This window comes from Micromys minutus (genome assembly GCF_963924665.1).
Source record: "Micromys minutus genome assembly, chromosome: X".
In the NCBI taxonomy this organism is placed as follows: Eukaryota; Metazoa; Chordata; class Mammalia; order Rodentia; family Muridae; genus Micromys; species Micromys minutus.
In genome coordinates, this window is record NC_137970.1 from 79,233,831 (window position 1) to 79,356,012 (window position 122,182).

Sequence of the window (122,182 nt, forward strand, 5' to 3'; positions counted from 1 at the left end):
ATTTCAAGTGCTACAACAGTGCAGTGCTATCAAAGTCATTGATAAAATTGTCACTGGCTGTAATCTGAAAAAAAATATGGACAACTCTAGAAGGGTTTCAAGGTTTACTAGAGTCAATCTGTAAGGTCCAAGTAGGACCTAAACCCCATATAAATGTGGCAATGGTACTGAAACTATATTTTTAAAGTTACATGTTGGTACTTAATGGTGGCATTAACAGAAATATAGTTCTTTACTTTGTACGAGGCAGGGTTTTTCTTTTCCTTAATCATCAGGAGGACCTAGCATTTTCTATCAGTCAGCATTCAGGAAATTTTACTTGGCACTCAGACTTTTATCAGTCACTCCTACTGGTAGACAGCCAAAGCCATTGAGACCAATACAACTTGTCAACCAGCTGGATATCGTTTATACATGGAAAATGATGAATATCAGGGACTTTCCCCTAATACTTCGTGAACATTCACAATTTAATCACGTAACACACATTGACTCCAATTACACACTTATATACTGGGAAATGAAATGAATCAATTTGCGGGTTTCTAACAAAATCAATTCTCTTTTTTTCCCCTCTCTCATGAAAAATTTGGCCAAGCCTCAAGGTCATTTTTGTTTGCTTGTTTTATAGGAGTGTATCAAGGAATCTGAACAGAGGCAGTTCATGAGTTACATAGTAGCTGTCTGAAGCAGTCATACTTGAGCAGAGGGTTCATAAACTGGTATGGGGCCCACGAGAGGTCTGATGGAATATACAGGAAATGGAGACCAGCAGGCATGGGCTGACAGGCAGAGCTTTGCACTTACTTTCTGGTTCTCCATGACCTTTCGTCAACAAATAAAATGATAACAACTTGACCAGCCTCACCTCAATGGATGATACAAGGCACTACCAAAGCGGGCAGTTTCAACCCTACCCCTTGCTGTTCAGCTCCACAAGAACTGGTCAACATGTGGCCTAGCTTATCACATCCCAGAGAATCTATTGTCTGCCCGAGCACAGACCATTTAGGCTACGAACAGATACAATGAGAGACCACTTACTCTTCTTCTTTACCTAGTAGCTGGGTGAGAGCCGCCCTATCTTCATCTGTCTAGTCTGGCTTCACAATCCCACAGACTAGCAGAGTCTTAGCTCTCCTGTCCTGGTCTGTGCCACTCCCTTAGTGAGAGGGCTCTATCTCCACCTTGCCTTTGACTGCCAAGTTACTTTAGCAAGAATACGAGAATCCTTAGTATCCTAAGCTGTTGCACAGGCACCCAGTCCACAGGATTCCTTGTCTTCTAAAAAGAATTTTTAAAAGTTCTGTAACAGAAGACTCCTACCTCATGAGAACCTGGCGGGGAGTGGGGGTGGGGAGATGTTTAGCAAGTTGTTCAGTGACAAGAGAGATAAAGAATGGGAGACTGCTTTGAAATGGTATTTCACAAGCTGCCTCCTATCTGTTCCTGTTCCAGTTCGTGGATATTTGCACGGTTGCCAGGGACAGGCTATTGCACTACAAGACAACTTGCAAATATGTAGATGTATATAGTAAGGTCATCAGCTTTGGTCACAAGGCTACAAACACACAGAGAGAGGGGGAGAGAGAGGGGGAGAGAGGGGAAAGGGAGGGAGGGAGGGGAGAGAGGGAGAGAGGGAGGCAGGGAGGGAGGGAGGGAGGGAGGGGAGAGAGGAAGAGATAGAGATAGAGACAGAGACAGAGACAGAGACAGAGACAGAGAAAGAGTTTCTCCATTCAAATGGCAAGCATGAATCTCAAACACCATTTCAGGGACTGGAGTTTGAGCTCAGTGGAATACTTGCCTGGTATGTGTGAAGCTGTGAGTTTGATTCCTATTTAAAAAGTTGTTTTATGGGGCTGAAGAGATAGCCCAGTGGTTAAAATCAATTGCAGCTCTTACTGAGAATCTGGGCTCAGTTCCCAGTACCCACATGGTGGCATAAAGCTATGTATAATTCCAGTTCAAGGGGACCTGACACCTACTTCTAGCATCTACTCATGCATGTGGTAGATTTAAATACATGGCAAACCCCTCATATTCATAAAAAAAAGATCTTTTTTAAAACTCATTTTTAACCCATCTCTCTTTTTGTTCTATATGCCCTGGGGCTCTGTTACATCTTGCTCTTTCTACTCTGATAGTTATTTTCTTAATGCACAAGGTCTCATCTGTATTACTGCAATTGCTTCAGAACCAGTCATTAAAATCCACGTCTCCAGCTAGACTCCTGTAAGACCAACCATCCTGAAGCAGAGATCTAATCAGGATTTCTCCTTGTCAGGCTAACAGGTCAAATGCCAAGCCTCCCAGTCACATCCTGGTTCCAGCTCACCTTTCTAACCTCATTTCCTACTTGGAATTTGAAGTAAAATGACCTGTGTTTGTGGCCCAAACGTGCCACTGACTAGACATGTAACCTTAGAAAAGTACACTAATTTCCCAGACCTTTGTTTACTCAACTTGGAAAAAAAATGCCACCCACTTCCAAGGATAAAGCTACAAAGATATTTTCGAAAGCTCTTTGTAAACTCTTTAAAGGTGTACAGTTTCTTATTTCTGAACTTGGTGCTCTAATTAAATCCAAAGACCTAAAAGATATTCTTCATGCTTTTGCTCATCCACTTGTTCCTTGTGACCAGAATGTTCCTACACTCACCATATCCACATGTCCCAACCCTTTGAATGTCTTCTCAAGTGCCCCCTCCTCCATGAAGCCTGCTTGACCCTTCTGGTCCTGATAAACTTAAGCCATTCCTCATCCATCTGCACTCCAAGCACATGTGTGCATCTCTTTGCACGAGTCCTTTTCTACTTGGTTGCTACAGAAACAGTAAAACTTTTTACATGCTTCATCATATCTGTTAATAAAGTAGATCTTGATTATATCCATTTTCTACCCATCTCAGTGACCGTGTGCATAGTAGATGTTTAATAAATGTTTATCAAATGAGTGATTTCCTAATAATGAATGAGGAAGTAGAGAAAACAGTTTGAAGAAAGAGCCAAAATGAAAATTTGGGATTACCAGTCAACAGTCTAATGTTCCATTTCCCTGTTAATACTTGTGACTTGGCTTATAAAAATAAATCTACACATATGTGTATACACATACACACATATATATATATATTATACACACATTCCCATCCATGGTAGTCATCTTTTCATTTAATGCTTTAAAAATATCATACAGTGAGCTGAATTCAGTGATGTGTACCTGTAATCCTAGCATTGGGAGGCAGACCCAGGCAGATCAGGCAGCAAATTTCAGGCCAGCTGGTCTACGTAATGAGATGCTATCACAAAAAGAAAGAAAGGAAGGAAGGAAGACAAAAAAGAAAAAAAGGATAGGGAAAAACCTAAAAGATGGAGTCTCCTCAGTCTGGAAATTCAGGCTGTGTCATCAATGGCACTTCCCTCCTGAACTTTCTAGAAAGCAATCAGCAGCCTACTCTATACCATTTTGGGTTATAGCCAAACTAATCATCAGAATTCTCCATCCCTTTCCAAATAATTCTTCTGACTCTTCCTGTGGCTCACCAACATTGTTAGGAAAATAAGTGTCCTGGCGTGGCCAGAGTGATGGCTCATGTGCCCACTGGGGTTCATTCGTGTGGCTCTGAAACCATTTTCAAGAGTCTTGTTCTGTGCTAACTAACTAGGTCCCATAAATCTGTCTCCCTTCTTTCCGTTTTTGAAATATTTATAATGTGCTTGCTCTGCTGCATTTTGCGCAGAACTGCTTTTCGTCTTTGGCTTTTGAACAGTACATTAGTGCAGAAGAGATACACACCCAGTCGCAAGAAATCAAGTGAAAATGGTTTTGAGCAAGCACCGGTGCACCCAGAGGTTAAGTCCTTAAGGCCTCCGAATTCATTCCAGCGGTGTGAGGGCGCTCGTGGACTACGGACCCAGCCCTCTGCAGTCTCCCGGAGCCAAATGCACTCGTGTCATCATCTCTTAAGAGATGGCCCATCATTCCTAGACTTTCGTCTCTAAAGTTAAAGAAGTCGTTTCCAGATCTTTCCAACTACTCTTCATGGCCCTCCGCACTGTTCCTTTGCCAGCCTAGGGCCCTCTGTCGGTCGCCAGCCTCGGTCGAATCCAGGCGCCTCGGGGCCTGATATTTTTATGCATTGCTCTTTGATTATTAACTAAGAATCCTAAAGTGACTGGAACATCACGAACCAGACAGAACAACGGCGCGGGAAGCCTACCAAACTCTTAGTACACACCTCGCTTCCTTGGCACGATCTAGTCCCGTCGCCCCCCCCCCCACTCCACCCTACCCCACCCTCCTTGCCCCCCCCCCCAAGAAAACACCGTGGCCGAGGCCCCCCAGCCCGCCCCGGGAGGACCCGCCCCACGCGCCTCGTGCATTCCTCTCGCGTCCACCGCACCACGCTGGCACCTCTGCCCTGGGCTTGCGACCCGCCACCCGGCCCGCCCTCATCACTCACCTAGCAGCTCCGCGATGGCACTGAAGGGTCGCGTGTGGCTGCTGGAGTTGCTCTGGAGGTAGCGGGGGCTCATCTGGGGGCGAAAGAAGGTCCCGTTCCCCGTGAGGCCTCGGCTCGCCCGGCCCTCCCCGCGCGCCCCCCGCAGCCCTGGGACCCGTGCGCGCTCGCGCGAGTCCGTCCCCTCGGGGGCCCCTCAACCTACCGTGCTCAGGCGGATCCTGAAGGCCTGCGGGACGCTGCCCGCCCGGGCCAGTCCGCCCCCCGGCTTTCCAGGGCCCGTAGGGGCCCCGCGGTACAGGAGCATTTTTTTGGCCGCCAGGATACCCGTTTGCTGCTGCCGGACCCCTGGGCCGGCTGTCCCCGCACTAGAACGCGCTGTCCCCCGATTCGCAGCTGGCGGTGGCCGTCCCGGACTGGCCCTCTCTCGTTCCCACTCGCAGCTGGCAGAGGCGGGGCGCACTGCAGCCACCTGTCCCCAGCGGGAGGGGTGAAGCCTGAGGAACCGAGCGTCTACCCGCCCCGCCTTGTCAGCACCTCTCCTGACCCACCGACTGCCAGGACTGCCCCTGGGCCGTACAGAAATATGGCGATCTCCTGACAGACGCTCCTCCATCCCCGCCCCTAATTAATTCTTGGCGTTTGCCATAGGCCAGGCGGCCGAGCGGGAAAGAGCGAGGGGAGGGGGGATGGCGGTGCGTGGGGAGGGGCGGGAATGTGGCAAGAGGAGGGAGAGCGTGCATGGGATTTCTGGAGTCCCACTTAGGCTGCATGACTAACAGGCAGGATAAGACAAGTCTTTTAATTTCGAAGGACTGCCGTTTTGCTATCTGGGAAGATAGTAGACTGGAGCTAAGGGAAATTATTCCCAGTAGCTGCTTCGAAAGTGTATGGAAGCACCAGGAACTTTCTAGAATGCAATTGGCAAACTGCCTACCGATCCTTCAAACAGCCAGGGAGACTTTATAATAGGAGAAAGGGAATTTACTTGCAGCAAATAGGGGACTGATTAAGTTATAGAATGTGCATAAAGATGCAGCTTTGTGCATTTGTGTTCTTGGGGGCAGATCGTTTGCACACCATTTACATTTGAAGGCCAGACACTGAAGCCTGGTGTCTCTGGGGCTGGGGTTACAAACTCACACTACCTGAATTTTTAAACTTTAAACAGTTTTTGTTGTTATTACCGCACTTACTTATTTTGTGTGTTTGTGTGTTTGTGTGTCCGTGTGCACATATGGAGATCAGCACGCAGTTTTAGGAAGTAAATTCTCACCTTCCACCCCATCCCCCCATCGAAAAGTTTGGGGCTGGAACTCAAGTTCTCAGGCCTGGCAGCAAGCATCTATTTTTTTTCATGTGGTGTTGGCATCAAACCCTTTAGGAGCACACTACGCAAGGAAGCACCCTACCACCATTATCTTTTGCATCTGCAGCCAGGGATCTACTGGTCACTACTCCCAACCCTCTCAGCACTGGGGTTGCAGTCACTTTTGTGGGTGCTGGGGATCTGAACTCGGGGTTCTCAGACTTGTATGGCAAATGTTTTACCGACTAAGCTACATCTCTAGCCTCTGTGTGTGTGCGTGTGTGTGTGTGTGTGTGTGTGCCCATATGGGTGGGGAGGTTTTCATGTGTATGTGGAAGCCAAAGGTCACCACCTTGTTTGTTGAGACAGGGTCTTTCGACAGCCTAGAAAGCACCACGTAAGCATGGGGTGATTAGGCAGCCAGCAATCTGCTCATTTCCGTCTCCTGGAGGTAAGGATTACCAAAGGACACTAACCCCTGCTTTTTTTAAATTCTGGGGATTGAACTTAGGTCTTTTACCTTGCACAGCAAGCACTTTGCTAACTGAGGGATTTCGACAGACCCCTTTGTTTTCGAGACACTTATTATCTAGCCCGGGCCCTGCCTAGTCCTTCCCCGGTGTGTACTCAGACATAGACGAGGGTCCCCGTGCCCAGCATTACATTTGTCTTTTGTCTTTAACGAAAAGTTTTTTTTAAAACATCTAGCTATTTAGAAGTTTTCAAGGCTTTATTGTTCACTGTAGATGCCAATGGTAAGCAGAGCGTCAGACTTTATTATTCCTTCTAGTAACTTACCTGCTGGCCAACTTCTACTGATGATTGCCTCTCTTAACCACCTCTCTTAGTTTACCTGTTATCAGACATTTAAGTTAAATGTAAGCTGTAGCTATTGTGACTAACATGAGTGTAGATGTCTCCTCTTCTATAGTGATGTCATTTCCTTTGGCTATGCACCCAGTTTGGGGATTTCTAGATAATTCTGTGTTTGAGTCTAGGTAATTCCATGTTTAAATGTTTTGAGGGCGCTCCACACATTTTTTTTTTGTAATGGAGGTACTAATTTGCATCCGTAGCAACAGTGTATAAAGGCTTCCTTTTCTCTACATCCATACCAGCAATTGCTTTCTTTGTCATGTTGTCATTGTAACTAGAGTGAGGTGTCATTTCTGTCATACTGAGAGTTTCGAATACATGTATACTAGGATTGGGCCTTGTCACTCCATCACCAAACTATGTCTCTCCAGCTCACTTTGTACCTTTTATTTTGAGATAGGTTCTCGTAGGGGTTCCTTGGGCTGGCCTTGAACTAACTTTGGAGCCCAAGTAGGCTGAACATGCATTCATCCTTCTCAATATTCCAAGTAGCTGGAGTTAGATACAGGCCTGCACCATTGAGCTCAGATGAGCAATACTGTACTGGCTTTTTGTATGTCTTTCTTTTCTTATTTTGAGAAATTAACTTTCCTCACGAGGCTCATGAAAGTGGGTAACAGGTTATACAGACAGGAAACAATTGATAGGGAAGAGGAAAGTCTTTCATGGTATAGAAATGTGCACGTTTCCCAGGGTCCTCTGGTAATGCAGATTTTTTGGGAGTACTAACCCATGCTGGAGTGAGGCTTTCTGGAAAAGCTGTTGCCTGAATTGCCCATGTTCCTGTCAATAGACCCTTACCCGTTGCCCTTAATAAGTATCTCTCCCCACCCCAAAACAAAAACACCATTGTTTCATCAAATAATTTCTGAATGGAATAATTTCTTTGATTTGCCCATGCTTTCTCTACCTGGCACAAATAGAAAGAGACTCCACAAGAAAAGACATGTAGCACTGTGTAACGTGGTACCTTTTATTGGGAAATCAAGTATTATGTATGCATTTAAACATGGATACATATACAGAATATACATCCAATCAGCTCAGTGTTCACAGGGGTTTCAGAACCCCTAAAGACGACAATTTTGTATTTGCTCTAGTACCTTGCATAAAATGGTGCAGCAATTGCATATAACCTACCTTATCCTCTCATATACTTTAAATCACCTCTAGATTACCTTTAATGTGTAATAAATGTAAATGCTATGTAAATCAATGTTGTGCTGTATTTTTCTTTAAAAAGTGTACCTGTTCAGTTTAAAATGTTTTTAATCTGGGCTTGGTTAAATATATTTATTATATAAACTTAGCTAAATAATATAATTATATGTGCATATGCATAAGTAATGTTATGTGTATAATAAATACCTGTATATAATAAAATATATGAGTATATGTATAGGTGTAGAACCCATTGATAAAAAAAACTAACTGGAAAGACATAATAAAAACTATATATATATATATATATATATATATATATATATATATATATATATATATCTCAAGATGATATCTTTGAACCAGATTTCTCCTTTGAATTCCTTCTGCTTGTCTTTATTTTTAAACTCACCTTTTTCTTTAAGCTTCCAAAATACACAAAAATACAAACAACAAAATAATCTCTGTACATGTATTATTTTGGTGCAAAAATAATTAAACCCACACAGCTACACATACGTACTCACAGATAAAATAAACAATTCTTTTAAAAGGTTTGTTTTTAAAGATGTTTTAACAGGAATGTTTATGTCTCCTGGCAAATCCAGTCCTCATTCCAGAAGGAGCCACTGCCATCTCTCCCTCTGTAAACATAGCACATCATTTGGAAAGCCTTGTTCTTCCTGTGATTTTTACATTCAAGCCTTGGCCATCTCTCACCAGGCTCACGGTCATCTTCTAATGTGTGCATGTATGGTCCTCCTGTCCTGCTTGCTTCTGAGCATTGTGAATGTATTTTTTACCATTGTGGGATTTGGGGGGGGTGTTGTGTCCTCATAAGCATTTAGCATGATTGGTAGCTGGGGTTCCAAGCATTCCTCAGACCCTCTCCAGCTTTCTGTTTCAGAAGTAATTCCCCAGAGGCAAGTGAGCTGCTAAGAGGCTGGAGCCTGGCTTTGGTGCCATTAGGCAGCACTAAACAAGACAGTAAATTGAATCTATGCAAATTTTATTATTGCTTATCCACAGGGCAATCAAAGGGCCATGCCATAAAGTTTCACTATGTCACCCCCAAACAAGGCTTTTGCAGCAGCTGCCCTGTTGGTGAAGGAAGATGAAGTCCAGAGTACTGGGCTGCTGTGAAATGCTGGGGTTTGTGACACAGAACAGGAAATGCTTCTCCAGGACAGAGCAGAAGCCTGTATCATTTCCGTGAGTTTCTGTCCTGAGGCAGAGGTGTAAAAATAAAGACCAGATCCCCTTTTCTCTAAGTCTAGGGCCTTTGGGTAATGAGCTCTGAACCATCATATGGGATAGTGTCCTCTGTTCACTTGGACAGGTTTGAATGCCTTGCCCTGGAGGAATCACACTGAATTACTGGGCATTATTCAGACTGTGGGATCCAGGGTGTGTGTGAGTTTCTCCTATATTCTGACGTATTCCCTAAAATGACATCCCCCAAGTGCTGAAGCCCCCAAAGGTATCAGGGTAGATTAGCCAGGTGCCTTTCTAAAGCTGAGCATAGGAAGGCACTGGTTCCTGCCCTGACTCCTGCACTGAACTGGCCTGTGACCTTAGAAAAGGATAATCTTCCCAAGGAAGCTTCCTGTAGCAGAGCATCTGGGGAGAAGGATAAGGATAAACACCTGCAGGGGAAAAGATAACAGTGCTGACCAGAGAAGGAAGTGAAAATTAAAACAGCTTCAGGGACACTTCAGGAGATCCCCATGGAATCTCCAAGAGGTCATTATTTGCATCAGGGAGCCAGATATTTATGAGCCACCTTTGAGCAATCACAGGACCCAGGGATGATGTACAGACTTCGGCATCTTAGGCTTTCTTCAAACAAAGCCATTCCCGGAAAAGGAAGAATCTTTGTACTGTGACCGCCAGCCTTGCCTTGCAGTTGCTGAAGGTTGGGTGTCTCAAAAATAGAGGCAACTGTAAACATGGAGGAAGGGCTTTGGAGCTAGACTGCAGCTGGAATCCAAGTGTCATAAGCTATAGAATATTAGGAAAGTCATGTATAAGAGATGAAATTCTTGGCCTGCTGTGTATGGTTGTTGGGAGAAGCAAATAGGAAACACTGGGCATAAAGCTGCACAGAACTTTGTACTCAGTTCTCTCCTCTGAACCCAAACTACCGGATCCAAAGAGTGGTTTGAAGACTAGTTTGCAACTGTATGTAAACCGGCAGACTTCCTGAAAACTCAAAACTCTAGAAAAATGAATTCACTTCAAAATCTGACTCATGAAAACGAAATCCCCAGTATGCGTTCAAGCTGCCCCCGGTCTGGCTCTGGCTGTTCCTCGCTGTCACAGGCCCCTCAGCCCTAAGGACACAGATTACTTCATATCCCCTATGTCAGCTTCCCTTGGGCCTTTCAAGGATGAGCATTCTCAGCCACCACATGAGAGTTACTGTAGGTAGTTAGTTCCCAATGGCTACTGCTCAGAAACTCAGGGCTCATCATGGGCCACTGGCTCTAGAGAAGATGAGCGCCTCAGTCCCCTCCACATCCTCTCCTCATGTGGGAAGAACTCAGCATGACAGCGAGAGTTAGCAAAACTCCATTAAGGGCAGGGCTTGTGCCATGAGGCCTTGGGTTTAATTTGTTCTCCAGAACTACTGAGACCCAGGAGTAGGCAGCTGAGTCCTGCTTGCGGCCGGCTAGAACCTCTTACAGATCATGTGATGCAATCCTTGCCTCTGCACGAGTTCTGCCGGGTCCAGAGTCCCTTGACCTTCCTGTCTCTTCAGCATAGCCCCTAAAGCAGAGGTTCTCAATATGTTTACACTAGTCCAACAGCACCCGCACCACCTGTACGTCACGAAGGTACATTCTCAGACCCTTACCACACCACCTCATGTGATTCTGATAGGGGTCTAAGTTCAGACTGGACACGGGCTCTAGTTGCGCAAATCACGTTACAAGCACGGGATGGATGTAATTTGCTTGTTTTGGGGGAGGGAGGGGAAAGGCATTTGAGGCAGGGTCTCACGTAGCTCCAGACAGGCTTGTTATACAATCAAGGATGACCCAGAACTCCTGATTCCCTGTCTCTGCCTCCCAGGAGCTAAAAAGTTAGTTATGTACCACCATGCCAGGCTATGATTCGCGTTTTCATCTTCACATTTTCTCGAAACTTCTTCCTTACTACACAGAAGAAATCACAGAAGATGAAAACACACTGAGGGCGAGCGTTTCTAATGCCACAGTTCCTTATTAGAAGCCAATGCCTTTCCACTTTACTGATCTAGCCTGATTTTCACCTAATGCTTATTTCTCAAGTGGCTTGTTGCTACTGGAAAAAGCTTTGGCATCCCAAACAGAACATTTGGAATCTAATGCAAACAGCCATTTCAAACAGAGATTTAAAACAATTTCATTATAGCCACTAGCACGGCATGTTTTACAGATTTGATTTTTTAACTCAATTTGTAAAGGCCGGGGGAAGCAAACAGATCACCAGAATACAAAGGAAATCAAGGGCAGGGCTGGGCAAGACACACTCCAAATGACAGCTCAATTAGAGATCTAAATGGATCCAGGGAGCTAAATTAGTGAGGCTACTTTACAGGAAGAGAAGCCTATAAAGGGCCAGCACACTTGAGCACAATTAAGCTTGGAACACTCCCTGGGGAAGGAGGTCACTGGGGCACAGTAGGGCTGGCTAAGACCTGGGAAGGAAGCACAAGAGACATGAGGAAATTATGTGAGAAGCTCAGGAGAGCGCATCAGGGCTTGGAGCTCAGACCTAGGGGCTGGTGGTGGAAAAGTTAGAGGGATGGCTGCAGAGCAGGTTGGCTTAGGTCTACTCTGAAAAAGAGAGAAAAGGCTGAGCAAGAGGCTGCAGCCTACAGTTTCTCTGTACCTGCCAGTGTGACAGCAATAAGAAAATGCTCAATTGTAATGGAATTAGAATTCTCTACCAGAAATGCCACGCCGAGAGAGCTAAATGTGATTCGGTTCATAAGTCTGGCCCCTTAAGCCAGGGGAAAGGCTTGTCTCCCATGGTGGAGAAGTAGGGCTCACAGCTAAATTTCCACACACAAATTTTCTGACTTTTGCTTCATCTTTTGTACAAATTGTAGCACTAATATGGGTAAGAAGTATACAGATTGAGATTTGATTATTTTTTCTTTTTAATTTTGGCCCAAACTTTACATGTATTGTCTTATTGAAAACATGTTTATTTATTGGAGATCTGAGTATCCTTTTCATGTGCTAAGCAAGCACTCTCACTGAAATGGTTCATGATAGCTCTCTTTCCTTCTGGGTTGTTTGTAGCTCTAGATGCTCTTGCATGCATACTGATCTAGTTTCATCTTCTAGTGAGCAGGAATACAGGCATGGATCACCATGACTGGTGTGTTTTCTCTTAATATGGGTGAGTATTTAGGTGCAGAGCCAGACCCATGTCCGAAGGCACTTCTAACAGAGCCTCTTCCACTTCCTGTCTATGTTCTTACATCCTAACTAAACCTAAGTGAAGCTCATTTCTTCATTGTCATAGTAGGCATGAAACTGCAACACGGCCACGTTAAAAAGAAATCTCCTGCTTGTGCTTGGTTGCTGGCTTTGAATAGAATCGTGTGTGCTTAGAGGTTTTGTTTTCTCATCATGACAAACTATGACCAGGATGCCTGAGCACTTTAGGGAAAAGCAGAGGAATGTTCTATTTTGAGGGACAGAAAAGGGGGTTCCTGTTGCTTCACATCAGGCAGGGGTGTCTTATTGGTTCAGCAAAACCTGTCTTTGTGAAACTTGGTGAGTCTCAGTGCCAGCTGGCCATGGGCACACTCTCCAGTGGGTAACTGAGATTTTCTCCGGGCCACATGGCATTCAGAAGGAAGAAACACTTGCCTAACGTGTGTACACGGGGATATTTAAAGTATGTGTTGTGTGTTGTATCACCTGGAAGGCGTGCTCCATGTGAATGGGCATGTTTGGGGAGACACACTTAAATGGTGGAATAAGCTGGCTATATGCATTATCAAATCATCGAAGTTTTTTTTTTAATGTTATTATGTGGAAAATTGACCTGAAGGCAACCATGCACAAAGAAACTGTCCACAGAACAAAAGAACCTGGGAATGAGCATTGATCTTGAAAGATATGCATGCAGCAGTGTTTTGAGGGAAATGGCCTCTTTGAAATGCAGACAAAAATTAGAGGGGTTGGTAGAAAATAGAAGAACACAGAAACAAATTATAAATCCAATGGAACAAAATAAACATTTAAAGTACATATTTTGCTTAGCCACTGCGTGGTTCTGTCAATTTAAAAAAAAAAAGTTTGAAAATGGATAATTGCGCAGGTGATATTGTTTTCATCGGGAAGATGTTGAAGTTACTATCATTCTTAAAGATCCAATGTGTAAGAATCAGACATGTGCTGAATTCCTCCATTCTGATTTCCAGAGTGAGAAAGGCTTTGGGAGATGACAGATGTTGTAATATTATCAAATTATTGTCCTACTTTCTATTTCTGTGCCAAAAGTGGCATATTTCTTAGAGAAGATGAACCCATCTTTAGATGTATATAATATGTGGCCTTTGGGTATTTGATATGTTAAGGTCCTCCCTTCTGTAGTGTTTAGAAAACACAGTGAGGAGGTTCAGATCCACAAAAATTAGACATGAATACATGTTTGTGGGATATTTCTTTTCTTCCTTTCTTCCTTTGTTTCTTCTTTTTTTTGTGCTGGAGATTGACTCCAGTGTTCTTATTTACGTCATATAAGCACTCTGCTTCTGAGCCACACCCTCACATAACAATAGACCTCTGTCATTGTGCCATATAGCACTGTTAGCTCTCTGAGATACTGCTGTGAAATAGTTTAAGAAAGCTGGCTATCCCACAGAATGTCCCATTGATCTACTTAATCAAAACAAGAAACTGCGTTCACACTAGAAGCTTGAGCAATATACAATTGCTCAGAGCATGGGAGATTACCTCTGTGAAGATTAAAGGCACCCCCTGCCACATCAGTAACATTTTAGGTGCCCATGGGTGGGGGATAAAGCAATTACAACTCAGGTAAAAGACAGGAAGTGAAAGATCTGGTAGGGTTTTCCATCTGGAGCTCTGTCCTGATCCATATACTAGGTGATACAAATTCCTTATACTTTGAGCAGAGGCCAAATAAGGAAAGCACTCTGCAGCATCTATACACTATTAAGCTGTTTGGAGCACACGACCATTATATCCCATAGTGGCAGGAAAATGGCTAGATGGAATTTATAGCAAGCCTATGGGGATAATCACAATGTAGACCTCAAGGACTTAAGAAAGGATAACTATAGGCCTTTAGCAAATACCATGTATGCTTTGGGTCCTGGTATAAATGGAACTAGTGGATGATAGGAAAACAAGTAAGCTTGTGGCTACAACTGTTCATCATGACCTAGGGTTGGTCATTCCCACCAAATTCTATGTCAGATGGGCCTAGTAATAAACTTTCATAAAGAAGTGGCCCAGCACCAGAAAGACAAGGGGACACACATATCTCTTTGGCATGTGGGCCAGAACAGGTCATCCACTCTGATTTTACCTGCATCTCTTTCTAATCACACACTTGCAGTACATAGGTATGAGTTCCTTCTAGCCAGCAGACAAAGGAGGGAAATAGCTTGAGCTTGGTTGGACTCTCATGATATGCTGGTGTAAGCTGAAAATGAATGACGGTCATAATGCTCAGGGTGACTTTGAAAGACAGTGGTGAGGGATTCTGACTGGCCATTCAAGTAACACCATCTTTGGGTCTATGTAAGACATTAGTTTCTCTGTCAATCCACATTTTCCTCTTTCTTTCATAGGTGGTGATTCAAAGAGTATTTCTTAACTTGCATCCCAGTAGCTAACAGTATCTCAGAATACTTCTTAATGCAATGAATAGTACCCATTTTTCTTTCACTTTTCAATTTGCAAGATCCTTTTGCCATTAGAGCTATTACTGTGTGTGTTTCAGATATCTTCTAATCTAGCCTTTATGTTTTATCACTGCTTAAAATATTTTTGGTAAGCTGGAGGGTGGGGAGGCAAGCTATAAAATACTGTCTTCTAGTCATGACGTGACTATTTGCACTCATGAACTCAGAGCATTTGTGCTTACCTACAGACAACCTGCACAAGATCAAGCTAGCATAGAGGAAGTGCATAGTATAGTTTACAAAATTCCAGTATAGATGGGGTGGATGATCTCCAAACCCCACTCCTTACTGGAAAGCTGTTGTCAATGGATATTTGCTAGGGGAGGGAGAGTCATTCTTTCTCTGCATTATATCCACTGATAGATCCCCCATGATCTAGGTAATACCAGAAACACACAGGAAGCGCTAACTAGACTTGGTGGGCTATTTAAAGAAATCCATCAAGTATAGAGGGGGACATTCAGGCAGGGTGATATTAGGGGCGTTAGAGGGAGAAATAGTGGTCAATATGATTACATTTCATTGTATACATGTATGAAAATTCTAATAAAAAATCAAGTGTCCTTTGCAAACCAAATAATTCACTTTTAACTTCATCTTCTCATTTCCCCTGATACCTACCAAAAAGTAATGACTTTTGCTCTTAGAGAGTAACCTCAAAGGAATCGTGATATATTAAGAGATAAAAGCAACCTGCAAAATAATGGATAGAAAACATTTGCCATCCCCACTCCCTTTTTATTATATGGTTCGCTAAGGTTCTTTGTAAAGTTCATTTTTAAAATTCCTAGGATGGAGCCCAGGATTTTTTTTCAAATGAATGACATAGAGGAGGTGCTTTATCCACTGTGTGTGTATAAACTTGTTCTATATCATAGAGAGAGGTATAAAGATACACATCAGATTAACATCGCTTACTCCAGATGGAAGAAACCAGAGGACAAGAGAAGGCAATGCCATTATTTACATAGTTCTGTTATTCTTATGAGAATGGGTGTGAATTTCTTATGACTTTCCTTTAATCTGCTGATTTTTAAAGCCATGTCAAAAAGACTTCAAAAACCAGGAGTAACACAAAGCCATTAGAGGGACAGTCACGAAGGTTGTCCTGATTCTTAGTCAAGCCTTTATTCTTAGCCTTACCACAACATCAAGCATTTCCCCTAAATAAGGGCAGCTAATTCTGGCTAGCAGTAGATGAGGCTTGCACCTATGGGACCATGAAATAGTTAACAGAGTTTCTATGTTGTTTAAATTTTGGTTCACACCAAAAATAGTTCATACAGGTTGTGTAACAGCTGCTGTTGAAATTATGTCTAATGGAAGGTTTTGATTCACACCAAAAACACTTACATGTGTTTTGAGTGGCTAAAACTTCTGGTTTCCTAGGAACTAGCTATACAAGTCTCCCCTGGGGACTCTGAAATCATCCTTCTTACTTTTTTGCCTGGTTCACTGCCTTGGAAACATTCAAAACAGATTGGCTGATCTGCTTCTAGGCATTGGGATTATGAGACTTGCTTGTCTTTTTATTTAGGAAAAAAATGTTTTTCTGATTATGCAAGTAATTTCATGCTTACTGTAAAAAATAAAAAAGAAAGAAAAGTATAAAAAGAAATAAAATAAGAATCAGTCATAACCCTAATTTTCAGAAGCATCCAGTGCTAACCTCTTGGCACATTACCTTCCAATATCATTTCCAGGCACTTTTTCTTTTATAGAGTTGAGCTCATTGTTGGATATGGAATTTTGTATACAGTTTTTATTATGCAATGTCATATGAATAAGCAATGTCTAATAAGATATGCATTTATAATGTCTCATCTTGTTTCGATGAACTCTGATTTACTTTACAATGTCCTTTTTATTTACATTATGAAAATACCACCACAGCTCATACATCCGGGAATAAAACTACATCTGAGGTGATGAAGTGATTGTTTGTCTGTTATGAGTCCTTTCTGCTCTTCTAGACGGCTAGAATTTGCTTCCTAGCACCCATATCATATCAGGCAGCTCACAACTGCCTCTGTCTCTAGCTCCAGGGAATTGCACGCCTGCTTCTGGCCTCTGCAGACACCTGCACACATGTGGTGTGCATACACAGACAGACACATTTATAAAATAAGCTATAAAGCGTTTTAATCGAGGCGGCTGCCCATGTCTAAATGCTAGTGATCGTGTTCACTCACGGTTGTACTGTAACTACAGATTTACAGTTTTTCACTTTGTAGTTGGTACAGTACATTCCCAGATATCTTAAACCCCCCCCCCCAGCTAAGGAGATTGTCTTCCAGAAAAAAGAGGAGAAGGAAACAAATTACGTCATAGCTGCAGTGACAAAAATGGATGAATATGCTATCCTAAAGTCAGAATGAGCATCCAGAAGAGCAACAACAATGGTATCTTTATATAAAGTGAAAATGTGTATGTAGCTGTTCTTGCATTGTGCTTTGTTCTTATCTGAGGTGTTCAGTCAAAAATGTGTACATGTTGTTTATTCTGGCCGAATGCTGCCAGAAATACCTCGGCCAGGTGAGCTGCGTGCTGCTAGATAAACTAATGCCACACCAGACATCTCATTAACATTTTTTTCATTTAAAGAATGTGCTTCTTTCCCACTCCAGAGTGTCGATGGTTGAAAAGATGTATACATTCCAATGCTGCTTTGACACTCTTCCAGAACTTTGTAAATAACAGGGCTGTAGTTTTGTTTATTTTAAAATTACAATTTAGTTCTATCACTTCCGCCTTCCCCTTCCCTCCTCTAATCCTTTCCCTATCCCTCCCTTCAATACCTCCCATATCCCCTCCCCGCTCTCACCCCCTCACAGATTGAAGGCTGTAGTGGGTTGAAAACAACACTCTGTGAAGACAAGCAGAAAAGAAGGCTTAGTAAAATGTTGCTGGTTTTAAGAGTGAGGGTCGGTTCTGCATGACTATTCTGCAACCGTTGAGTGAGTATGCTCAGAATTTTCCACAAGATGACGAGAGAAATGGAGGGAGGCCGGAATGTGAAGTCAAGATTGGAATTCAATGAGGAAGAGAGAGAGAGACTATGGCGACTATATGTAAAGATGAAAAGAACAAATCCAAGCAATCCACATGATCGTCATAGAAAACATAACATTCAACGTGGTTTTCAGTTAGAGTTTTTTCACCTGTAACCCATTTTCTAAAACAGTTAGGTAGCTGCATGGCCACTTTTAAAGGATACACTCAAATATGTGGTTTCGTGACCATAATGATTTAGCTGCGGGAAGCAGAAATCCTACTGACTCCTAAAGACTCGAAGAACTCAGATTGCACTGACTTAGAAACTCCTGCAGTGGATCCCCACCACCTTCCAGCCCTGGCAGAGCACAAAGGGAGGTGAACGTGACTAACTTTACAGTTTCACAGAAGCCGACCAGCCTTCCCACAGATGAAAGCACTACAGTGAAAAACAGTTTTTCTAACAGTGCCCTTCTCCACTCCAGCTCCGCTGACTTCCTCAGCAGAACCAGTTCTTCTAGCCAGTTTTTCCAAGTCTCTGTCCCAGACTCTGGCATGTGATACTGGGATATTACTAATCTTTCTCCCCTCTAAAATGACAACTATTTTGAAGTCAAGCCTCTGCCTCACCCAGCTTTTGGCTTGCTTGCTTGCTTGCTTGCGTCTTTAATACCTAGGACAGTCCCAGAAAGCTATAAGGAACACAGTAACTTCATGAAAACTGAACAAAGGACTAAATACACAAAACGACTGAAACTGGGACATGAAAATAGACGGCCAAGATCTGGCTTCTAGGTTTTTAAAAGCTGTTACAGGCTTGAAACGGTTCCTTAACCTCTGTGAGTTTCAGCTGCAAACCGAGGATGCCAGTGCCAAACTTTCCTACTTCACAATGTGATTGCAACACTCAAAATCAACTGGAAGTAATGCATGTGAAAGTATTCTCAAAACCAAAAGGAACGAAGGCCATCTGTGTTGTGTTGAGAGAGACAGCTAGTGTTGATGACTGCTTTCTCTGGGTCACTGTGAGATTAAAACAATGTGATGTATGTCAAACACTTGGCAAGGCACCTGGGACGAGGTCTAAATATGCTCTTGAATGTGAAGGGGTCCTAGGGGATGAGATTATCTGTGATCAGGTATTGTGGGCTTGATTGCCTTTAAAATCACCATCCGACCTCTGATGTCATGGTAGTCAATGTCTTCATAAGCCATGTATATGTGCTCATAATCCCCATGTTGCCTCCACGAGGTGTGGGCATGATCTTTCTTTATGTGTGTGTACATTTGAATTGCATATGAGGACATGTGTGCATGTGTCTGCATATAAGTAGATATGATTTTATGAATGCAGAGTACTTTTATTGTACTGAGTATGATGATAGTCCCAAGCAAAGTATACCAACTCTATGTTCATCTATGGAAATGTGTGTGTGGCTTGTTATGTTTATATGGACATGAATGCTTGTGTGTCTAAACACACACTGTGTCCATACAGAAACATATAAAAATAGTAATATGCATATTTGTGTTCGTACATGTATCTTGGTAAGAATTTGTTAGCCTGGCTTACTTGAAGACAAGGACGAACAGAAACTGTTAGCCCTATTGGGTCCAGGGTTAGAGAGAAGGCCACAGGCCAAAGCTCTGTTAACATGAGTCTCCAGGTACATACTGTAACATCAGAATGAAGGGGAGGATAGATCTTCATGGCACAGATAGACATGGTAGCTGAGGTAATGAGGACAAGAGGGAGAGGCCAAAAATGTGTATTGGAATGTCAGGAGTCTTGATAAATGGAGAAATTACAGGCCGAGTGGATCCTGTGCACAGAAAAAAAAAAAAAATGCTTTGCCCGGGGGCCTTCTACTGAAGAATGTGGATAAAGGGGACAAGCAGCAATGTGAAGGAAGCAAATGGTCAGGAGACCGACGTGCAGCATTTGTTCATCCTACAGTCTCATCAAGGATCATTCGGAGTCAAGAAAATCAGTGCTAAAGAAAATCAACTGGACATTAAAGACACAAGAAACCCCAAAATGCAGAGCCAGAAGAAAACTTCAGGAGCCAGAGATTCAAAGAGACCAGTTTTCCCTTCCCCAGAGTTTGTCCATGACTTTCTTCACTGTGTATGTTTTATGTCAGAGAACCGTAACACTAGCTAGAAGCTGAAACCTTTACTGAACTGTCAACCCAAGATTTTTTTAGATTTTTCCATGACACTCAAGTGGAAGAGAGCTCAGAGGACAATCCAGCAATCTATGAAGTCTTACATTTGCTTTTTTTTTTTTTTTACTGTGTCACTTTGGAGGACGAAGGAGCTGGTGGCAAGACACTCTGCGAAGAAAAGGCTAATTTCTTCATCTCTTTCATACACCTTTTTCCCAATCAAACCTGATATTTGGCGTCTTCCTCATTGAGACTAACAGTGGAGACATAGGCAAGTCCCTTTCTGACAGAGACAAATGGGTTCTGATTCCAGTGGCTCACAATCTATGTATGCTAGATTACTCCTAAAAGAAGACAACACATGAAATCCTGCAGGTTCATTTTCAGTATGACTGGGGTTTTCCCATCCTCCCATAAAAAAAAGATATTGTCTTTCTTTCTGTTCCTTCCTTCCTTTTTTAAAAAATTTGAACTTTTTTGGAGACAGAATTTCTCTGTGTGTAGGCCTGTCTTTCTTCAACTCACTTTGTAGACCAGGCTGGCCTCAAACTCATGGAGACCCACCCACGTCTTTCTCCCTCCCTTTCTCTTCCTCTCCCCTCTCCCCCTCCTCTCCCCTTCCCCTTTCCTTCCTCCTCTCCCTCTCTCCCCTCCCTTTTCCCTCTCCTCCCTCCTCTTCCTTTCCCCTCTTCTTCCCCCTCTCCTTCTCCCCATCCCTCTCCCCCTCCCCTCCTCCCCTCTTCCCTTCCCCTCTCCCCTTCTCCCCTCCCCTTTCCTCCCCCTCCCCCCCTCTCATGCTGGAATGAAAGGTATGAGTGACCACACCCAGCAGAAGAGGTTGTTTTTGATACAGGCCAGTCCTGGGATTGGTTGGACAAATAGGATACAACAGGAATGAGCTGAGACTAGAGTTGAAAAGACTCTGATAGCTTTTGGGTTTGACCACTGTGCAAGTTTCCTTACAGAAAGAACAGCTACATGGGAGGAAACTGAAACATGTTACCCAACAAGTAGGACTAAGAGGCAAGACATGCGTGGCTCTACTTTGGCCCCTCTAATCTCAGATGACATATGTGAGGCCTTTTTATAAATTGTCTCACTTTTGGTGAATAACAAACAAGCTGGTGATGACACTCTCCGAGAAAGGGTGCATATGGTCTGAGTTTCTGGACCATGAGACAAGCAAATGGACTTTATTTTGCCACTCTCTGCAGAACCCTGAGAACAACTAAAGAGAGAGTGACTTTTGTACTAGTCTCTGCTTTTATTTTTTTAACCTTTAAAAAAAATGTTAAAAATTGTATGTGCTCAAGGGTTTTACTCATCAGTATGTTTTTCAGTACGCACATACCTGCTCCCCTCTAGGGTCAGGAGAGGTCATTTGATTGTCTGGAAGCAGAGTTATGAATGATGGTGAGTCACCACACAGGTGTTAGGAACTGAACCCTTGTCTTCCGGGGAGAGAGACAAGGGCTCTTTCTTAACCGCTGAGTCATCTCTCCAGCCCACACTATGCTTTTCCCAAGTAATCGAAAACAAGTACTTTAAAATCAAAGATCTCAAAATACTCTTTGAAAAGTTCAGTTCAGCGAATTATGTTTTACTCCACGATAGGACTACTAACAACAGTATGTTACTCTGTTACATATGTGAAAGATTACAACTCAGCTAACCCTTCAACAACTGTCTTTAAATAAATAATGTTATTTTCATTTTACGGTGGAGACCACTGTGATGTAATCCATCAGTCCGGCTATGAGTTATAGGCATGAAGTAGACCACTCAGGCCATGTATTTGAAGAACATACCTTGTCTCTGGCTCCTTCCTGTCACGCCATGCTTCCTACCTATCATAAGGCTTCTGTCTTCTTTGACTTTCTGTGATAATGCTTTTGCCTACCACGCCGGCTTAAAAGCAGTGGAGGCTGTTAAGCAGAAATTGAAATCTCTGAAACCAGGAGCTCAGATCTGTGCTCTGTTACTTTATTACCTCAGTTACTTTGTTACAGAGACAAAAAATCTAACACACACATGTGAATGCACACACAAACATGCACACACACACACACACACACATACACACACACTACCCTATGCATTATCTCACATATTAGAGGTGGCTGATCCTGGTTCTCATGGTATAAATATTATGATAGAGTGAGGATGTGGGTAGAGTAGAGGGAAGGAAAGGGCCTTGTCACCTCCCATCTTATGACCTCCAGTCTCCTCCCACCAGGTGTCCAATGGAAAATTCCCTTTTCTACCATCTGATTGTAAACCAAACCCATAGTTATACTGGCGCAGGAAACTATCGATGTACATTTTCTTAAATGAGTCAGACAGAATTCAAGCTATGTGCACTAGGAGATAAGTCTAAGCTTACCTATGGCAGTATTTGCTTGACAAGTGTCAACACTCAGGGTGTCCATCACATGAGACAGACACATTGTACTATATTATATAATCAAACAATAACGGTGAACCAATCACAAACTTCTACAATAGCACAGAGAAAAGTGCCTGAAAACTATGGTGGGAAAGAAGGTAATCACAATGAAAATCAGACAACAAATTAAAAGTGTGGAAGTTTGAACCTACTTAAATCAGAATTAGATTGTTTAGGGATGCATATATGGATGGTAAACTCCAGGGAAACAAGGAAAAGTAATGTCATGAGCAGGCCAGCATGGTGGGGAGATGAGAACGCTAACATTGGTTTTTTTCTTGTCCAGGTCAGTCATCATAGAGGACTTACAGACTTCTGTTGTTTCTGTCAACAATGTCTTGAGCAACACAGGCTGGCCGCTAGTGTCACGGCCTTCCTGCCTCTTGCTCCTTACAGGCTAGTAATTCTACATCTGAACACCCCCCCCCCAACTCTTATGCCAAATATCTTTTGGGTTAAATATTAAATGTTATTGTTATTTAAACAATTATTACACTTATTACATTTGTTTTATTACAAGTCCTAAAAGTCATTTTTAAATATCACAGTGTCAGGATTTTAATTAATCATGCTGATACCGCAGCATGAGCTATCACTATGTAAAACTACCAGAGAACAATTGTGATCTTGAATTGCACTCAGAAGATTTAAATTGCAAAAGTTGTTATCTCTACTATGTAGATTTCTACCATACTGTCTATACTACTTTATGAACCGATTTCTAAATACAGTCATTTCAGTGGTGGCCCATTTTAATTGGAGACCAAAGTTTTATAGACAGAATTTCATGGATCAATCCATATCACATAAATGAAAGTTCTTCTGCAGACAGATATCACATATCTAGACAGTATAATTGCTAGAAGTCCAGGCTCAGTTTATGCTGTGTGAAAGGGTCAGCAGGTGCTGTCTCCAGTACCATTTGTAGTCATGCCACTGAGTTGAAAACTGGCAGGTACTCTCAGGGGAAATAGCAGGGGCTTCTGGAATTTCTTTCTACTATAAATGCATTTTTTAAAAAAACTTAGGATGTAACTGAAGATTAGTAATGATCCAAAGAGCCTGTAGAAGCAAAAATGTTGAGTTTTATTGGGAACAATGAGTGTAGCTGCACTTTGAGCTTGACATTTTTCTTTTCCTCAGCCCCACAGTAGGCTTAAAAACAGACCATCTTTTTTTTGCATAAAATTATACAATACATTTTTTAAACAACTTTATTTTACAAAACAAAGATAAATGTACAGATTTTAAACCTTTTTTGCTTAAAATTATACATTTTTTGTCAGTACTTTTTTCAGATTTTAACATAATTTTTATATAAAACTATATGAATATATTTTTTAGTCAGTACTTGATTTTTTTCAAGGTTTGATTGTATGCCTTGAAAACTTAATAGTTACAATGAGCTAAAGTACATGTAAAACAGAATGTAACATGGAAATAGTTAAAGTTTTCTTGTTGTATAAAGATTTTTTTGTTTTGTTTTGTTTTCTTTATTTCTTGGACTTCATACAGTCTGTGAGTTGTTTCTGGAGCAGTCCGAGCCTCTGGGGTTAGCATCCCACTATCAGTGACTGCATATTATGTCTGTTCTTTTGTGACTGGGTTATCTCACTCAGGATGATATTCTCTAGATGCAGCCATTTTCTTAAGAATTTGGTTAAGTCATTGTTTCTGGTGGCTGAGTAGTATTCCATTGTGTATGTGTACCACAATTTTTGTATCCATTCATCTTCTGAAGGACATCTGGGTTCCTTCCAGCTTCTGGCTATTATAAATAGAGCCACTATGAACATTGTGGTGCATATATCTTTGTTGTGTATTAAAGTGTCTCTGGGGTATATGCCCAGAAGTGGAATAGCTGGGTCTTCAGGTAGTACTATATCCAATTTTCTGAGGTATCGCCAGACAGATTTCCAGAGTGGTTGTATTAGCTTGCAACCCCACCAACAGTGGAGAAGTGTTCCTCTTTCTCCACAGCCTCGCCAGCATCTGCTGTCATCTGAGTTTTGGATCTTGGCCAATCTGACTGGTGTGAGGTGGACTCTCAGGGTTGTTTTGATTTGCATTTCCCTGATGGCTAAGGATGTGGAGCACTTCCTCAGATGTTTCTCGGCCATTCGGTGTTCCTCAACTGAGAACGTTTTGTTTAGCTCTGTACCCCATTTTTTAATAGGGTTATTTGATTCTCTGGTGTCTAGCTTTTTGAGTTCCTTGTACACCTTGGATATTAGGCCTCTATCTGATGTGGTGTTGGTAAAGATCTTTTCCCATTCAAACAGACCATCTTAACATGTCTGTAAAATGTAGGACCCCAGCAGCCCCCCAAAAATTCACAGTGGGATGGGGGAACCGAATTTTCACTTTCTGAAAAGTTCCAAATTCAGTTAACTGCTATGATTACCGTGTCTGGAAGTTCCCTAGAAAATTACTTCCCCAAGGCCTATCTTTATGTGACTTGACTCCGAGTTTATTCAGTGTGAAAAGACTTTTCCCTAGAAGCATTGTCAAAAACAATCAGTGGCAATTGCTTGACGCAGCAGCCCAGGGTTGTTCAAAAACACTTGGGACGAAAACAAGCTGTCAAAAATCTTAAAATGAAAAGCCAGAAAATGACATGTTCAAAGTTTTAGTTTGGTCTGGTTTTGTTTTGGTTTTTGTTTGTTTGTTTGTTTTGTTGCTTTTTTTTTAAGTATCAACACAGTCAGTCCTTGGAAGGTCATCTTTATATGTAGGCCTGTGTGCCTACTCAGAACTGCATTTTTGATATAGAAGAAAGTAATAGTATTGATGTTAAAAAAAATAGTAATAGACTTGCTTAGGAGACACCACTTTAAGCCACACCAGCAAAACTTAAGGAGCTCTGCCCCTGAAGATAAGTAGCTTGCTAACCAGGCCTGTTTGAGATAAGGGGGACTTTAGGATGTGAGGATGTAAATGATTGTTCAACCAAACTGATAACCTTTAGGAACCATTCCTAAGAGATAGGAGACAGCCCTGACTTAAAACCAGTCATTAGGTCCATCTCCATATCAAAGAACATGTTTCTATTAAGTGCCCTAAAGAACCAGATCACTTCTTGAGAAAATGATACATTTGGCCAGGTGGGCGAGATAAGACTGGGTAACAACTGTTTGTTTGTAACGCTGGTATACTTAAAATAATTCTGGCAATAGTCAGTGTCTTTGCTGTGTAAGTTTCCAATCTGCCTTAGTGGCCAGACTTGTTGGCGCCTGTCCCTGTTTAAATTGTTCAATCTGTAACTAACCTGTGGCCAGGACCTGAGAGAGAATTAAGGGTCATAGTTTTTGTGGAATGCATATGTCTAAGGTGTATAAAAGTTAGTAAAATATATTCTAGGCTGGCTCTGCTTTGAGCATAGCCAAAGCTGGGCATACAATATTATTAAAGAGCTTTTCCTTTAATTAATCTCCAAGTGTGCTGAGTGATTTCTTCCTGGGAAGGCATATCATTTATATATCACGTCTACCCAGGAAAATCCAGAGAGGGGTCTAGACCTTGAGGCTCTTTATAAGTAGGGAGCGATGTCTAAATAGAATTAGCAGTTGTCTTTCTGAGTGACAAGGCAGGTCCCAAACTCCACACACTCCCTTTGGCAAAGGCTGGGAGAGTTGTTGATTTGGGACATTTAAGGAAATAGTTCTCCAAAAACTACCTGGCTAATAAGTTGAAAGAGCAAACATTTCATTGGCTTCACATTGTAAAGAAGAAAGCCTTAAAGATTTAGGTCACAAAAACTTAATAAACAATAGATAACAAAACGCAGTAAGCCTTTTAGAGGTTGTCACAATGCATTACTTCCAAAGTTGTAAATTACACTGTTTAAAACATTTCTTTTTCAACAAAAAAAAAAAAAACATGATACATACAAAATAGCCCACATAGAAACTAATAATTCATAGGCTAAAAAGCAAAAAGGCAGTGAAGTGAAGCCCTCTTTAAAGAAGCCCAGGCCGCTGAAGTTAGACAAGAACGCTTTAAATCTGTCATTTGAAATACATTAAGGGACCTAATGAGGGACATCTGAAAGGGCTACTGAAAAAGAAGCAGTAGGTGATTGGGTTGCTGGATTACTATGAATTTAGACATGTATGTGAGGTACCTCACGTACAGAAAAATGAACTCTATAGCAGAATTAATTAATCGTAGCTCTGGACATGGTTATATGCTATGGGTGTGGTAGCACAAGTAGCTTAAGTCCTGTCAATATTTGTGTGGTCTGTTTGGGAAGCAAGCAGACAGCAGCTCAGGCATTCTGAACCAGCTCTTAATTCCTTTCTGCAAACAATGTCAAAGATATTTTCAGTCACCAGGAACTTGGGTACAGTGTTTTAGAATTCATTGCTTTGTGTTTGAAAAAAAGAAAAAATCAAAGTTCTCCTGAGTAAAGTATAGCTTGTGGGTGCAGGATTTGTTTGGGTTGAGTCCATGTTAAAAGATTTGAAGTTAAATTGGCTATTCAGAAAGAGGTGATGAATGGTGTTATCCTTCAGTAGGTATTTGCGCTGGACTCTGTCATTTTGTTCCAAATGTGCTAAAGGCTGCCATAGAACAAAAGCTAAGGATTACTAGAAGGCTATGATTGAGGTCAGGTAAAAGATGGAACAAAATAAAGATCTTGTACTACCTGGAACAGCCTATTCTGAATGTGGAATGCATCAAACCACACTTCATATCAAAGAAATCCAGGATGGGACACATTGTGATTCTTCAAAGCAATGTGTTCTAAAGATAGAATTTCTCCAGTGTATAGTTCCCTCTAGATACAAAGCATAGTGAAGATTGATCTCTCATGATATCCATAGTAATACATACAATTCCAAAAACACTTTTCCCCTGTAGAACTTGTTCTAATAAGATAATATCTCTCAACCTGCATTCAAAACACTGAATTAAACACTGTTCAAATTACTGAAAACATTTGGCAAGCCTGAAATTATAAATAACAAAAGATTAGAAAATGTACTAATGATATTTAGACCACTTTATGTATTCCGTTTTTTAAAATTTTGATTATCAATATATAAAGTACTATAGAATTTAGAAACACAAAATGGCGCTAGTAAATGCTTAAAAGTTGCAAATCCTAGGATATTGACTGAATTCAATCATAAAACAAGCTTTTACATTTATTGTCCATTGATTGTTTTATGAACATATAAAAGGTATGCATAAAGAATGATTTTTAATATAAACTTGCTATGCATATTGATCTACTTTGCATTAACTGGAAATCTTAATATAAAATCAAGAACTTAGGTCATCATACCTTACAAACACAAATTTCCATGCATAATAAACAGATCTAAACATAAGAACAAAGAGTATGTATTCTACAAGAACACATGGAGGACTATTTTTTTACTTTGATTCCAGGAAAGATCTCTTAGTTAAGATACCAAAAAGCTTAAATAATAATAGAATACATTCTAAGTCGGACTTCATTAAAAATATGTATGCCTTAAGACATCATTAATAACATAAGAAAAGATGGACCATAGATCAGAAAAAGCATCATGCTTATAAAGGACCTACTTTCACAAAGAAATCTCAGTATATAATATTTACACTACTGATACTCCACCAAATTAAAAATGGACAAAAGACTCAAATAAACATTCCACTAAAGAAAGACCTGGAAGATAAAAAAAAACCCCTTGAGGCTCAAAGGGGGGATCCCCTAGATGTATGCCCCACAGTGGCAAGAGGGAACTTTTAGAGCCCACCTCCAACAGAAAGACAGAGCATCAAGTGAGGGATAGGGTTGCTATCTCACAGTCAAAACCCTGACCCATAATTGTTCCTGTCTGAAAGAACTGCAGGGATGGAAATGGGGAAAAGCCTGAGGAAAAGAAGGTCCAGGGAAAGGCCTAAAAGTAGATCCACCTCAAGGGGAGACCCCAAGGCTTGACATCATTGCTGAGGCTGTGGAACACCCACAAAAGGGACCTATCATGACTGCCCTCTGAAAGACCCAACAAGCAGCTGAAAGAGTCAGATGAAGATATTTACACCCAACCAATGGACAGAAGCTGCTGACCCCTGTGGTTGGATTAGGAAAAAGCTGGAGGAAGCTGAGGAGGAGGGCCACCATCTATAAGAAGACCAGCAGTCTCAACTAACCTGGATCCCTGAGATCTCTCAGACACTAGACTACCAACCAGGCAGCATACACCAGCTGATATGAGGCCCCTGACACATATGCAGCAGAGGACTCTTGGGTTTGGGTTCAGTCAGAGAAGATGCACCTAACCCTCAAGAGACTGGAGGCCCCAGGGAATTTAGAGGTCTGGTGGAGTGGGGGTGAGGGGTGGGGACATCCTTGTGGAGAAGGGGAGGGGGAGGAGGAGGTATGGGGTGTGGAACAGTCAGAGGGTGGACTGGGAGGGGAATAAAATATGGTGAGTAAAAATACACTTTAAAAAGGAACCCACAAAATAGGAGAAAAAATGAAATTTTTATTTTTTGGTAAATAAGATTCTAGTATCTGTAATATATTATTATGCCCTTTTAATTAAAATTATATCTTTTAGAATTTCATAGTATGCACTGTATTATATCATTTCTAACCAGTCCTCGCTCTCCTGCAACTCATTTTGTTTCCCCTCTGCTCCTTCCCTCTCAAATGTATCACTCCTTTTCTCCATGGCCTACATTACTACTGAAGGCAGTGCACATGTCTGTGGTCCATGCTGCCATCTAAAGCCGTGTTGATGTCTGTGGTTCAGGCTGATGCTGAGGACCCCGTTCACGTCCATGGCCAGTATTGCCAGTAGAGACCATGCTGATTTGTGTGGCACACGTTGATGCCAGAGGCCAGGTAGGTGTCTATGATTCCTACTGTGGCCAGATACCACACAGAAGTCCATGGTCCACGGTCCTGCTGACTGTAAAGAGCAAGGGAGCTTCTTTTGCAGTGTTAGAGATGACTGCAGACTGACTCACAGTTGATTGACAGACACAGAAGGCTTCTGTGATAACCTCCTTCCCCCACAAAATGTAGCAACATAGACAGAAAGCCATTGAAGAGAACTCTTAAAAATTGTAACAAGGAAGCTGAAATATAGCTTTCCACAGCACAAGGCTACAGGCAGGAGTAGGGTTAAAGAAAGACCCACGTTTCTGTAAGGAACTGGATATCCAGAGTTTGACCATGCTCCAGTGAGTATATGGACGACAGAAATTGGCCTTGTTTTTTTTTTTTTTTCCCTTTATCATTTTTTTGGAAAAGTCCATAAGGGTGAGGGGTAGACTTGGGGAAAAGTGGGGAGTAAGGGTTATTAGGGGGTGCATTATATGAAATTCCAAAATAATCAATAAAATATTATGCTAAAAATTTAATGTATGGTCACTTTTCTTTATTTTGTTGTGTGTCTATCTATCTAATATATCATATAATATATGCAGTATACATATTGTATGTATTTAGTGCTGCTTGTTTGTATGTATCTTAAAACGGCAATGAAAAGACAAATAACCCATTTTTAAATTGAGCAAAATATTAAAAACACATTCTTCAATAGAAAATGCACAAATGAACCATAAATACATGAAAGATTTTCACTATTTCATTACTAACTAATCATTATGGAATGGAAACATAAAACTAAAGTGAGCTGGTCGGTGGTGGTACATGCCTTTAATCCCAGCACTTGGGAGATGGAGGTAGGAGGATTTCTATGAATTTAAGGTAAACAGAGAAAGTTTCACATCAGCCAAGGCTACACAGAGAAACCCTGTAATGAAAAGCCAAAACCAAAACCAACCAACCAACCAAACACACAAAACAAAACCTCCCCCAACCAACCAACCAACCAACCACAATAACAACAACAAAAAACAAACCATAGTAAAATGCCACCCCACACTAAAATTAAAAGGGTAATAACAAGTACTAGTTAGGACATGGAAAAACTAGAACCTCTTTTAGTTTCTCAAAAGGTTGGTTACAGAGCAGCCTGATGGCCCAGTAGTCAGGTCTTAAATATGTGTACCAAGAGAAATTAAAGATTTGTTGACATTAAAATTTATAATGAATGTCCATAGCAGATTTATAATAGACAAAGTCATGTGTCCACATACTAATCAAATACATATACAAAAACAACCTGTAATACTCATCTGATGGAATAATAGCCACAGAAGGAAGTGCTGACACACACAACGAGGATAAAGCCTGAAACCACTGTGCTAAGAGAAAGAAGCCAATGATGTCAAAACCACATATTTTATAATTCCACTTGGGAGATAGCCACAATAAGTAACTCCCTAAAGGCAGAGTGAATTAGTGTTTGCTTAGAGTCGGATGAGAGAATAAGAACACTAACGGTACAGGCTTTCTTTTAGGGTAGAGGAAAATGTTTTAAAATTGTGGTGATAACTATATAAACCTGAATGTAGAAAACCCACCAGATTGTCCACTTTTATTAAAGAGCGAAGTTAGTAGTATGTTGATTTTATTTCAATAAACAAATATAATTACAAAAATATTGTCCACTTTTATTAAAAGGTGAAGTTTGTAATATGCTGATTTTACTTCAATAAACAAATATAATTACACATGCAGAATATTAGTGAGTGTAGGTTTTTTCTGGAATGTTCAAAGTAAAGTAAGGGTCTCAGAGAAATGGGGCTTTGGAGACTGTAGAACTGAGTCTGATCATTTGTGCTGAGTCTATTCTAGCACCCCAAGAACAGGCTAATTGCCAGCTATAGGGAACGAGTGGGGCACAAAGTTCCAACAATAGGGGACGAGTACATCTTGTCATAGAACTGTAAATCTCAATTCCCCACTGAACCTGGCATTATTGGGTCTTTTGGCTTGACATGGCCAGACAAGCTATTTGCCTAGTGAAGTACAGACAGCCCTGTTTTGCCAGTGGAGCTAAGGCTCAAAGATTGGTGCTGTGCCAGGATTAACTGTATTTTATGGCATGAAGGATGCCAGGGTTCAGCCAAGCCCGGGATGAGTTAGGATTTAGATTTCAGTTGTCTCTACAGTGTGCATTGAGGAAGATACGATGTTTTTTTTCTTATTTCGACTTTTCATTCAAATTCCTCCTAAGACTGCCTAGCAGTCAAGAGTCTGAGAATAGACACGCCGAGTACCAAGGGGAAACCCACTTACTATTGTTCTGCTAAAAGAATATAATAAGAAAATGGATCCTAATGACATTCTGCTATATACTCCATCAGTGCCTTGCTCAGCCATCATCAGAGAAACTGCCTCCTGCAGTAGATGGGAACAAACACAGAGACCCACAGCTGGACAATGTGCAGAAAGTGAGAGATTTTGGAACACTCAGCCCTAAATGGAATGTCTTCACCAAGTCCCTCCCCTCCGGGCTCAGGAAACCCTGTGGAAGAGGAGGTGGAAAGATGGTAAGGAGCCAGATGGGACAGAAGATGCATAGGACACAAGAGCCTTCAGAAACAATAGGACTGACACAATTTGAGCTCACAGAGACTGTGGCAACAGCACAGGACCTGCACAGCTTCAAACTAGATGGGGTCCCAACACTGAGAGGAGGGAAGAGGACAAGATCTCCCATCCCTAACCCACAAGCTATCTCCAATTGACATCCACTTGCAAAGGACCAATCTGCTTTCTCCAATGGAGTCTCACTGGGTACACCAACCACACTTAAGGTCAGGATCCATGCCCAGCAGTAAGAAGTCAGTTCAAAGTGAACTCAATAGTATTTTTGGAGGGTTTTTTCTAACTTTTCTGGTCTTTTGATTATTATGGTTTCCAATAATAATAACAATAAACCTCCTATGTAAGAAGGTCTCTGGGAAACAAGAGGAAGTTTTTAAGCCAGAATCTATGAGACCAGAAAGATAGAAACATTTCCATTTGTTTCAAGGAAGGCCTTCGAAGTTGGGAGATTAGTGTGCTTGTGCAGCCAAGCACACTCTTGAAAGCCCTGGTAACTTTCTCAACCTGGTTGTCTATAAATAAATGATGCATTCTGAAGGGATTAAAACAATTTTCCCCATCATGTTTCAGGAACACTCTGGGATTTTGCTATGAACTAGCTTTTGTCTTTGTTGAACCCATTTAAAGCCCACAGCCATAAGTGGCTACTGAGTTTGGAAATAGGACCCATAATTGTGATGAAGCTAAAGGTTAGACGTAGTCTGGGTCTGGTGACTTAGTCACACAGGATTTGTGTGCTTATTTAAAAAGGATGTGACATGCTGTGTCTCCTTCAGAGGAAAAGCCATGTGAGCACACAGTAAGAAGGTAGCCATGTATGAGCTTGGAAGAGAGTTCTCAACAGAAACAAATCATTAGAACCCTTGATCTTGTATTTCTAGCTTCTATAATTGTGAGAAATTAATTTCGGTTCATAGCCAATCTGTGATATTTTGTATGGCAGCTCTTGCCGGCTAATAAAAGTGTAGTAAAAATATATCAGTCTGTAAACTTTTATTCACTTAATTTTTAAGTTTAAAAGCTCCAATAAAAATCATGGATACATTTATATGTGTCATATGAAAGAAGTGTTAAAGACCAGTGATGTGTGAAGTTCTTCTGCCAGATAAGTTCATTTTTAGAAATATCACAGAATAAAGAAGTTTCTTTTCCTATCAGCTTAAATGAAGAACAAAAGGCTATTTCGGGGTACGTTGCTCTAAATGAATGAATAACTAAGCTGATATTCAATGAAAGACATATAAAACCAGATCCTATCTAGCAATAGAGGCACAAAAATTTGTATACCTTTTCTTTAATGTTTCTTGTTCTAACACATATCTAACATAATTTAGCATTTCTAGCATTTTATGTATATAGTTCAGTGGTTCTAAATATATACATAATTTTTGTGCAGCCATTATCACCCATCTATCTGATAACTAATTTGATAGGTAAGGCACAGATTCCATATCCATTAAACAATAAATTCCCATTTCTCTGCCCCCAATGCGCCTAGACCCTAGCCTCTACCTTCTGTTGATGTGATTTTTGACTACTCTGAGTACTCTATTTAAGAATAATATAGTACTTAGCTTTTTTATAACTAAGTTATTTCACTTAATATAATGCCTTCAATGTTGATTTTGTTTTCTTTTGTTGTTTTTTCAAGACAAGATTTAACTGTGGGGTTTCCTTGTTTTTGATGAATTATGTATTACACTATATACATTTTTTAAAGGCCTACTCCTTCATCTATGAAAACTTGAACTGTTTTCCCAAATTTAGCTATTGAGAAGCATACACTAATGAATATGAGCATGATGATACCACTAAAATTTTTGATTTCAGTGTTTTGGGTATATAACCAGACATGGAATGATTGGATCATATGCTAAGTCTATGTTTAGTTTTTTGAGGACCCATCACATGCTTTTCCATTCCTACCAACAACTTGCCAAGCTTCCCCTTTGTTCCACATTCTCATAAACCACATGCTTGCTATCTTTTGTCTTTTTGATAATTGGTGTTCTTACTGGGGTGAGGGAAAATTGGTGTCTTTAATTTGCATTTCCTGATGATGAGTGACTTTATTGGTTTTTTTTTTTTGTTTTTGCTTGTTTATTTTGTCTTGTTTTCATATTTCTTTCAGCACTTGCATGTCTTCCTTTGAGAGAACTCTTCTTGGGTCTAGTGCCTGTTCTAAGATTAGGTTACTATTATTATTTTGCTATTTCTCTTTTATTTATGTATGTCTATTCTTATCTCATACAATAGATCACAACCATGGCTTCTCCTCCCTCCATTCTCTCAATTTCTCCTCCCCTCTCCCCCAGTCCAACTGCTCCTCATCTTCTACTCCTCCTCTGTTTCCCTTCAGAAAAGGGCAGACCTCCCAGGGATATCAACCAAACATGGCATAAAGGGTTAAAATAAGGCTAAGTACCTCCCCTCATATCAAGGCTGATGAGGCAACCCAGTAGGCAGAAAGGGACACAAGAGCAAGCCAAAGTCAGAGACAGCCTCACTCCTCCTGTGAAGAGTCTTACCAGAACACCAAGCTACACCATCACATAGCATTCATGCAGCAGACCTATATCAGACCCATGCAGACTCTGTGATGGCCACTTCAGTCTCTATGAGCCCTGCTTAGTTAATTCTGTGGGCTATGTTGCTGGAGCCTCTCTAGCATAATAGGTAGCAAGTAGGTTGATCATGTATTATTTTGCTAAGGATTGTTTTGTGTTTTGAGTTCTCTATGTGTTCTGGATATTAGTCTCTTGCCAGAAATGCAGGTTGAAACTATTTTACCTCTTGGTATCTGTCTTTTCACTTTTTCTTCTCATCTTGCAGAAGCTTTTCAGTTTGATGTAACCCTGTGTCATTTTTTGCTTTTGTTTCCTGTATTTTTGGAGCCACTCCCATACAATACTTCTCACTCAATTCAATGTCATGAAGCATGTCCCTTATATTTTGTTCTACTTGTTTCATAATTTCAGGGTGTAATGTTAAGTCTGTAGTTAAGTTTTAATTGATTTTTATGTAAGATGCAAGTCTACTTTTCTTCTGCACATGAATTTCCAGTTCTCCCAACAGCATATGCTGCATATTCTTGGATTCCTTCTCATAAATAAGATGATCATATAATTGTAGGTTTATTTCGAAGGTCCCTATTCTGTCTCATTTCGTGCTTACTTTGTCCCCCAGAACTCAATGATGAGAAGATAAGGATGTTCCTTGACTATAGATTTATGGTAGCAGCATGTGCTTAGCATGTGTGAGGTCCTGCGTGTAATGCTCAGAAACACACACACGCACACACCTTTTACTAGTATCCTGAACCTTTCATTTCTTATAACTCACATTCAAACTCCTTTCTCATTTATTGCTTTTAAATGCTTTGTGGATCAATACTCAATGAAACTGATTACTGATTGGTAAATAATTCACATAAATGATTCAAAATATACTATAAAAATTAAAGGCAACATATACAGACAGACTAAAGACGTATAAAATCGTGACTAGATTTATACATGGGCTATATAAAGAATGACAACAAATCAGTATGGCAGGCAGCCACTGAGATTAAAAAAAAAAAAATAAGTCAAGGATGTTAATGGTACTTCCTGGAGGAAGGCACCCAGCTGGACAAGAATCAGTGGAAAATACTCACCCTCACTAGTAATCAGGTAAATGTGTATCAGAATGATTGCTCATTTTACAATCACCTATGTATTTCTTTTAAAGAAACCAATGCCTGATTACATTCAAGTGTTGAACCAATGTTGAGAAGGAGAACATCACATACTACAGTGGAGGAGCAAATTGGTTCAATCACTTTGGAAACTTCTGATAAGCACTTCCTAAGACTCACAATTCCACTTGTATGGGTAAGCACTCCCCATGGCTTAGTATTTACACTTCTAAGTATATGCCCCAGAGAAAAATCCCTAGTATATATAATCTCCACAAAGACTCCTCTTAAGGATGTTCACTGAAGCACATTTTAATAGTAAAAAATGGGGAAAAAACACAACTACAAATAAGAACCCAGGGAACATATTCTTCCTCGTTCAATAGCTGTCAATTACCAATAATTTGTTTTATATCCAGTCACACCAGATTAAAGTGAGTAGACTAGCTCTAAATCTATCATACTGAATGAATAAATCCCCCAAACATTATATTGGGTACAAAGGGAAAACCAATAGCAGTCACGAGGTCATGGCTTTTACAATAGTACACCAAAATGCCCAGCCTTTAAAAATGCTGTTCTGGGGATATAACTCGGGACTTCACGCTTGTCTGACAAACACTTTATCCATTCCCCACAGTGTTTATCCTGTTGTCATCTTTGTATTTTTATGTGTTATACAATTAGGATATTTTAATTTAAATACCATGTTTTTTAAAATATATTATACTGAATGAGCTAAGATTCAACTTACCATTGTACTGTTCTCATTTGGCCTTTTATTACTTTCATGTACTATATTTTCTGCCTTTAATATGTTCTATATTTCCTTCCCTCTATCCTTCCATCTTCTTACCTCTGTTGAATGTATAAGGTAAATTTTCCCTTCATTCCTATACTTCAGAATTCTACATGTTACTCATTATATAGATTTGCATCGCTTTTACCTAATATACTTCTTTTTCATATCTTCATATTATTCATGCTTTCCCCCACAACTCCTCTATGTTCTTTTTTAGTAGATTTAAATTTTTTACTAAAAAAAATAAGTATGTGCATTTGTGTGAGGGTTTGTGCATGTGAGTGCAGGTGCCCTTGGAAGCCAGAAGAGGGCACAGATCCTTTGGAGCTAAAGTTACAGGAGCTTGTGGACCACCCAGTGTAATTGCTGGAACCTGAACCTGGGTTTTCTGAGAGAGCAGGGTGTGTTCCTAATCGTCAAAACATCTATCTCTCCAGCACCCCAAATTTCTCTTTCCTGATCGAGGGGTGTTTTACAGGTCACTGAATGAAAGCTAGATATTTATGTATGTAATATTTACAACATGCCAAGCACTCTGCCTACCACTAAGGGTGGCACTGTGAAAAAGCCACAGGTGTGTACCCATAAGTGAGGAACATGAATAACTCAACAGAAAGTGAGATCAATGTCAAGACGAAGGTAGCACAAGATACACTGGCTATTTCTGAAAGAGAAAGCTAAATCCATTTTACCGATGGAAAAACTGACATTTAAGATCAAGGCCACAGTAGTTGGGACAAAGTGATTTTGCTTAAGTTTTGTTTCCAAAGCTGTTCCATGTACTTAAGCAGCAGGCATATTGTCACCCATTAACCAGAACCCTTAACTCTTAAAACAAGCCTATTTATAATCTTATTTTCTAGATTAATTGCTCAAGTATAAGTGTGCTGGTGTTTCATAACTAAACTTTTTAGTCTAAGAGGTATTGTGTTCTTATTAAATAACTATTTCATTACAGACGTATCATCTTTATGGCAGGTATTACAGGAAATATAGTTGACTTCACTTCTGGGAGCTGACATGGAGTTCCTCAGGGAGCAATGGAACTTCCTATATCGAGAGATTATATTTTCTAACAAAGCATACAGTATAGGGAGATACATTGTAGACAAATACCAGTCCTCCTGAGTAGCCACTGAAGGTAATTTAACCTCATGGATCAATTAGAAGGCACTGACAATTACCAAATCACCTCAAAATTTATTGTTCAGGTACCATTTATGGCACATTTCTGTAACTGTCTGATTCTCTTTACATTGATTTAAACAGCTTGGGTTATTTTGTAAGTTCTTCCTCCCAATTTCTTCTTTGATTTCTCTTTTATGAAGGAAAGACAGAAGGTGGATGAACAAGAACAAAGTAAGGACCAAAAACTGACATTACGAAAGACATTCCTTTGAATGTCATTTTAAAAATATGAATAAAAGGCACACGAATGATGAGTTCATTAATTGTAGTTATCTCTTCGTTGTTGTGTGCCATTTTTTTTCTACAAATGTAACACATGGAGTTCAGTTCTCAAACTTTAATTGACTTACAGTCATGCAGGACTCCATCTTTTCTGCCACGGGGAGTATTTCCCTTATATTTAAGTGCTCTGTGGTACAAATGTAGGGGAGGCCACCAAGGATAATTGATCCATTGACACAGTGGCATCTATGGATTCAAATAAACAGGAACTAAAATTTGATTGTTTCCTTTCTGGAACTGATAATTCATATGGGTGCCATTTTCAGTTCTGTTTACTGGCGTTACTTTTGTTATGAGTGCCTTTAGAGGTAGAGACTATGAGAGTTATGGACTCCTTAAGGTGTGTATAATTAGCAGACTTGGTGCTTGAACTGGGAAGTTACATTGTCTATGCAAATATTGTTTGTTTGAAACCTGAAAAGCAAGGCTGAAACTAGCGGTGGAAAAAAGTGGCCAGCTTTTGGCATGTATGGGACCATGGGATTCAAAGCAAGTATTCAGAGTAGGGGGTAAGCCTGAAGCATAGAATCTAGACATTTTGTTCTAGAGATTTTATGTAACTGTCTCACATCCAAACCTGCTATTTGTTTATGGCATCCACTCTGCCTGGATCTCCATCACCCCATAGCAGCTTTTTATCTATTGTTTGCCCCCACCTCCTTTGTAGGCCTCTGCTGTAGCTTGCTTTCTGCTCACCAAAGGAACTGACCTTTACATAGAAGTTGGCTGTGTTCTCAGTGCAGCTGTGCAGTACTACTGAAAGGAACAGAGCCAGGTTCCCAAAGGGAATGTCTTCCTTCGGTGTCCAAATTCCAACAAACACTAGCAGTCCAATGCAATGCTCATGAGAGGCTGATTGAATAAGCCAGCAGGCAGGAACCCATGGCAATGGTTGGGGGAAAAGCTTAGGGACATTTCTCTTGTCCAATTCTGGTTCTTCTTGATGTCTTTTAGACTGACTCTGAGCATATTATAAAAACAATCATGATATTTTCTCATCTATACCAAAAGTCAGAGCACACTCCCTGGGGTTAGACATGTAAAAAATTCCCAGAATTGGTGGTGTGTCCTAATTTGCTTTCTATTGCTGTGATAAACACCATGACCAAAAGCAACTTGGGAAGGAAAGGGTTTGTTTGGCTTACACATCCCATTTACAGTCCGTGATTGAGGGAAGTCAGGGCAGAAACTCAAGTGGGAGCAGAGGCAGGAACCATGGAGGAATGCTCATTACTGGCTTGTTCCCCATGGCTTGCTCAGTTTGCTTTCTTACATACCTCAGGACCACCCACTCAGGGGTGGCATCGCCCACGGTGGTCTGGGCTCTTCCACATCATTAATCAAGAAAATGTCCCCACAGACATGCCCACAGGCCAATCCAGTGAAGGCAATTTTTCAACAGGGGTTTCATCTTCCAAGGTAACTCTAATCTGTGTCAAGTTGACAAAAAACTAACCAGTTCATGGTGTACCATTTTATGCTCCTGCACAACGATGGCCACAAACCAAGAGGACTTTATGTGGGTCTTGTGGTTTTAAGAAAGTCAAGATGGATTTTCTTCTTTAACAAAACACAAAACTGGTTGGCCTTTTACTTATTTTTTGACACACACATCCAAAGAATGCCCAACTCATCAATTTGGCCTTAGGACCCATGACCAAGAGATAAGTATTTCAGCTTATCCATAGTCAATTCAAATCAGTTATAGGCCACGTGGACTCCTCTCTTCTACATGCCAGTATCCTAGTTAACATTCTGACCCAATATCCCTTATACTACAACTTTAGTGGGTATTTGAAAGCTCATCATATCTCTAAAGCCAAATGTGGTTATAAGAGCCTAGAGAGACTGGCATCTCCTTAAACTTTGTATGTACACATACAAAAATTCAACAGAGTCAAGTAATAGACCTTCTAGTTTCTCGTGCATTTGTCATGCTGTGTGATCATTTACTTACTTTCTATCCCTATAGCCATGTTGTATACATGATTTATGTAGCTTTTCCCCATATTGTTATGTTTATATTTTAATATTAATTTTAATTAATTAATATGTTTGTTATTTGGTCTTTTGAGACAGGGTCTTACTATGTAGCCTTAGCTGTCCTGGAACTCACTATGTAGACCAAGTTGCCCTTCAACTCACAGAGATCCTCTGCCTACCTCTGCCTCCTGAGTCCTGGGATTAAAGGCCTGAGCTGCCACACCTGGCCATCATGTACAGTACAAGCTTTTGTACAAACACATGCTTTCAGTGTTCTTCATTTGCTGGATCACAGAGGAAATCTACATTTAATTTTAAGAGAACTACCAAACTGTTTCACATTTTATTCCTTACCAGGAGTGGATGAGGTTCTCAATTTTTCTTTGTCCTTACCCAAACCTGTTACTACTCTTGGACTTTGATTTTGTTTTACAGCCATCCTACTGGGTATAAAGCAGCCTGGCATTTCCTGTTTCATTTGCAGTTCTCCAATGATAGATGGTGTTAGCCATATTTTCACAAGGTATGGACACTTTCTTTTCTCCTTGAGAACCATTTTATTAAAGTTTGTGAAAAACAATAACAACAACCTGGAACAACAGGGCAGGTAAGCTGTTGTACATCATTTTAGAAAAATGTCAATTTCATCTCCTTGACATATCTGCAGTTTTTATCTCCCTGGACCTGGTGTGGGCTGCATGCATTTTTACTGATCCATTATTCTCTTGTAGACTCTCAGCTCTGCTTGTGTGTGGAGTTTTTCTTGACTCTGTTCTGTGGGCTGTGGGTAGTTTAAACAAATTCCACCCAGCTGGGTTGCTGGGTTGCTGTGTTCCTGCAGGGTCAGAAGTGGCTGGTGGCTGGGAAGTGCCTGGAGCTCTGTTTCCAGCTTGGGCAGCTTCAGTTTTCCCCATGGAGACACTGAGGAGTTACTGACAGCTGATGGTTTCTGAGAGAGAAAGGCAGTTTTCTTTAAGGATGCAGCTCCTGGTAAATCCACCGTGCTGCACCGGATGACCCCACACTGTAAATGTATGGGCAACACAAACTAGACTCAGTGGGTTATTTCAAAAACAAAAGACACAAAGTTAGGGAGGGGGTCAAGAAGTGGGATGTGCATCTGGGAGGAGCTAGATGGAGGGGGTAGGAGGGAACAAGGTCAGAATCCATTGTAAGACATTCTTAAAGACTTACATCACAGAAGAGCTATACCATATCAGGGAAGAGTTATATCATAAAAGGAAAGTAACTATTCAAATCTTCCGACTTGTTTTGATTGAGTTTTGTCGCATTCATTTTTAGTTTTTAAAAGTTAGTTACACTTTGGATACCATACCTTGCCAGATATAAAATATGTAGGTAGTTTCTCCTGTTATGTGAGTTTCAGTTCTATTTTCTTTCTGTTTGTTTGAGACAGGGTCACATGTCACACTATGTAGGTTGGCTGGCTTAGAGCTCTTTCTATAGAACAGGCTGGCTTCAAACTCATACATACTCATGTACCAGGTCTCCTAAATGCTGGGATTGAAGGCATAGTCCACCACAGGTACCCCCACTACCAGCCTCCTTTCAGTTTTTTTAAGTCTTTCAGCCTGCCTGCCTTCTCTCCTTCCTTTCTCCCTCCCTCCCTCCCTTTCTTCCTTCCTTCTTTCTTTGTGGATTTTTCAAGACAGGGTTTCTCTGTGTCCTGGAACTCACTCTGCAGACCAGGCTGGCCTCGAACTCAGAGATCTGCCTGCCTCTGTGCCACCACCACTCTGCAATTCTCCTCCTCCTCCCCTCTTTTCTTCTTCTTCTTCTTCTTCTTCTTCTTCTTCTTCTTCTTCTTCTTCTTCTTCTTCTTCTTCTTCTTCTTCTTCTTCTTCTTCTTCTTCTTCTTCTTCTTCTTCTTCTTTAATTTTCAGTTTCTTAATAGTATGCTTTGAAGCACAAAAATAAATACATAAATAAATGGATAAATAAATAAAATTAGAATAAAGCTAATTGACCTGTCTTTTTCCTTATGTCAGTTTCCGTTCTGCAAGAAACCATTTGCTGAAGTGATTACCTCCAGTGACTACAAGACTTTCAGTAAAGGGAAAGGAACACCAATCCACTCACAAAACCTTTGACCCAAAATTTGTGTAGCCTACACAATGTGCAGGGATAAAGATGGAGCAGGATTAAGGGAATGGCCAACAAATGACTGCTCCAACTTGAGATCCATCCCACGTGGGAGAACAAACTCCTGACACTATTAATGATACTCTGCCATGTTTGCAGTTAGAGGCCTAGCATATTTGTCTCCTGAGAGGCTCTACTCAGCAGCACATGGAAACAGATGCAGAGCTTAGGAAGTCTTGTGGAAGAGTGGGTGACAGGACTGAGGGAGCAGGAGGGGATAGGGACTCCGCAAGAAGACTAACAGAGTCATCTAACCTGGACCCATGGAGATTCACGGAGACTGAATTACCAACCAAAGGGAATGCAGGGGCTGGACCTAGGCCCCTAACATTTCTAGCAGATGTGAGATGAGCAATTTGGTCTTCATGTGGGTTCCCTAACAAGTGGAAGGGGGACTGTCTCTGACTCTGTTCCCTGCCATTAGAATCCCTACCCTTAACTGGACTGCCTGATTGGGCTTCAGTGGGAGAGAATGGGCTTAGGCCTGCTGCAACTTAAGATCCCAGTATAGGGTGGTACCCAATGGGGCTTCCACTTCTTGGAGGAGAATAGAAGGGGGTAATGGGAGAGGAGGAATTTGTAAGAATGAGACTGGGAGAAGAGGAAGGAGGGTGGATGCGATTGGAATGTAAAGGGAATAAATAAATAAATAAATAAATAAATAAATAAATAAATAAATGAAAAAAGAAATAAACCCTTTGCTAATACAAGGTTACAAATACTTATATCAATCCACTGCATAATATAATATCATAAAGGCTTAGAGATTATTTTATTCCAGCAGACTATAGTTTCAGATCTTATAAATCTGATGCATTTTAACTTAATTTTAAAAATCTTGTGAAGTGGAAATCTGAATTCATTTTTTTAGCCTAGATCACCATAGTTTTATTTATTTATTTATTTTTAGACTAGTTTTCACCTTGTAACTCTGGCTGCCCTAGAACTTGCTATATAGACCAGACTGAACTCAAACTCAAAGCTGTGTGCCACCACAATCTGCTCCATTATATTTAATTTTCATGTATATGTTTTTAGTCATTTTCCCAATAGATGATATGTGTATTACAATTAAAATCTTAACTTATAAAAGAAGTAGATTGAAATATTACCTTATTTTCAATATCATATGAAACTTTGCTTTTATATTGCTGTTTCTCCTTTCATTGCCTTTATTATTTATTTATTATTATTATACTTACGTGGTTTGTGTCTATTGCTCTTGATTTATAATTATTGTTTTGTAATACTTTAAAAATAAATATGAACTAAATTCATAGTTTTTTAATATTCACCTACATGATTATCTTTCCTTGTGTACCCTATCTGTTGTGTGGATTTTAGTCACCTTCTGGTGTCCTTTCCTCCCACCCCAAGATGTTTTCACTGGCAATTTGTCTTTCTTACCCTTAAATATTTAAATTAATTAATCTAATTTTTGTTTTATGTTTATAAAATACAATGTGGGGTTTGCATTAACGTAGTAATGAGTAATAATTTTGGGGATGTAGAATGCTTGTGAGATAATTTTGGCTTTTTCACTGTTGGCTCTCTTAGCTTATTGCTTCCTTGTTTCTTTAGTTTCAGATGAAAATCAACTGCTGATTATAATGAAGATCCTTTCTATTTGAAAAGTCATATTTCTCTTGTCAAGTTCAAAATTCTCTTTTTGATTCACACTTGAGACAGCTTGATTGTAATTTCGGTATATTTAATGGTGTTCTATATTTTTTGAGTCTTATTTATTTTTCCCTAAAATAGGATGCTAGTTATTTTATTTTCAAATGTAGATTTAAAAAAAAAACTAAAAATGAAAAATCACAGTTTCTGTGATTCTTTTAAGTAATTTATACCTGCTGATAGTGTCTTTAGTGAGATATTATTTTTCCTATATCCATAGCTTTGTATTTTCTTTAGAAGTTGTTTCTTCTTTCTATCTGAAAATATTTTAGATAATTGTTATAAACTCATTCTCCAGAAAGTCTAACCTCTTCCTCTGGGAAAATTTCTATTGATTTGGTTGTTGTTGTTGTTGTTGTTGTTGGTTATGTGTATAGGTTTTTTGTTGTTCTTCTTTTCACGACTCGTACATTTTTGGCAATGACTAGACCTATTAAATATTTATGTGTGGATTTGTTGTTTCTGTTCCTTGTTTATTTTTACTATTATTTTTCTCACTGTAGTAGTATCTATATTTGTTGTCATGTATGGCCACTAAAATTTTTATTACATTAACTTAGTGCTCATTTAATAAACAGACAGAAATTTCATTCAATAATTGGAACCAAAAACAAACAAAAGATCCCCAAAAAACTTCTAATATTTTCATAAGGCTTCGCAAAGTCTGCTATGGTATGCTTTTAATGCAGCGCGGTAGTAGTTTCAACTGATTTTTGCACAGCCTCAATACCAACTTCAGGTTAAGTGCCTAGGACTTGGGTACTGAGAATATGCCCAGCCCTGAGTGTATCTGCCTGCCCCTCAAGATTTATTAAGTTTTCTTGGAAACAAACAAACCCTTATGTGCATCTTCTTTCTAAGGCTTTCCTCCCAAGATTCTTGATTAGTCTATTGTCTTCTGAACTGTTGCCTGTTGCCTCAAGCTGCAGAACTGAAAGCACAAAGGCTTTGGACTAATTTCTCTCAGGAATTTTAGCACTGGGTTAAATCCAAGCAGCAAAATAAAGACAAGCTTTTGCAGCGGGTCTTCCAGACAGCCACCAGACAGATCAAATAAGGACAATTCTTTGTATATGCAATCCATTCAGCTCCCTCTGGTACCAAAAATATGGGCTGTTTTCAAGGCTAGCCTGAGCCGGAGGGTGTAAGAGGGAACTGGAGTAAAATACCACAGCGTTTGCTGTTCTTACTCAGATTCAGCTGCTTTTCTTGAATAAATCTTTCTCACATTGCTGAACATCTTTGATTGGTCTCCAGCCTTCTGAGAACATTACTTCTAACAATATTTTGCCAGTTCTTGAAACAGAGGCACAAACTTTCTAACTATAAGTTCTGCTGACACCTCTCATAGATTGTTAAAATGAATAGTCTTCAACTGCCTAGGAAAGATTTGGTTCGGGGACAAGTCAAAGCCATCAAGTTCACATTTTGTTCTAAGGACACAGATGTTCCCAGTATCATACTCATTTTTAATGTGGATATGTTAAAATGGATACAGAAATTTTGATCCTGAGTCTTCAAGTGGCTGGGATTACAGGCAATCACTCAGCTTTTGGGTCTTGTTTTCTGAATGTAGGAATCAACTTAGACAAAGAATAAAATATTGGTCAGGGATGGTGGTGCACATTTTTAATTGCGGCACTTGGAAGGCAGAGACAGGCAAATCCCTGAGTTCAAGGCCAGCCTGGTCTACATAGTGAGCTCCATGCAGGCCAGGGCTACATAGTAAGACTCTGTCTCAAAAAGAAATTGAAAATTTTACTTAGTCATGAAATAGAAGCTAATGTTATTGTTACATCAATGTGACACAGACTAAAGTCATCAGAGAGGAAGGCAGTCAAGAAAATGATTCTACAAGATCAGGCTGTAGGCAAGCCTCTAAGGAATTTTCATAATTAGTGAGTGATGGGGGAGGGCCAGCCCACTGTAGGTGGGGGCAGTAGTCCTGGGTTCTATAAGAAATAAAACTGAGAAAGCCATAAAAAGAAAGACTATAAATAGTACCCTTCCATGACCTCTGCACCAGCTCCTGCCCTGTTTGAGTTCCCATCATAATTTCCTTCGACAATTAACATTGCTGTGGAAGTGTAAGCCAAATGAACTCTTTCCTTCCCAAGTTGCTTTTTGGTCACAGTGTTCCATCACAGTAACAGTAACCCTATGGCATTTACTAATTTTCAGTACAGTAGGTAGGGAATTGGATCAAGGAAAAACCTACATGAAAATATTTTCATTTCACAGAATGGAAAATAAGAGATAATGTTAAAAAAAAACAATGAGATAGTTTTCTTACCTCTGTGTGTATTCCAAGCGAAACAAATATACCTACAGATTCAAAACAAATACCCACAAATAAAAGAATATCTCAGAATGAATGTTTCCAGCTACACATATTTACCTGTAAATTTCATGCTTCTTTTTCTTTTTAAAATAAGTTATTTATTTGCTTTATATCCCTACTACAGTTTCCCTTCCCTCCTCTAATCTACGTCCCTTCTTCTCCCCTTCCCTCCCCTCTCCATACTCTCCTTCCCTCCCTTTCTCCTCCAGTGGATATCAGCTCACCTTGGCTTATCAAGTTGCAGTAGGACTAGGTGTATCTTCTACTATAGAGGCTAAACAAGGCAGCCCAGTTAGGGGAAAGGAATCCAAAGGCAGGCAACAGAGTCAAAGACAGCCCCTCCTTCTGCTTTTAGGGGTTCCAAATGAAGACTAGCTGCATAACACACATGTGTAGACAGCCTAGGCCTAGGTCCAGCACTTGCATGCTCTCTGGATGGTAGTTCAATCTTCATGAACCCCTATGAGTCCAGGTTAGTTGATTCTGTAGGTTTTCTAGTGGCGTCTTTGAACTCTCTGGCTCCTTCAATCCTTTCTTCCCCACCCCCCTCCACAGGATTCTCCAAGCTATGTCCAATATTTGGCTGTGTGGGTCTCTGTATCTGTTTCCATCAGTTGCTGGTTGAAGCCTCTCTGATGACAGTTATGGTAGGTTCCTGTCTGCAAATATAACAGAATAACATTAATAGCTGGGCCAGTCATTGGTTGGGCCCCCATCTTTTACCCTTCACATCTTGTGAGCAGGACAAATAGTAAGTCTAAGGTTTTGGAGCTGGCTTGGTGTCCCTGTCCCTTCATTGGAAGTCTTGCTGGTTACAGAAATGGCTGATGGTTCAGGCTCCAAGACTCCTAGCAAACTGCATGTCTCTTAACAGCTGAATAATTTTCCATTGTGTAAATACAACACATTTTCATGATCTATTTATCAGCTGGTTACTTTATTATGTATCTAGGCAGTTTCTATGTCTTGTCTTTTATAGAGAGGAGGAGAAGAAAGTTTCTTTACAGTAGAATATAGAGTCCTTTGGATATATATCCAAAATTCTATAGCTAGAGACTGAGGTAGATCTACTTCTGCACACAGGGGCTACACTGGTTTATATTTTCACCATTAGAAAGTGAGTGTTTCCCTTTCCCCACAGCTATACCAGCATTTATGATTTTTTTTTAAATCAGCCATTCTAACTTGGATACTATGGAATCTGAAAGTACTTTAATTTACATTTCCCTAGTGGCTAAGGATGTTGAACATTTATAATAAAATGTTTCTCAGCCATTTTTATTTCATCTTTAGAGAACACTGTTTTGTTCTCTGCTTCATTTTTATTTTTCTCCATTAATTAATTAACTTTAATTTATTATTAATTCAATATAATCAATTTAATTAAAAGTAGTTTATTCACTTTACATCCTGATGACAGTCCCTCTCTTCTCCCAGTCCCTTCTCAAATGGCCCCTTCCACTCACTCTCTCCCTTTCATCTCTGAAAAGGAGGATGTTCCCCGGGTACCAAACCACCTTGGCACCTCAAGCCACTGCAGGACTAGGCATATCCTCTCCCATTGAGGCCAGACAAGACAGCCCAGTTAGGGGGACAGGATCCACAGTCAGGCAACAGAATCAGGGTAAGAAGACCCCACGCCAGCTATTGGGGGACCTGCATGGAGAGCAAGCTGCATATCTGCAACATATGTGCTCTTTGGTTGGTGGTTCAGTCTTTGGGAGGGTCCAGGATAGTTGACTCTGCAGGTCTTCTTCTGGAGCGTCTATCCTCTCTGGATTCCTCTGTCCTTCCCCCAACTCTTCCCCAAGACTCCTGGAGCTCCTTCTAATGTCTGGCTGTGTGTCTCTGCATCTGTTTCAGTCAGCTGTTGGGTGGAGCCTCTCAGAGGACAGCTATGCTGTGATCCTTCTGTAAGCATAACAGAGCGTCATTAATAGTGTCAGGGATTGGTGCTTGCCCATGGGCTGAATCTCAAGTTGAGCCAGTTATTTGTTGGCCCTTCCCCCAGTCTCTGCTCTTTGTCCCTGTGCTTCTTGTAGGTGAGAGGAATACTGAGTCAAAGGTTTTGGGCAGGTTGGTGTCATCCCTCTACTGGAAGTCTTGCCTGACTACAGGAGGTGGCCCCTCCAGGCTCCATATCTCCCACTGCTAGGAATCTCAGCTAGTCACCTTCATCGATGCCCTGGAGACTTCCCTTAGCAAGTCTTTACCATGTACTTAGTCATCAAGGAAATGCAAATCAGAATGACTAAGATAAAACTCACAGAAGAGCAATGTGGAGTGAAGGCAACATTCCTCCTTTGCTGCTGGGAATGCAAACTTGTACAACCACTCTGGAAATCAGTTTGGTGGTTTCTCAGAAAATTGAGACTAGCTCTATCTACTTCAAGACCCAGCTATACCACTTCTGGGTATATACCCAAAAGATACTCCATCATACCACTGTATTCATAGCAGCTTTATTTATAATAGCCAGAAACTGAAAACAGCCCAGATGTCTCACAATTAAAGAATGGATAAAGACAATGTTGTTCATTTACACCATGGAATACTACTCAGCTATTAAAAATAAGGGCATTATGAAATTTGCAGGCAAGTGGATGGAACTAGAAAAAATCATCCGAGTGAGGTAACCCAGACCCATAAGGACATACATGGTATGTACTCACACATAAGTGGATATTAGACTTAAAATACAGGATACCCATGCCCCAGTGCACAGACCCAAAGAAGCTAAATAACAAGGATGGATCCTCAAAGGAGGATGCTTGAATCTCACGGAGAAGGAGAATAGTCATAGGAAGCAGATGGAGGGAGGGAACTGGAAGGGAGAGGGGATGGGGAGGGGAGATCAGGTATAGGAAGAGCGTTGCACTGAGAGAGGGCTAGTGTAGCCTTGTTTCATTTTTAAGTTTGGTTGATTGGCTTTTTCATTTGTTTTTTTTTTTTTTAATTTTAAAGTTATTTATATAAATTTTTGAGAATTTCATGCATTGTGGTTTTGAACATTTTCACCCCACTCTTCTATCCTCCCAGATCCCCCCTTCTTTCCAAACCCACCCAACCTAGTGTCCTAGTGAACCCATGGAGTCCTATGATTACTGCCTATATACTTTTAGGTGTATGGCCATTCACTGGCGTGTGTAGACCTACTAGGGGCTATACTCTTAAACCAACAAAAAGCAAGCAAGCAAGCAAGCAAGCAAGCAAGCAGAGTCTTCTCCCAGCAGCCCCAATTGCCAATAGACCCTAAGCTAGGGATGAGACTTTATGTAGACTTCCCATCTCCATGCTGGAGTTTTGTTTGCCTTGAGCTTGTAGGTATTGAGCATGCTGGTGTACCTGCTAGAAGTTCATATGTGTAACTACTCTAAAGTGTCTGGAAAATACTGTTTTCTTTTAGGTACCTCTGGCTCTTATAGTCTTTCCAGGTCCTCTTCCATTATGGAAACTATCCATGAGCCTTTAGACAGAGAGGAATGGGATACAAATGTCCCATTTAGAACAATCATTTATTCTCTGCATATTTACCAGTTGTGGGTTTCTGTGTGAATTTCCACTTAATGCAAAAGAACCTTTTCTCATAAGGTATGAGGGATTCACTAAAAACAAAACAAAACAAAACAAAACAAAACAACACTATTAAGAAGTGGTTCAATATTATGTTTATTTAGCAGAGCAATAGTAGTTAGTCCTGATCCAAGGCCTGTGACTTCTCTAGTCACATGTTCTTGGCCCAAAAAATGGTATCAGGGATGGGTTCCACCATATTGGAGTGAGCCTTTAATCCAACTAGAAAATAGTTGGTTTCTTCCATGACCTTCATGCCATGGTTGCATTAGTGGGAATACCTTTCCAGGCATGTTATTACTGTAGGTCACAGGGTTCATAGTTGGATAAGATTGTCGATTACTTTTTTCTTCTGGTAGCATGCATAGCACCTTCCAGCTCTAGAATGGCTAGCCAATACCAGCTTCATTTTTTCCTTTCTATTATTCAAGAATGTTTTGCCTTTAGTGATAGGGTCTTACTGTCAAGTTTGGGAGGGAAAAAGAGCAATGGCAATGGTCTGTAGTATTTGGTGACCTATGAGACTTCTGCTGCCTGGCCTTCCCCAACATGCTAGATTGCATCCTCAAACTATGGACTAAAATAAATACATCCTGTCTCAAGTTGCTTCTTGTCTTATACTTGATCAGAATACCATGAAAAATACTAATAATATGAACACTCAGAACTATCAAAACTTCCCCAGCCAGTCTCCATATTGGAGTGAGAATGGTCTCTCAAAATTTTGATTTTTAAGGTTTTTATTAGAATGTGTTAATTAGAAATTAGTTTTATTATGACATTTTCATACAGATATATAGAATGTATCTTAATAATGTTTACTACTCTTCTTTTCCCTTTCCTATTCCTACTGGCCCTCTTCTTTTTCCCAATTGGTCCATGCTTTCATTTAATGAGTTTCATTAAGATTGCTTATTGGATGATGATGGATGGCTACGGAATTATTTACAAGATCATGGGCACCATACTAGTAGCTATACCACTGAAGAAAAAAATTTCACTCCTCTTAGTAACCATTAACTAACTGTATACGAATTCTTTGTGGGTAAGAAAGATGTGTAAGCTGTCTATTCACACAGATAACAGATTGCTTTGGATTGCAGAAGGTTTTTTTTTTTTTTAATTTCATGAGGTCCCACTTGTGAATCATTGGCTTTATTTCCTAAACAAAATCTTATTCAGAAAGTTCCTATGTATACCTGTACTTTTAAGTGTATGCCCTACTTTATAATGTGGTAGTTTCAGTGTTTCAGAGCTAAAACTGAAATCTTTGATCCGTATGGAATTGATATTTGTATATGGTGAGAAATAAAATTCAGGTTTCACTTTTTAACATGTAGATTTCCCAGTTCCTAGTACTATTTCTTGAAGAAATGAATTTCTTCAATGTGTATTTTTGACATATTTGTCAAACATCAGGTGGCTAGTTGTAGCTGTGTGGGTTTATATCTAGATATTTTATTCTCTACCGTAGTGGTTCTCTGTTTGTACCATGTCATTTTGTCATTATGGCTCTGTACTAAAGCTTTAAATCAAATATGCAGATATCTCCAGTCATACTTATTTGCTTAGGATTGTTTTGGTCGTCCAAGGACTTCATGCTGACAAATGAATTTTGATACTATTTTCACTGTTTCCATGAATAATGGCATTGGAACTTTGATGGAGATTACACAGACCCTGGAGATGGTTTTCTGTAAAATAGCAATTTTCAATACATTTGTTTTTCTAATATATGAGCATAGATGGTCCAAGAGTATAACTTTGACCAAGACTATCCCTTTCTTAAAACACTTTAAGTATTACTTTAAATTTTCATGGCCTTTATAGCAATGTTACTCATCTCTAAGGCTTAATCTTTTCCAGTTTTCCTTTTTGTAGGACATGCAGCCATTCTGAAATAGGGTCAATTTCCTAACACATTATCCTATGTCATTTTCAGGCTTCCAAATCTGGGGTATCTCTGAACAGAGTATTCTCATCTCTTGTCCCCATCTCCTCACTTAATAAAGTTCTCATTAGCCTTCAGAGGGTGTTAGCCTTCAGACCACCGACTCTAAGAAGCATTTTATAATCCTAACAGGATTTTTTGTTTACATTTCTTCTATTTGCTTCCACGGCATCCTTAAATATTATGCAGCACCATTGAATGGATAGCAGACATAGACAGCCCGGGAAAACTGTATATGGCCCAGGTGCAGCAGGCCCTTTGGGCGTCTGTGCTTGAGAAGAGGGAGTCAGCTGCATCTTGCTCTCTTTTAGAACAAGTGACAATAGCTTTATCAGAAGAGAAAAAGTGTTCACATTTGAGCCAGGCATGATGGCATATACTGTTAATCTCAGCATTTGGGAGGCAGAGTCAGGCAGATCTCCGAGTTTTAGGCAGCCTTGTCTATATAATGAGTTCCAGGACACCTAGAGCCACACAGAGAAACCCTGTCTCCAAAACAAAACAGAACAAAACAAAAAGGAGCCTTCATTTTGATAGTGAAGAATGCAAACTTGGTGCCAATTTCCTGAGTGTTGCTAGTAGTGTTGAAATCTTAGTATCTAAAGACCGGAAGAGATACTGTGATAGTGTGCAGTCATTTCAGAAAGGCAAAAGAGATCCTGATAGCTATGGAGAGGATTTTTGGTCTCATTTACAGTCCTTTTATTTTTGTAATGATAACGCCATGTTAAAATTGCTTTTTAAGTCTGTCTCTACAACTATAGATGACTTTGAGGACTGACCTTTCTCTCTCAACCACCTAACTAAGTTTGGAATACTTTAGCTTCTTTGGAGGAATAGAGTATCCTCCAAAATTAAACTTGGAAAGAACTGTTGAACAACTCACCTAAGAGCTCCTCCTCATTCATATGCATTGTTCAGGTCTGAGTCTTTAGAAGAATGCACTGTCTCTGAGAAATCAATGAAAAAATTACCAAAGCTGGAAGAACTGCTTGGGGTTATCAGGGTGGAGACTCACAGCTCTTTGACTTTAATTTTTCTGCATGCATATTAATATTCCATCATTCTTTCAGCCACAGTCAATGAAGATTGAAAAATATTTATATTAGAACTTTCATTGAAATAATTTAGCTAGTCTTATCAACTTTAAGCCTAATTCCTGACAGCTTAAAGATAATTCTTTTTTAAAAAATGGACTATTAAACACCACAAAAATCTTCCTTGTGGATCAATCAAATTTTTAAATTTCTCTCAATGTTTTTGGATAGAATGCTGTTGGCATTCTATATGCTTATTAATTAAATTAGAAAGCCATAGCAACAGAGGAACAATTTATTTTGGTTTAGAATCATGGTATTTTATTTTTTGAGACAATTTTTTATTGTGTAGCTCTGGCTGGCTTTGAATTCCTATGTAGACTGCATGATGGCTTCAAACTCACAGCAACTCACCTAACTCTGCCTCAGAGTGATGGGATTAAAGACATGGGTCACCATATCCAGCCCTAGCAAACATCATGGTTTTGAGCGATTTTTCTATTATTATTATTAAAAAACTCAAAGATGGCATATTTTTCCTGAAAAAAAATAAAATTATTACATAATCCAGAAAAGGATCCCCTCTATCTGTGCAGTTTTGGTAGCCATAAGGCATTCTCCTCATCCTCTTTTTAATCTTAGACTACGCAAATAGATGTCAGCCTATTGGTTAAAAAGAGAGACTAGATTAACAGTAACACTTGGACTGTAACCACTTTCAATGAGGGGTATCATGGAATTATTCAACAGGTAACACAAATGTATACATATTAAGATTCACCTTGAGGAAATATCTCATCTGCAAATTGGTTAGTGAAAGCTGACTTGCTTTATTGAAACAGACTTTTGTTCTTGTTTGAGAAAGAAAATTAATTGCATATATTTACAATTTAGTTCAGTAAGGAGAAATTCTAAGTTAAAAGTAACAAAGTAAGAGCTGGAGCTACAGCTCAGTGACAGTGTGCTTTCCTGGAAAACTCAAACACCTTAGTTTTGATCCCCAGTATGGCGAAGCCATTTCAACCAAAGAGATCCAAAAACAATGAAGTTAGTCTAATCAAATTTCAGGTTCAAAAGAAATGACATTTTTTATATTCAATTGAAGCTTATTTTGTTACCCTTTTGTTGCACTGGGAATCTAAACCAGGGCTTTGGTACAAAATCAATCTTGTCCTTTCTAAGCCATGAATCAATAAATACTTACAATTGATTTTGACAAGAGGACCAAGTGGATTCAATGTCAAAAAAAATGGCATTTACAATTAATGGTACTAGAACATCAAGATATTCGTGGGCAAAATCCTAGTAGTCAGTAATAAATACTTACTATATACATATGACCCTGCCTGCTGAGTCTAGAACATTGTCTACTGAACCTTCTTACGACTCATCTGTTCTAGAAAAATACAAATAGAGTTACTGTTTATTATCTGATTCTTTTGGAAAATTAATTTTATTGCTGCTTTTTCTTAATTCTTTATTTATCCATTTATTTTTAAAGTTTTTGCACATTTACATGTTTATATTGAGTATAATCCCCCAATGCCCTCCATTTTCTTGCTCCTTCCCCTCCTACTAGCTTCCCCTGTCTCTCTAGATGGTTTTACTTCTATGCCATGTGTACATTTGTGACTTTTATATATCCAAACAAAATCTAGAAATCACAAACAAAAGAAAAAATATCATTTCTTATCAATCTGAAGGGGCAGGAGAGACCGTGATGAGAACTTGCTGTTCATACAGAGGACTGGTTCCTGACACCTATATCAAGTGGCTCAACCTGTAACTCTAGTTGAGGGGCTCTGATACCCTTTTTGGCATCAATGGACACTGGACACACATAGTGCATATGCAGACAAGAAGGTATACAGTACACATAAATAAAAACTAATTCAGTCCTGAGGGGCTGCACACAGGTGATTCAGTGCCTAAGAGCAATTCTGCTCTACACAGAACTCTAGCTCAGGTCCCACAATTTCTATTAGTCAGTTCCTAGCCACCTGCAACTCCAGCTCTTTGTGGAACCTGCACAGACCCCACACACAGACCCCTCAACCTGTACATATCATTTAAAAAGTAATAATAAACAAAACAAACACATTCAGTCACTTATATTTTCTTTGGAATCTATGTTATCATCTTGTTATGTTCCACAATAACAATTTAACTTGTTCATTACTTCTTAATGGCTAGAAGTGTTATTTCTTTATTATACAGTCATTTTGGTGTGGCAATTTTCTCAGTGTGTGTGTGTGTGTGTGTGTGTGTGTGTGTGTGTGTGTGTGTGTTCGGCCAATAGCTCTATTTCCAATTTGCATCTCTAACACCACAATAGTTTTTATTTATGAACATTTTAAACCTATACCACATGTGTAAACTAACTTGACTTATCTAAAAAAGTGAATATATATATATCCATTCCTGTAGGTTTATGACTTTAGAAAATTATTGTGAGACGTTAAGTTGACAAGTAAATCTTCCTTCTCAATTTCCCCCCTTCAGACTCTCCCTGCCCCCCATATTATTATCATACTTTGTAATTGCCCTCTGAACTTTTGCAACCACACATCATGTGATGCTAATACCTTACAGCAATTTAGAACTCACATTTGCTATGCTCTCCCTGAGTTCCTTTTTACTTAGATTTCAGGTACGGAGTGAGATGCTGCTGTCAAACTGTCTTTGTTTCTTTTTCTCTACCCCATTTGTTCTGTGTTTAATGCCAGTTATTTTGCATCATTAATCTTGTAATCAAAACATTTATTGGCTGAATTTATAGCATCTACACCTCAGTGAGCACCACATTCTTCCTAATGTTTTGAAAATTATTCCCTGCGTGTTGTTAATCTTGTATTAACAATAACCTTTTTGATCCTCCAAAACTGATTTAAGGGCCATGAGTTGGGAGCTTGGAGTGCAGGTGTATGATGTCTTCTCAAGACACCTTCAAGGTTGGACCATTTAAGGGGGAAAAGGGTCATTTCCAAGGGGTAGGGTCATTTTGTTTTTCAAAATGATTTCCAAGGGGGTTATGGTCATTGTTAAATTATTCCAGGCATAATAATACTAGACACCAATACTGTGACACAATCCTCCTGGGCAGTTCTTGCTCTAGGCACACTGGCACGTGCCTTAAATAAATGCACGTCAGAAAAGGAATTTATCTATTATTCATATTTATAAAATTTTAATTATGTACAATACAATTCAGAGAAATGGGTATCATTATGATACCCATCACCTATAAAGAATATACACTAATAAAATTTAGTTTAAAAATCAAGGACAAGGTCATGGATCAGGGGCTGAATGCCCACCTATCATATGCAAGGCCTGGATTCAATCCTCAGCACTACAAAAAAATCCATTATAGTGGAAAAGACAGTTATCAAGTAACTCTTATTTTCAGTGGAGAGTTCTTCTCATTCATTAGCAATGCTTTCTCCCCTTCTTCATGGAAGCAATTATAGCAATTATTCAAATATCTGTCACTTTCTACTTGGCATCACATTTGTCAAAAGAAAGGTCTCAAGTAATTCAAGAACCAACAATTTACTCTCAAAAGCCATGTTTCAGGAGAATATTTCTCTCACTGTCCTGGCTTTAAAAATATTTTATCAAAGAAATATTATTTCTATATGGTTCAAACATCATTTTACTGAACAGTTACTGTGATGGTTAGTTTTGTCAGCTTGATACAGTCTAGACTCACTTGGTGTCTTAGGGTCTTACTACTGTGAACAAATACCAATGACCAAGGTAAGTCTTATAAAAGACAACATTTAATTGGGGCTGGTTGACATGTTCAGAGGTTTAGTCCATTATCATCAAGGCAAGAACAGGGCAGGCATAGTGCAGGCAGACTTGAGAGATCTATATCTTCATATGAAGGATGCTACTGGAAGACTGGTTTCCAGGCAGCTAGGGTGAGGGTCTCTAGCTCACACCCCCAGTGACACACCTACTCCAATGAGGCCACATGTCCAAATAGTGCCACTTCCTGTGCTAAGCATATACAACCCATCATACATGGGAAAAGAGATTCAGTAAGAGGTTGACTAGATGGGGTTGCCCTGTGGGAGACTATCTTGACAAATTTTATTGAGGTGGGAAGACCTACCCACTGTTGGGAGCATCATTCCCTGTTCAGGGATTCTGAACCACGTAAGGGTGGAAAGAAAATAAGAGCCAGACACAAGCATAGATGCACTAAACCATTGCTTTCTTCTCTTGACTGTGGATAAAATGTGACTAGTTGCTTCAAGTCCTCAGTGCCTTGAATGTTCCACAATGATGGACTATCACCTGCAATGGTGATAACTCAACCCTTAAGTTATTTTTGTCACAGTATTTTGTCACAGCAACAGGGAAATAAATGAAGACGGTTACTATATCAATCCCTTTCCATACATTGATATACATGTCCAGTTTAGGTAGAGAATACAACCAGATTCTGCAAAGCTGTTTGGAACAGTCTCTGTTTTGCTCACAGAATCTTTTTTTTAACTTTATTTTAAAAAACAAAGATAAATGTACAGATTTTTAAGCATTTTTTCATAAAAGTATACAAATACATTTTTATAAGGTTGTAATTAAGTATTTGTGGGTACATATACATACACATATGTATATATGTAACAATAATATAGGAAAAGAGGTTATTAATTTGAGGCGATAGGAGAGAAACTGGGAGGGGCTGTAGGGAGGAAAGGGGGATGTGATACAGTTCTATTTTCATTAAAATATATTCTTTTTTTTTTCTTTTTTTCTTGATCTTCACACAGTCTGTGGGTTGTTTCTGGGGGTGTTCAGAGCTTTCTGGGGTTAGTATCCCATTATCAGTGACTGCATATTATGTCTGTTCTTTTGTGACTGGGTTATCTCACTCAGGATGATATTCTCTAGATGCATCCATTTTCTTGAGAATTTCATTAGGCCGTTGTTTCTGATAGCTGAATAGTACTCCATTGTGTAAATGTACCACAATTTTTGTATCCATTCATCTACTGAAGGACATCTGGGTTCTTTCCAGCTTCTGGCTATTATAAATAGAGCTGCAATGAACATTGTGGTGCATGTGTCTTTGTTGTATATTGGAGTGTCTCTGGGGTATATGCCCAGAAGTGGAATAACTGGGTCTTCAGGTAGTACTATGTCCATTTTTCTGAGGAACCGCCAGACTGATTTCCAGAGTGGCTGTATCAGTTTACAACTTGCTCACAGAATCTAAGAGCTCTTATTCCATTTCCTTACCCTTTGCTATGCTAATGGTGACATTGGTAATTTATCACCGTGATTCTAATACAAATTCCTCTGATAACTAATAGCAATGCCGGTCTTTTAATGTATTTCTCAGTCATTCTGATATCTTCTCTTGTTGAGTGACTCTTCATGTCTCTTGTCCATTTTGCATGGATCTTTCTGTCCTTTTCATAGTGATTTGTGAGAGTTCTTTCTTTTATATGTGAGTCACTTATCAATTATATACATTTACAAGTATCTGCTCCTATCTAAGGCATTGCCCTCACAGTTTTAAAATTAATTTTTATACAACATACAAAGTAATGAGTTTCACTGTGACATTTTAATACATATAAGGCTGTTTCTTACATATAAATGTAAACCCATATTCTGTGTGTGAGAGAAAATATGTGATATTTATCTTTGTTTGGCTTATTTTACTTAACTTGATTTTTAGTGCCCTCATTTTTTTCTGCAACTGCCATAATTTTTCCCTTTTTTTTAACAACTAAATAAAAGGCCATTAATTACATAAATTACATGTTCTTTACTTAGTCACCTATTGGTGAATGTGATAGCGCTAATTTTCAGCTTAACGTCTATAACCACCTGGGATCTAATACTCTGACCATGTAGGTGGGGAAATGATCTAGATTATGTTAATTGAAGTTCAGTGACTTGACCACTGTGGGTAGCACTGTTCTGTGGCTGGGATCCTGGACTATATAAATAGAGCAAAGGAACTGGGCAGCATGTATAGATTTCTTGCTTTTTGTTTCTTGGCCGTAGATGCAGTGTGATCAATTCCCACAGGCTCCTGACATTGTGACTTCTACACAATGATGGAATATACATGGAACTGTGAGCCAGAGCAAACCTTTTCTTTTTATCATTGTTTTCACCAAAGTATATTATCATAGCAATAGGAAGAGAAGCTAAAACAATGGCTATGTAGGCTGGTTTCTACATTTTATTGCTAAAACAAAATATCTGATAGAAGAGAAGCAGCATAAGGAAAGAAGGATATATTTTGGCTCATATTTAAACAGGGATAAAATTCATCACAGAGAGAGGATGGTAGTGGGAATATGATGTAGTGTAATGTCTTGAAAAGGAATGGCTTCCTTAGGCTTACATAATGCCTAGACATTAGGGAGTAGCACTTCTTAAGAAGAATTCGAAAGTGTGACCTTGTTTGAGTAAGTGCGGCCTTGCTGGGGGTAGTGGGTCACTGGGGTTTGAGATTTGAGGTTTAAAAAGCCCAAATCAGGTTAGAGCATCTGAATGTAGAACTAACTCTCAGCTCCTTCTCTGGCACCATGTCTACCTGCCTGCTGCCATGCTGTCCGCCATGATGAGAATAGACCACACCCCTGAAACTTCAAGTCAGCCCTAAGGAAATATTTACTGTGGTCAATGTTTCTCTTCACAGCAATAGAACAATGTCCAAGACATACAGTCACATTGTGTCTGTACTGAGGAGGCAAAGAGAGATGGATACTGCTGTTCAACTAGCTTCCTCTCTTCCCCTTTTTATTCATTCTTAGACCCCACCCAATGGGTTATTGCTTTTCGCATTAAGGTTGGGGTTTAAACCTCTCAGGAAATACCTTCACAGACACAGGCTGAGGTATATCTCCTAGATGATTTCAAAACTAGTCATGTTAATAATGAAGATTAACAATCAAATATATCTTGCCTATTGTGAATTATACCATAATAAACATGTGTGTGCAAGTATCTCTGTGGTAGGTTGACAGAATCCTTCAGGTATATGATCTGGAGTGGCAGAGGTAGATGAATCATATAACTGTCACATTTTCAGGATTCTTCTTGGAGAAATCTCTGTGCTCATTTTCTGAGTGGACAACCAGTTCCCATCCTTACCAGCAGCGAATAAGAGTTCTGGGCATCCTCATTAGCCTTTCTTTGGTCATTTATTTTACCATCCAAACCTTTGTCTACAATGCACTCTGAAGTGCTTCACACAGATGTGAATTTGGGGCCAAGATTCATTTCCTTTTTTTAATTCCTTCTATTGATCCAGGACAATAAATCCTTTTCTTCTCTGCAGTGTTGTCATTGTCACAAATCAATACCTGTGAGCGCTGGATGTATTCCTAGACTCTGGTAGAGTTTATCTGGCATTTTACAAGATGTCACTCTGCTGTCGTTAATGTAATCTTTATTAAAAACTTCTATCTGATGGTATTATTCTTCCTTTTGTTCTTCTCCTTTATAAACGGCTTGACTATCCTTGGTGTCTTAGTTTGTTTCTGTTGTAATAAAGACATTGTGACCAAAGTAATTTGGGGAGAGGAAATGGTTTCTTTCGCTTTCATATCCTGATTATAGTCCATCATTGAGAGAAACCAAGACAGGAATTCTAGCAGGGCAGAAACCTGGAAGAAGCTGCATTGGACATCATGGAAGATTGCTGTTACTGGCTTGCTCAGCCTGCTTTCTTAGAGAACCCTGGACCACCAGCCGGGAAGTGACACCACAGCCAGTGTACTGGTGCCTCCACATCCATCATTAATCAAGAATTTGATTGGATGTCTTTTCTGAGTTGTGGCTCCTCTTCCCAGAGACTCTAGCCTGAAAAAATAAATCTAATCAGGACACTTGAGTCCTTGCTCTACTTTCTGCATTTTTGAATCATCTTGACTGCTGTGGTCAAAAAGGTGGCCCAGAGAAATAATTTTCCTTGACGGTCACAGTTCTGTTTCTTGTAACAGATCCACAACATTTTGGGAAAAGGCAGTTCCACCTTAAGGTTTCTCCCTGACTTACAAACAAGCCTACATTTTTTGAGTCATCTTGGAAATTTCAACCAAAATAAGAAAATGCTTTGAGATTTTTACTGAGTTGTATTGCACATGCTAATCAACTTGAATAGATCTAAGGTCCTCACTGTGTCCAGTCTTTATATCTATGAACTTAATTTTTCCATTTGTTCATTTCTATTTTTCTCATTAATATTTTGTAGTTTCTTTTTAAAAATGTTTTAAACATTTATTTATTTGTGGTGTGTGTGTGTGTGTGTGTGTGTGTGTGTGTGTGTGTGTGTGTGCATGTGCGCATGCCTGCCCATATGTACACATGCAACAGTGCTGATATGGATGTCAAAGGACCTGTTATAGGAACAATATCTCTCCTTCTACTATGTGGGTCCTGGGGCTGAGACTCAGGCCATTGGGGTGATGGTAAGCACCTTCACATACTTGTCCATCTCACTATCTCTCCTTTTTCATCTATAGTTTCTTATGTAGATGGGCTTTAAAAATTAATTCCTAGAGAATGTTATTTTAATGGTATCTTTATTTTTCATTTATGATTATTTTCTGTAGTATATTAAACTGGTTTTAATACTTTTTATCCAGTGAAATTTTCATATTAACTTGTCAATTCTAATCTATAACTGCAGGTGAATTTTTATATAAATATATGGATATAGTCTAATAGTCTAGGCATATTCCAAGACTCCATTAGTTGTCTAAAACTACTAATACGTTTTGTATATGTTATGATATGTGTCTGTAGATACATACATATCTGTAATAAAGCTTAACTTATAATTAATTATATTAAATATTGACAATGATAACAGCTAGTAAGATACAGTATTTATAATACTATCTTTTCATTTTTGTTGTTTGTCAAGACAGGGTTCCACTATATAGCTCTGGCTATCCTGGAACTCGCTGTATAGACCAGGCTGAGTTTGAACTCACAGAGATCTGCTTTCCTCTGTCTTCCAAGTGCTGAGATTAAAGGTGTTCACTGCTACGCCCAATTTAAAATGCTATCTTATAATAAAAGCTATATAAATGTTTCTTTTTTCAAAATCTTCACGCTTGTATGTGTGAATATATATAAATATATGCATATATATGTATGCACCAGGCACTTCATTTTCTTTGAGACAGGGTATCTCAATGAATTCGGGGCTAGGCTAGCAGTCAGAAATCATTAGCAGTTCTCTTGGGTCTACCCCCATACTAAGTTCTGCCTCTTTTACCTGGGTGGTGAAATCTCACCTCATGTCCTTCTTGTGCTTACCCAGCCAGCTTTTCGACCTGCTGCGCTATCTCTCCAGGCACATTTTTTGCCTTTTAACTTAAAGAAATCATCTTGTGGATAATTTTGGTACATTTGATTTGGCAAGGTCACTGCTCTTGTGCCTGGGGCCATTATTAATTAAAATATTGGTTAATTCAATTAATACTATGACAATGACAGTCTATCTGATAACTAATATGGCTACTCAGAGCTAACAGTAGATAATAAAAACACAGGAAGCACTGAACTCACATCACAGGCAGGATAAATCAGGGCTATACAAGATTTTATTGTGCTACACAGGATAATATATAGCTTATAACTTAATGAATTGTTTATTTCTGGAATTTTCCAAGTAATCTTTTCAGATCACAGTTGACCTGAGATCAAAGGAAACTATTGTGTATTTTTCTATGCTATTGTGTATAAATGTATACGTATGTAATTTTTTTAAAATGTCTGTAGAGAAAAGATAGCACAAAGGCACCTCATACATGGCTACAATTTAATTAATTAGCTGCAGTTGTTACTTAGCATTCACTCTCACCCTTATTTATTTCTTGGCTCCCATTTGCCTTCTGCTGCCTGCCAAACGGCTCTGAAAAGCATCAGAAGTGACATTACCTGCAGTACCAAAGAGACAATTTCTGCATGTTTTGAAATGCTCCATATCATGGCTATCAAGCTTATTTGGGGTTGCATGCAAAAGAAAAAAAAGGGGGGGGCTTATGTACTCCATGCTCAACAGTGCTTCCTGGGATGTAAGCCCAGGCTTATGCTCAGTTTCAGAGCATTTCCTAAATGCTTCTTGCAATTTTTAGCTCTCTTGCCATTCACTGACCACAAGAGGTCACTCAGTCCACAATGCTACGGACACATCACCATTACCCCATTTTCTTGTTTTATCTCTTTTGTTTCCTTCTCCCAATAAAACAAAACAAAACCCCGTATCCGGTTAATGGATACGAGTAAACAGACAATAATACGTGGAATGTGTATAAAAACAAAACAAAAACAGACAAAAGATCACATGGTGAGATGTTAGCCATTTCTTTATCCATCTAAAACAATCCTAAACAAGACAAAATATACAAAATACTGGTTTTCTTTATTGAATGGGCAGTACAGGGATATTATCTCCATAAAGAAAATAACAAAGAAGCAAGCTCTTGATTTTTTTCCCTAACTTCCTGCCTGATGTATTCCTGTCTTAGAGATATATAAGATTAAAGGTTATCAAGATGCCTAGAATTTGAAACACACAGTACTGGAAAGTAGAGAAGCAAAACTGTAATGAGGTGACAGGGAGTTAGTGGGCAGAGAGGAAAAAAGGAGGAGGAAGAGGAGGAAGAGGAGGAGGAGGAGGAGGAAGAGAAGGAGGAGGAAAAGGATGAGAAGGAAGAGAAGGAGCTTGTGGATGGGAAGAAAGATTAAGAGAAAGGAAACAAGAGGCTAAAGGCACAGAGGGAGATGAGGAAGAAATTAAGAGGGAAGGAGGAAAGGAGTAAGAAAGAGAGGGAGGGGAGGGGAGGAGGAAAAGGGGAGGGACAATATTCAAATCTTGTGGGCGTGTAGAGAGGATTTTCTTGATCTTTAGCTGGGTATTGATTATTTTATATTATTTATTAATTACATTCGTTTGACAGTTTCATATATAGTACACAATTGATTCTGATTATTTTTATCTCCTTTTTCATCTTACTCACATTTCATTTTGTGTGACACTTCCTGGGGAGACAAACATCTACAAACCTAAGTAAGGCTACGGCTGAAATCCAGCTTGGCGAACCAATGAGTTTTAGTGTGGCTACTTACAGGGATGTGGGAGAGAGGTCACTTACAGACACAGACATGACTCATAGTCATCTGAATCACAAAAAGCCCACCCGACTGGAATGACAGCTCTTGAAAACTAGAAACCCGAAATGAGTTGCATAAGAGGCTCATCTGAACGGGTTAGTAAATGTCCTTTTCAGGTAGTTCAGTTGGTCTGAGCCTCTTCCAGGAAGTTTGGCTGGTCTGAAACTCTTCCAGCTATCCGAGCTTGTCTCAAAGTAGCTCTCAGTAGTTCATACAGCTATACATACGTTTGGGGTACAGGGATTCATTGAATCAGGTCAGTTCCAGTGACTTCCTGAAGCTATTCTTTACTTCTATAAGGTATTGAGCTTCTCTACAAGATGAAATGTTTCATCTTCCCACAGAACATTCTTGGGTTTCAACTCCCCTTAGAATACTCTGTTGTTTCCGCTTTCATTTCAAATCTTAAAGAGATTCCTTTATCTCTAGGGAAATTGCTGCACAACACCTCTATAAAACCCCCATTCCATGTACAGGTCTCTTTCCTATGTTCATGTCTGTGACGTTGTTTCATGGTCTACTAAGTTTAACCAGAGCTGTCTACACGACCATTTGGAACTATCAAATGAAGCCTGGTGGGCTCATCAGTGGATACACAATTGAATACAATGGTGCCTCCTCTCCCAGAATCATCAGGGAAGGATTGAACTCTGTAAGTCCCTCCTTCATCCACAATTGACTGTTGACAGACCCAGTCTTGTGTGAGCTCAGTGCAGCAAACAATAACTTCTATGAATTCATGGTTGCAATGGCTGTGTCCTGCCCATTGGGAGAACATTTCACAGCCATTCTCCTGATCCTATAGCTCTTACATCATTTTTGCCCATTATTCCTCCATGTTTTCTGAGCCTTTGCTAGACAGAAGGGTAAAAATACGCTGTTTAGGGCTGAGCACTCTTCCCTCATCCCAGCACCCTGAGAAGGCAGACTGGAGTCTCTACATTGACCTACTCTCTCCTGTTCAATGCAAAAAGAAGCTTCTCTGATTAAGGTTGAAAGTGAAAGACCCCCTCCTGCTTTAGCTGCAGTAACACCATTTTGTGCTAGGCCCAGAACAGGCAGGGATGGAAAAATACTGAAACAGAAGTGAGCCAGAGGACAGTCCAGTCCCTGTAAAAATAAGATATCTGCGGATGACCACCTGGACCAGAGTGAAGACAAAATATTTTGCCACACATGTTAAGGCAAGGACGAAAAAGAATACCCCTGTCCCAGAAGAGGAGCCAAGGCCGCTCTTCCCGAAAACTTGAGGCTTGTCCTCAGTTCACCCTGGCTTCACTTAAACCAACCAATCACCTCCCTGTAACTATGCTTCTGCTTCTGTACCTTGCTTCTGCCCCTCAAGCCCTATAAAAAGGGGACTTCCCCTTTGTCCGGCGCGCAAGTCCTCGGAGAGACTTTGCTGCCCCAGGTACCTGTGTAAATAAACCTCTTGCTACTTGCATCTGAAGTGAGTGGTCTCGCTGTTCCTTGGGACGGGTCTCTTCAGACGGAAGATACCCTCCAGGGGGTCTTTCAAAAGTAGTGTTTGTCCTATGGGTATAAACAGATATTCAGAAGGTAGTTTGGAGCCATGCAAATTTAGTTTTTTTTAAATTAGATATTTTATTTATTTACATTTCAAATGTTATTCCCTTTCCCAGGTTCCCCTCTGGAAACCTCCTATCCCATCCTCCCTCACTCCCCTGCTTCTATGAGGGTGCTTCCCCACCCGCCTACCCACCCACTCCCACCTCACCACCCTGGCATTTCCCTACACTGGGGCATCAAGCTTTCGCAGGACCAAGGGCCTCTCCTCCCACTGATTTCCAACAAGGCCATCCTCTGCGACATATGCGGCTGGAGCCATGGCTCCCTCCATGTGCACTCTTTGGTTGGTGGTTTAGTCTCTGGGAGTTTTGGGGGGGGCATTCTCTTTGGTTAATATTGTTGTTCTTTCTGTGGGGTAGAAAACCCCATCAGCTCCTTCACTCCCTTCTCTAATTCCTCTGTTGGGGACCTCATGCTCTGTCCAGTTTTTGGTTTCAAGCATCCACCTCTGTATTTGTCAGGCTCTGGCAGAGCATCTCAGGAGACAGCTATATCAGGCTCCTGTCAGCATACACTTCTTGGAATCCAAAATAATGTCTGGGTTTGGTGACTGTATATGAGATGAATTCCCAGGTGGAGCAGTATCTGGATGGCCTTTCCTTCAGTCTCTGTTCCAAAGTTTTTCTTTGTATTTCCTCCCTTGACTATTTTGTTCCCCCTTCTAAGAAAGACTAAAACATCTACACTTTGGTCTTCCTTCTTCTTGAGCTTCATGGGATCTGTGAATTGTATATTATGTATTCAGAGCTTTTAGGCTAATACCCACTTATCAGGGCATGCATACCATGTGTGTTCTTTTGTGGCTGGGTTACCTCACTCAGGATGATATTTTCTAATTCCATTTATTTGCCTAAGAATTTGATGAAGTTATTTTTTAATAACCATTGTGTAAATGTACCACAATTTCTGTATCCATTCCTCTATTGAAAGGTATCTGGGCTCTTTCCAGCTTCTGGCTATTATAAATAAGGCTGCTATGAACATGGTGGAGCATGTGTCCTTGTTATATGTTGGACTGTCTTTTGGGTGTATGCCCAGGAGTGGTATAGCTGGGTCCTTAGGTAGTACTAAGTCCAATTTTCTGAGGAACCACTAGACTGATTTTCTAGAGTGGTTGTGCCAGCTTGCAATCCCACCAGCAATGAAGGAATGTTCCTCTTTCCTCACATCTTTGCCAGCATCTGCTGTCACCTGAGTTTTTGTTCTTAGCCATTCTGACTGGTGTGAGGTGGAATCTCAGGGTTGTTTTGATTTGCATTTCTCTGATGATTAAGGCTATTGAATATCTTTAGGTGCTTCTCAGCCATTTGATATTCCTCAGTTGAGAATTCTTTGTTTAGATCTTTACCCCATTTTAAAAATAAGGTTATTTGATTCTCTGGAATCTAACTTCTTGTGTTCTTTGTATATATTGGATATTAGTTTATCACATGTAGGATTCATAAAGATTTTTTCCCAAACTGTTGGTTACCATTTTGTCCTATTGATAGCGTCTTTTGACTTACAAAACCTTTACAATTTTATGAAGTCCCATTTGTCAATTGTTGATCTTTGAGCCCAGGCCATTGGTGTTCTCTTTAGGAAAAATTTCCCTGTACCCATGTGTTCGAGGCGCTTTCCCATTTTTTCTTCTTATAGATTCAGTGTACCGGGTTTTATGTGGTGGTCCTTGACACACTTGGACTTGAGCTTTGTATAGGGAGATAAGAATGGATCGATTTGCATTGTTCTACAAGTTGACCTCCTCTTGAGCCAGCACCATTTATTGAATGTGCTAGTATTGTTTTCAGGGCAACAATTCATGAAAAGGTGTGCACTAGAATTTTTGTTTAACCACTCATGGAACTACCGAAGCTGAGAGGTGGTACGGTTGGAAAGAAAAACTGGAAATAGAGAGAGTAATGTTTAGCACTCTCATGAGCTAAGGAATACTTAGTAGTTCTCCTAGTTACAGTGGAAAATTCCATAATTCTATGCTATAAGTTTCAGTGCCCACAAACATATTACCTCAGTAGCAAAGAGAAAAAAAAAACCAGCTCTAGACTGGAACCAAGTAAAGTTTAAAAGCAAGTCTCAGAAGTATAACACAAAAATCAAACTGATTTAATAATACCCTAGAAAAAAACTTGTAAAAATTAAATAAATTTAAAAAATTCATCATTCAGCAATGAAACGTCATGATGGCTGGTACCCAATAAAATTAGAAGACATTAAAGAGAGTGTAAAAATACAACCCATGACAAAGATAAAAGTGAATAAATTAAAAATCACAACAAGAAGCCAATAAGACAATTACTAGGGATAAACATTAAAACATCCAACTATTCTGTGTTTTCCAAAAAGGTAGAGAAACATTTGAACATAATAAGAAGATATGTTAAAGACTCAAGGAAAATTTTTTAGAAATATGAGATGAAAAATACTCCTACATATGAATAATACTAGATTACATATTGCAGCAGAAAGATTAGCAAACTTGAAAACAGCAATAGAAAAATCCTTACTGAAATACCAAAGGAAAAAAAGGTTAAAAACAAAAACAAAAACAAAAACAAAAACAAAACCCATGAAGCATCATTTATCTCCGTAGGACAACTTAAAGCAGACTAATATAAAGTTCAATGTGAGAACAGAAAAATGTTGGAGGAAATAATCACAGAAACCCTTTGATGACAAATTTATAAATCTCAAAAGCTCAATGAATCGCAAGCACAGGAAATATGAAGAAAAATACATCAAGGCATATTTTAACTGCTTAAAACCAGGGATAAATGGAAAAAACTTAAAAGCAGCCAGAGATCACATTACATCCAGAGACACATTACTAACAGAGGAACAAAGAGAAGAAGCCTATCAGAACATTTTTCATGGGAAAACAACACAAGCAACATATCTAAAGAGCCAAGAGAAATAAAATGTTAATATATACCCATGCAAAATATCTTTCAAAATGAATGTGGAATAAAAATATTTGCAGACAAAAAAAAAAGAGACCTCAAAAATATATCACCTATCATTCAGCTAGTCAAGAACTGTCAAGGGAGAATCCTTTTGATGTGAGCAAAATGGCAGAAGAGATAGCTCTAAATAACCAATTCCATGCAGACACTGAAAGAAATGAACAAATAATCAATCTAACACAAATCTGTGAGAAATAACATCAACAGGATTCTGGAAATCAACAAAATCCTTAGAGAAACCAAGTAAACAGTGAATCTATTCCCTTCCCTGTTCAACAGTGCTTTTGAAGACAAGATGCCATGTTTCCAGTATAGAAACCTGGTCCGTAATTCCAAGGTTAGCAGAACAGATAGACACAATTCACAAAGTATTGGAGGTGCTTTTTATCTGCAGAGTCAGTGTATTAGAACCTGGAAAGTATCATTTGCAACTTTAAAATTAATGTTGAAAATTAGATTACAAAGTAATGAGTTTCATCTTGGTATCTTTATACACAAGGGTCATTACACCATGTTCAAATCCATCCCCTTCCCAATTGCCTTCTGTCATGGCTCTTGCCTGTCCTAATGTTTCCCTTCATTCCCCCTGCCCTAATTCACCCTCATGCTTTTATGTGGCTTATTATTTTTTCATTCCCCTTTCTTCCTCCCTTTAAGATCTTTTTACTGCCCCCCGTCTCTCTCTGTCTCTATCTCTCTGTCTCTCTCTCTCCTCACCTTGTATTTGTACTCCACAGACACACACAGAAAGAACACGTATGCACATACACACATACCACTGTGTGGACTACACCACATCTTTTTTAGGCACTCATCTGTTTCTGAACATCTAGACTGCTTCCATTTACTGCTTAGTGCAAATAGTACATTAATAAATGGAGACATGCACACCTATCTCTTATAAGTTGACTTATTGTCCTTGGGTATAGATCCAAGAATAATACAGTTGGGTCATCTGCTCATTGTATTTTTAGTTTTTAAAAACCTTCTATACCTAATGACTGCACAAGCTTATATTCTCATAAGCAGTTGTCTTAGGACTCTTCTTCCTTCATCTTCTCCCAAGCATGTGTTGTTGTTACCTGTTTACTTGACAATAACCATTCTGATTGGAATGAGACTCTCAATGAAGATTTAAATTTCATTTCCCTGATGGCTGAAGACATTGAATATTTCTTTATATATACATTGTCCATTGTATTCTTTGGAGAACCATCCACTTAGTAAAGTGGCCCATTTGTTGATATAATGATTTGGTTTGTGTATGCGTGTTTGACTTTTATAGTTCTTTACATATTCCAGACAATAATTCTACCTGATGTGCAGTTGGCAAAGACCCCTTTCCATTCTGTGAGCTGTGTCTTCACTTTGGGAATTGTTTTCTTGGCTGGAGAGAAGCTTTTTAATTTCATGTAGTCCCGCATGTCAATTCTTGGGCTTATTTCCCATGCTGTTGGCATCCTTTCCAGAAAACCCTTGTCTATTTCTGTATCTTCAAGGGTTTTACCCATTGTCCTCTAGCAGCTTCATATTTTAGGTCTTCCATTGGGCATTTTGTCTATAATTCCTTTTTTCTTTTTATCCCACTATCGTATGTCATTTGGGGTTAAGTTTTTCATTTTTACTACTATAATTTTTAGCCCTTTAAAATATTTTATACTGTGTTTTAATGATTTTCATGGTTATTCTAGACCAGTGGTTCTCAACCTTATACCATTCCTCATTTTGTTGTGACTGCCAACCATAAAACTGTTTTCATTGCTACTTCATAACTGTAATTTTGCCACTGCTATGAATAATGTAAATATCTGGGTTTTTCAATCGTTTTAGGCGACCCATATAAAACAGTCATTCAACCCCCAAAGGGCTTGTAACCCACAAGTTGAGAACCACTGTTCTAGATGATTGGTTCTCAAACATGGGTGATTTTGCCACCCCATATGGCTTTTGGCAATATCTGCAGATACTTTTTGTACTCTTATGGGGCAGTAATGTTTGGCATCTACTACAAAGAGATAGGGACATTCATAACTACATAGAGAACAGGCATAAAGAACAAAGAATTATCCTCCACCACAGCTAATAGTGATAATGTTGAGAAATTCTGATTCTTATCTTCAATTCATACCTCCCAATTTCATAAATAAAAAACAACAAAGGTCCCATTATCTGCTCCTGTCCAGTGTCTTATTCATATCTACACATGACTCCAAAGTCATTGCTATAGTTACTTTAAATAATAGAAAAGCATCATTTATACCTGCCCACATACTGGTCCTTCTGATGCTCTTCAACTCCTATACTCGGATTCTCCCAATGGTATCATTTTCCTTCAGCCTTAAGATGTAGTATTTTTGTTGGCAATTCTTTCAACTTTTTCATTTCCAGAGGATTTGGGGTCCCACAGCTCCAAGCAGAATGACAAACTTGTCAGTTTCTCACAATGCAAACATTCAACTGGCCGTTTTTGATATTTGTTTCTAACTCAAAGGGGTTTCTAGTTAAAGAAGAAATGAAACCCCCAGTCTCAACATAACTAAGTGTGCAATTTGTTTGGGATTAAAATAATTCAGGCATGAAGCCCTCCCCCAGACCATACACACAGAGAACAGTAATATCTGCTTACAGAATTTTACAAACTAAAATAGGAGAGATGTTTCCTGCTCTGATAAAGTTTATACATGGACAACAAACATTACATGCTTTGTGTGCAGAGGCCAGAGACAACATGTGGGAGGCATTTCTCTCCTTTTGTCATAGGTCCTAGGAATTAAAGTCATGTCTTCAGTATTTATCCTTTATCCATTGAAGCATCTCATCAGCCTTTACAGTATTTTCTGTCTATATATCAGTTAATATCTATCTCACTTAATTTCATCTCTTAGCTCTTGTGAAAGGTGCCACAGTGAACACTGAAATCTTTCCCACATTTTAATCAATATCCCCGTTTATACTTTGTTATCTGTCACTTAATACTATACTTAGTACTGTAATTGTTAGTTTAGTTTGTTGGCTTTTTAGTCACCATCCTAAAAATATGACTGCTTTATGAACCATGCTCATAATAGTAGAGCATTTACGATTTGGATATCCACTCCTACCAGAGAGTTTTATTCCTTCCCATGTTTTCTTCTTACACATTAGTACTTCTCAGTCTGAAGCTTTTCTTGTAGGACAGGTTTGGTGGGCACAAATTAGTTCAGCCATTGTCTGAGACCATCTTTATCTCTCCTTCATTTTAAAAAAATAGCTTTGTTGACTACTGTTTGGATTTTTTTCCTCTAGCACTGTGAAAACCTGATTTACTTCTCATTGCTTGTAAGGTTTCTGCTAAGACTTTCGTTGTCAGGTGAACAAAGAAACACTCATTGGAACTGGGAAGATTAAAAGTGCTTGCCCTGTAAGCTGATACCTGCACCAGGACCCCCAGAACCTCTGGCTGCAGTAGTCTCTCTAAACCATGGGAAGCAGAGAAGAGGACCAACTTTAAAAATGACACCATGAACAGTGTGAAGAGTGTGGGCAGAAGGAAGGCTAGAGGAAGTATGCCCGAGCGAGCACTCTCACTGCCTGCTTCCTGCCCACTATGAAGTGAATGGTTTTGTTCCACCACCTGAATCCAATCATCTGCCTTACCTAGGGTCCAAAATCAACAGAACCAGCCAACTACGGAATAAAAACTGAATTGTGGGGATAAATAAATCTTTCTTTATCTAAACTGTTTATCTCAGGTATTGGTTGTTATGGAAACAAAAGGTTTGGCTTAATACAGTTCTCCCTTCTTGATTGCTTCCGCTTTTGAAGTTGTATACAGTTATCAGCAGGCAACAAAGTCCAAAAATATTAGATAGAAAATCCTGGAAATAAGTGACTCATATATTTAAACTATATCCTCTTCTGAATACAGTGATGAGATCTTATGACGTGTTGCTGAGTAGAATCCATTCTATTCTGCCCACATCACACAAGGGATGTGAATTAATCCTTTGTCCAGGATATTCACATTATATATGGAGATATATATAAGCTTCTCAGCTAGCAGCCTGAGACACTACTCATGCTTAAGTAAGCCTTACCTTACATAATAATGGTCTCAAAGTCAGCTATGGAGGCACATGTTAATGTTGGTAGTATATGGCAATGGTTCAGGATATACAGGACAAAAACAAAATCAAAGTGCAGAAGATGAAGAGATTGGTACTATCCAGTGGCTGTTTTACTAAAGTAAATATTGTACACAAAGGATATTAGTTCTTGGGAACAAATATACTTCCTAGTCTTTTAATGGCAAAACTGGGAATGCATATACAGATGTCTTTGAGAAATGTTCTAATTTGTAGCATAGGCTGGCTTGTAACTCGCCACCTAGATCAAGCTTCCTGCTGTTTGGTCTTGAGTCCATGCACCACTTATCTGAATCACATTTTTAAAATTTAAATTTTAGGGAGTATTGGGGATTGAACCCGGGGCCTCATGCATGTTCAGTAAGTATAATACTACGGAGTTATCTCTAGCTGTAGAGATTGGTGGTTTGAATGAGATTAGCTACCATAGCTCATATGTTTGAATTCTTGATTCCTAGTTGGTGAACCTATTTGAAAAGGATTACAAGGTGTGGCTTTATTGGAGGATGTGCTTCACTGAGAGTGGGCACTGAGGTTTCAAAAAGACTCAGCCCATCCAAAGTGTGCTTCTTTATATCCTGTTTATGAATTAAGACATGATATCTAAGCTATTTCTTCTGTGCCAAACCTGTCTGCCTGCTGCCATGATTCCTGCCATAATGGCGAGGAACTTGCATCTTTCTACAACCGTGAACCCCACACAGATCATCTCCTTCTACAGGTTACCTTGCTTATTGATGTTTACTGCAACAATAGAAAAGTAACTAATAAAGAGAATTTAATTTGGTGTCTTGGGCTCACCTATGAGAAGCAAGAGAAACACAGTACATTTGGGTTTTCAGCAGCAATTAGAGACCATATGATACTTACACTAGTTAATGAAATGAATCTCTTTCCAAATCTCTATTTCATTAAAAATTACTTTTATTTTTAAAAATTCAAACATTAAAATTCATTCTTTGGGTGTATAATTCTCTGAGTTTTAACAAACACATACACATTATAACTATAAATATCACACAGAAAGTTCCTATTATTTAAAAAAAAAATCCCTTGTGCCAAAGCTTGGTGTCTAGTGCTTTTGTCTGCCTTATTGCTTCATCCTTTCCAGAAAACACACAAATGAATATAACAGTAAGCGGCCGTTTGAGTCTGGCTTCTTCTACTTAGCAAAATACAGTTAAGATTTATCCAAGTTGTTGCATATATGGTTCCTTAAGTTTTTTTTATTGCTGAGTAGAATTCTGTTGTGTGGATACACCAGTTTCTATATCTCTGCACCAGTTGAGAAGTATCCTCTATTAGCTTTTCTCCATTTTGAAGTGGTCTGCAGGTCTAGTAAGGAGGAGGTAAGGTTCCCCACCTGAGAGGAAGCAGTCCCTTCTGGGAAACCAAGCTGAGAAGTGTATCCCAGGGTGACATGTGCAAGAGGCTGTAACCAGGATCCTTCACTTCCCATCCCTTAAACACTATGAAAAATTGGAGCATTAATCATGTGAGCAATATAGCAAATGAATGGAAGTTTGTCCTGAGTAAAGTCAGAAATCCTCAGAGAAGGTCTGACAAATATTTTGGAAGCCAAGTGCTTGTAAGAATATTTAAAAATTACTTTAATTAAAAACTAGTGAAAAAGGTAAAAATCACTCCAAATCATACCACCTAAAAATGTTTGCAAGGTGGAGGTGTTTTTTTTTTTCCAGCTTGTACAGAACCACTTGCAGATTTATAGCCTGTTATATACATTTCCTATTTCCTTCCTATATTTGTTTTGAAATTATCTCTACAAACTATACACATGAACTATTTGCTTAAAAATGGGTTACATACATCTTATACATACGTACATACATACATGTATCTTAGTTTATAGCTTAAAATAATATCTTAGATATGAGTACAGGTCACAATATATTCATAGGCCTAGTCTACTGTTTTAATGGCTTCATAATTCCCAACTAAATGGATGTGCCATAAGTTACTCATGTTAACAGGTAGACATCTAGATAATGTTCAGGTTCCTATGTATTTGAGTTTCACTGAGATTTAATTCACATACCATGACATTCACCCACTTGGTATATTCATCATTCTACAACCACTGATGCAATCTATGAACATTTTCATCCACTTGCAAAGAATTCCTATACATTCTAGTTTTCCCTGCCTACCATTTTTCAATACATGTATTTTTTTAAGCCAACTCTATATTTGATATATAGATGGACTTGTACAATTTGTCATCATCAGTGACTGGTTTCTTTCCCTGAACATACTCTCAGGGTTCTCCCATGTTGTAGTACTCTATATCAGAAGTGTTCCCTATTTTTTAATAAATAGCTTGTGAAGAAATTGGATTACTGTTTTATTAAACATTTAGTAGAATTCTAGAATTCAAATCAAAAGCAATTAAGTATGGGTATTGTGCCTTATCTGTCTTGTTACTTATTTACTATTTGTTATTAGGTTTATTCTGGTTTCCTATATTTGGTTCTCAGTACTTTCTCTGTTTAGGAATTTATTCATTTTTAGTAGGATCATTTATTCACACATGAGTATAATAGTATTCCCTTATGTACCTTTTATTTTTCAAAGGTCAGTGGCAATATTCCCTCTTTCAATTCTCATTCTAATAATTATATCCTACCTTTTCCTGCTATATGCAGCAAAAGGTCTGCTAGTTTCTTGCTTTGATTCCTTGCATTTTCTCTACTGTATTCTACTCTCATGCATTTTGCATGGTTTTCCATTTTTGTTAGTCCTAGGTATAGTTTGCTATTATTTTCCTATGGCTTTAAGTTATGAACTGGATTACTGTTACACAGTCTTTCTTCCCATTTAATTGGCCTTTCTCTAAGCATATAAACAAAGGTAGCTAGGACTCACCCAGTGTAGATGCTGAGGATCAAGCTCAGGTCCTCTGCAAGAGCAGTATAGTAAGTACTCTTATGCACTGAGTCATTTCTCCAGCATCTCTGTTTCTTTATTGACCTACTTGGTATTTAAATACCACTAATTTTTACTTATTTGTGAGTTTCCCAATGTACTGTTACTGATTTGTACCCTCCTTCCATGTGGAAGAGAACATGTTTAACATTCCTTTAGTCTATTTGTATTTATTAAGGCTTGTTTTGTGGTTCAGCTCATGATCTAGCCTAAAGATATTTCATATACATGGGATGAAAATACATATATTCTAGTGTACAGTAGAATGCTGTCTTTCAGATCTATCTAGCACCAGAGCTGACAGAGCTGAAGCTGGCCACTTCCTTGTTTATCATCTGTGGCGTACTGGTTTGGAGACACGCCTGTTTCTCCTTTCATTCTTTACTTTGCTACCTTGTTTCAGGTTATTTGGGGGCTCTGCAGTTATGAAAATATGTGATTAAAATTCTCACATCTTAAACCACTGACCTTTATCTCTAGTATTTTTGTTTCCTTTTTCCTCATGCTTTAGGGCATGACAGCCATGCAGACTCTTTCTACATATTCCAGGGCTAACAGTACAATATAATTACCAATAGAATTCTGTTACTTTTGGGAAGCTAAATTAGGTTTATAGTCTTGTAAAATTTAGTCACCTTATTTCCCTTTTGTTTTATTTGTTCCTATAGATTTACACTATTTTTAAAGACACTAGAGAATTATTTCCTAGCTTTTTTGTCCTGTTATTGGCAGGCCCTACGGTTTGAACGCAGGTATTTCTGTATGGTAGCAAATGCCTTTACTCACTGAGCCATTTTCCTCGTCTTTTTGCAGTATTTTTATGCTTCTTTCTCCCTTTTTGAATGGAATTCTGATTATATATTGTTCGGTGTACTTAGTAGAATTCGCTACAGTTCCTTCATTTTTCTTCCCTTGTTCCTAACCTTGGATAATATAATCTCATTTAACCCTTACTCAGGGAGGTAAGAAGCAATATTACTATTTATGGATAAAATAAGTGAAGCTCAGATTAAGTGACTTTCTAAGCTCAGGGTGGTAAACATGGGTGACTCTGAGGGTCATAAGTCTGACTCCAAAGCTGGTTCTACTGTTTAAACCATATTAGGTTCCTATTCTTCAGCAAGCATAAACAATCACCAGGGGATTTAAGGCAGGCTACCTTTCTTCTAAAGAACTTTCTTTCCTTGTCCCTTTAGTACACATGCTAGTTCATTCCTCTTGAAAATTCATATACCTAATATTTAACACATATTAGGCAGGTACTCCATGTTTAATGTGTACTGTTTTGAATTTGATAGTAACATGAAATATTTTGGTTTAAAATATGTCATAATAATACATATGTATTTGAGAACTCTGAAAACTTAGTGTGGAAGTAATCATTAAACAAGTTGATAAACTTATGAAGCAATCATTAAATAAGTTGAGAAACTTATGAATCTACCTACTGAAACTGTTCTGATAAAACACAGTCTGAGTTCTAGTAAATAAATATTTTAACACTGGGTTAGTTCTATCTATATATACAGGAAACAGTCCCAGAAAAATTCTTATCTCTAGGACTAAACACTAAAGACTACAAAATTATTAAAGAATTTTTGGTTATCTTGAGGAACAGTCCTATATAATATATCCTGAGAATTAAAAGTTTTCATATAATCTTAATACTCAGGGTATTATCTGCCATATATAATGTTTCATTATTATTTTAACCATCAGGATATTGTCAATTTCATATAATCTTTCTCAATACTATACGGTTTCTAATAAATAGAAAATATTTTATCAATTCCAAATGCTGAGAGCCAATGTCCTAATTTTTGTCTTTCTAATATATTTCCTCTTCAATTTTGAACAAATTTTTATGAATATACATATTCTTGATCTAAGATTATGATAAAAGAAAAATCATCTGAGTGTGTATTTACATACATACATACATACATACATACATACATATATCCAAATGTGCATGTACACGTGAGTCGATATGGATTTCTAGCTACCATTGATTTCTGTTCTGCCATCCGTCGCAGATGCTATGAGGGAAGCATGCGGAACAGCTGACTGTTGCTTTTTGCTCTTTGCAAACTCTATCACCAATATTTTCCCATAGAGTTTATATCCATTAATTTGGTGCAGAGCTTGCCATGCTATGTCTTTATCTGGAAAAAAATAAGAAAAAATGCATCAAATTATATGGAGCTTAATCAGTCAATTATATTACAGGTTTAATTTGGGTTCGTTTGCTATAAAAATCATTCTGATGTTTGGTGTTTTTGTCTTGCCCATAATCCCCAATGTGTATAAGTTAGGAAGATTAAATTACTGGGTAACGATACTGATGTAAGACCCTCAAAACATACATTTGATTCAAAGATATAGAAGATATAAGGATACATAGGGGGTACATTTAAAACGTTTAAGTTAAACCTAACTATAAACATGCCTTTACCTTAGATATAGATACAAGAAGCAAATTTTTAAAAACTCTTACACAAATAAAAGAAGTTACCACACTACTGAACACGCTACTTTTTCTTTTAGAAAGAAAGTGGTTGTGAGATCCTTATGGGGATAATGAACTTTTCTAGCAGGTATATAAAAACTGTGAGTATGAGAAGACATAGTACATAACAGGAATATTCAGCATATGGGTCTCAGCGAGTATATGTAAGAAATGAGGAGGGGGTAGATTTTGGACTGGAGTCTGTGGAACTGTAAGTAGAAAATGCCATTAGACTGAGATCATTTCATCTCAGATATACACCAATTTTTCAAGTGTGTACTACAGCTATTTGGATTAGTAAAATTGCTACAAATTAAGAAATATACAGCTAGGACAGAGATGATGGTTCTATAAGTAAAAGGTTTGCTGTGGAGCCATGAGAACTTGAGCTCGGATCCCTGGAAGCCATATTTAATTCCAGGTATGGAAGCACACATTGGTAACCCTGGCCAGCCAGCTGAGCAACATCCATGAGCTCTAAGTTCAGTAAGAAAATTAAGGTGGAAGAACAGCCGAATAAGACACTATAGGTTAGCTTCCAACCACCACATGCATGCACACACATGGAACATGTACACATACACACTTTAAAAATATGTACACATACAAATATAAAGCCTTTGTATTGTGTATCTTTCAATTAGGAGGTTATCATATATATATATATATATATATATATATATATATATATATATAGTGAGAATACAAAAATTTTATTTTCAAATTTAATAGGAATTCTCCCTTCAAAAGACTGAAAACCCTGGGTACAAAGGATCTACAAACCTCCAGTGAGATAGAAAAGACAGTACAAGGTTATATAAAAGCAAGGGGAAGGAGATCAGCAATTCTCATATGTAAAATCACTTGCCCACATAAAAGTTAGCAGAGTATTACAATGACAGTTTAGAGGCAATGGAAGGTATAGATCCTATCTAGCTTATTCATGCTAAAGACATATTGGTTGGCTTACTAAGATCAAAATTACTGTATTTTTCTTGCACTTGGATTAGAGCACAAGCCATGCATTGACATGCAAGTGATATTTGGAAAAATGTATTGGTTTCCAATAATTATGAATTGGCAATGAGTTAATGAGCTTAAAATCACTTAGTCCTAAAGAAATTGAGCATGCATATTACATACTTGCAACACTCATGATCTGACTACCATTCCTCCAATACAACCTTTTGTTTCTTTGTAAGAAAGCGTAGGGGCAGTCTTCTCTTGGAGATCTAAGCCCCATGAAAAGAAAAACATACTGATTTTGAGTAGAGAACAAATGATCTATCCAGATCATCTGGTTCCTTCATTTTTGTTTTACTGTTTTCTTATTGTCATTAGGAGACAGAGACTCACTATATACCCCAGGCTGGCCTAGAACTCACAATCCTCCTGCTTCAGCCTCTTAAGTGCTGGGATTATAAAACATTCTTATCACAACACTAACACACTAACTGTGAATAATTCTACTGTAATACAGAGTAGAAGCAGTACTGTCAGCAGAAAGAAAGAAATATTGCTAGAGTAGAAAAGAAATGTCAAAAATTGGAAAACTGAGGTCACCAGGGTAAGGTGGTCATGTAGCATACATAGGAAAGAGGAAGCAAGTAGAGGAAGGAAGATCAAGGAACACTGGAAATATATTTTCCTTACTGTCCCCTTCCATGTGCTAAGGCTCTATCTAATTTGGTGAGGTAAGAAATGATCTCTCTTGTACTGATGCTACAATAGAGTGGCTACCTAGATGAAGTTACTCACTGGGAAAGGTGATGAAAGCCTGTCCCCTCATGCGTCCAGTCATCATTTGGAACTGAATGGGTGGTCCTTTTTTCTCCTGGAATCGAGCGAATAATGAGATAAGGTCTCTTTCTTTCACCCGAGGACTAAGGTTCTTCAGATATAGCACCTAATACAAATTAAGAAGTGACAAAAATAATCACAGGAGGAAAGCAATCCTTTCATTATGGCTTGAATTATTTTAAAATAAAGATGGGAGATTGAACAGTCACCTAATGCTATTCTCTCCAGAAAACTTTAAAGCTACAAGGCCTAAAACCAATGAGGTTAGAAAGAACCAAGAAAGGAGGCAATAGCAATGATATTCTGGAAGATACAAAATCAATAGATGAGTAGGAGCTAAACACACCAAGGAAGGCTCAATAGCAAATCCATAAGATGGGAATCCAAAAACATGTGCAATCTTCTTTTAATGTCTTCATAAATCAGGAGTGGACTAGGGAGGTGGCTCTGTGTAAAAGTGCTTGCTGAACAAACATTATTTTCAATTGCCTGTAACCCAGGCAAAAGCCAGGAGGATCCCTAGAGCTTGCTAGCCAGCCAGTCTAGCTAGTTGATGATTTCTGAATTCTGTGAGAGCCTATCTCAAAAAGTAAAAGGCAGGGAGCAAGAGAAACAAATAAATAAAATTTAGAAGTCAGCACAGTGGTACAAACCTATACCTCTACCAACTAGGAAGGCTAAGTTGTGATAAGAGTTCAGTCTGGGCAACATAGTGATATCTTGTCTAAAAATTAAATAAATATATAAAATAGAAAAATAAGAAAGAAAGAATGCATCCACAAACAGTTCAAGAATTGATAGCTTTGGAGAGCTCTGGAAGTAGAAGTGATCAGATAATGTTGAAATGAGGATGGTAAGTTGAAGACAGTTACAAATGAATTAGATTTTTAACCCTTCTGCAATTATAGTACTGGGTGAGGGCAACTCATCAATCCTGGTAGAATAAGAAGGTTAACTGTCAGAAAACTGGAATGTCGTATATGGCTGAGATCAAGAGTAGTGTTTTTGAAATCAAGTAGACTGAAAGAATGTATACTAAATACTGGGAACACTCATGATCTGACTACCATTCCTCCAATACAACCCTTTTTGTTTCTTTGTAAGAAAGCGTAGGGACAGTCTTCTCTTGGAGATCTAAGCCCCATGAAAAGAAAAACATACTGATTTTGAGTAGAGAAGTCTTCCAGCAAATGATCTAGCCAGATCATCTGGTTCCTTCATTTTTTTTTTTTTTTACTGTTTTCTTATTGTCATTTGGAGAAAGTCACTATGTACCCCAGGCTGGCCTAGAACTCACAATCCTCCTGCTTCAGCCTGCTAAGTGCTGGGATTATAAAACATCACCTTGGATTCAAACTACACAAAGGCCATAATTTCAGGGCTTCAGAACAACTTTGCATTCCTTACTCAGAAATAAGGACAGGCATAATCAGGCACAGAAGAAAGGCTTCTAATGTGAAAGCGCAAACAGAGGCAAAAAGGATAATGAGAGAAAACAGAGACCATGAAGAAAACAATTAAAAAACACAAAAATAAACCTGTAACTTTCTGAAAAACACTTGGTCAATTAGTAATAGAATGCTATTAAAATTTTAGTAGAACAAAATACTATCCTTGTTATTTAATTCATATATTATCAGCTTAATACATCATTTTATTTATAGTCATCACAAAGAAAATACAGAGGAAAATGAAAAATAATGTCCATTGACAAGTGGATAAAGAGAAGGCAGCATATACACAGACTAGAATATTAATCTTTAAAAGGAAAAATCTTATTATGAATGAGAATTTTCTGGAAAAAAACCATGCATTATGTTGAACCCTGTGAAAGGCTGAAAATTAATTAGAACTTCAGTGACTGCGGAGAATTCGGGATAACACAGCTTGGGGCCTAATTATAATTAATTACCTTGGGCTATCTTTAGCCACCCCAAATATCCATCCCTTGCCTGCCACTGTCTGACCCAGCATACTTGTGATTAACCAGTGAAATCTTTGAAGTGTGTTAACAGATAACTAGCTTCCACCCACCAAAATCTAAGGATGTCATCAGATAGCATATGAAGTCTAGAGCAGAAATATCTCTAGTTTGCTGAAATCCACCTACCTGACGATTCTACCAGTGTACTTGAAATTACCTTGACTTGTGATTTTGTTTCTCTGTTAATTCATGAAACCGTTACCATACTGCAACATGGATTGTGGGGTAACCTGAATCTCTGTTACCAGGCCATAGTCACGGATATCTGGCTCAAGAATAAACTGTCTTCATCTTTGAGCTAACAATTGTACATTTTCATCAACACTAGCATATGTTATGACATAGATAAAATTCTAGGGTATATGTTATGGGAGGACACTTATTATGTTGTTTTACTTAGACAGACATTTAAGTCGTCCTGCTGATTCCCGTTTATCTGGACTCTACCAGACTGGACGGCTAGTAAAGCCATGAAGTATGTGCAAGTGACTCGAGGTGCAGTTGCTGACTCCTGTGAACTGCTAATTTCTGCTCCAAAGATCCTTTCTAAACAGGTCTACTTCCCTTATATCCTTTCTTTTTGCTACTACCTATGGTGGGCGGTAGGCTAAAAGGGAAGTTAAAGCATTTAAGAACCATTATTAAAAATAGGTGTTGAAAAAATAAAGTGACATCTTCCTTTCCATATTGTACTCCTGAGAAACAAATCAACACAAGCTGCTTACAACTAAGCAGCAGGGAATTATGTTCCCAAGATTTAGTTCTTCTCTACCTCACATTTTAATTCTTAGCACCTGTACACAGACAGGAATATTCTACATTTTAAATCACTATTCAAAGTTAATTTGTTTAGTTTATTGCAGAGATAGTTCTAGCTTCTTCTTCTTATTGGAGTTCTCCTTCAGTCCCCGTGTTTTATGCAACTATTTTACTTTTCGTAGAGAAAGATGTACAAGGCTAATAATAATCTTGTATATTTCCTGCCTGAGTAATAGGTGCAGCTATTTATTTTTCCAAAAATCTCGTTACATTTAGTAGAGAATGGTATTAGAAGTACTCTGTCCTGAGCAAGACAGGGTTTGTTTCACTGGGGCTTGCTCAACTCAAAGAGGAAAAACATGTTCATACTAACCTGTGTATAAACACAGATAAATACTTCTACATGTAAACTATCTGTGTCTGCATTAAGCTAAACATCAATTCACAGTGATGCTCCCAAATCTCAACTACTACCACATGGATCATTTTAAATTCTCCCTTTTATTTATCTAGAAATTCCAACAAGAAGAACCTTAACTTCTACTATCTGTCAACCATTTACTTAATGATGCAGTATCAATACTGTTTAACCAGGACACAGGGCCTTGGCAACCAGGGTGTGGTGTTGATATGTACATCCCATTTGCTGGTAGCCTTACAGATTACACATTTCCAAAGTCATGTAGGTCAGTACTCTTTCGCCTATCCATTTAGTGAGATTAGCATATATAATTGCTACCATATATAATAAACAATTCTCTTTTTATGGAGCTGGAGAGATGGCTCTTCCAGAGGTCCTGAGTTCAAATCCCAGCAACCACATGGTGGCTCACAACCATCTGTAATGGGATATGATGCCTTCTTCTGGTGTGTCTAAAGACAGCTACAGAGTACTCACATACATAAAAAAAAGTAAATTAAATCTTTAAAAAAAGATTCTCCTTTTATAATCTTTATTCTTTCTTAAAAGTCACTAAACTTCTAAATAATTTTAAAATATTTTTATACATCAAGAATCTATACTATGTAGTTATATATATTCTTTCAAATGTACAGCTAGCCTTCAGCATTTCGGTATCATGTGGAATAATTGTATTCTCCTAAAAATGCACCATGCTTCACTTATTCTCTGGTTACCCTTAAACTGTTGGTAATCAACTATCATTTTCATGCCAATCATTCTGAGTTTCCTAGAATACTGCAGGATGAAATAACAGAATGTTTTGTTTTCATAGTAGCATCTTTTGTTTACTAGTATGCATCTAAAGTTTGTATATGCTTTTATATGGTTTGAAAGCTCAAATCTTTTTGTTGCTAAATTATATTTCATTGCATCCATTTGCCAAATTCGTCTAATTGGAGGGCATTTTCATTAGGTCTAATTTGAACAACTATGAATAAAACTACTACAAACATTCACATTCCATATATATATATATATATATATATATATATATATATATATACACATATATATATGTATATATATATATATATATATATATATATATATGTACATACATATGTATGCATGCATGCACACAGGTTTTTCAGACAGTTGAAAAGATAACAGAGTAAATTCTACATCATAGGAGAAAACAATGTTTTGCTTTAAGAGTCTTTCAAACTGGGTTCTAAAGAGGCTGTCCCATTTTAGACTCTCACCAGCAATGATTGCTGTTGCTCTAAATCATCAAAAGCATTTGGTATCGTCAGTTTTATGGATTTTAGTTATTTAAGTGGGAGTTTAATTGTATCCCATTGTTTCGTGTTACAGTGCCTTGGTAACAATGGTGAGATGGAGTTCACAGGCTTGTCACATTATCTTTTCTGATAAACCATCTAGTCTTACCCCATGACCACTTTTTAAACTGAGCTGTTCATTTTATTTTGTCAAATTTTAGGAGTTCTTTGTGTAGCCTAGAAACAATCCTTTGTTTCATATGGCTGTGCTTTGAACTATATTTTTCTAAACTATGGTATGTCTTTTTGCATACTTTAACATGTCTCTCACAGTAAAGTTTAAAATTTGAATGAAACATAATTTATCAAATTTTTAAATAAAAATTGTGCTTTGAGTGAGAAATACATCATCAAAGACAAGACCAGTAAGACTTCTTTCCCCATTTTCTTCTAAATGCTTTGGAGTACCGTTTTGTCCATGAGTCTAGGACACATTTTCAATAAGTTTTTATAATAGAGGAAAGGTTTGTGCCTAGTTCTGAATGTGGATATCCAGTTGTTCGTGTACCATTTGGAGAAAAGACTATCATTTCTCATTTCTACACAAATTATCTTTGTCAAAGTTTAATTAAGTATATGTGTGTGGACCTAATTCTGAGGCTTCTGCTTTGCTCTACTGACCCATTTGCCTCTCTCCAACCAATGCCACACGATATTAGATTATAGTTAAGTCTTGAAGGGAGGAAATATTAGTTATGTTGTTCTTCAGTATTTGTTGACTATTTTGTAACTTTTATCTTTTCATATAAACTTAGAATCTGTTTCTTAATATACAATTAGCTTCCTGACATTTTTTTGGGGGGGTGGACTCCCCAGACCAATTTGGAAAAGCATGGTATTTTAACAATATCCAAATTTTAATCTATGATTCCAAAATATCTCTGAATTTACCATTTTCCCTTTTTTTCATTATTTTCAGCTTTCTAGCACAGAGATCCCCCATGTTTTGTTAAAATTATATCTAAATATTTTTTCTTTTGTGATACTAAATATTTTACACTAAAAATTGTAATTCTTCATTTCCTAAATATAGGTAGACACCTAAATTTTTATATAGAAGGCTTACATGATCCAAACTATACTTACTTAATAGTACTAGTTTGCTTGATTTCTGGCTAATTATTTGGGATTTTTGACAAAATTATCTGTGGACAGTATTATTGATTTTTCTCTTCCTAATCCATGAACTTTCAATGTCCTTTCCTTGTCTTAATATACTGGACTGCACTTCCAGTGTGCTGTCAAAAAGGAGTGGGTAAAGAGGACATGCTTATTTTGTTCTGCACCAAAGGGGAAATATCTATTCTCAGGCATGATGCACGCAAGCTGTTGTAGCTGTTCTTTACTAACTTAAGGATATTCTCCTATTTTCATAGTTCACTAAGTTTTAAAACACGAATGATTTCAAATGCTTTTCTACATCACATTAAATGAACACATGACTTTCTTATTTAGTCCATTTGATATGGTAGACTATATTTGATTTCCAAATGCTGAACCAGCTTTGGATCTGTTGATGATAATATGTAATTATTTCTATACATTACTAAATTTTATTTTCTAGTATTTTGAGTTAAATAAAAATACTCAAGAGAAAATATTAATGATTTTATTAGAATATATTAATTATATATAATGATGAATTTCATTATGACACTCAAAATGTTCTGATTTAGAATGTTTGATTTATGCATAAGATAAATGCATAATTTTTCCTTTATTGTGATGTTTTTAACTGGTTTTTATAATAAGCTAAGTCTTATCTCACAAAATATTCTTTCTGCTTCTGGTCTACAGAATGAGAAAATCATTTTATTTTATCTTTGTGTGTTCCTTTTTTCTGTGTTCTTTTTTCACATAGATCTGGATTATTAATCTATCTAATTTTCTTAGACTTTGGAGCACAACTTTGTAACATTCTCTTCAGTCTTGTTTGCCTAAAAAACTGTTACTTTACTACAGCATGACTATTTCATTACATTTTTCTTCTTGAAGTCTGATGTAATTCTCTTTGATCCTATAGAAAGTATTCCTTTTTTCCTTGACTTATAGTTCTGTAGTTTGACTATATTATGCTTACGTGTAGTTTTTGGTATTCATTTGGCTTAATGTTCTCTTAGATTCCTGGAAGTACGGCTACAAGTCTGCCATTAAGTTAAAAAGATACTCAGAAATTAGTAGTCCAAATCACTCTCCTTATGCTTGTTCATCTCTCTCTCTCTCTCTCTCTCTCTCTCTCTCTCTCTCTCTCTCTCTCTCTCTCTCACACACACACACACACACACACACACACACACACACACACACAATTAAATGTAAATCTTTTTAAAAAATGAAAATTCTATCTTTTAATAACATCTTCATGTGATTTTCATTTATATTAAAACGTAAAAACATCGCAAGAGTTATATATTTTCCAATATCTTGCCTGAGACCTACAGGAAGAACTGCATTAAATACTGTAGCCCATATATACTACTCCTTCATCCTAACATATATGCATGCATAAACTATGTCTTAAGAAAGCAATGAACTATGTGTACTATAATTGTATGGGGTATACTTTGATCTGCTATTCAATTTTATTCTTCTATTCATTTCCTTAAAAATAAAACTCTACTGGTGGGAACTATGGATTGCGAGTTAAGTTTGAAAAATATTGTCTAGGAGGAATGTTTTTGTTCATGGGCAGTAAGACACGTATATAAGCCAGGCCTAGTGATTTAAGTTTAGAATATAAATTATTTCGGAAGGCAAAGCATGACGATTACAAGTTCATGCTTAATTGTGCTACAGAATGAGTTTAGCATTAGCTCATAACAGTTAGTGAAACACTGTCTCAACATAAAACATGAAGAAGTCGTCTACGGATATAATCCAACAGTAGAGTTGGCCTAGTATTCACAAGGTTTTAGGGTTAATCTCCATAGTGAAAAAAAAGATATGCACAATAATGTTACAACTTACTATCTGTAGTAGTAAGATAATGGGAGGAAACCGAGAAAATGGAAAAATGAATTAGAACATATTTCTATAATGGAATACTAAATAGTTCCTTGTATTGTTAAGAAATAAAATTTCAAAATATTGGGTACATTGGGTTAAAACAGTAAGAAAAATAAATATGTAAAGTATAAAATTATCTATAAAGTTTCAAAATGTATAAAACATAGATATTTATGAATATCTATGAATATTTATGAATAGCTAAGACGTACCTTCAATTAAGGTCATATTCTTCATGTACCAGGTTAGGGTCTTCCCCTTCTCAGAGAAGGGGGTGAGCATGGGAGGAGAAGCTGTGGGGGGGCATTGGGAGAAGAGCTGATATTGGGATATAAAGTGAATAAATAAATAAATAAATTTATAAAAAAACGAGATAAGGTCATGTCTTGATAAATCCTATTTAACTTGAAAACATCCTAAGTTGGAAACAATGGAGCACTGCAGCGTAACCTAGCAGTCTGGAGTTGACTATGAACTGCAGGCCATTATACTGCTCAGAATCTCAATAAAGCACCATAGTACCACAATGCATATTGCTAGCTTGACAAAAGTAAAATTCAAAATATGGAGTATACGGGCCACTGAATGCATATTGTTCTCAAGTCACAAGAAAGAACAAAGTAAATTTAGTTATCATTCAGCTGTATATAGTTTTAGATAGTAAATACATAAAAATACCCACAGGAACAGAACTAGCAAATTCAAAATAGTGGATAAACCTAGAAAAAAAGGAAGATAGGGATTGATGAATGTATAAAATTCTTCAGGCATATCTACAATGCGCTACTAACTTTTAAAACTAAGCAAATATGAAAAGCTATTAAATCTTGTAAACATGGTTAGCTAAGTATACAGATATTTATCCATGAGAGAGTAATAGCTCATGACAAAATTAGATGAATGCCAAGCTACCCACTCTTGGAACAGGAGTAACATAACAGAAAGTCAAGGGACTTTAGCAGCCCTCCATCCATGTTTTTATATCAGGGACTGTTATCACTATTTTTATCCTGTTTACTAAAACTAATGCTTTAAGGATTTGTGCTGTTAACACTATCCACAACCAGATGGTTAATCACTAAGAAATCGGTGGTTACATTTCCTATAATTCAGAGATACTAGTGGGTATGAGTAAATCTCATTATGATATTTTAAGAATTCTAAGGAGACTTTGGAATCTAGGAAAGGCACACAGAACATACTAGGAGATAGACTACTTAAATAGTATGCAGAAAATGACAGTTGAGGTCAAGGACAAACAGAATCACTGTACCTATGTCAGACTCTTTGGCATAAGCAAAGGTATTTTTTAAATGCTGCGTTAGGTAGAAGTAAATGAAAGTGAAAACAACCCCAGTCGTTTTCTTGATGTGGCCTATACCTTGTTTGGTTCCCCTGGATTATATGAAGAAAACATAGGAATGTTTCGGATCTCCTCCTCTGACAAACGATTTCTCTGGATCTCATCTTCTGGGATAAATTCTATTGGTTGCTTCAGCTTCTTAGGCCCAGTCCAACATTGCTCAGGTGGAAAATCAATAACTTTTGCCACATGGAGACTGAGGCCTTTACCCTGTGCTGCCTGTTTTCCCTTGTCCTGGAGGAGTGATGGGTTCTCAGCTGTGCCACTATCACTCACTGATGCAGCTGAGACCAGTGAGTGGGAAGCAAAGGGTTCACCTCTCAAAAGTTGGAACTCTTCAAGACGTTTTTTCATTATAGTCTCGTGGTAAAAACTTTCCAGGTTGTTCATAGGATCACCTTTGTTCTTCTTTGGGGGTTCATCTGGATCAAGACAAAGAGATATGGAAGTTCTACAAAGCCTCCCCAGTACAACTTTTTAAGAATTAATAAAAATTAAATTCTGAATCTGATACAGAAACTCTTTTGGGAAAGGTCTTTATAACATATAGCAAATACATCTGTGTGTGTGTGTTGTACGTGTATGCATTCATGTGAGCATGTGCATGTGAGTGTGCATGTTTATGCATCTTAGACTGTCGAGCTGAAGAAAGGCCAGTCCACAGCACAGTAAGTACGGCACCCAGAAACCTCAAGCTCATACATACCTCTAACTCACAAGGACATTTGAAGAACAGAACCTGATGGCATTTTCATACACATGAACTTAATTCCTACATATCACTTGATTCCAAGGTTATATTTGAAAATACCTTGATCATTTCTGTGATTTTTTTTAAAAAAGTACTTGGTTACCTAATCAAGATCTAAATCAGATTTTGGCTATTACACCTTTTAAATAACTTTTCTGTCGCATCCCTTCACCAACTTTTCTCCTCCATCCTTTGATATTATAGAACCATTATCTATTCAATGAAAAAACTGATTTAATACAGTGTTTTCTGATAACTTCTTCCTAATTTCTTACATTTCTTGACAGTTAAATCTAGTCTAATTTAGTAGTCATTTGTCACTTGTATTTACTATTTTTTTATTATCGATTTGGGTTAAATTTAGTGCGTTTCAAATTCTCAATAGATATATAACTGGTCTTATATACTGAATCATCAAGAACAGATAGAGACCATTTATATGACCTAGATAGCTATATTAAACATGGTTTCCATAAAAACTTAACTAGATTCATGTTCAATAAATTAAGGCAAAACAATTCATATATAGCTATGTATTTCCTATTGTACCATGTCCAAAGGCACATAATATTCACCTCGCACATTTTGAGTGATAGTAAAATTAATCAGTGAATTTAAGGGATCAAATTTAATTTGTTACATCCCTCAATTATTATGTGCTCCCATACACTTTTATATTCTTAGTGATTACTGTTTAGAACTATTAACTTACTATGAATTACAAAATGGGGCTTCTCTGACTCTGTTATTTCATTTGAGTTTTTAATCTGGAATCAATAATCATCAACTCTTTAGTTTCCTGAATATAGTTTATATAAGAAAAGAGGATAAATGCTCAATTCTGTTTTTCATAGAGTAAGGAAATACCTAATGGTAACCAGTGGTTATTTTCAGTATAATTATAAAATCATGTATTTTTATGATTGCTTATGTTTCAATTAAATATAATAATTATTTGTGGTAGTGGACAAACTGTCCCACTTAGGACCCATAGAAGTCCCAAGCGGATCTTGCACATTTTGTAACTTGAAACTGGACTATTTTTCCCAGGACCCCTGGTTCCTTTTAATGAAAAGTACTTGGAAACTACTGTTGTTCAGAGTGTTCATTGTTGTTGCTTCTAAGCCTCTGCAGTAGACAAAGCTGGGATAGTTTACAGGAAAAAAATAGATCTTATATTTAGAACATCATTTCCAATTCAAATTTAATATGACAAAGTTTGTTCTTAAATTCTGATTTTAGACTTTTATCTCTTTTCTGTTCTTTTGTTTGGAGGATCAAATCCAGCTCTTCCCCTGAGCTTTATTAGCAGTCCCTCAGATGCTAAGAATATTAAATTATCAAGCTGGTTTGTTAGCTTTCTCAAACAATATACTCACAAAATTGAAAATTTTCAAACCAATACTAATAAATAACAATAAACATAGGAAACAAAACCAAAATAAAATACTAATAAAACAACAATAAAACGCTTGGGTATACTTTTATATTTGCAGTCTTTAGAGTGTACGTTGTTAGTAATAGACATGTATTAGAGTAACTAAGGTAATTATTTTTCTGGGTTGTTATGCTACCAGTTATGTTTCTCATTTGTTTTATTTGCTTCAGGGTTTTTTTTTATAGATTACTTCTCTCTTGAGTTTTGGGTGCATGTGATGCTGCAGACTGAAATCAGAGCTTCGTGAATGTTAAACAAGTACTCGACTGTAAATTACACCCATCCCCCAGCCCTTTTATGGTTTTGATTAAAGTTTTTATTACATTTGTAATCATGCAATACCTTTACATGGCTCTAAATTGAAAAGGTTTATACTGTACCTTTATGGAAGTAGCATTCTATATCTGATCCCTTCGTTTCACTCCCTACATTCCCCACAAATACTATCTCTTATTAAGTTTGACTTATGGTTCCAGTATTTCCTATGTTTTGAAGCTATATGTATATACATGAAATTCATTAGTCATATTCTTTTCCTATATGAATACTGGTCTGAAGCTTGCTTTTTTGATTTTAACAATATGTCTTATACATAGTTCTATGTCAATATAAAAACTATTCTTTTGCTTTCTCACAGTTACATAATACTGTGTGTATATGTACAATTGTAATTTAGATACTTTCCTATGAACAAACCCTGAAATATTGGTTTTAGATCTGGAATCTTATGCTGTTTTGAACTATGCCCTGAAAATTAGCCTTAGGTGTTTGTGTATGTGTGTGTGTCTATCACACATACATATACACACACATACACACACACACACACACAATTTGGTATATTTTGGTATATTTTCAAATAAGTTCTAAAAGGTGAAATTGCTGAGACAAAGAGTAAATGTTTATGTACTTCGAATAAACAAATTCCATCCTGAGGTAATTGTACTTTTCTGTATTTCTACCAGCAATGTGTAAGAATAGTTATCTCTTAAGATACAAAAAGTGAATTCAAGAAAAAAGAAGCCATGAATTAGAGAGAGAGGGAGAAATCAAAGGGGAGGGGCTGGAAGGAAGAAAGGGAAGGGGGAAATATATTTTAATTTCAAAATGAAAACATTGTATTTTTAAAAGGGTAAAAAAGGTATAGTCGTTTAGAAAACAATGAGTCAACTGTTGAATAGAGCTGTGTCAGCAATGTGTCAACAACACAACTCAGTGGGTAAAGGCAGTTGCCACAAAACCTGGGGACCTGAGTTCAATCCCTGTGGCCCACAAGTGGAAGGAGAGAACTAATTCCCCCAAAGATGTCCTCTGACTTCTGTACATATGCTATGACACAAGGCGTCCCATAAATAAGAGTCAACAGTAGACAGAAAAACCATGGAATAAGATATTTACTACACAGATAATTCAAAAATGCAAATACTGAATATATGAAATTCCATATATCCATAAGAAACAGAGGTAGGCAACCAAGAGTAAAAATATATAACTAATAGATATATTAAAAGTGTTTAATCACATTAGAGTTTGGTGAAATCCAGGTCAGATGAGGAGGGAAATTCATAGGAAAAAAACCTTGCTGTTTGAAAATATATAAAATCATGCCAATACCATATCAGAAGCAACAGAACTACATGGGCATTCTAAAGTACAGAATCAGAAATATTTATACAATGGCCACTATGAGCCAGACACTGTTCTGGTTCTCAGGTGATATCAATGAACAAAGACCCTAGGACCTTAAAGACAGGTGGAACCAGTAGGGGGAGGCCCAAATCTTTAATCCCAGCACTCAGGAATCAGAGGGACACAGATGTCTGTGAGTTGGAGGCCAGACTGATTTATACAGTGAGTTTCAGACTAGCCAAAGCTTCAGAATTAGATCTTGTTTGAGAAACAAAACAAAACTAAACAAACTAAACAAAAAACCCCAAACAAACAAACAAACAAAACCCTGTTGAACTTAGTGCTAGGCACATAAAATACCACACAAACTGGATCCTACCAACCCCATCTCCAAGTCTGTCTGCTGTGTGAAAAAAACTGAAGAAAAAAAAGATTGAAATGAAGAAGACAAAGCACCAGAACTCATAGAAATGAGAGTAATTACATAAGAACTTTAAGCCAATGAGAGAGAAAATTTATACTGATTGACAAATCCATAAATATAACAATTATCAACACAATTCGAAAAAGAGAATGACTTACTAAACTGTAACGAGAGGCTGAATTAGTAATCAGCTATCTATCCTGAAGAAACACTCGTGCTCAATAGGACTCATTGGTGAAGCATATCAAATATTTACCTAATCTTCAGAGCCACTTTAACTACTTGATCTTGGGACTTCTGACCTCTAGATCTATACTAGAAGAAATCTGTTCCTTTAGGCTATCAAATGTGTGGTAATTAATTATAATAACCATAAGAAAGTATTGTACTGCAACAGAGCAGGTATAGAAAACCTAGAGCTCAGAGTAATCGATTAAAAACAAATGTTTCACCCTGAAGAGAGCACTTGCTGCTCTTCCAGAGAAGTTGAGTTTGATTTACAGCAAAGAATAAAAATATTACATTAAAAGAAGATTGGTTACAAAGCAAAAACACTAGCTCACAGTACTTCCATTCAACAATGTACTGAAGGTTCTGAAAAATAGAAGGAAAAACCAAGTAAACAGTAAGTTTTCAGACAAGAAAACAAGCAAAACTGTCTTTATTTATAGGAAACACATTTTTTCCTGTGTAGAAAAGTCCTAGCTACCCATTCTAAAACCACTAGAATAAAATAATCAATAAAACATTTAATTAGATCATATTAGAAGAATACAAGAAAACAAAACCCTTCATATCTCTGTATACTTGGGGACAAGAATAAGATAATAAAACAGAACAATTCTATTTCCAAGAGTATCAAAATGAATAAAATGTTTAGAAATAAATTTAATCTAAGTAGAGGTTTGGTACACTATAATATATATATATATACTATATTAGAAAATATATAATTATAAAATAATGCTTAAAGAAATTATAGATGGTCTGAATAAAAGAAGAGACACTGTGTGTTCACAAACCAGGAGAAACTGTCACTAAATTAAATGACAGATTCAATCAAGTCTCCAATAAATTTTGGGATTTATGCAGAAAAATCAACAGAGTGTTGACAAAGTTTGCATGGATATATAAGACCTAGGATAGAAAAAATAAAGTTGGAAGAGTTACTCTTGATTGTCAAACTCACTATAGAAGTCCAGTAGGGATTTGAAACATAAAACCATAAATATAAATCAAAGCAACAAAATCACACAAGGAAATTCAAGATACAGTGCTAATAACTGAAAATATTAATATAAAATTAAGAACTTAGGTCATCATACCTTACAAACACAAATTTCTATGCATAATAAACAGATCTAAATATAAGAACAAAGAGTAGGTATTCTACAAGAACACATAGAGGACTTTTTTTTTAAACTTTGATTCCAGGAAAGATCTCTTAGCTAAGATACCAAAAAGCTTAAATAATAATAGAATACATTCTAAGTCGGACTTCATTAAAATATGTGTGCCTTAAGACATCATTAATAACATAAGAAAAGATGGACCATAGATCAGAAAAAGCATCATGCTTATAAAGGACCTACCTTCACAAAGAAATCTCAGTATATAATATTTACACTACTGATACTCCACCAAATTAAAAATGGACAAAAGACTCAAATAAACATTCCACTAAAGAAAGACCTGGAAGATAAAAAAAAAACCTTGAGGCTCAAAGGGGGGATCCCCTAGATATATGCCCCACAGTGGCAAGAGGGAACTTGTAGAGCCCACCTCCAACAGAAAGACAGAGCATCAAGTGAGGGACAGGGTTGCTATCTCACAGTCAAAACCCTGACCCACAATTGTTTCTGTCTGAAAGAACTGCAGGGATGGAAATGGGGAAAAGCCTGAGGAAAAGAAGGTCCAGGGAAAGGCCCAAAAGTGGATCCAGCTCAAGGGGCCTGACACAATTACTGAGGTTATAGAGCGTTCACTAAAAGGAACCTATCATGACTGCACTCTGAAAGACTCAACAAGCAGCTGAAAGAGTCAGATATTTACACCCAACCAATGGACAGAAGCTGCTGACCCCTGTGGTTGAATTAGGAAAAAGCTGGAGGAAGCTGAGGAGGAGGGCCACCATCTATAAGAAGACCAGCAGTCTCAACTAACCTGGATCCCTGAGATCTCTCAGACACTAGACTACCAACCAGGCAGCACACACCAGCTGATATGAGGTCCATGACGCATATACAACAGAGGAACTGCCTGGTCTGGGTTCAGTCAGAGAAGATGCACCTAACCCTCAAGAGACTGGAGACCCCAGGGAGTTTAGAGGTCTGGTGGGGTGGTGTGGGTGGGAGGTGGGGACATCCTCATAGAGACAGGGGGTGGGTGGGGAGGAGGTATGGGATGTGGAACAGAGAGTGGACTGGAGGGAAATAAAATCATGAGTATAAAAGTAAATAAAAAAGAACTTTTTTGATACTGGGTAAGTGCATAAAATATGCTTGTCAGTGAAAGTATAAATCCATGTGAATCTCCACAACCTCAGAATGTCTGTTCTTACCGTATAGATATTCACTGGGATGTATAGGCTTTGGGTGTTGGCTAGACACTATTTATTTGAGGATAAAAAAAATAAACAGATTCTATTTTACAATGTATACATAAATCAGATAGAGTGAATAGATACTTTAAACACATATAAACAACAAATTAATCCATCGCCATGATATTAAGTATTCGTATACATTTACAGCAAAGTATACACTATGACTGGACAGTTGAAGATAGACTATCCAATACACACAGCACTTAAACATTTGTAGCTTCCTCCTTCCTGCAGTACAATTAGATAACTGGAGACCACTGAAATCTACCAAATTCAAGGAACTATGGAGCCGACCTACAGTTTTGATACAGGCTTAAAACAACTTCTGATCCAAGACTATGCCGGACACAAACACAGATGGAAGAGGACTCAGAAGAAAACAGGCATTTTCACATCTGTGAAACAGGCAAATAATTCAAGTTTGGTTCACAAAGAAGGCTGCTCATATGCTCAATCCAATTGTGAAAAAATGCCTCTCATCACTAGTTATCTCGAAAATGAAATTAAACCACAACAAAGCAAAATAATACAGGTAAGAACTCCTCATAATTATAAATATCTGGAAATAACAGTATTTAACACCACACACACACACACACACACACACACACACACACACACCATAAGTTATTCTAAATGCAATGTGTGATTCTCTGATTATATCCTAGATAAAATCAGAAATTTGATTACAAAATGAAGATTACAGTAGTAATGCAATAGTTTCTCAGGATGATCATAATACTGCGGCTGTCTAGGAAAATGCCTTTAGGAGATACACAGTAAAATATTTAAGAATAAACCCTACAGTTTGAAAGGATGGGCCAGTAGCTAAGGTATTTATTAATTTTGCAGAAGACTCATATTTGTTTCCCAGCACACACATCATAGCTCAAACTGCCCATAACTACAGTTGTAGGATATTGATGTCTTCTTGTCTCCTTGGGTACCAGGCATGCACACGGTACACATGCATACAAATAAGGGAACCACTCACTCACAAAGAAATGTAAGAGAATAAGTCCTATTTTCATCTGACAGTCATTTCAAATAGTAGGTATTCTTTTAATTTTTCTCCATACTGCAAAAAATGTCAAAACAGTATGTTAAATAAAACTTGAATAAGGGCTAAAGTAAAAGGCATAGCACTAACAATGTTGATTCGTAATTCAGGAACTAAAGACAAAGAGACATAAGTAAACATCTATTAGACTGGAATCTGATAAGACTCAGTGTGGATGAGAATATTGAGCATTCTTCCATGCCTGTTGAGATGTTCACTTGGGGAAAATCCCTTCAGACCTTAGTTAATAGTTATTAAGCTGGAGGATCTGTAAACTCACCACCTCTCAATTGTACTCTAAGATATAAATCCTGAGAAACTCGGGTACGTATTTCCCAGGGTTCCTGTACAAGAAGCATCATGTAGCAAGACTAATAATGATGCTAAATTCAAGTAAGAACACCCCAAATGTCCCGTTGTAGCAGAACAAAAAAAATCAGAATTCATAAAAAGAAATATTATATTTCAGTGAAAATGAATTTATTATAGCTCCAATTTGTAATGTGGATGAATCTCATAAATATAATATTAAGTAGAAAAGGAAGACCCAGTATATGTGCAGTTCAGTTGACTAGTAGTGTTTAATCACAGGAAGAAGGAAACACTGTCTACTGATGGATATATAAGTAGTAAAAATAAGAAAATGATTATTACAAGTCAAGACAGTAATTGCACCTGAACAGAAGGGGGTTATGGTTTATGAGGGGCATACAGGGATTTTACAGTTTTCCACTGTTCTATGTATTAATCTCATTGAACATAAATGCTTGAAGTACTCTTCAGAATGATCAATCTTATTATTTAAAAAAAAATACAGTTTGTACAAACATTAATGAAAGACAAGGAAGAGGCAGTAATGAACACACTGTGTTAAAGAATATCCCAAAGACTCATAACTTAACCACAAAGGAGAAAGAGGTCTTTGCAGATATAATTAATCATAATGAAATCATACAGATCAGGGGAGGGCCTAAATCCAAAGACTGGTGTTCTTATGGGGAGGCAAATAAAGGCACAGTAGCACACTCACAGAAGATACAAGTGATGACAGAAACAGTGATGGGAATATGATGAAAAGCCAAGGCTTTTCACTAGGAGTTAGGAAAAAGGCATACAAAGGATTCTTCTACAGAGCTTTAAGAGGGAAGCAACTTAGCCAATATCTTGCCTTTGTACTTCCATAACCACAAGACACTATATTCCTGGTGTTTTGTTATAGTAACCCTACAAAGTCAATACTGATGCTGGAAGAATTTTGATGTTTGTAACATCATAAGCCCAAATTTCCTTCAGGAGTCCACTGGCAGAGACACAGATCTTAAAGGCAGTCATGGTAAAGGCTTAGAAAAAAGTGAACAGTAAATAAAGATCATGTAACCATTAGACACTATGCATATGCATGTATATCTGCATGTGTACATATTATTCATGAATACAATATTGCTACAGATATAAATATCAACCAATTTCTAAAGAGGCCTTAGGAAAAATAGTGAATAATATTTGACACTAAAGGAAAGGTGAACTTTGTTACGCGGTGGCAGAATTTGGCTGAAGTGGCCTCATGATATTGGGGGAAAAACTACTTTGTGAGTAACAAATTTAGATATATAACTGAGACATCCAAAGTGTGAAAGACAAGGGCTGTTTCTTCTTGATGCTCACAATAAAACTGTAATGTAAAAGATAGAAACTTAAAATCTAAACACTAGGGAGAAAGAAAATAGCATTTGATAATCTAAAAAATCCTAAACCTATCCAGACAGAATGTTCTAGAAAAGGGGCCAGTTCTGTGGCCAGATAAACTTTTACTGAAGACACTGGGAATGACTCACAGATTCCGTCATCACCAGAAGCGGGAGATAGAGACAAAGATTATCTGAGAAGGATCTGCAGAAAACCTCGGGTCTCACTGCATGGCTCCCTTGACTTCCTCAAGGATGATAAGGCACCTGATAATTCTGCCCCAGAACCAGTGGGATCCTGGTGGGAGACCTGAGACAAATGAAGAAAGAATGACTAAGCAAAGACCCAGTTGCAGAGGCCAGAAAAGGAACATACTAAGGAATAAAACTTGCTCTGCTGGGTGATTAATTTGTTTAGTAATCCCTTCATTCCTTCTTTCTTGCCTTTTCAGAGTAGGGCTGTCTGTCATATGCCTGCCTCACTACACATATTACAATAGCATGATTTCTTTTTCAATTACACAAATATCTGCGTAGGAAGAAAGAAGTTTTGTTTCAAGATGTACTATATCCTGAACCCCATCCATACCCGATTTAGATTATTTGGAGGGGAATGTTTTAATACTCCCAGCCATCTTGGACTTGCTCTGTAGACCAAGCTGGAGACTTCCGCCTCCTGAGTGCTAGATTAAAACCACACGTCACCACTGCATGCTTACGCTTAAATGATTTAAATAATTAAATGGGAGACTTTTTGAGTTTACACGTAAATGCAGTTTGCAGTGGGTTACATGTATATAGCATGTACTTGGTAGAATCTGGATTTTTAGAGGCCAGAGGACAGAATGTAGTATGTTGAACAGAATATCTCTAAAATTTATCTCTAATTGGAACCTCAAACTGATAGTATTTGATAATATTTAAATCTGTTGTTAAACTACTATAAGTCAATACTGGGTTAGGGTGTGTTCAAAACCTAATGAATACAATACTCAAAAGGTAAGATGAAGATCCAGAAACAAAGAGAAGGCCATTTTGAAGACAAAGGTAAAGATTAGAATAATGTATGTCACAGAATTTCAAGGAGTACCAGCAAGTAATATAGACTAGAAAAGTTTAGGATGGATATGCTCTTAAAGTCAACAGAAAGACTGGCCCATCAACACTTTCATTTGCCTCCAAAACTGTGAAGGAAATAAGTTTCTGTTATACAAAACCAGATTTCTGTGAGTTTACTAATAGCCTCAGGAGTCTAATACAATGATTATCGAAAATTACACGAATTATTTTAGAGAAAGACATAAACTATTGGAATACATAACAGTGTACCTCAAAAACTTTATGCTGAATTAGGTAAGTTTTATGCAAAGAATAGTTGCTGTATTGCTTTATCTATAAAAAGTTCTAGCACAGAACAGAACTTTTTAGACAGTGTAGAAACTGATTTACACTGGGGGGAAAAAATCAAAGTATAATTTGCCACTGGGTGACTAAGTATAATTTGCCACTAGGATGGAAGTTACTGGAAAGAAGTATGATGAGAATTTCTGGAATGATGGTAATCTATATGATTTGATAACTGTTGAATTATGCACATGTTATGATGGCCTAACAACTGTGTGTACCCATTCTGAGTGATGACAGGTTGGTACAGCCCGCAACTGTCCACAGTAGAAATATGTAGACCATGGAAACTGGCTAATGATACAAACCAGTGCCTGAAGAGCTGATATACTTTCTTACCAGTCTATCACCATTCAGAACCATACACTGTCTATGAATGGGCAGGTGAACACTTAAGGTTTATATAGTCAACATATATAGCAAAAGAAAATCCAAATGTTTTGTTTTAGCAAGAATTTAAAATGCTAAAGGGCTTCCCCCTGCCTGGGTTTTCCCCAGTCTTTAGATAGAAGGACTATATACTCTGGAGAAACTGGTAAATGACTCAATGGCTATTATGTCAAAGTCCTCAAAGAAAAAGAGGGCCAGCTGCAGTCCCTTGGGAGATAAGGATGGAATCCAGCACTGGAGTATAAAGATTAGCACTAAGCCCCAGAGTGAAGTGGGAAGAAAGGGAGGATGAGAAAGCAATCGTTAGCAGAGTGCAGGAGGATGGACCAGATGGAAGTTCTTGCTGATTTGAATTGAACAGAAAGTTATCTGTTAAAAATACTAAAAGGGTAGGATAGGGAAAGGAATGGATAGCTCCAATAGTCCTGATAAGGACTAAAACAGAGCTGACTGGGGACTGGGGATACAGACAGAGGGGGTGAGGGGACGAGCTTTAGATGGCGCCAGGGATGAGGAATTTAGTGAAGTACTAATGACCCAAAGTGATGTGATTTTCTCCAATAGAGCTCACAAGGCAGGCTAAAGAAAGACAATTAGCTGAGACTTGTCTAAGGAGGCATGAAATAGACACAAGAAAGCAAAACTAACCAACCAACCAACCAACCAACCAACCAACTGAATAAATAAATAAACAAATAAAATGGTTCCCAAGGTTGAATCTGAGTGAGACTAGGAAGAGGAACCAGGCAAGAGAAGAGAGGTTACAAAAAAAATAAATAAAGGTAAAATAAGTAGGTATCTCCAGTGTAGGGGATGCTATAGAGGTAGGGTGGGAGGAGCAGGGGGCAGGACAGGGTGGGTGGGTAGGGAGCATCCTCTTAGAGGCAAATGGGAGGGTGGGATGGGGAGGTTGTGGAGGGTAACTGGGAAGTGGGATATCATTTGAGATGTAAACAAATGGAATGATTAATAAAAAGAAGTAGAGTTTCAACAGTATTGAAGACACAGCATAACAGGTATAAGAGAATTCTGAGAGCTGGTAAAGTAGGAAAAAGACTATGGCTGGGTACAGTGGTGCATGCCTGTAATCTCCACACTTGAGAGGCTGACATCAATTGATTGCCAAAAGCTCAAGGCCAGCCTGGGCTACACAGCAAGTACTAGCCAGGCCTGTCAGCATTACATGGCATGACTCTTTCAAAAACAAACAAAAAAATTAACCAAAAAAAAAAAAACAATAATGGCCAAAGAGTATATTTTAGAGTTAATTTCAGAAGAATAATTCTAGAAATAATACATCTCAGCTTTTCCATGAATTTCATTAATACTGCAATTAAAATGCATAATTCAGAAGAGAGTTTGTCTCAACAGTTGGAGAGCTAGCTCAGTGGTAGAGTATTTGCCTGCTTACCAGATGGCAGAAGTTCAATCTTCCATACTGCAATGGAAAAGGCTGTTTCAAGGTAGTCTTGAAATCACATACAAAAGTGCCGTGGCCAACACATCACTGATTTTTCTAAAGATGGTATATTTCAGGGACAGCATATGTAATTAACAATATTTTGGTTTGTGGAACGTTACTTATTGGCCTCAGAAGCCCAGTTTTGTCATCTGTAAAATATGTGTAATAGTGTTGCATCTTATAGAGCTACTGCCAGAAGTAAATGCATCAGTTTGAAGAAAAAAGTGTTTAGCACAATGACCAGCATAAATAAGCCTTCGAAAACTATCAGCTGCTAGGACTTCTGTTTCTAGGTAAGACGAAATAAACTCCCTTCACTCTGTTTATCCCATGAAGTACAGTTAGTTAGAAAGCTTACCTAGTCTAACCCACAAAGTAGAGTTACAAAATTTGGTGAGAATACATAGTCCGTTTGAAGTGTGTGGATAATAAACAGTAGCAGACAGCTAAGTGGTTAAAGACCTAGAATCTAAACTAAGGAACTCATGCTCAGAACTCATTAGGTTGCTGAAAATAGAAAGAAGGCCAGATTTAGCAGCTTAATCCCAGTACTTGGAAGGTGGAAATGATCAGATGGTCAAGATTATCCTTGGCTATATAGTAAATTCAGGACCAGCCTAAAATACACGAGACCCTTATCAAATACAACAAGATGAAAATAAATAGAAAACGTTGAAATACTATATTTATGGTAAATTGACTTTCTACAATGGTGTCAAGACAATTTTAATGTGAAATGGCACTGTTTTCATATGCAATGCCAATTGTACATATAATCTATATATAATCTCTATGTATATGCATATATATGTGTGTATGTATGTATATATACATATATATATGCGTAACCAGATGAATATAAATCTGTCATATGCCAAAGTAACTCAAAATGGTTCAGAGACTTAAATGTATAAGCTGAATCTGTAGTCTTCTAAAAAACAGGAGAAAATTGATATGACCCTGAGTTAGAAAGAAATCTTCATCATAAGATGAAAAACCAAAAAAGTTTCAAAAAGCAGTAGCTTACATGGCATCAAAATCACAAACTTCAGAGCTTTGAACTACAGGTCATTAAAATTATGTCAGAAAAAAAAAACAGTAGAGTAGGAACCTTTGAAACATCTCTTCCAAAAAGGCAATAAGAAAATTGTTAGAACCAACTCTGACAATTCTAGAAAATAGTCAAACAACCTGGTAAAGATCTCTTAGGAAAAGTAGCTGGATCTCTGCAAGAATAATGAGTTTTTCAGTTCTTTAATCTACCCTACTTCCATCCCATCTCCTATTTTGGTGGTTAACCTTGAAAGCCTGTGATGTGAAATCATAGTGGAAAAAACAACAACAAAACCCAACAACATGGTCACCAGTAGAGGGCGAAGAATGAGGCAGCAGCCCCTTAGAACTACTACTGTTCCTTCAGTAGCTTTTGGCAAAAATGTTCATAGGCAATTATTGAATTTCACAGAGGTGAAGATAACAGTTGAAAAAAAAAACACAAGTTAATAAAAGGCTTCAAAAGGCAAAATCTAGGAACTGAGATGTTTACATGAGGCTCTAAAAACATCTAGCATATGTATAGGCCTACCCACATACACACACACACACATACACAGAGAGAGAGAGAGACAGAGACAGAGAGACAGACAGAGAGAGAGAGAGAGAGAGAGAGAGAGAGAGAGAGAGAGAGAGGGAGGGAGAGAGAGAGAGAGAGAGAGAGAGAGAGAGACTAGCCACAGACTTAGGTTTGTGCATAACCAGGAAAGACCTGAAAAAGTCACATGGTGTCACTTTTGATTAACTATGAGGCTTTGTGCAAACAAGAAAGGGAAGCTGAGATTGCAAAGTACATGGGTAGGGGTTGAAGATATTCTCAGCATGCACAAAGAATCACTCAAAAAACACTGAAAAATACTAGTTCTAGACATAATGTTCTAGATACAATGAAAACATTATACTCATGAGAGCACCATATATTACATGAATCATTTATATAAAATGTCCCAAATAGGTAAATCCATAGGATTGGATATTTTCTTAGTGGCTACCTGAGCCACGAGTATAAACAAAAACTAATAGCAGTCCTTGAGGTGCTGGCAATGTCCTAAAACTACATTGTTGTTATGGTTGATGAATTCTATAAATTTACTACGTATCACAGAATTGTGCACTTAAGGAACAAGTTTTATGGTATGCAGTATAAATGCTAACTCAATAAAGTAGAAAAAAATGGCCCAGCTCAGCTCCATGCTATAAAAGGCCACTCTTCCCCCAATGCAATAATATTAATAGGATAGAGGTAAAAATGATGGTGAGAAGGCAATTCTGGAATGATAGAGTGAAAACCTCTAAAGATCTCTGTCCTAAAAGCAGAAGAACAATGGCAAAAAGAAGTCAAAATCAATTTTGGGAAAAAATGAAATGCTTGCAATAAAACATGGAACAGTGTTTCAAGAAAAAGCAGGATTAGTAAGTAAGGTTTGTAGCATTTAACTTCCCATAATCCCATCTCTTTCTCTCCAGCTTCAAAGCCCTAAAAAACCTTCAACATTACTGTCATTGTAGAAGCTGCATAGCTGAACTTAGAGAGGTAGAACAGTTCCAGAACACTCCAAAAAACAAACCCCATCCCCAGAAAATCTGTCCTGTTTCACATGCCTGGCTCCCGTGGGAAAGCTACATCCTGAAGACTTGGCTGTCTTAGATCTGACTGATATCCTTCACTGTAAGAAGAGTTCATCCCCATGGCATCTGTCAAAATTAATTGGTGGAGGCTGTATACAGTACATCTGTTTGACATGGAATTAACATTGGAGGCTCAAAAGGGGCCACCAAAAAGATCCCACAGGATCAAGACAGCCAACATTTCAGCATGGGAGCAGGCCAGGGGGTCAGGGAAACATAAGCCCCCACGCTGAGCTGAGGAGTTATTTTGGCAGTTAATGGCTGTTAGGGAAGGCAGAGTCACTTCCTGAAAGGGTAGGGCCCCTGGTTGTTGCCTATGCTCTAGTGGACTACCCTATACCCATGCACATATGAGCAGCAGGAATTAAAACTTGTTACGGTTATTAAAAAATAAGAGTGCATGAAGATGGAGAGGGTGAGATGTGGAAGAAGGACGGGCGGGGAAGTGAAGGGCTAGGATGATCAAAATGTACAGAATCCATGTAGAAACTTAAAGGGAAACGCAGGCTTTGAAAGATTCAGATATGTTCCCAAGAATCTGGGAGGCAATAACATAAACAAAGCTGTTTATATGCCCAGTGCAGCTGGAATCCGAGAAGACCCTATTATCTCACTTTGAGCTGACATTAAGGCTTAGCATGAGCGGTAAGTGATGTCAAAGACAGAGCCAGCAAGCCTTTGAGTATTGAAAGAGTGTCCTGAGCTATGTACACATAGATCCTTAAGCAAATGATGATAAACATTCTGGTTCAAGAACTTTAAGGAAACTCTCTTCAGTTGTTAGAGGACTACTTTGCCAAGGAAGCAGAGAGAAGACATAATTCTTAGAATTAAATACAAAGAGAATTTTAAACAACAGCATCAACAAATCCATGGGGTTGAGGCAATGGTGGACTGATTTTTAGAATTATCACAATATACTGTTTAAAATCTCTAATTAAAAAAAACCCAACATATTATAAAAAAGAGGAAAGTATGACCCATAAACAGAAAAAAAAATCAATAGAATCATGGTAGGCTAACAACAGTTATTCTAAGTTTCTTCAACAACTAAAGGAAAAAAATCCAGACTATCTGATAAAATAGAAACTAAGCAGAGGAAATGAAGACCCTAGCAGTAACATGGCAGTTGCATGCAGAGTAACTGACGTGACCACTTTACAAATTCAACAGATTGAGCTAGCAGAAGAAAGATTCCACAAAAGTGAAGATAACCCCGTTATCTACTCAGACAACAATAATCCAGTCCGGGAAGGAAAAACAAATAAGGACAAGGAAATATTAACAGCCTCAGAGGGCGAGGCAAATGATTAACCTTCTCGGACAGCACACACAGATCACAGGACTCTCAGAAACTGAAAGAGTGGGCAGGAAAAAGAATTTCAAGATGCAATGGCTCCAAACTGACAGACAACAGTAATCTACACACCAAAGAAGCTCAACAGAATCAAAGTAGAATAAACTCAAAGAATATAGTTCTATATACATACTTCCAAACTCCAATGGGGAATGCAAAGAGTAAATACATGTGTGTGTGAACATGTGTGCATGCACACGTATGAGTTTGTATGTGTACATGTGGGGGGGGGTAACTCGTGTTACATAGGCTTGGCATGCAAATAAGTGACCCTGTATGTATAGGACACAGGACAACCTCACTGTTGTTCCTCAGGAGCCATCTACTTTGCTTTTTGAGACAAGATCTCTCATTGGCTTGGAGCTCCCCAAGCAGTAAGGCTCAGGGAGCCACCTACCCTCGCCCAGGATTGGATGCATGTGTCACTATGCCCAGGTTTTTATGTGGGTTCTGGGGTTTGAACTCAAGTTCTCATGTTTACAGGACAAGCACATTATTGACTAAGCTATCTCTCCAGCCCAAGAATGAATCACTAACTCAAGAGAAGAGGCTCATGGAAAGAGATCCCAGTAAAAATAACAACGGAATTAGCAGAAACTACAGTGGCCAGAGGCAATAAGATGGCATATTCAATGTGCTATAAGAGAAAGGGTGGGAACCAAAAGTTTCACCCATCAAAACTTCTTCAGAGAGGAGGAAAGGAACTGGTAAATAACAGGGACAAATACAATTAAAGTATGTTATATGCATATAAGGAAACATCACAATGAAATTCCTTATTTTGTAATAATTAATATATGCTAGTAGTATTTTTTATAAAAACTGTAATTAACAACTAAAGAAATTATCAGATAAAGAATTCCTTACCAGAAGACCTACCCTAGAAGAAAATAAATCCTTTGGGTCAAAATGAATGAATAGTACATAGTACCTCAGCTGCACAGAGAGGAATAACACTCATAAAGTTGACTACATAGGTAAACAAAAGACATGGTACTAATGTCCTTTCCTTCCTAGTTACTCTTCATCTGATCTGATACAAAGCAGTAATTACAAAATTTCTATTGTACTTGAAAATCCACACAGATGTAATCTGTATGGTAACAGTTTAAGTGAACAGAAATGTAAGTACATTTCAGATATGATTAAAATTATGTTTCCATGAATGTGAACTAATTTGTTTAATCTAAGATGTTAATTGTAATCCTAAAATAACCAGGCAGGGAATAAAAGACACACACACACACACACACACACACACACACACACACACACACACACACTGGTAGAGGGTGGGAGAAATTTCATCAAGTTAATTAAAATGACATACTAGATAAAACTAATTCTAAAAACAAATGAAGAAAATAATAAATGTAAAGCCCATCTTATCAACATAAGCTAATACGTTAAAATAAGCAATCTAAAAACCTCAATCAAAAAGGCATGAGAAGTTGAACACATAAAGTTTCAATAATATGGTTGCCTAAACAAGAGTGGCATGATAAAACCAGCAGCTGACCTGCCAATGTCTGCATCCTTAAATGGACTGAACAGGTTTTGTAGAGACCCTGTCTCAAATGAAACGGAACGAAATGAAACAAAACAAAACAAAACAGCATGCTAGTGGCAAAAAGCCAGACACATATACCACCAAAGAGCGTGGAAATAAACTTTCATCCATATGGTAAATGATCTTTGAACAGAGTAGTAACAGTATTCAGTGCAGAAAGAAGTCTTCAAAAAAATGGTCCTGGGAAAACTGAATAGCAGCAAGTATACGATGAAACTGAAGCCTTATTTTATGCTATATGCAAAATTTATGCAAAATGGATCAAAGACCTAAACAGCAACACACACACACACACACACACACACACACACACACACACACACAAATAATGGCTTAGAAGGTGTAACCTAGATGAAATGGCTTCTTTATATAGGGTTTGGTGCTGACTTCTTAGATACGCTAACAGAAGCACAGATAGGAAAGGAAACCACCCAGGGCGGTAGTGGCAGTGGCACACCCCTTTAATCCCAGCACCCAGGAGGCAGAGGCAGGTGGATCTGCAAAGTGAGTTCCAGAACAGCCAGGACTACACAGAGAAGCCCTGTCTCAGAAAAACAATAAAGGAAGAAAAATGAGAAAACTCTGTACATTAAAAGATACTAAGAAAAGTTAAAAGCCGACATAGAACAAGAGAAAATACTTACAAATCATGTATCTGAGAAGTGATTAATATCTAGATACTTGAATGGATACCTATTCATAGAAGATACAGGGTCAAATAGTATATGAAAAAAACACACACAGCAGCATTAGGTAGGAAAATGAAAATCAAAAGTACCAACGAGGTAACTCATGCCTTCTAAAGTCACAATTAGCCCAAAAGAACAAAACCAAAAATAACATCATATGTTCCTGAGAATTTAGAGGAACCGGAACTTCTGTGCATTGCTGGTAGGAATGCAAAATGACATTCTGTATAGAGGGCAGTAGGGAGGCTCACCAAAAAGAAAACAGAATTATAAGATCCAGCAATTCCATTTCTATATATGTACACAAAGAACTGAAAGCAGATATCAAACATTTTTTCACCAATGTTCATATCAGCATTAGTCACAATAAGTACAAAATGGAATTAATGGAAGTGTCCACGGATGCATGAATTGATTGAATAAAGCAGTACACACACACACACACACACACACACACACACACACACACACACACACAATGGAATATTATGCAGCCTTAAAAAATGGGATTTTGACAAATATGACAATATGAGTCAGCAATGAACACATTTATGCTAAGTAAAATAACCCAATCATAAATGATAAATATTGCATAATTCTATTTATATGAGGTACATAGAGTACTCAAATTCACAAAAAGTATAATGGAGGTTGCTAGAAGGTATAGGGTGTGAGGGAAGATAAAGCAGTTTTTAATATGTGTAACTTTAAAAGCTCTGGAGACAGATGCTGGTAATAGTTACAAAATAATATTTAATACCCCAGAAGTAAACACTTAAAAGTGGTTACAATAGTAAATTTTATGTTATGTATATTTTAGCACAATTAAAAACATACTACTAAGAGAATAAAATTGCAAGTTCCAGACTGTAAAAAAATATACATATTTATATAAAAACATACATCCTATGGAAGACTATGATTGGAATATATAAAGTAATCTCAAAAGTCAATAGGAAGGAAAATAAATCCAATGATAAAATGACAATGACATGAACAAAACTTTAACAAACATTAAAAAATATAATGATGGCAAAAAAGCAAATGGTGAGATGCTCAGCATCATTAGCCATTAAAAGAGGCACATTAAAACAACAGGGAGGCATCACTTCACACCTATCAGAACAATCACAATAAATGCTGACAAAGATGTAGAGCAAGTGAACTCTCATACACCACTGGTGGGAATATGCAAAATGGTACAGCCACTCTGGAAAAATGGTTTGGCAGTTTCAGATAAAGTTAAATGTGCACTTACCATATGACCCAGTAATCCCACTTCTAGATATTTACCTTAGAGAAATAAAAACTTATGTTCACACAAAAACCTGCACAAGAATGTTAATATCAACATCATTCATAAAGACCATAACCTGGAAAACCCAAATCCACTTCAATGCATGAATGGATATGGAATATCCACACAATGAAATGGGACTCCACAAAAATGAATGAGTTATTGATACAAACAACAACCTGGATGAGTCTCAAAAGCATTATGCTGAATGAGAGAAGCCTCACAATGTTACACACTGCATGATTCCATTTATATGACAGTCTCTAAAAAGTAAAGCAGAAGTAATGGAGATAAATGATAGCCAGGGACTTGGGGGTGACTGTAACAGGGATAGTATGAGGAGAGTTTGCGTGATGGAGCTGTTCCCTCTCTTGATCGTGGCGGTGGATACATGAAATCTACATGATTTACAATTCACAGAATTGTACACCAAAAGAAGGCCCCATGCAGTTTTACTCTAAGTTTGTTTCAAAATAAAATTCTACTTATAATTATCACCACCATCATCATCATCAATAGTTACATTGATTAATGGTATTCAAAATTATTTGTGCAATGGGATCTAAAAACCAGCAAAGTCAATGTCTGTCTGGTACAATAAAGCTATAGAAATAAAAACAAAACTAAATGTAATATCATGACAACTTTGGCTAACTCTTCTCTCTAATATTTCATATCAGGACAGTATGTTCTCTCTGGATCATTTCCTATAAACATCATCATATAGTGACTATGGAATTAAGTAAGTGCTCAACTTACAGGTCTGGGACCCTAGTTTATAGTCCTTAATCTAACACTGTAAGAAAACTCTCAACTTGCCTTTTGTGCCTAATTTTATCTTCCTCTTCATTGAGGTCATGTACTTGTCTGCATTTGTCTTTTTGTGGTATGCTGTGAAGGTTTAAAGCAAGGAGTTTCAAAGATAGGAAAGAGAACGGACACATATTCCCACCCTACCCCACTACCAGGTCCTGCCCTGACTTCCGTGTGTTCCCTCACTTCATCTAACAACTCCACAGCATGGCTACGCCTGATACTCTCATTTCCCAGAGGAAGCCACTGAAGCACAGAGAGGTAAGGAGATGGTCACTGCACAGCTAGGAAGTGGGGAGCCAGGTTTGCCTCAGGCAGTCTGCTTCCAGAGCTGAGGCTCACATTCAGCATGCTGTGTCTCTACAGAAAGCCGTTCACTCGCTTCTTCCTCCCTTCCCCACAGCTCTGCCACAGGTACAGCCTATCTTTCCCTTCCTGTCCCATAACTTAGCATATCAGAAAGCAGATGAGTGCCAGCTCCACAGACCCATGTCTGACTTCTCTCCTCAGCTTCGCGTTCCATTGCTGCATCAGAATCTGCACATCCCCATCCCGCCATGCTCACAAACTCAACCTGGCCAAATGAAGCACACGATCCTTCCTCAAAATGTCCACTGAAGACTTAATTTTACCAAGGGTTAAATTACACAGCCTTGAAACATGTGGGGTATCTTGCCATATTCCTGTCCACTCCATCCTTAGTCAACAAGTCTTCTCCTTCATCCTTAATCAACAGGTTTGCTCAATTCTTCCTTTGTCATATCATCTACCTCTCAATTCTGCTGTCAGCATTCCAGTTGGAAAGTTGTTAACTCAATGACTTTAACGCCACTCTCTCCTCTCTCTAATTCCCTTTACTGGCCAACACATTAATCATTTCCAAATCCAGATTTTCCATCTTACTGTATTCAAACACATTAATTAAAAAAATCTAACTCCATATAGCTTTGAATTATCAAACAAATCAGAGCCAAGTATCCTGAGCTACCTTTTTGACCCGATCTCTTAAAATTCGCCCAATCAAAAGTGCTCACAACCAATTACTACAACTGAAATGCTATTTAATAGAATATTTAAATCTTACACCGAGAGGCACAACAATAAAACTCTGAATTTCTGAGGTGCTGGGCCACTATACCTATCATTACTCCTAAAAGGTACATGTGGGTACCTCTAAGCTGACTAGTACAAGGCCAGAAACCATTTCTTAATTTCTGTATACCTTCCACCATGCAGAGTGAAATTATCTGCTAAACAAATTCTTTATGGTTTAGACACATACTGTTTCTGAACAGATTTTGTTCTGTTGTACAGTTCAGCCTAAAGACTCATCGCAATTTATCTGTTTTCCTTTTCGTGTATCAGACATCATTTCCTGACCTTACCAGTTCACTGCCACACTGAACTTCTCGCTGTTCCCTTCATGTACCAGGTCCTTTCATAGTATGGCTCCTATCTACTCACTAGTGATAATGTTCTTTCCCCTTCACATTAAAAAATGCCCACTGCCCTGTTAAGATAGTACATCATTTGTGTTCTATGTCACCTTGGCGTTTGATTAAACCCTCTATAATAACCCTTTCTGTGCTAGTAACTAGACACCTATTTGTATCACTTGTGGGACTATATATTTCTCAAGAGTAGAAACACCTTGTCTTTCACTAATTCCCCATTATCTAATGGCCTGAGTTAAATCTTTCTTCCAGTTAAAGAAGACTTCAGAGTCAGTGAGGATCCCATACCTTGGTAATAAAGAGCCTTAAGGAAGGAGTGACGATCAGTTCCCTGAAATAAAGACTTTTCAATTTCCATTTCTCTTCGGGTCAGCTGTTTGCTCTTTGAAAATCTCTGTGGCAGGCAAAGGATTCGCTGGCGCTCTGAGATCCTTTCTTTAATATCTTCAAGCCGTTTCTGTATTGCTTCAGGAGTTGCCCTCAGCTTTGTCCTCTGAAAGGCAAATAAGATGCTTTATATCAAAAAGGACACAGCACAAACATGAATCTGAGACCTCAAGTAAGATGAGAAAGGCCCAGACATTGGAAGCATTTATGGAAGCTTTAGTTAAGGGCTAATTAACAGTTTCTCTTTAGCCAATGTTTCTATCTTAAAAACCAAAAAGATTCAGATCCAAGTTTCAGTTTCATAAAAACTAAGAACAAAAAGGTTCTCAATGAAAAATGACACAACTACTATGTTGGGGAGTTCAGCTGAACCTGCTTGCTGATGGTTTCCCCACCCCAGCATAAAGGCACAGAACTGGGCATGAGATTTATCTCCTGAGTATCCTGGTATAAATAAAATAAATATTTATGAAAACAGCCTGTTTACCTTTTCACCTGAAACATGGCTTTTCCAGATCAATATTTCTGTTTCATTGAGCCCTAGTTCCCTGAGAGAAGCAGTTTCCTGGTCTTTTTCATGTAGTGTCTGGAACTGGGACAAAGTCATTGTCCCTGCTGCTTCCTTCCCAAAGGGCTTGTACATAGTCCCAGGGGCAAAGCTCTTTTTCTTAGAGACACATCTGTAAAATACAAAAGAAGCGCATAAGAACATCTTGTGGCTGAGTTCACAGTGATGGGGCTTCCTATTAAAACAGGTCCAGTGAAGCTCATAGGCAAAGTCTCTTTTCCATTTTATTGCCTAGGTGAAGCGCCATGGCAACAAAATGGAATTCTACACACACATCCAGGACTAAATTAACAAATGTTAACTGAGGAAATGCTATACATTATAATCTGTGTTCTGTTCTGAGAGCTCAGTTTAAAGAAAAATTCAAGGGGCTAGAGACACGGTATTGCAGTTAAAGGTTCTTATTTCTTGCTCTTGTACAGGACCTGGGTCAGTTCCCAGCTCTCACATGGCAGGCCCCAACCAGTTCCAGGGGATCCAAACCCCTCAGGCCTCTGCAGGCACTGGCACACACGGGGTTCACATAAGCTACTAACTCCTCTACCTTCCTCTTTCTCCCCTCCCCCCACTACATACAAACACACAAAATAAATCTCCTTTAAAAATATCAAAAGAGCTGCTACCTATATGAAGAACAGTAGAAAGGAGGCAACTGAAAAGGAAATGACCATAAGAATTACTTTAGGGAAATACAGGGTGCTATATATAGTAGGACCCGGTAAAAGTAGTTAACTTGGGCTTAGCATGATATATACTTCAACTTTCTGCAGAAAGACACAAAAGCAAAATGTGATTTTGTCTGAAGAGGTCTTCTGAAGAAAGAGGTTGGGTGAGAGAGGCATGCTCCCTTCAAGCTTCAAGAGGGATAGATAACCTGCAGGTGACGGCCTATTGTAATCTCTTTACAAATCAATACCCACTCTTCAATGGAGACAGAGGTATCAAGTTGATGTTGAAGGAGGCTCTTCAGCTGCCTCTCACCTTCTGTTTCCAGTTCCTCCAGGACATGTTCCTCATCCTTCACACAGCTATTTACCCTGGTAAGGAAAAACAAAACAAAAACAAAAACAAAATCCATAGGTAAAGTAGAAGACACAAAAAGTCTGAAAATATATTCCCTGTCTATATTACCCACCAGTGATCCATTTGTTCAAAGACATGTCTTCAACATTCGACTGCCCTGAGTATTTAATTATACATTCACTAAATGCCTGTGTAACACAATCGGCACTGTGCTAGCTACTTGTACTAGCTAGTTTTATGTCACACAACACAAGCCAGAATCATTTTGGAAGAGGGAACCTAAATTGAGAGAAAGCCCTCGCCAAACTGGCCCATGGGCAAGCCTATGGTGTGCTCTCTTGATTGCTATGGGAGAGCCACACTCACTGTGTGGAGTGCCACACCTGGGCTGCTGGTCCTGAGTGCTGTAAGAAAGCAGGCTGAGCACGCCGTGAGGAGCAAGCCCATAAGCAACATCCCTCCATGGTCTCTGCATCAGTTTCTGCCTCCACGTTCCTTCTCTGAGTTCCTGCCCTGACTTCCCTCCATGATGGAGTGGGCCCTGAGAGCTGTAAGCCAGAACGAAACCACCCCCCCCCCAAGTTCTTTATGATCACAGTGTCTTTTCACTGCAGTAGAAAAGTTAACTGAGATACTACTTGTGGATATTAAAGATATTCTAGGCATAGTTTTGATCAAGAAATCTGTAATAGATTTAGGGAGAGGATGTATATCCTCTTGTACTGTGTGCATGTGCCTGTAAAGAGAGGGAATCTAAATTAAAAAAAAAATAGAGAAACATGCTCAAATTAGTAAGTTTGTAGAAGAGAGGGGTAAAGTGGGAGCTAAAGTGGTCAAGATGATTTCAGAATAGTATTATTAAACTGGTACATGAAAGATTGGGCGTGACAAAGAAAAGGAGAAGTGGGAAAGCAAATATAAAGAGACAGACCACATATTGTGGGATAAGTGAACCTCTGTTTAGATTCTTGCTTTGAATAGCCTTAGATACATGAACAAAAGGATTCTGGACCAGCCCTCAGCATATAGGAAGCAATCTATCAATCCACTAGGAGTCAAAGAGTAAGAAGTGTTTAAGGTCATAAGGATTGGAGGATAACTAGAGTAATTAGTTAGGAAACTACTGAGGGTATATGGCAATGATGTCCAGACTATGGCAGTAATAGCAGAAATACAAAGGAGGGTTTCAGTGGGAGGAGCCTTTAGGAGAATGATGGTAAGAAAGCCAAACAGACACATAAATAAACACACTCAAATCTCAAACTGTTGGTACAGCTTGACAGAATGTTGATATAAAGGATGGAAAATGGTTCCAGATGGAATAAATGCCCAGGAAACGAAAAGTCAGTGTCACGAATACCTACCCAGTGTTAAGCAGCTCTTGGAATTCTGAAACCCAAGGCACTGGTCTGAAGCAACAACAAATGTGACTGGCTAAAATTCTTACCGGGAGGACAGTATGAGGCTCAACACTGAAGAATCTGAAGCCATTTGAGGAAATAAAATATGAAGCCATGAGAGAAGAAATTCTGAAGAAGGGCAGAAAATACGAAGAGTGTCTTGTCTTACCAACATGTAGCCTAAACACTACAGTGTAGAAAACTGGATCGTGTCTGTGAGCCTACCTCAAGTGATTAAGAACTCTTATTCAGAAAAAAAAAAAAAAAGAACTCTTATACAAGTACAAGAAATAACACAACCACTTAACCATGTAAGAAGAGAGAACAGACAAATGAACAAACACAAAGATGAGTTAAATCCCTGAGAAAAATAAATATTGCATTTCTTACAAAACGGACCTTGTCTACTGAGGTTTATAATAAAGTATAGAAAATCCCTGCAGTTATGATTCTTAAAAAACAAACAAACAAAAAAAAAACCCACAAAAAAGCTGGACCTATATAAAAAAATTCTAAAATAACTTTGGAACTAAGTTTAAAAAAAAAAAAAACATTTTAGGTCTCTCTGTCTTTATTTACAATCCCAAAAGTTACTACTAAATTTAATTTATTAAAAATTAGTAAGCATATCAACACACATGACTCTATAGAGAAATACTGTTTTTAAAACAAGCTAAAAGGCCGGGGTGGGGAGGGAATGGGGTAGGGGGTTTATGGAGGGGAAAAAGGGAAAGGGTATAATATTTGAAATGTAAATAAAATATATCTAATTTTTTAAAAAAGCTTACCATGGAAAAAGACAATATATTCCCATTTATATAAGGTTTAAAAACAGATGAGACTAGGAGTATTTTGCTCAGGGATTAAACTCATATGTAGAAAATGAACTAAGGAACAAAACACAGAAACCAAACAAACAAACAAAAGGCAAAGGAATAACTGGTGCAAACTCCTAGAAAAAAGGGGGAGAAGCAATCAGAGGAGAGCCAAGGGGGATTCTAAGGCTTGTATGTGAATCCTACTCCTTCCCCTCTACAGCATACAGCTCTTCATGATTATCCAAACTATACACTAGATTTATTTTTCATGTATGAGGTATCTCATCGCAGGATAATTAAAATAATTAAGGCAGAGGAAACTTAAAAACAACAACAAAAAAGAAAACAACCAAAAAAAATAAAAAAATAAAAAATAAACCTTTAAAAAAATCAGGCAACTAAGAAAGCAGAAGAAAGTATTCCTAAAAGGTTCTTTGTGCCATTACTCCAGAGTGAGGGTTCTACTGCAGAATAAAGCCAAAACTAAGTGGATTCCTTCTGAAGATTTCCCATCCTCCCTTTAACTGTTAAGCTCTGGGTCGCAAGGAGGACCGCCCCAGGGTCAAAGGGCCTTTTACTGCAGAAACAGTAAGGGAAACTGCCCCAAGCACAATACCTTTCTTCTCCCAGAGCACACGGAGCCAGTTCTGGGCTCAATCTGGAGAAGCAAACAATCATTCTCTTAACTTTAAGATCTAAAAGCACTACCCTGTGTGACGGGCCCACTATATCTTTAAAATCTAGACAATGGAAGTGCCCACCCCATGACCCTCTGAAGGGTGAAACCGAGCAGGATGGGCCGGGGAGGGGCTGGCTTGTGCATCCAGAGAGCTAGGAATGTGAGAGTCCAGGCAGCTCCACTGGCCTCCGCCCCCAGGGAAACATTCCTGCGGAAACCGGCCCGGCTGTAGCCCTTCCAGAACTTTACCCCAGCAGACTGGTCCGGCCGGCCTTCCCTCCTCCCTTCTCCTTTGTCTTCTCGCTGGAGAGAATCTGCCCCTCAAGAAAGTGACACATCCCAAACAAAAAAAGAGGCCATTTTCAAAGTAAATGATAAAAGTTGCTTTCTGAAACCCGGATATGACCTTACCTCTTCATGTTTCCGCAGGCCCCTATCACTAACTTGGGTAAATAGGAACCAGACCTCAACTCCCAGAAATCTGTGCGGCAGACTGGAAGGCAATGAAATTGGAGCGTGGAACTCTGGGAAATGTAGTAACAGCTATATAATGATGGAAAGAGAAAGTAGGTATTGGGTGATGGATATATTGTAAATTAAGAATTTTTGGCCCAGGTTCAAGATAACATCCAAAATATAAAGCTCATAAACCTAGGATTCACCTTTGACTTCTTGACAGCAGTTCACAATTGTCTATAACCCCAGTTCTGCTCATCAAACTTGTTTCTGGAACACCAAGCGCACATGTACACACATGCGGGCAAAACATTCAGATGCAGAACATACACCCCCCCCCTTGTTTTAAGAAAAAAAGCTTCGTATACAAAAGTATTTGAAAGCATTGGTTTTAGGGATGCATGTAGCTCAATCTGTAGAGTGCTGGCTTGACATGCACAAAGCCCCCGTTTGATCCTCAACAGCACGCAAATGGGGAGTAGACTACATGTTCGGTTAGACACCGAGTTCAAACCCAGTCTGGACTACATCAGACTCAATTTCAAAAATAACAGCCACGGGGATAACAGCCAATGAAACGTTATGTTCTTAATGGCCCCAAGTGGAAATGCAAGTATCTCTAAAGCTAGGAAAAGGCATTAATTTATAAGATGAACATTTCAAGCTACTCATGTAATTACATAGTTTAAAGCAAGCCAGGTCTACATAGAGATTCTCTAAAAACATCAACAAAACCAAAACCAAAATATAAAACAAAGGAGGACTACTATTATTCCTCCAAACTATAGTGCAAGCAGAAAATTCTGAAACTCTGTCATATTTATGAGAAAACAAGAGAAATATAATTTCTAAATATAGTGTAGGATCCTGAAACAGGCAGAGGACACACAATAAAAACTAAGTAAATTATAAATAAACTACACTTTTTATTTAATGTTTCACTGGACATGAAAAACATACTGTTGTGTAAGATATGAACACTAAGAGAAACAGTGAAATAAATATATACATACATATATATATATATATATATATATATATATATATATATATATGAAGCTTTAATTTAAATCTAAAACCATGTTAGACTAAAACATGATTTTTGAGACCCATGGATTGTATCCTGGGTATTTTGTACTTTTTTGGCTAATATGCACTTATTAGTGAGTATATACCATGCATGTTCTTTTGGGTCTGAGTTACCTCACTCAGAATGATATTTTCTAGTTCCATCCATTTGCCTGCAAAACTCAGGGTGTCCTCTTTAAAAGCTGGATAGTATTCCGTTGTGTAAATGAACCACATTTTCTGTATCCATTCTTCTGTTGTGGGACGTCTGGGTTGTTTCCAGGTTCTGGCTATCACAGACAAGGCCACTATGATCATAGTGAAACACGTTTTGAAGGGTCTAAGTAAGGTTGTCTCAATCCCACTTGAGAGGGAAAAGAAAGCAATCAGAGGAAGAGGGAGGGAGGGAGCTGGGTGAGAAAGGAAATGGGGGGGAGGTGAACATGATCAGTTATTGGGTGGGGGGAAGGAACACGACTGAAGCCATGAGAGCCAGCAGAAAGAACAGAAACAAGCAACCTAGGGAAGTAGGAGGTGGTGGTGGGGCTTTCAGAAGGTACCAGAGACCTGGGAGGTGAGAGACTCCCAGGACTCAAAGGGAGGAACCTTAGATGAAATGCCCTACAGTGGGGAGAGGAAACCTGTAGAGTCACCTCTAGTAAAAAGACAGGGCATCAAGTGGAGAGACAGGGTTGCCATCCCCCAGTCAAAACTCTGACACAGAAGTGTTCTTGTCTGAAAGAACTGCAGGAACAAAAATGGAGAAGAGCCTGAGGAAAAGAAGATCCAGTGACAGGCCCAAAATAGGATCTCAAGGGGAGGGCCCAAGGACTGACAGTATTACTGAAGCTATGGAGCAGTGTTCAACAAAGAGGGGTTTATCATGACTGACCTCCAAAAGACCCAACAAACAGCTGAAAGAGTCATATGTAGATATTTGCACCCAACCAATGAACAGAAGTTGCTGATCCCTGTGGTTGAATTAGGGAAAAGCTGGAGGAAGCTGAGGAGGAGGGCCATCCTGTAAGAGGACCAGCAGTCCCAACTAACCTGGACCCCTGAGATCTCTCACACACTGGATCACCAACCAGGCAGCATACAGCAGCTGATATGAGGCCCCCAACACATATGCAGCAGAGGACTGCCTGGTCTGGGTTCAGTCAGAGAAGATGCACCTAACCCTCAAGAAACTGGAGGCTCCAGGGAGTGGAAAGGTCTGGTGGGGTGGGGGATGAAGGGGTGGGGGCATCCTTGTATCAGAGGGTGAACTGGGAGTGGAATAAAATCTGGACTATAAAAAAGAATTAAATTAAATCAAATTTTTAAAAACTTATGATTTTCTTTAAAAAGTACCCTAAATAGCATTTTTTTTCTTACTTAGAATGTTGGAAAGGATACCGAATGACAATCCATTTGTTTTGTTGACATTCTGGCAAAATGGGCACTCTCAATATTGCTGATAGGAGGATAAATTGGTACAACCTCTGGTAAGTGTAGTTTGATGTCACTATTGAAATTGAACACATCTACAAATAATATTTGCAACACAACAAATCCTTAATCTATGTTCATTACTGTTCAATTACTAGCAGAATACTGAAATGGGGAAAGGTAGAGCTTAATTATCCAAATAGTCAATGAAGTCTATGTAATGATGAAAAGGGGGTAAAGTCCTCTGTATTACAATTCTGAAAGTATACCTAGTAAAACATCAAATTTCAGAATAACACATAGCATGTTTGCATTTGTATGAAAGCTGAACTCTATATGGCCTACATTGCATGCAATATTTTTATAAGAACATATGATAGTGAGTGTCTCCAATTAACAGAATTCTATGGTTGAGGGACAAGAACAGGAGAAAAAATACAACTCCATATATATATATTGTCCCTATTGAATTTGTTGTGTTGAGACATGGTTTTGTATGTAGCTCAGACTGACCTTTGACTGCCTGAACCTCCCAAATATTGGAATTGCAGGTGTGTGCCAAAGATACCTTTATGCCCTTTGAATTTTTAACTGTATTACTGACTCACCTAATTGATTATTGTTTGAATTAAATAGAAATGTTCTTATATCAGGGGCCAGTTAAGAAAACATCTTGCAGACTTTGGAGTTCATACAACTTGGGTTTAGATTTCAGTTCTCAGTTACTGACAATGTAGTGTAATCGTGTTTTGCATTGATCTGGATGTTAAGATTTTGTTTTGGTAAGTTTATGGACAATGAGTTTCAGTACATTTCTTTAACTAGTTTAAATCAGCTTTCTTGTGTAAAATAAGGATACTCAGTTCTCAACCAGTCACTACCTCCTGAGGTTATGACAGACATCCTGCATATCAAATATTTACATTACAGGTCATAACAGTAGCACATTTCAGGTATGAAGTAGCAAAGAAAATATAATTTTATGTGTGACCCTCCCTGCCTCTGGGGATCTTTGGCCAATAGCAGTCCACAAGGTCAAAGGAAACAGAGACAATGGACTGAGGGTTTGGAAGTCCTGTGGGTACCTATGAAAATGACATATGGACCAGCCTTGTGGGATGGGGAGAGGTGCAGATCAACTTTATTTGGTGTGATTCAAAACTTTTTATAGTTTGGGGAACAGGGTAAGAGTATCTCGGAAGGTCAAAGGACACTGGGTGTTAAGGTAGCAAGATGCCTCATTAGCATGGGGAAGCGCTTCTGGAAACTCATGTGCTAGGTATTTGGATTCTTATCAGGAAAAAGGAAGTTAAACTCCTAATCTTAACTCAGGCCACCTGACTTTCTACCGGTAGAGGCAAGGGGTGGGGTGGGGACAAGGTCAGACAAGAGGAAGCCCTGCGGAAGAAGGGAATCCTCCTCATAGAGCCTAGCTCAGAAGGATATTCAGTCATCGTAGATTTCAACCTTAATTAGCAGGGTTTTCTCACATTCTTGGTTGAGAGTCAACACAACCTGGGGAATTGTGTTAAAGGGTCACCGAATTTAGAAGGTTGAGAACCACAGTGTCAGAAGAATAGGAAACAGTTAAGCTATACATTTTTAAAGCTTTTCCATGACAAAGGTACTTAAATAGTCCAAGGGTATCCAGTAAGTGCAGACTTGTTCAAACTCCTTGATAAACTCCTGTTCAATTCAGCAAAAGACCAAAGAGCAGTTACTGGAACAAAATGAAAGCTTTATAACTTTGTACTTTCCGAGAGCTTCTAGTCTAGTAGATTGCAAACCTCACGACACAGATTAATGTTATGTGCAATCTACCAAATGCAAATGTGAGGGCCATAGAAGCACACTAGTAAATAAATGCAAACACACGCTGCTTTGTAGTTCTGATGTAGAATAAAGATTGGGTTTAAGTAGAAACAAACTGTGGGCCACATCAGTCTGTGCGTTCGACATATTTTTAAAGAGGTGGGGCTTGACACGGATGCTCAGCCAAGCTGTATGCCTGACAAATCTGTGAATAGGGAAATAGAACACATATCAAGTTTGATAGTGTGCTTGACTTCTTGGCAGGATGGAGCATTTTATCATCATGGTAGATTTGTCTAGTTCTAATAAAAACAGTCTAGTGATAGTGGAGTGATACACACACCACATAACAATCTCCTAGGTGGGATGGCTGGAGAGTAGCTGGCTGTGGAATTGCAGTGGAAAGCAAGGTTGTGAAAAGCATTCTGTGTATCTGTATAGACTGCAGACACTCCAAGTGGTAGGTACAAAGGGATGTCTGGAAAACTTCACTGGAAGGAATGTCATTGTACTTCTAGCTGCACCAAGCTGAGGTGTACTACCTAGTACATTTTCACAACATCCCTTTTCCCATTTTAAAAGCACATCAGATAGTCTGTAAAAGGCTTTAAGACCGTTGGTATTATATACCCTATCATGAGCTAATTTGAAAAATCCACCTGTCAAATTTATGACAAATTGAAAAGTAAATCAATCTACCAGTAAAGGTTTTATGCCAATTTTGATGGTTTGTATATGCTCTGCCCAGAGAGTGGCGTGATTAAAAGTAGGTGTGTCACTGTGGGTGTGAACTATAAGACCCTCATCCTAGCTGCCTAGAAGTCAGTCTTCCACTAGCAGCCTTCAGATGAAGATGTAGAACTCTCAGTGATGCCTACTATTCGCCTGCCAAGATGCTGCCATATTCCCGCCTTGATGATAACAGTCTGAACCTCTGAACCTGTAAGCCAGCTCCAATTAAATGTTGTCCTTTTTAAGATTTGACTTAGTCATGGTGTCTGTTCACAGCAGTAAAACCCTAACACACCAATCTATAAGATCAGTTTAATTGAGCCAAAAGTTTCTCTTTAACAAATAAAACGTTATTCGCGGTGTTTCCTAAGGTGTTTGCTGTATACTTCTAATGAATACATTAGGAAGCTATTTTAATTCTGCCATATGGAAAATGCTTTTTAGTTGTTTTATTTAAATTCCAGCTGTTGTCCCCCCCCATCCCCCTCACACAGTTCCTCATCCCATTCCCCCTCCCTCTTGCCTTTGAGATGGTGCTCCTCCTCCCAGACCTCGCCCATACCTGGTGCCTCAAGTTTCTACAGGATTAGGTACATCCGGTCACACTGAGGCCAAACCAGGCAGTCCTCTGTTATATATGTGTGTGCCAGGGGCCTTGGATGGC

At 38.4% G+C, this 122,182-nt stretch overlaps 2 protein-coding genes across 2 annotated transcripts in view; both read right to left on the reverse strand.

Annotated features, from left to right (window-relative positions):
- MORC4 (MORC family CW-type zinc finger 4) overlaps nt 1-4,953 on the reverse strand; it is a 49,168-nt gene extending 44,215 nt beyond the window's left edge. The window contains exons 1-2 of the mRNA XM_080909828.1: nt 4,669-4,953; nt 4,467-4,539 (exon numbers count right to left, since the gene is read on the reverse strand). Coding sequence (XP_080765954.1) covers nt 4,467-4,539; nt 4,669-4,770 — 175 coding nt within the window. The 5' untranslated portion in view covers nt 4,771-4,953. The remainder of the gene's footprint in view (nt 1-4,466; nt 4,540-4,668) is intronic.
- A 68,338-nt stretch (nt 4,954-73,291) lies between these two features.
- Nucleotides 73,292-116,476, reverse strand: RBM41 (RNA binding motif protein 41). Its single transcript, XM_080909829.1, has 7 exons — nt 116,431-116,476; nt 113,020-113,136; nt 112,019-112,211; nt 111,433-111,637; nt 88,453-88,856; nt 79,538-79,685; nt 73,292-77,435 (listed from the first exon to the last, which is right to left on the reverse strand). Exons 1-7 carry the CDS (start codon nt 116,436-116,438, stop codon nt 77,269-77,271), a joined length of 1,242 nt encoding a protein of 413 aa, XP_080765955.1. The 5' UTR covers nt 116,439-116,476; the 3' UTR covers nt 73,292-77,268.
- Nucleotides 116,477-122,182: the final 5,706 nt, after the last annotated feature.

Excerpts from the sequence above, each read along its gene's own strand:
- RBM41 (XM_080909829.1), bottom strand. Across the intron at positions 111,638-112,018 it reads GCCATGTTTCAGGTGAAAAG|AGGACAAAGCTGAGGGCAAC; the intron begins GTAAACAGGCTG and ends TTTGCCTTTCAG. Across the intron at positions 77,436-79,537 it reads GGCTTTCATCACCTTTCCCA|ATAAAGACATAGCATGGCAA; the intron begins GTGAGTAACTTC and ends ATTTTTTTCCAG.